At 38.3% G+C, this 144179-nt stretch overlaps 3 protein-coding genes across 3 annotated transcripts in view; 2 read left to right on the plus strand and 1 right to left on the minus strand.

Moving 5' to 3' along the window:
- Positions 1-288: 288 nt before the first annotated feature.
- LOC139711738 (glycine receptor subunit alpha-3-like) lies at positions 289-77593 on the plus strand. The gene is made up of 9 exons (XM_071623595.1): positions 289-425; positions 50971-51020; positions 61032-61099; positions 63878-64095; positions 65607-65689; positions 72018-72149; positions 74226-74455; positions 75373-75462; positions 77276-77593. The coding sequence occupies exons 1-9, from the start codon at positions 364-366 to the stop codon at positions 77591-77593; spliced, it is 1251 nt and encodes a 416-aa protein (XP_071479696.1). The 5' UTR covers positions 289-363.
- Positions 77594-102969: 25376 nt separating this feature from the next.
- LOC139711766 (endothelin-converting enzyme 1-like) lies at positions 102970-130238 on the minus strand. Its single transcript, XM_071623620.1, has 18 exons — positions 130071-130238; positions 126074-126164; positions 122975-123207; positions 120468-120601; positions 118856-119035; positions 117395-117523; positions 116318-116500; positions 114906-114962; positions 113529-113693; positions 112329-112415; positions 111692-111816; positions 108228-108450; positions 107655-107831; positions 107069-107172; positions 105775-105885; positions 104841-105033; positions 103687-103925; positions 102970-103069 (listed from the first exon to the last, which is right to left on the minus strand). Exons 3-18 carry the CDS (start codon positions 123111-123113, stop codon positions 102970-102972), a joined length of 2346 nt encoding a protein of 781 aa, XP_071479721.1. The 5' UTR covers positions 123114-123207; positions 126074-126164; positions 130071-130238.
- Positions 130239-134181: 3943 nt separating this feature from the next.
- The window catches only part of LOC139711746 (uncharacterized), a 10969-nt gene continuing 971 nt past the window's right edge, over positions 134182-144179 (plus strand). The window contains exons 1-2 of the mRNA XM_071623600.1: positions 134182-134360; positions 137902-138006. Of these exons, the coding sequence (XP_071479701.1) occupies positions 134250-134360; positions 137902-138006 (216 nt within the window). The 5' untranslated portion in view covers positions 134182-134249. The remainder of the gene's footprint in view (positions 134361-137901; positions 138007-144179) is intronic.

The following is a 144179-nucleotide window of genomic DNA, read 5'->3' on the forward strand; positions in this document are numbered from 1 at the left end:
AGAGTGGCTGTTTGCTGCTTCGTATGGACAGCAGCATGCTCGTGTATTATGAAGGGCAAGTTAATGCACACCATAAGTGCGCCGTGAGGCACGTGCGTTCCATTGTCTTATCGTCTGTGCGCTGTCGCATTCCCCATAGTGCGTTTGCTTGATGCCGATCTCTCCTCAGGAGCTCCAGTTCCAGCGAAGTGGCGACAAGTTCATCTCGCTATCTTGAGTTGATGTATATATATACGTATTAACATATGATGTTTCAGTCTTCGTAGAGCAGGAACGAGCACGGCGACACGGCACTGGAACTTGGAGGGAAAAAATCCATAGTTTTGACAGTCAAAGTTTTTACCGGCCAAAAAAAAAACAACCATGCATCAAGCTCGTCCCTTTGCTCTGGTCTTGATCACCGTGCTGTCTTGGCAGATGGTTAGGTGAGTTTGATCAGTTGTTAATGACCATCCAAGATGACCTCGTATTTTGTTTTACTAATTGATGGCACAGTCTTCATCCCACCCGCCTCCCTTGCTCTCTCCTATAGGTATATGCACATACATCGACTTGAATTGAATTGAATTAAATTGAATTGAATTGAATTGAATTGAATTGAATTGAATTGAATTGAATTGCATTGAATTGAATTGAATTGAATTGAATTGAATTGAATTGAATTCTTATATTTCACGACAAATCACGACATACAAATACAATACATTATCATCACCGGGTAAGCAATATCGAAATCATCAAAAATTAGTTCAAAGCATAAAGAAATACCTATCAATTCAACAAAGATTTAGCTATACCTCATTTTCATCTTATGCCTTTTCGCGGCGGAATCCATCGCTGACTATTTATAGATCTGCATGTTTAAGACTTTCCACAGTTTTTATGACCTGATTTCTTTCTCTCTATTGCTCCCCCTTCCTTCTCCCGGACTTTTTCCGTCCATTTATTTGCCTTTTATACCCGGCTCCACCTTTAAAAAATAATGTATTGATCGTTGAGTATAGCTTTCTGCAAAGAGAGCGCCACAAATCAATTTCGGAGGAGTTGCGGATGACGCGAATATAGATGGAAGAGGCTGAAATCTGTTTTCATAGCTTTGGGGCTCTCGCAGGGTATAATCCGGCAAGTGCGTTTTGCAAATATAGGGTATTCCCCTCTTTAAGGTTTGAAGGTGACTGAAGGTATCATCAGCATAGAAAAATGTCACTGCGTTCTTTGTGTATGTTTGTGTGTGCGTCTTTACTTGCATGCGTGTGTGGAAATCAGTTTTGGCTTTTTTCAAAATACATTTTAGAGCAAATCCGTTGTATTGAAAACCGGCACTTATACTTGTTTTGTGAGCGCGCAAAAGCTCGATTCTATAAATGTGAAAATGTTAGCGCAAGAGCTTGCTTTAGCTTCATATGTAAAATTTTGTAGCAATTAGCATGTCTCGGAATATGCTGTAAAATGTATACGAATAAAGCATTAAATGCCACTATATATATCACTGATAATATTATCGTACATATCAAACTTTGTATACTTACTGATATTGTACATTGATCAAAAAGGAAAGAGCAGGTGGGCTTCATTGATTCACAATTTCTCAGAGATGAAACTTTATATGGCTGACATTATTATAAACTATTTATTCAACAACATAAAACCCTTTTGATACAGTGAGTGAACGCATCAAGGTCCAACGGATTCCATGATGACTATTAAGTATCACTGAACACCATAAACATCCCAAATATAAAGTGCAAGACTGAAACCGGGGTTGATTTTAAAATTCTCCGAAATCACTACCAGTTATAAGCGTTACTATGGGGATCTACTATGACACCAGCAGCTAACGAAAGCTATAGAACATGACTAGGCCTATTATGCTTATCCTAATTACGAACCACGCGTTTCTGTGTTTATGTGGATGTTTGTTGTTTGTATTTTACGAAAAAGTACTATACCGATAAGGCCACAATGTAGTCCACGTATGAATATTTTACTCTAAACGTTCATACTGTCAACAAATATTAGTAATATTGACATCACTAACACTCACTCTAAACACCTGCTTAAATGATAAAAAATGAAACATAGCCCCAGATAATTATAGTCCCCTATCTACAATGATCTACCATAGCTGAAAAGATCCAAACCATAAACATGACCAAAAAATAAACAGTTATGACCAATAAAATTCTTATGACATTGCTGTTTTCATAAATAAGCCTGTATAGCGGTCATTCACCGCAAGACAGTATAGTGAAGAAATGTGCTGGTCACAATGCCGTATCATGGCGAATAGATACAGTGCATCGTCACCTCGCTGTTTACATAGTTCTATTCTCTGCTTTAACTTGCGGAGACAATCACGGTGAGGGTCAATTGCACTTAGATGCACTTTTAGGGGACATACAATTTGAACTGTCGGTTACAGATCATTAACCTTTGAACCCATCAACAGAATGTTGCTTAGTTGAGAATGATAAGGGCGTTAAGTGATCACAAAACCCATAGTGTTCGAGAAGACTTAAAGCCCTTCTCATTCTCAACAGACGTTATCATTTCCAATCATTATTAAGTTCACAATGCCCCTCTCAACTGTCTATCTTAATCAAGAAATGTTATAGGACAAGTAGAATTCGTTGTAAAGAAAGAATGTAAATGAAAATGCCTCTTTCAGAGAGAAACGGGATTCTTAGTCTTCAAAAATTAATGCTTGACCAATTAAAGAATAACATGTCGATTCGGGATTTTGAAAATTATGCACCTATACAAGCAATATTATGGCGAAGAAAAGGCTCAACGTTATTGAAAGATATTATCTTTATTTGCTCGTGAAACACTAATAAAAAAAAGTAAACTTATGCAATACAGCACCAAAACACAGAATGTTGAGGATGCCTAGAATCACATCATGAGATAATAGAGGATCAGAATTAAAAGTTGAAGAAAATGTTCAATTTTCTAAGAAAGATGGAGAAAAATAGCGAATCTTTAGTAGGATGATTATTCGCTATCTCTTGATGACATGTCAGCGAAAACTGCCAAAAAGAAGAACGAGAACAAAATAGTCAAGCCACTCGTGGATACTTGAACAGCAATAGACTGTGTAATCTCCGAACGATTCAGTCTACCTATTTCCCCCAACTATAGAGGACCCTTTTACCATAAACAAAGTCATAATTATGAATTGTACTGGTGCCCGCATCGATGGGGTCAGTATAATATCATAAATGCATACTCTGTAGGTGATCATTAATACGCAAGCACAATAGAGTTATTAGGCTCAATATCCCTCTGGCATTGCGTAACTCGGCTATGCAGTATTTATCTTCTATACGCGTGTTTGTATGCATTTTATACAGTATATCCTCCATGAAGTGCATAGGGCATAATATTTATGAAAGTAAGGTGTAAAGACAAGATCTCGTTACGGAAACATGTAAAATAATAACAATTTACAAATACGTGGACAAAATACACTTACAGCAATACTGAATTGTACATTACCTATAATCACGTAATTATTTCACATCGTTGTAGATAAGAAGGAATGATGATAGAAATTGAATATAGTATGTTGACTCCCAAACAAAGTTATTACATTTTTTTTATACAACGGAATAAAATTAGTTGGAGCGGTGAAAGTTTGTTTTGTTTTGTTCCCTTATTCTATGTCTCGAAGAAAGCGGCATCCCAATGAAGAGGTAAAAACGCAATATTGCTCAACAGACCATCCTCTACCGTAAGAAAATTGGACGATCATTCTATAAATTGTTCTCTTGTAATTCTGTGTGATGTAATTCTGTCGAAGCCAGTCCCATTTTTATCGGAGTACACTTTCCAATTCACCGACTATCGTACATCAATATCATGCCAATATCGGGAAAGTTAAATTGGTACCTTCTGCTGCCAATATATCACGTCCTTTATTGATATTTTCTCAACCATTGCTTTGGTATGAAGGGCCCATCAGATCGGATTAGGGGTAGAATTTTAGGCAGAAGTGATTAATGAAGAGTTATGTCTGACAGTGTCGCAGGAATTCACGCATTGGTTGTTTGTACTCTCATTTCGGCGTCCACTCGTAAGTAATGACACAGATGGGGGTATCGTCTAGACTGCAATGGGTCAGTGGCTATTATCATGTATCGTTGGTCACTGCCCGTCAACGTCTCAAGTCACTGATGATTCTTGTCCACCAAATCTTGACCACTTTCGCTTGACTGTCCGTCGTGCTGTTTTCCTATCGATGTATATTCAATGAAAGTTGACGAACTGGTCTTGACTGCTTGGGACTATAGGGATTTCTCCATTAAAAAAAAAAAAATGAGAACTGGTATATTTTGCAACAGTCAGTACTGCAGTTTTCATCTAAATTGAATCTCCAGTATAGTCAGACATGAGTCATTGTGAGTTATAATGCTTTCTAATAAGCATCATATTGACTAGTAGTTATATAAAGATACTTTGAACCATTGTTTCACTCCATGAAATGCTCCTAACGCAGTTACTTCAGCATATCTTTAAATTCACTTCACGTTTGTTTCACTGGATCCTACATCGTCGCCAAGCTGTCTAAAGGCTTGTAGTGTTATGGTGGGTTTTTATGCATCTTCACCGACAGATCACGAATTCCCGCATTTAGCTGAACTAAGAAAGCACTGAGAAAGCAAAGTGAGAGTTAATTTGATGTTAAGGCGCATAAAAGTTTAAAGTAACCATCGTTATGATGCAAACGTATATGATGACATGACTTACTGAAATCTGCGATAGGCCTATAGCCTTCTAGATAATTTTGTATGAATGCCAATATAATTGTTCTTTGTTGATGTTACTTTCAAAAGCATCTGTTGCTTTTGGATTACATAACTCCCGAATAGCCGTCAGCTGTTTTGTTAACCTCGACATAGACAGAGAGACATTCGAAATGCGCGTGTAGCACCATCACAGACAGAGCTGCAAATGAGCTTTAAGGCTATATTGATAAATAGACTGTTGTTATCATTCATTCGTTCTAAAAAATATCCTGATTTCTTCAAAACTTGATTGTTACAAAATGTGTCCACTTTACAGCTTGAAGTGCACGTCGTTAAAGCCATACTCAAAGTGCTTCTCGCTGTAATGATATGGGGCGATTGAAAACGTGCTTTGAATTTCATTTACGCTCATCGAATGTCTAAATGGCAATCTTGTCCTCTTCGAAGGAAGCAGTTATACATCATTCACATTTTGTCATGGCAGTATTCAAGCTGAAATCGTTCTTTTTGGTTCCAATATGGCAAAGGTTAATAACGCAGCATTCCAACGGTGTTCAAAAGGTAATGACAGGTCTGCTCACTTAACCCGTAACCCGCGGGAACCTATACGACTATGTGATATACAGTGATTTCAGACTCTCGAAAGAAACGGATTAATGCTGGTACAGCTGAAGTTTGTTTGAATGATATAAAAGAAACATAAAGGTTGGAGGGAAGTCAGATGAAGGGATTTCATTCTACATTGTCAAGTCTGATGTTGATATGCTAGCTTAATGTTTTTCGAATCATTTTCCTTGATTTACCTTATACTTTTCACAGACCAATGTAATTCTACTTTCCTGATTTTTTTTTCTAAATTCAATTCAAAATTCAATGCATTCTTACTCGTAAACAAAAATACAATTACAGGAAATTCAATGCGGGACTTTTACATAGAAATGTGTAAAGACCCCGTTATTGAGTCCATGTAAAATATGATCTTTAATTGTAACGATGTTATGATCACAGTATAGCGCAAAGAGTGTAAATCGAATCTTATTCAATTTACAATGTCATTCTCACAAGATTAGTATATACATTGCAGCAAACTCTGAAGTTACCCAATTCTTCGTATACATTCTGATGCCTAATTTCAAAATCAAAAACTGCATTCGACCAATCAGCAAAGTACAATTCCAGACAAACAAGTAAACTTGATTGTACGTCAGTGTCATGGGGAAACTTTGAGAGTCCCGTTTTCATTAATCAATAAAAGTTTGAAACGCGGCGACTTCAGACATGTTATTGCATAAATAATGGGCGAAATCCTTTACAGGGCTTGCGCGAGCATAGAGTACAATGTTAATTGAGATGAGTTTCTCATCCAAACGATACGTTTTGATTGTAATCAACAGTTGAGTCATCATCGTCTAGAGCTTTTAATAAATCACTTGTGATTCACTCTGTTCGGAACTGCTTTGATGTGCAACACATGAAGTGTCATACCCTGAAAAAGGCCCACATGTTTGAATCTTCGTTGATATTTTTTCCCTTTTAATCAAAACCCTGGACTGTATATAGACAAATTGACATGTTCGTTTCTTGACTGCGATCTCGGGAACCATCTCTTTCACGAAATAGTCTGAAAAAACATTAGAATGATAATAAAAACCATGATGATTATTTACAATTACGCAAATTGTCGGGATGAAAAAGAGCTTCAAATATCATCTGTTGTTATTAGGTGACTAAATTCATAATGTTTCAGTCTACCACAGTGATTCGATATTGAAAATGAGGCATAAACATAACTATATTATGATTTTCCATGCCACCACATATCAATGAAATAGAGGTAAAGGAATTCAGTCATTTTGAATAACACAATTTTGGGATGAAATTTAGCTGTGAGTACAAATTAGTTTGGCCGAATTTAGTTGTAGAATTGACTGAATATGACAGTGAAGACAGCGGCTATAGGACAAGCCTGGTGGATACAGTAAATGCGTGCAGTTATCAAGCATTGAGCATACAGTATATTCTCCCTTGTCTGAATAAGTAAAACACATCTGACTTCAATTAGGTGGCCCCGGACAGCGGGCCACAGCTGGTGTCGAGCTTTGCATTTCAATCTTATAATGACACATGCACAGATAGGCTTACATACGTACATTGTTCCTGTATAAATTCACCATCAGTCAACATTATCCGAAAAAGACCATGTAATGATAAAGAGGCATGATAAAGAAGCATTATACTGTTATCAAAGATAAAACGCAAATAGAACAAGACAAGCACAAAGAATCTGGTAAGAAAATGGTAGAGTGTCAGACACTCTAAGAATGCTTTGCCGAAATAGGGTATGGTTTTTGTAAAAAACAAAAACAAAAAACAAACAAAAAATCCCTTGTCATAATATACTGAGCGGAAACGGGTTTGGGATTTTTTCCTGGCAAGTGTATACGTGTATCACTATACGAACGACATAGTACTGTACCAGCTATTCAATCAGTATTCGCCAGAAAGAAACACTAGATGTAATTAAAGTAATTCATTAGTTACTGATGAGTTGGGCCTCAGTTCTTTTTCGTTAAATAGTATCAATTTATTTCTTTTTAAATCTTATCAATGAAAGCAGCGACTTCCATTTTAATTGATTTTTTATTTGAATCCCCGTAATTAACTTCCGACATTTTCCATTTTTTTCCATTCTGCTAATGAACAGCAAACCCTATTAGCTTCTTCCTCTATTCATTATCGCGTGTTTTTTAAAGTTACTTTTAATCGTATAGGTAGCACACATTAGGCAAATTACTGCCTGTATTAATTTTATACCCTAACTCCGCCCCGCCCCCGCTCCTAAGCAAATCAGAGAGTTAGTGAAAATGGAGGAGGGAGAGAGAGAGAGAGAGAGAGAGAGAGAGAGATAGGGGATAGAGAGGACAGAGGAGAGAGCGAAGGAGAGGGAGAACTTTACTAGTATCATTTTTTTTTTTTTTTTTTTTTTTTTTTTTTTTTTTTTTTTTTTAGGGAGGAGAGAGAGGAGGGATCTCGGAGCCAGTTAAACTCCAGAGATAGCGAATAAAGAGTGTGAGGTAAAATATTATTGCAATATAGACCATTATTTCTACACTCCATGGACGCATAATAACGAGCATGTCATGTCATATGCATAATAGAATTCTACAGGTGTATAGATCAACGCATACACACACATCAAATATCTTGATCTACAGATTATAAATATATATAACACACTGCGATTGATGGGGCGCTCATCATTTTCATCATCATCATCGGCGAACAGACAATACAATACTCTCATTAGTTTCCCCGTATTACACAACAGGTAGCTTTTTTTTTCTCTCTCATCATTGTGGTTGTTACGCCCTGACATCAAATACATTCATAATGTAGAACTTTTCAAGTGTTCATCATGGTCTCATACACAGCCGTGATTGGGAAATATAAATAGATCCGTGAGAATGCATATTTTATCATATCTAGATAACCTCCCAACATGATGTAATATTTAATGCCTACATACACAGACACAGACAGACGGATATATATATATATATATATATATATATATATATATATGTGTGTGTGTGTATAAAATAGGCATATATATGTATAAAAGTAATAAACAATATACATATGTCTGTGTGTGTTTGTGTGTGTGTGTGTGTGTGTGTTGCTAAACACAAAAGTCATGAGAGCTTTGTCCCACAGTCTTCCAGACAATTGAGTAATAGACATCCCCCATACACACACACACACACACACACACGCACGCACACACACACACACACACACATAATGATGTAGTTTATGACAATTTACTGATACACTCCTACCAGAGTAGACAGACCTTTATCGCAGTAATTCACGCCATTAATGTTGCAGCACATTTTGGTTTCTCGCACGTTTTCTTGCCACTCCCCGCATCATATCAGTTTTATCTGATTTTATAGTCTCTCCCCTTTATAGACTACTGCTCTGACAAGCGCATCAACATTATTGTGCTGTCTCGACAGTCGTATACCAGTAACTATGTGAAATGAATATCATACCAGGAATTATGTTCGTGCATAAAGATGAAAACAACTCTTTCTCATACGTCAACGCGACGATCAGGTGTGGTTGTATTGTGTATATAAATAGAAGGTACCATCTCTTTTGATACTGATGTATTTCCAGTCAAAACGTTGTATTTTTCAAGAGATTGTTTATATTGCATTTTCACTTGTTCTTCTTTTTCGTCATTGTCTTCTCCTTATTAATAATAATACTAACAATAATGATGTTGATGATGATAATGAAAGTAGTATAGGTAAAATGTTATTAATATCACTATATAGTAGTAGTACTACTGCTACTATTACTATTGTGGTACTAGCAAAACTTTCAATATCATCTTAATATACTCCTGACTTATTACAGATGCACTTATACATGGGTAAAATAATGGTTGAGCTGAGTGTAATGTCATACGGCAAATTTCAGGCCTCATACTTTCCGAATCTGACATATCGGAATGGAAGAAGTAACGTAATTATTTAAACCCGGGTCGACTTGACCATAATCATAACCCGCAAACACTTTGTTCGTTCATCAATGGCAGTATAATGAATTTATAGTTGTTCTCTGTTAGTTTCTCTCTTCTTAAATTCCTTTAATCTGAAGCATTAAAACTACCCATTTATCATTCCCTGGAGCTTCCCACGTTGCGCGCGAGATGATACCGAATACAGAGTGTATGTACCATTTGGTAATAGCAGATCCAAAATGAAAGATAAATGCACCACTTAAATCCAAGGCTATCGCATCAGTCCCTAGCCTTTATGCGATTATGGAGATCTTCCAGATAATAATATGATCACGGGAAAGGGTATGGAGAGAGGGGAAAAGGACGGAGTGTGCTTGCTTCTTACACTCCCAAATGCTTGGGTTTCATTTCATATCTATTTTGTCTATTTCGTTTCATCAAACATACACTTGCAAATGAATATTTGAATACACATAATGACGCAAAATCAGTACAGCAGTGTAATCAAGGAAAGTACTGTAAAATGAAATACAATTAGTGTTGTGACTTTTATGACAAACACTAAATTAAAATTGTTGGAAATGGAGAGGACTGTTAAGCGATTGTGAAAAAAAAAAATTTTGAAATTAGACTTTGCCAGGTTACTAAAATTTAGTATAGAGCATTCTGCTATGCATAAGGATGTACATGTATATGGAAAACAAATTCTTCAATCTGAAAGTATAGTATTAAGACTTCAATCTTTTTTTGTACTGTTATCAGGAAAAAAGCTTTTAAACTGTGACGCAAGATATTGAGACAATCAAACGTAATTGTGTGTGTGTGTGTGTGTGTGTGTGATATTAATCAAAGTAATGCTAACGATAATGCTGCACGTGCTAACATAATTATGTTTGTGCATGATATTGGCCACGTAAATTGGAAACATGGAGAAGGGGGAGTATGCATAACCAATTTATTTTTCTTCTTAATTAAGGTGACCAGGGCCCCGTTTTATCATAAGATAGAATCGATTTCAAATTTCGTTACCACACAGTCTGTCATAGACTTACAGTTGAAATCAACTTTATAATCAATTTTAACTCTTCATAAAACAGGGCCCAGAAGTGTACACTCACCTGAACCAATCAGTCTCAGAAAGATAAAGGCTGTAATAGTGTATACTGATGCATGCTTGTCAATACTTGGGGACCTGTGATATACACCATAATTATTACTTGCCGCTATGATGGGCAAGACTCGGACAAGCTTTCAGGTTGCTTTGATATAACCCTGTGTTTCAAATGCGTGCCAATAATTGCAAAAAAAAAAAAGGATGATTGAACTATACCACAATTTCAACGGTTTTTTGTTTAGTTGTTGTCATCACACATGTTGAAAACCAAACAATCATGCAAGGATCATTCGCGTTTGTAGACGAACAGACCAAAGTAAAGCAATCTTATAGCCATGCTCCCGTTCTTCGCGCATCCTGTCCTTACCTTCCCTTTATCATCTATTCCTATAGCCTCTTCCACCCCTTCCCTCTTCAAGCCACATCCGTCGATCACCCCTCATCATCCCCCCTTTCACCAGCCTCCCCCCCCCCCCCCCAACTCCCATTCCTCTCACTTCCCAATATTGAGTGTCGGCATTTCTGCGCTTCATCATCGGAACTCCGTACCCTTTTCTGCGTCAAATTTCCCACTGCTGTGACTTATCGACTGTCTTTACTGGTTTGAGTTCTCTTTCTTTTTTCTTTTTTTTTTGGCACAATTTTGCCAAAGTCAAGGAGTAGAATAAATGATAGAATGGAAGTACCCTTTACTGGCTGTGGAAGGAGTTGACCATAGCAATAAATCACCAGTAAAATAAATGAAATAGAGACAAACGGAGAACGGATGATAGGGAGAGGAGTGAGAGTGAGAAATGCGTGTGTGTGTGTGTGTGTGTGTGTGTGTGTGTGTGTGTGTGTGTGTGTGTGTGTGTGTGTGTTTGGGTGTGTATGTATGTGAAAGCGTGAATGGATAACTTTTGCGACATTTCCTCCACTGAGAAAAAAACGTTTCCACTTTACGTGCTGATAAAATAGACAGTACATGTAATATGTTTGTTGCATCGATTGCTTTAGTTGCTATTATTTTGTTCTTGTGGATTTCTATACAATCCTAAATCATTTCGAGTGACTCTGCCCAGCCAAGGACAGCATTTCCGTATACCTAATGGGACAAAAGGGTAAAATATTTGATATCTATTTAATATACCTGGAAATTTTTAACGATAGACGTAATGTGATAAAAGCCATATTCTGATCTTCTGAGTCAATCAAAATTTTACATTTCGGCTAATCAAGGTAAAGAGACATCTGGCTAGGCGGGATAAAACGGATTAATAAAACGGAAATGAGCGTAGATCTCAAGGTTGTTACGCATAGCCATTTTTACTGATACGCCGAAAACGTTTTTCTCGTCTGTCTATAGCGTTATAGAGAATGTTTCAATATTTCGAATGTACAAATTCTTCAGACATTTTCTGTAATTTTCTATAATTGTGCCTATTTCCGACATCATCATAATAGACGATAATGCGATAATGGAAGACTGGTTTGCAGTAACATACCATAATTATGATATTATAGAATACTTGTGAAATAAGAAAGTATATAATGTGTTGTATGGTATGGTTTGTATGTGTAGTGTGTTTGTGTGTACATGTGCATATGTGTGTGTGTGTGTGTCTGTCTGTGTATGTATGTGTTTACGGACATCTCGTTCGAGTCGACCAATGGTGCATATCAACTACCTACGATAGCTCAAAATTGACTTAACATTGAACTCTTGTATATATATAGTCAACCACATGTGGAGAACACAACATTACTTGGATCCTGACGCAGCGTGCGAGGTGTGAAAGCGTGCAATGATTAAAACGGCCAACAGATCGTATATGAAGAGTTTTATTGCAAAATGAGCTAATTCCATTCTTAGGTTGAGATATTTGCGATTAAAGCTGCTGAAAACAAAGAAAATAATGAAAAAATACAGGATATTTTTAATCATAACTTGTAAAATATTACTTGTTATGTCACAAGTGAAGTACTACTGAAAAGATTAAATTTTGCTCTATCTGATGACGAACTTACTTTGAAATGTTTAAAAATGGCACTTAGCTCATTCTGCAATAAAACTCTTCACATATGGACTTCTGACAGAGATTAAGACCAGCAAAAATAACAGTCTCAATAGCAACATGAGGAGGGTAAAAGTATACACGAACGATGTAGGTACTCCACATGTCTGAGATGATAAATGACGCATTATCATAGCGAACATCTGCAGTCATGACTGTGTCTTGGGCACGAGTGGTACTAACAAGATTATATCAGTACTGTTATCAGGGCGACTCCCACCTCCCTGCGTGAATCGTATGATAATTGTAGATTGTACATTTGGAAATGAAATGTTAGGCCCCCGTATAACTTAACGCACTCACGACGAATGGATCTAACAAAACATATGAATGTAGCTTATTATTAGGTTGGCGTGGTTAAATCCTTTAAAAGGTAAATTCATTTTCAACATTACATGAGGTTTCAGTGCATAGAAACAAGTGCATAGAAACAAATATTTGTAGCACACATCCACGCAGTTTGAAAAAAAAAGAATGGACAATCCCTGTAATTTTCCCTTGTACAATCTTTGCTAAATCCATGTGGCGTCATCGCTGGCAAAGAATACTACCACTTATTCATGTCATGTAAAGGGCGGCGATTATGATATGAAGAAAATGTAACGAGAGTTTCACAAAGTAAACCATTTTTTTTATATGAATAGTAGACATTCTATTGAATTATTACTATATTCCCGTTAAGGGCTCTATGCGTACCCTGAGCTGTCTTCTGAAAGAGGTAAGTCAAGTGCTTTTTTATTATGATAGTAGAAAATGAAAATGTAGATTTATGATCATGGGCACGTTTTTATCATTACACAAAATAGAGTCGCATATATTAAAAAAATGATATTGCAGATAGATAAGTGGCGTCTTATAAATGCAAATTATATCTAAGGCTTTATACACCAATCTCACTCATTGTTTTTATTGGCTCATTATAATTGGAATATGTAATATACATTACATAGAAATATATATATATATATATATATATATATATATATATATATATAGGTTCCTATGTGTGTGTCTGTGTGTGTGTGTGTGTGTATGTGTGAGTGTGTGTTTATGTGTGTTGCGTTTGAGGATGTGTGTGTGTGTATAAGTATACAAAGATGCTACATATCATAATATGAGCGTTTTCATGCCACCACAGGTTTTTTACATATGTGTATAGATATCAATTATTCATATATATCACAAATCTCCAGCAAATTACCCTAATTGAAATCCTGCAATTCTGGTCAAGGTTTTATCATTGGTAGATATTTTCAACTTGATATGGCTGCGATAATTTTCAAGGTGCCTTGTGTTCTCGTAGGCATTTGCCGACATTATAATGAAACAAACGTGGGACGATAGCCGCGAAGCAGTTGTTGTGCAATGCAATGCTAAAGTATTTAGCCTATTTTGACAGGGCCGGCGCACTGTTTTCAAAAGTGTGGGGGCCCACTTCCGGGTTTCATGAGGTAACAAGAAAAAAAAAGGTCCTCAGCTCATCTCTCCCCGTCCCCGTCCACTTCCGGGTTTCTTCAGCTGACAAGCAAAAACCAAAAACCAAAAAAAGAAGGTCCTCAGCTCATTCTCTCCCCTCCCATTTTAGTGTCTCTTACGTACTTCCGGGTTGAAAAAAGTGTGGGGGCCCAAAGTGATGACACCGTATGTATTCCTTTGTATGGTGCACAAAAAGTGTGGGGGCCCGAGCCCCCACGGCCCCCACGGCTGCGCCGCCCCTGTTTGATACGTAGTAATCTGCTGCATTCGATGTTCTTATATATTATTGTATTTGTGAAAATGTTTGTACTTGCTTGTATCTTCCTTTGTGGCGGTGATAAGGGGACGGGCAAAAGAAAATAATGAAAGCATTAAGAAATTATTAAGCGATTATATTCTGGAATCCCGATTAAAAGGCAAACTGTTTCAGTGAAAACAAACAAACAAACAAACAAAAGCAAAAAGCAAAAAAAAAAAAAAACCCAAAATGAGACAGTGATGAGGATGGTATCCTTTAAAAAAAGACACACACACACACACAAAAAGCCTCCAGCAAAGACAGAAAAGGAGGAGACCACTGACCCACAGGATGCAATTAAGCAGAAGCTGGATGAATCTAGATGTCTGCAAGGTGTGTTTGAGTCGGAGGAAAGTTAGAGAAGCGTGGCAACGAGTAATTTAAACGGGAAGAGGAGGCGGAGGAGCAGGAGGAAGAAGATGGAGACGGAGATGATGATGATGATGATGATGAAGCGGAAGAAGAAGAAGAAGATGATGATGATGATGAAGAAGAAGAAGAAGATGATGATGATGATGAAGAAGAAGAAGAAGAAGATGACGATGATGATGAAGAAGAAGAAGAAGATGATGATGATGATGAAGAAGAAGAAGAAGAAGATGATGATGATGATGAAGAAGAAGAAGAAGATGATGATGATGATGAAGAAGAAGAAGAAGAAGATGATGATGATGATGAAGAAGAAGAAGAAGAAGAAGATGATGATGATGATGATGATGATGAAAAAGAAGCAGTGGAAGAAGGAGAAGAAGAAGAAGAAAGAAGAAGAAGGAAAAGAAGAAGAAGAAGAAGAAAGAAGCGCCCGACAAGTTGAGCACGCTTAATTAGGGACCTGTCGAAAGCTGCATTTCACTTGAGAGGGAGTCAATGCCGACAGGATATTGATTGTGATCGACATCGAGACCGCGCACCGTCATGGATTTCATCGATACCAATAAATCTTTAGAACCACACGATGAAACTAGATGTTCGCTTTCCAAGCAGCACATAATGCGAGAGACACGCGAGATTCCACATTTGACATTTCACCACATTATTGAACACATGAGAGTTCGGAACTTGACGCGGGAAATGAGTTGTACGTAGTACAATAAACACGCAAGAAAAACAAGGTTATCGAAGAGAATGTCGATTTCATGAAAGGTCAGCGCAACATACACACGCCTATGTAGGTACACTTTAAATAGTGAATAGCCTTGAAGTAACCAGGGAGACATCTTAAATGTGTCTATGTTATTTAATAACATTTAAAGACTTAATGAGAGAAACTTGCTGAGAAACTGCAGATGTCTTGCAGGTTGTGTCACTCAAGAAAGAAGTAGGAAATAAGGGCATTCAGTAAGTTGTGAGAGAATCGTGGAGAAGGTGCATATACATACATACACACAAACGCACGCTAATGTACAAACATAACAATCCACACATGTACGGACATTATTATCAATAGTACGCCATAATTTTAACGCAACATGATCCTTGTAAGGAGAACAAAACGACGCATTACAAACAACTTCATGAAATTAAACAATTAACCACCCTGCACGACAACTTCGAAAATCGGCTATAGTTTCTTTGTGTTTTTCTTTTCTTCCGTTTGTCATTTTTATTTGTATTACTAAGTATATTCTTTCTATTTACATGATAATAATAATATGAGGTAGTGCTCTGACAATGAAAGGACGAAGAAGGGGACATATGAAACAAATTAGCTCAACACTAATTATGACAATTATCATTCTATAGATACCTGCAGTGGTATAGAGGAACGCTATGATTTTCTTCTGCTTCTTTTTTTCTCACTTCTTTTTTTTTATTTTGATGTATAAATGTCTAACGATGCTGGAGACAGACATGACCTTTGGTTTTTGACTTTTCCAAAACAGAATTTCTTGAACATTACGACTTTCAAACCTCATCGACCGAAAAAAAAAAATCTATGGATGCGACGTTTTACAATGAATGTACTTTAAAAAGTTGGTCTAATGTTCAAAGCATCAAGATTGCATGTGAACAAGCAAAAGAGTACCCAAGTGATGATGTCACAGTCGTCTGTTACAGCTTGGGTTGGAACCAGGTTCGAGCGTGATAGCAACGATAGTGTTCTAAGGCTGCGTTTATCAACTTTCCCATGTTTAAACGGCTTTCGATAGCCCTTTCGATAGCCCTTTCGACAGCCTTTTCCAAAGCCCTCACTGCCCGTACTATTAATGTGCCGCTTGTTTTCTAAGAAGGGACGGCGAAAAGCAATTACCATCATAAAGACATATCTTCCTTTGAGAGTGACGAGTCATGATGCAATGCCACATGAATCAATTGTCTTCATATCTGTGAGGCAGCTCCAGTTTAGCACATACTTCAAATATTTCTGAGTGGCGCCATGAGACTTTGGCTGCGTTTATCAACTTTCCCCTGTTTAAACGGCTTTCGATAGCCCTTTCCAAAGCCCTTTAGAAACGGCTTTCAAAATAGCTGCGTTTATCAACTCTCTTCGCGAACACGATTTTTTAACTGGCCTGTCACTGCACAGCTGCATTGCGCTATTCGACCCGAGGAGAAGTACAAGTACTGAAGTATACAAGACAACAAAGCCGTTTCAAAACAGCTTTGCGTTTATCAACTTCCAAAAGGCTTTTACAAACAGGTTTCTGAAAACCTGTTTAGGAAACCTGTTTGGATAGCCACAAATTTCGGGCTCTCGAAAAGGCTTTCCTAAAGGGCTTTCAAAACAGCTTTGCGTTTATCAAGTCGTAAAAATTCCTTGAAAGCTGTTTGGATAACCTGTTTCTGCCGAGAAAAGGAGTTGATAAACGCACCCTTAAGATATTCGGGGCAGATGAGCTTATTTAGATACAGTTTCCGTGGCGATGAATGGCTATGACATTACACTTTGTTACTCTTAATTAAAAAAAGAAATAAAAAGAAAAAAAAGAGATGAAACCCGGAAGTACCACCAGAAATATTGTTTGCCCCCCCCCCTCCCTTTACGGAATTCCTGGATCCGCCCATGATTAACCATCATTAAACAGAATATTCAGTGAGGTTTCCTTTTGCTATAAAAGTAACAAACACAGAGTAGGTTTACGCTTGAATGAGAGCGTGAACAAGAGCATGCATGTATCAGTGTCAGTGTTCTCACGTTTCGTAAAATATTATAGTACACTGCAAAAAGTCCGGTGTTAAATAGTGAACACCGAGCTGGTGTTCAATTTTTCGGTGCTCATTTATGGTGTCGAATAAACACCTCCGGGTGTCATTTCCAAATTTTAAACTGTTTTTTGAAGAGTTTCTTAGTAACTGCACTTCTTGTTGATTTTTAATTTAAACAAGACGATCAAGAATTTTACATTAAAATACTAGATTTTTGAAAAAATGTGAAAATAAATTTACACCAAAGTAACACCAGCTGGTGTGGTCTCTTATTGAAGCTGGACGGGTGTTAAACCATTGATATTAACACCAAGAAATATCAAATCAACACCATGTGGTGTCATTTTTTAATTAACACCAGTACAGTGTCAAAACAACACCAGTTACAGTGTCAAATTAACACCACGAAGTGTAAGGTGAACACTTTTCAACACCATCACAGTGCATTTTTAACACCTGTGGGTGTGGCCCTTTATTGAAGTTTGATCGGTGTTAGATTGAACACCCGTGGTGTTAAATCTAACACCGATGTTTTTACAGTGTATGATGTTTTAGTTCAAAACTAGTCGATGTTACGAGCTCGGCAACGAAAGCTGAACCGAACTATAGGTGGAAAATCATAGATGAAGTATTGGGGTGGGGGTGGGGGACGCGCGAGAGACAGACACGACCGTCTAATTGAAAAGAGAGGTACCTTCTGGCAGGCGATGTCACAGTTTCCCCTCGATCAGAATGAAGCAGAGCTACCAAGTCTCACGCATTCTGCGTGAGACTCAAGCATTTAGGGTCTGTCTCACGATTTCACGCATGGCACCCATTTTTCTCACGCATTGGGCAAAGTCTGCAACTTGGGCCTATAATAAGGAGCATAGCTCAAAAGATTAAAGTGATAGTTGCAACTGAAGGTATATTTCCCTTACGTCTTTCAAAATAAGTAAAAAATGGTCACTTAAGTATGCACCTGATCGCACCATTAAGAGCTAAAAATTGAAAAAGCTCCCTACCGTGGGAGGCCACATAGGGAAAAAACCCTCCTACACCCTCGCTTGCGCGCACATTCGCGCGCCAAGATGCCGAGCGATGCCGAGTCATGAAAATCTCACTCATAAAAATTCTTTGAACTTGGCATCCCTGAATGAAGTTAGAGGGGAAAACGTGTATTATGATATAATGATATAATGATTTAAAAAACATATTATGTTTTTTAAATCCTAGCATAAAATCAGCCCCCTCCCCCCCCCCCCCAAAAAAAAAGGAGAAGAAGAAGAGAGCTGTAGGTTCTCATTATACTGGCGTGTGATAACAAATCTCTGATTGAGCAATCCAGCCGTGGTTCCTATCAATGTTATGATGTGAATTTGATGCCATCATATCAACAACTGCAGAAATCCTATGATTCATATCTGTCAGGAGCTAATTCAAAAAGCGATCATTTATCAAACGTGCGCACAGGCACACCATTATACATACATGTGAGCACATTGCTCCCGCCTCCACTTCAATTTAATCGAACGTTAATATAATGCAGGTGTGCATTTACTTCTGTCGTGTCTGTACGTCAAAGTAGGAGGCAGTGCGGTGTGTGTGGTACCCTAGCTCTCTTTGAAATAATGTACGACCAAAAAAAAAAAAAAAAAAAGCGATAGGATCGAATTACAATAAATTGGAAGTCATGGATGAAGAAACAGGCGGTACCTCTCACTGCGCGGATTGAGGGAGGTCAAGAGAGAGTGTGCTTACTCATATGCAACATCGGGTAGCCATGTAGTAACGCGATGAAAATCTTATGATATCGATAAAAGTAATTACATTTAGGTGAGTTCGATTGGACCGAAAGTATAGGGGTTTTTCCTAATTGGGTCGCCGACAGATGCCTTGAAAGGAAAATTCAATTAATAAGAGCAAATAAGAAAGCTTCGAAAGATTTTTACCTTAAAAAAATTCTCTGTGTATACTGTTGGTCCGTATAATACGACTCGATCAGTTTTTCTTGTTTCACTTCATCATAGGACCTACTTTGGTCCTGTTTCCATTTTCTCAAGAATCGCTGCATCTAGTTTTGCGCGGGTATATTGTCAGCAACAAGAAAGGGGGGGGGGGGCATACACACACACACACACACACACATGCTTACATACACTCCTTCTCCCTTCCGCTCTTTCTCTTTCCTTATACTATCAATCCTTCTCTATCCCTATAGCTTTCTTTAAAACCAGCCACACGATACCGTATTTGTATTAGCCATATTCTCCCCTCACCTCCCCTCTATTCTACCACCCCCTCTTGAGTTTCTCTTAGTGGTTTGATTTTTTTTTCATACAGATTGAGTGGCTCCTATGTATTCACAATCTCGATGATTAAAATTCTACCTGACTGCATCGCTGCCTCCTATTTCCTCCCTCTCTCTTCCATTATTTTACTCCTGACGATTCTATTGCACCCCACATGTCTGCTTCCCTTGCGAGAGGAACCTGGATTATCTTGATGTAATCGTTGACGACTGAATGTGTATATACCCTCACGGGTCCCTCACGTGAACCCAGGTGCATCCGCTTTCGTCTTCATTACACACCGCGGCATCATTATTTTACTGGTGCGCGTGAGTTCATGTTTAAATGATTGACAAAGGAACGCACTTTTCGCATGCAGAAATACAAGAAGTTTCGTCCCACAGGATGTCCCCCTGAATAAAGATGATGCCTCTGTTGGATCTAAGTTGTTAGAGGCATCAGCGAAAGAGAAAGACGCGTAAAAGACAGACAGCATCCCCAGCCCCGCAAGCCCCCCCCCCCCCCCCCAGCTCCTCAGAATGTCGGATGATTATAACGGCACTCAGTCAGCCATTATGCTTCCAGCATATTGAGTGGTATTTTCTTCATTGCGTAAATTATTGAGGAGAGACCCCAATCTTGATTGTTGTTTTGTTTTCCTTATGTTGTTTGCCAAAAAAAAAATGAATAAAAGAAGCTTCTATAGAAAAAATGGCAAGCAGAAGGAAAATAGGAAGGAAGAAAAAGAAACAAAAAGCGAAAAATAAAGAAAAAATCTCAAAAAGCAGTTTCTTCACAAAACATGACTCTACATATAGGGGTTGATGTATCAGGCCTATCATCACCACCCCTCTTTCTGTTTTTATGCCGTGAAAAGTGTTTACGATTATGACCAATAATGTTCTCTATACACTCTGGAGACATCAAATCAGATTCATTTTGCTTTCTGGTCTTTTTTTTTCTAAATTTATGCTATAGTGATTATTTTTCCTTTTCGCCGAAAAAAAAATGGAAGAAAATGAAGCAATCAAATTACGATACCCGAATACTTACAACATCACTGACTAGTCGTGACAGACAAAGCTCGTTTAAATCCAATGCACGCTGCGGCTGCCGAAGCTGTTGGCAGTTTTCACATCGAATTCACTGAATCTCTTAGAAGACTCAATTAGGTGGTCTAATTTCACCATTTTTCTTTTCTTTATTAGTTTATCAATGTTCATATCTTCTCTGCTTCTTCCCAGTAAACCTTTTGGGATTTCCTTGTCATTCTTAAGCAATTCAACCATTCATCGTTCATTGCCTGCGAATCAATTTAATATCTTCGTGCCCATAAACAGCTTTATGAATAAGGACCACGTACCCTCACAATCACACACACAATGTGCGGTACGCACGCCATATACGCATCACACACACACACACACACACACACACACACGAACACACATTCCATCGCACACTTAGCGCCAAACAGCACACACATCATCGTCACCCACACACACACACACGCACACACACATACACACACACACACACAATATGCTTGTAAATGAATACATTCTCAAGTGACCACGAAAAAGTGAGTCTTGAACTAAAATTAATATCCTCATTGAATGAGGGAAGTGATAGGGAGTCTCATTCCAAACTCTGATTCCATTCAAGCGTTGTTCGAACGGTATTACAGGTTGAGAGGTTCTTGGTATATATATTGCATTTATCACATATTGTTTGATTGATACTTCTTATGATCAGCACTATTAGTCTGTACATACACTAGTTTTGTCGCATGTTACACGAGAGGAAAACAAAATGGAAAATACTAAGATGGTAACTTATTCTCCAAAATTCTCATCGAAATTTCTACGGACATGATTATGATTCTTTAAAAACTACTTCATCTGCAATCACGGAGTGCCCATTCAAGCAGAACAGCATTTCTTCATGTCACAAAGTCAGTTTTGTCTTATTACAAGCAAACCAGCCTGACATGTGTTTGTTCTCTAGCATAACGGCAACCATATTTACTGATCGATGTAATGATGTTTGCGGTGGCGGAACGATATGGTATTACATTCGTACTTCCATCAAGCCTGGAGTGTTGATAGAGCGTGCGGCGTTGTCCCCCCCCCCCCCTCCCCCCCCCCCCAAGCTGTCAATCACAAGTGGATGAAGAGTGAGTTTTTATAAAACCTTGAAGTTCACTAATAGTGCAAAAACAGGCTATAATCCGCACACTGCCTTTTTTTTTCCAAAGGGGACACTTCATGCTTTGAAAATAAGAACTAGACAAGGAGAAATTAAACAAACACCCCCAAAACATGTCTATAACATTTAGTAGAGGCTACTATGTAATCCCGTGAGATTTTTGTGCCAAAATTGATTTTTTGGGCTAACTGTGTCAATTTGGGGGTGCTGAATCCAAAAAACTTTGGTTCCATTTTTTCTGACAACGTCTTCAGCCGCCATTTTGAATTTCAAAATGGCCGCCATAGCAAACTGTACACTGTAAAAACATCGGTGTTAGATTTAACACCACGGGTGTTAAATCTAACACCGATCAAACTTCAATAAAGGACCACACCCACAGGTGTTAAAAATGCACTGTGATGGTGTTGAAAAGTGTTTACCTGACACTTCGTGGTGTTAATTTGACACTGTACCTGGTGTTATTTTGACACTGTACTGGTGTTAATTCAAAAATGACACCACATGGTGTTGATTTGATATTTGCTGGTGTTAATATCAATGGTTTAACACCCGTCCAGCTTCAATAAGGGACCACACCAGCTGGTGTTACTTTGGTATAAATTTATTTTCACATTTTTTCAAAAATCTAGTATTTTAATGTAAAATTTTTGATCGTCTTGTTTAAATCAAAAATCAACAAGAAGTGCAGTTACTAAGAAACTCTTCAAAAAACAGTTTAAAATTTGGAAATGACACCCGTAGGTGTTAATTTAACACCATAAATGAGCACCGAAAATTTAACACCAGCTCGGTGTTCACTATTTAACACCGGACTTTTTGCAGTGTATTTTTATCCATATCTCATTAAGTGAGCACTGTAGAAGCTTCAGATTTGGTGCATAATGCATGGTTGTGAATGATGTCAAACACTCTGGTATACCTTTTTCTGATATTGTGGATTGTTCTGATACAATTTGTAGGCTGCCATCTTGAATTTCAAAATGGCCGCTATAGCAAACTGTATTTTGAACCATCTCTCAAACAGTGAGCATTGTAGAAGCTTCAAATTTGGTGCAAAATGCATGGTTGTGATGTCAGACACTCTGATATATCATTTTCATATATTGTGGATTGTTTTAATACAATTTAATGGCAGCCATCTTGAAATTCAAAATGGCCGCCATAGTGTTGTTGTTTTTTTGCCCCTATCTCATGTTGCAATTATTGTAGGAGCATCAAATTTTAAGTAATGCACATGCTTGTGGTGTCCAACCTTCCAGTACAGCTGTTTTCTATTGTGGATCATTAGATAGACCACCATCTTTAAATTCAAGATGGTGGCCATAGAAAAACATATGATACTGTGGTAAGCGCCGTAGATGAATTTGCCAAAAATGTCCTAGTTAGGCCAAATTCATTTTCAGGTCACGCAGAACGACAGCCATCTCTTAATTCAAAATGGCTGCCATAGATTAAGACTGTAAGGACGAAGTTCCAATGACGTCATCAAGCCATCCTGAGGAGCGAAAAAAGTGTCGGGGGAGGAAGGGGTCCCAAACCACTTCCCATAAGTTTGGGAGAGCGTGTAAGCGTTACATTCCACGTCGCATGATAACCAAGCGGGTATGTGGTTCGCGTACACGTGATTTGTTTTTGCCTCTCAGATAAGACATTATTTGGTGTCGTGGAACCTTGTTAGTAGTTATATTTAATCCTAGTTATTGAATATTTGTATAAAAGCAAGCATTGATACGATTAAAGGTGATCTTCAAAAACTTGATGCTGCTTCGAGAGAATGACGACAAACAAGGAAAAGTCTCGCAATGGCAAGAAATGCTACGGTCACCCTACCAGACATCCCATTCACAAGCTTGTTTGTTGACTACAAAATGAAACAACTCATCAGGGAGCTCATAATTACTGGATGTATTTCTGGAACAACACAGAATGAATAAGGAATGCCAATGAGTAGATTTTTCCTGATTATTCTTGTGTGGGTCATCCTCAATTATCAAGACTTCCAAGATGCTTACTGCTGTAATGACTCGAAAACTACAAAGGAGCAATAATAGCTCAGTTCTTTGGCACTTTGGATGCATCAGAATTCCCCAACAATTTAGAACACCATCACACGAGGGTAATCTCAAAAATTGTCGGTGCATTGAAACTGATGAATGTGGTGTTTGGCAATCGGTACCGAAAACATTCAAGGAGGAAATTCTAGAAAGAGATGAAAAGGGAAGTTATTCACGTTCTGTATAAAGAATTTGTATCTGATATAATTTAATAATACAAAAACAAAGAATCTGTCTGGGATAATATGAGAAAGGTCACACATTCAGCTCTTACGATTGAAATACACCGTGTAAGATTGGATCAAAAGTCATTCAGCTTAAAAGGACCACTACTATCTTATAACACTTCTACCGGTACAACTTTCTTGTAGACCTATCATTATTCAGTCATTACTGGACGATACAATTATCGGAAGTTGTAAGTTCTGCTGTTCTAAATAATTCCACAATCACTCTTCATCTCACAATTTTATGGTACACTGTATTCTCCTCATTCTCACCAACAAAGGTTCATTTTTCATACCCATGCCTTAGAAACCCACAAAACTGAGTCAAATAATCAGCCTGAAAGTTGAAATACTGATCAGTCAATTCCAACTTCCACAGAACGGGGAAAAAAAGAACAAAAGGTTCGTCAAAGATGCCATGGGAGTTTTCACCCGTCACAACGAGGAAGCTGATATCTTCATTCCATTGCATATATTAGATGCTACTTCAAGAGCAACAGAGAATTTCAGAGATATTGATGATTATTACGTATAGACACTGACATTTTCATTCTCCTTATGGATCTTTGCTTTACTTTTAATATTGCATCGCATGTTGTCTGCTCCATCACTGGAAAAGGAAATGATAAAGTACAATTGACATTGTTGAGATATTATGTTCTGCAAATTGTTGTGATAAACAAAGGTCTGCTTGGTCATGCCTTTCATGGCGCAGGCTGAAGTTGAACATTTGAGGATGTCTCAAAGAGCAGATAGATCAAGAATTCTCTAGGCCTTGAATCATCCAGAATGTGCAATGACACAGCCCATGCCTTCCAGAAGTTGGGGCGTGGATGACTTCAACCTGGACAATCTCCCGCTTTGTTCTCGTATAGAGTCTTGATACAACACATCCAGAGAACAAACCTCATAAACCTTCACAACCTAATTTGTGCCTCTACTTACAGGGGAATATGATATGGCACATTGTAATTATTTCCAGCGGATATATAAAATGTGCAATTAAATACTTTCAGCTTCCTACACCAATGGTAGCCACAGAATTCATTATCCTGTTCATATGCATGGCAAGACATACAAAAGTTATTGTTTCTGGAAGAATTTAGAACCAATTCTCCCCTGTGTACAGCCCTATACAAGTGCTGTGACTTCAAAAACGCATGCAGGGAATGAGCCTAGAAGACATAAACTAAGTAAATTTCCGATAAATTTTCTAGTCAGGGCCTAGACGGCTAATATTGTTTATTTAAACTCTACAACCAAATCGTCTAAATGGGGGCACTCAGACACAGTTATTGAGGAACTTTTGGAAGTCATTTGCTTTGACACCATAATCAGATGATTTCCCATTTACAAGCTTTACCCAAATGCAATGCTCTAAAAGGAATGTTTCCCATGACAGCCATATTACATTTCAACGGGGCAGTGTACCTACAGGAAGCAGTCACGCCTTATACGCAATAATAATACTTTTTATTGAAATGATTGACCTACACATAGGTCCTACATTAAAGTGCTCCAGCTTGCTTGAGTTTGCAGGGTAAAGACCTTACAGCACCAATTATGGGTCGAAATCCATTTTGAATTTCAAGGGTGGCAGCCAATGCGAATAATCCACTAGTACAGACTGTATATATTTATGTGTGTATGTGTGTGTTTGTAAAAGAATGTACAATGTACACCACCATAAACACTAAAATGCCTAAAAGTTGCTATAGTAGCCACAGATATAAGCTGAAAAGCAGCCATTTTGAATGATAAAATGGCAGCCTCAAAAATGATCTGCAATTTTAGGGAGGGGATCAAAGTGCATCTGAATGTTCAACACCCGGTTTGTGCTGGAAATGTGAAGTTTCTGTATTGTTTACAACTTAAAATATGGGTCAAATATACATTCTGGTATGGTGGCCATTTTGAATTTCAAGATGGCCACCTATAATATCAAAATGAACCATCATTGCAGGAAAAGATGTTTCAGGAAGTATATAGCATATGCACGTTTTTTGCCCCAAGTTAGAACCTTACACATTGCATACGATATGAGATATAGGCCCAATTACATTTGCTATGTTGGCCATTTTGAATTTCAAGATAGCGGCCAATCAAAATGATCCATCATTTAAAACAAGAATAGATTATATTCGCATGTCTGGCATCATAAGCATGCTTTTTGCCCCAAATTCACGCCTTACATATAATGCTTACAACCTGAGATACAGGTAAAAATACATTTGGCTATGGCGGCCATTTTGAATTTCAAGATGGCAGCCCTCAAATTGTATTTAAACGAACGGAAATATCAGGAAATGGTGTATCAGAATGTCTGACATCATAAACATGCTTTTTGCATCAAATTTGAACCTTCTATGATGCTCACATCATCAGAACTAGGTCAAAATACAGTTTGCTATGGCGGCCATTTTGAAATTCAAAATGGCGGCTGAAGACGTGGTCGAAAAAAATGGAACCAAAGTTTTTTGGATTCAGCACCCCGAAATTGATCAAGTTAGCTAAAAAAAAATCAATTTTGGCATGAAAATCTCACGGGATCCAATATTTCGACATAGCAGACTGTACTAATTATAGCAGTCTTGTAATCACAAAGTTATCTATAGCTCTCTATAGCAAACATAGTCAGACATATTGTATTCAACGGGCGGCCTTAGTCAGAGTATTGTGCATGAAATGTCAAATGATTTCATATTTCTCTACAAAACCACTTTTTTTAACATGACTCTGAAGAAAGTGCATGTTTAGAGTACGTTTTACTTGCTCTGAGCCTTAAGTCTCTCTGTCATCCAGCGCCGTAAGCATGATTATCACTTTTAGATGCGTATATACATTCATAGCATACAGTCATGACATGATAGAGTACGTATGGCTGTGCTCTGTTATTTATTATTATACATAATTATGCATAATTATGTATATGTATAGTATGTATATATATATATATATATATATATATATATATATATATACATATATGTATAATTATGTATACGTATATGTATATATATATATATACATACATGTATAATTATGGATACGTATAAGTGTATGTGAATGTATACATGTGCGTATGTGTATAATTATGTATATTATGTATGATATTATGTACGTATATCATGTCATATGTTATACAATCAATATACATTATTGCGCCCGTCTGATCTGACATTGTGTGTTGATCTGCAATTCGGTATTAAACACACCAGTCAAACTGTCACACTTCCATCATTAAAATAATCATAGCCCTAATCCAACGCATTTTTATAGGATGTATCCATTATTCCTCCCTTTTCATCATCATCCTTTTATAGTAATCCAGCATTTTGCCCAGTGAGTCAAACTTTACAGAGGTGTGATGAAGTACGTCATCAAAAAGTTGTGTAAATGTGGAGAATAATCTCGCAGATACAATGAGCTATGTAGCGTACATCCTCATAGTCTCGATGTCGCCTTGAACACCAATAAAGATGGTTTCAGCGCGGAACATAACTAATAATCATCAACATTGTCGTTATACTCGCATACATCACCGCGTATGACAGGTCATCAGTGACATGTATTACTCAACCAAAACCATTCGTGAACACGCTCTAGCACAGGAATAATGTTCCGTGGAACATTACCTACACCATCACACGCCTGTCATATCGATACGGCACATTGGCGTCTACGATGATGGGGAGGGGAATGCGGGGGGGGGGGGGGGGCTGGGAGGGGAGGGGATGGTGATGGAGGGGAGAAAGAGGGAACATTGAAGAATGGGGGTTAACGCCAAAAAGAATACATGGAGTCTTTGGAGAGTAATATGAAATGCGACCAAAATCTAGAATATATTAACATCTCTGATTATCATTGTCATTTTTGTTCCATGAACAGTCAGGCACAGGCGCAGAAAACTGCGCCTGTCGAAAAGCGCCGATTTCTGCTATCATGAATATTATAATGACAATACCCATCATGCCACGCGATGCTCGTAGTGTAAAAGGCATGGAGAAAATTTAGGTGATGAAGACACCTAATCGATATTAATTTCGTTCGAAAATTCTAACCTTGACACTTTTCTGATATTTCCTCTGTAGTAAGCCAAATACCTAATCTTGCATAATAATCATTTCTAGGGGAATAAAACCTTGACATCTGGCGTAATTCTGGTCGGAATACATAATTAGGTAAATGTTTTTTGAATGACCACCGGTTTGCCCTCTTTTTAGCCTTGTGCAACAGGTGTTGGCTAGTGTAACAGAAATGTACTCCTTCCTATCAGACCTTCCTCTCTCCCTTCCCCTCTCTCATCTCCTCTCGTGGCTTCTTTCCCTTTCTCTCCCCCAGCACAGCCACCTTCCATCTCTCAACGCATCATCTCTTTCCCCCTCTCTCTTCTCTGTGGTACTCTCCCCGGCAGGTTGGGTTCTTATCTCTGTTGAGTAAACATAGGGCAGCAGTTTAAAACAAGGAAAGTGTTGTGAAAGTGCGGCCAGGCTCTCTGTGGGGCCTACCTCGTACCTCCCTGGACTTGAACTGACCATGGGCAAAGCACAGAAGAAGGGGCTATGCGATAGGTATTGCAGTTTTAGATTAGATTCTAGAGAGACAGAGTTATACAAGAGAGCACATATAGTTATCAGAGTTATCATGAGTTATCAGAGTTAATTGCAGATGATTCTGCAAAGGAAGCAGAACAGCGTAACATCGTAACAGCAAGGTAATCCCAATGACTCCTACTTCATTCTCAATCTCACTAGCCTATTTCTTGATTTATAAATGAGCTATGGTCAGTGTGGAGAGACCTATGTAGCGCATGGTGTTTGTTGGTGAGAGCGTGTGGCTCTGGATGTGCCTGATGCATGCTGTATTTCGATATAATTATGGTGATACATTGCAGTATACACATACATACTATCGTGTTTTGGCAATTTGTCTTGCATACAGTACTTAGTGCACTGCAAATCAGTAAAAAGCAGTAACGGGCGCCTGGTACACAGACGATATCAATGGAACCGACTGTTCGCGGAAACTACGAGAATCGATTGTAGCGGGCACACTTGCTCGGCGCTCGGGCGGATAACCCCAAAGTAGCAGTTTTCTGCGCCTGGTGGGAGGCGCAGTTTTCTGCGCCTGTGCCTGACTGATGAATCGCTTTGCTTGCGTATCTGTATTCCAATTATTTGATAAGTGCTACGCGTAAAATTCAAGTGTTATAACCATTTTACCTGTTGACAAATCAGTTATTAAAGCAAAGAAAAAGGACTTTCCAGTACATCATTTTGACAAGTTATAACCCAAAATGACAATCCAGTGTACTGGTTAGATACTGTAAGTGCTCAATATGTTCGTCCACGGCTACCATTTATGGTATAGTCAGTGAATGGAATTCAGCAGACACCGTATTATATGGGGATGAATAAAAGTGATGAATGAAATATATTATGAATGGACAAACAGACGAATGAATGAATGAATGAATGAATGAATGAATGAATGACTGGTTATTACATTCATGGCGGGTGAATGAGTGGAATAATATATGAATAAATACAAAAATGAATGAAATATAGTTTTAATATTCATGGCGATTGAATGAATGGAATGAATGAATACATAAATAAATGACATATAGCTGTAATATTCATGGCGAGTGAATGAATGAATGAATGACTTGTAATTAAGTAATCAATAAATCAGTCATTCATTGATCATTGGTTATTGCATGAATGATGAATGAATGAATAAATGAATGAATGAATGAATGAAAAAAAATATGAACGCATTCATAATAGTGCATTTCTAAATGCTGAACTGAAGGTATGTTCCCAAAGAATCCCAATCTCATCCGTGGCGTGCCCAGGTACGTGCACATGTAAGCACGCCTCGTTAGAAACAGACGACTCCTTTGGGAATCATGAAGGAGCGGGAATGGTCGAGAGAGTTTAACCTCCCAACTCAGTGAGCTGTAGCTGCATAGCGAGAGGATTGATTTGAAGAGGTCTTCTTCATTTTCAAGTTACGGCACTCAGCAAAAAGGGCTCTTCGCAGACCCTCGCGTCGTATCGTATCAATCTGGTAGGTTTGACTTGCCGACAAGATTCTTGGCGCAAGCAACAAACAATAATATGACTCGGGGAAAAATGAATGACTGATGTGTACTAATGAAAATCATTAGGACCGCTGCAAATATCAGCGCACTTCTCCGTCCAGAATTTTCTGAACGACCTGGGAAGAAGGTTGTGCCAGTATACAAATGATGCACAGGATAGAGTGCGTTAGTGTAGGCGTATAGTGCACTCGAGGGTATTTACAATTGTGAAACATGCACGGGGCGAAGCCGAGTGCATGTTGGACTACATTGTAAATACCCGAGAGTGAGCTACGCCTCCACTAACGCCACGAAATAATCCTGTGCATCATTTGTTTTATAAAGTGGGTCGAAAATTCGAAAACTAACAGCATTTGTCAGCGTTTTTCACGTACCTTTGTGGGTCAAGACGTCCGAGGATGTTCGTCCCTAACATTTACGCACGTCGCACTCGGAAATCCCGCACATGTAAGTACTGTACGTATAAGCGTATACGTACGCCACATGATTGTTGTGCACAAGAAAGGCCGGCTGGCAGCCCGAACGAGAAGTTGTTTACAGGATTGACAGCGCGTATGGTAGCGCGCGACGCACTTGTAACAACTGATTAAGTGCGCACTGCTAGTGTAAACATTGTGACGTCAGTGACTTTACGTTTTTTTGCAAGGCCGTGCATGATAGTAAAAATTAATGCACGCACACGTGACTCATTTCAGCGCTTCCAATTGGCTACATTCTTGAACCCATTTTATAACATGCAATATCAGGGAGCTTAGATCTGCGACGAGAATGCTAAGACGACGCAGCCTCCCGGGTTGGACAATGAAAACAGCTGCATCGCGCATGTGCAAAACACCATTTTTGCTTAATATAAAGCGTCGTCTTGGCGTTCGCGTCACAGATCTAAAGCTCGCTGTGGTTGAGGAGAAGACCATTATCTTGTAGTTTTACGTCCGGACGAGTTGATCCTTGCGATCAGTCTTTTTAAGCTCGTCATATGATCCAAAGTTGTGGTTGCATCGACTGCACTATTTTCCATTTGATTGTGACCGAAAGTTCTTTGGCAAGGTATGTCACATCGACCGGGCAGTGGATTATATAATCATGGATAGGTCTTGACCGTGCATGCTCCTTTATCTCTATTACCAATACGTGTGAGAATAGTACAATGTACCAGTATACCAGAGATACATATGAGCAAGGTGTATTCCTTTATACATAATTTATATAACATAATCTAAAAGTGCACTGGCTTTCGCTGGTATTACGGTCACAGGCCCCGCGTGTTTTAGAACCTCTTCCTCGTGAGACTGAATAGAAAAAGATCAAGGATAATGCAGGCAGTTACAATGGATGGAATGAACAATCGCATCCTTTATGTATGACTATGCTGTGAAACATTTGCAGGACTTGAGTACACATTGTAAATCTTTCACTGAGAATGGCTGCATAATGCATGATGTGTTCTTTCCTTTCATCCTAGACTTGCATTCGTTTTGCTATTCAAATCCCTTTCTGTTTTCATTTATATCTTATCGTTAATGCTTCTCGTGATAATGTCTTATTTAGGGATTCTGCTCCACACCGGAGGCGCCAAACTACCCTTTTATCCCTTTCTCTCCATATGTTGTTCATGCATCCTGTAAGGCAAATTTTGCGTTACTAATCAGTATATTCAATGTATGCCCCTTTGCTTTTCATGCTGTCACTAAAGCCGACTTGGTTCTCTTACGCATGAAGCTGACCAAACATTGTGCTCTCATTTCAATGTTTTTTATCTCTGGCATCTCCCCCCCCCCCCCTCTCTCTCTCTCTCTTTCTCTTTCTATCTACATCATAGTATCTATCTACTTATATGTATGCTTAATAGGCCTATGTGTGTGCGTGTTCTTCCAGTATATAGTGCGAGAGATCGTTCCTGACAGAAACGTATGCGGTGTCTTATTTTGGAGCATATATATATATATATATATATATACATGATGTACACGTCCTCTTCTCTCTTTTCAGAGAGTGAAAAGATCAAATGAGAGCTCTGTATCAGGAGAACAAGACAAATTCCTCAACAGCCAGCTTTGAAAATATTATTTACTTGCGAGTTTGGGCACAGACATTGTGATTCATGTCAGCTATACAGATATTCTGGAGCATTTTTCATCCGCAGCGATACCCTAAGGGGCACTCAAAATGGGAGGCAAATACTCATTTTTCAAATAAAGGCAGCAGAGAAAAAGGAGCAAGTGAACAAAACACACACACACACACACACACACACACACACATAACACTTTGTCATGGGATATTGGAACCTTGGAAGTGGGGCCCGAGTTGGTAAATGACTCTTACTTTATAGCTGTAAAGATACAAATACGTTTCTCCTTTTGGTTCTTCTTTTCACATAGCACGCACACACACACCGCACACACACACACACACACACACACACACCCTCACCAATTCTCAATCCGCTAGACACACATTCTCTACGGCCATCCATAATATACATATTGCCTGAGGACCCAACAACTCCTCTATTTCCCACGCATACACGCCCTCAATCTTGTCAATACAGTAATTGGCGCGAATTGAAGAGCGAGAACAGCAATAACAGAGACACTTCCTGACAAGCCCCCAAAGTTGAATTATGCATGAAGTAAAAAAGTCAACAAGAATAAACGAAACCTGACATGTATCTCTCTCTCTTTCTGAGCCGTCAGAAAATCACATTTTCTCGCATAAGACGGTCGAGAGCTGACGAATGTATTTTTGCAGTCCGTTCCCTGGATCGCCTGCATGATTTAGACAGGAAACACTGCCAGTGTACATAAACGAATAAGGCAAATCTAAGTTATCCATTAATGGCCTATAGAAAAAAAAAGGTTGCCAACGGCGACATTGTATTTTCTGCAAGTGCGTGCATTCGATAAGTATGCATTACGCCGATTAGTTTGCTACAGACCCGCAGTTGGGTTGTTGTTAATTGCCGTATCGCTCAAAATAAATGATTCGTATCTTTAATAGCTGAATTTATCACATTCTTACTCTCTCTCTCTCTCTCTCTCTCTCTTTCCCTGTTCAATTTATCTTTTGCAAACATTTTGAGGCTTTTATGGTGTCGGAGCCCAAGGAATATAAGAAATAAGCTGTCAAGCCTTTTTGTAAATTCGAATTCAGCACCTTCCTCATTAAACATCAGCAACACATCATCATGTCACATCATTATGTATTGTGTACGATGTCATCATAATGGTATTTAGTAGGTTTATCATTACAGCTCGTACACGAAAACAGTCACCAAACTTCATAATTTGTGGCTCAAGTAAAGGCAGAAGAAAAATAATGAAAAACACGTCAGGGAATGCTTCATGGAAATTGGACAGTGTACACTGTCAATTCAATCCAATATACATTAGATTATTTTCTGAATGGTTATGTACATCCAATTCAGAAAATAATATCTATAATATGACATAATATAATTGGATTGAATGAAATTGATTGATTGACTGGATTGGAATTAAGATATTCTATTGAATAACAATAGCAGTCCAATTATAATATGATATGATACAAATGAATTGAATTGAATTGAATTAAGGAATTATATTAAATAACATATTTATAGCAGTCCACAGGCTGAATTGAGGACATTTTACATAAATCAGTATAAATACATAGATATATCGTATGTAAAAGAAAATGTAAAAGATACATAGAGTAAAAAAATCAAAATATCAATTTTGAATATTGCACAGTAAAATTGACCTCTACAACAAAATAAAACAAAAATTACAATTACAATTTCTAACACCACTATTCTCATGATTATAGATAAACAATATTACTTATACATTATATACATTACTTCAAAAATATCCTTTGAATTCAACTTCTTTCTCATCTTCTTCCCTTTGTCTCTAACTTACATCCAGACACAGTCACGTGATCACAAAAATGGACATAAAGGAACTGTCCTTCTCGCCAACGCCCTGACCACATAAAATCGTTCCAGGAGACGAGTTGTGATTTATCAAGTAATTATCTTCGTCGCAGCTCGTTGAATGTATTGATTACCTTCTTGACCGTGGCTAGTGAGGTCCACTTACAGTGATTGTGTACCATGTCCGGCCTAAGTGACTGATTTACCCAGAGCACTTACTTTTAACGAGTTCGATTCACTTTTATAACACAGCGCTGGTGATAAACTCAGTCTCTGGATCATGGTGGCAAAATGTTACCTCGTCTTCTACAAACCCCTCATCTTTTCTCTTTCTCCCCCCCCCCCATACCTCTCTCTCTCTCTCACACACACATTACTATCACACACATGCAGACACCATTACCCGTCTCTCTCTCTTTTTTTCTCTCTCTCTCCCTCTCTTCCCTCTCTCTCTCTTCTTTCTCCTCGCCGTCACTACATATAGGCTTCACAACGTACTCACAATGGCACCTCTCTTTCCTTACCGATGACTCCTTGTATTATTTTGTTCCATGGTACAGGCCATCTTTCAGGAATATCTCATTTTAGAGTCCATCAACGTAAGGTCCATATGAGTTTTGTTGATAACTTCCAAATAGACCAGTTCGTAATTCCACTTTGCGCATGAGCAGAAAAAGGTCATTTGTACCAACAGGCATTTTGATTTGTAAATTCATTGAGATAAGCATCTGTGATGCGATGATTATTCATGTATCCTTATCTAAATGGTGCTTGCCAGCACATCCACCTGACAGCAAGAATAGTATTTCGCAATATAAAACGAAATAGGCTTTTATTGCATTCAACACAAAACAGTGAATTGGATGCCTGCTAAATTGTCAACTAATGGCATTCTGATCACCTGATCTAAACGCACGTTCATTCTTTGTTTGAACGCGAATTCCATAAATTAATACGTCGGGCAAGCTTATGCATTATGCCGCTTTGAAAACGAGTGAAGTGCCTAACCAACTGAGAAAAAAGAAAGGTCATTTGTACCAATGTGTACATGAGCTAATTACGAACTGGCTTCATTATGAAAGTTCTGGTTTTTTTTTTATTTCATTTTAACTCATATTTATTGTCGTATGGTCAAGGGGACTGCACACTGCGTTTTCAATTTTTAGATAGGGTTCGAATTCTGTTATGACATTTTCGTCCCTGAGCAATTCTGCTGTACCCCCACTGCCCATATATGAAATGTAATGGGTATATATCCAACTAAAAGGCATTTTGTATTTAGCTTGCATTTAGCGTTTGCATCAGAGGTGTGAACGTATTGTTCCATGGGTGGGATTTCACGGAGCGCGCGAACGATTTGCGAAGGACGCGAATGACAAAATCCAACATTCGGAAAAGTTTTTCTCCGAATGTTTTCCGACAATGAAGCCGAAAACTATTCTTGCGCAATTTGTGAGAAGTTTCCCCGACGTATGTGCGAATGTCGTGTGTATCATTGCTGAAGTACAGCATGTTACGTACACGGAGAACACGCGACGGAAATGCGAACAACGAAAAATTTTCAATAATCATGGGAGAAAATGTACCCAAGGAGAGGTGGAAGCTGTCTTAAGTTGAATCTTTGTCTTTCCTCTATTTCTCCTTTCTTTTTCTCTCATTTTTCTATTGTGTGCTTGCCTACATTTTTTTTTTCCTAGGACGTATCTCCACTAGTAAAGCATATGATCTTTTTTTTTTTTTTTTTGCAGTTCCTCCAACACATAATCTCTATACTTCAAATGAAATTTTACATACTTTAGATTAATTTTAACTGTATTCTGCGATGTTTTTTTTTTTGTATATCAAACATTTCTTTCTCATTGCTAGTCTTTAATTTCTTTTGTTACTATAGTTGCTAATAATTGTTTGATGTTTAGGTGTATGCTACGATTTTATTTGTAGAAAACGTATAATGATAATAATACATACAATTTCTATAGCGCCGTTCTCCACTTTGATTAAATGCTCAAGGCGCTTTACAATTGTACATCAAAGCAAACAGACTGAAGATACAAGTACATCACCGTAATAGAAGAAGATGAAGAAGCAGGAAAAAAAAGACATGAAAGTCTGTCTTCAAAAGACACTGGTCTTCAAAATGCACTGCTAAACAAATAGGATTTTAAATTACTCCTGAAAGATGTTATAGAGCTTGAGTCTTTCAGCTCACGAGGAAGTGAATTCCACAGTGTTGGTCCAGCATGAGCGAAAGCTCGTTCCCCCCAAGATTTCCTAGAAAACGGAATATGTAAGAGACCTGAAGTTGAGGATCGAAGAGTTCGTGAAGGTTGGTATTGACGAAATAAACAAACATTGTAATCAGGAGCTGTTCCCTCAATAACGTGATAAACCAAAAGAAGTATCTTAAACCGAATACGCTCCTGTACAGGCAACCAATGAAGACTCTTCAGGATAGGTGTGATATGACTGCGTTTACTTGACAAAGAAACAATACGTGCAGCGGCATTTTGTAGCTTTTGTAATTGGGCAATTTGTGAGTTTGGTAGATTGAAAAACAAACCATTACCGAAATCAAGGCGTGAAGAAATAAGAGCATGAACAAGTTTTTCCGTGGCAGAGCGAGTCAAATACTTGCGAGTAAAACCAATATTGCGCAATTGATAACGGACTGATTTAGAAATGTTGGTAATTTGATCAGACATAGCCATGTGAGAGTCAAACATAACACCCAGATTGCGACATGACGTTGACAGAGGGATATCATTACCTACAATCGAAATACAATTAATATCCAACTTATTCAAATGAGATTTAGAACCAAAAAGGATAAATTCACACTTGCTGTGGTTTAGAAGCAATGAGTTAGACCTCATCCAAGCATCAATATCAATGATGCAATTTTCTAGACAGCGTAGTGCATGAGATGCTTGGATTTGATGTGGTGGAAAAGATACGAAAACTTGTATGTCGTCTGCATATAGATGATACCGAACAGAATGACTTTGAAATATTTTCCGCAAACCGATCAAATAGATAGAAAAAAAGGGTGGGCCCGCCAACAGAGCCTTGAGGTACACCACAGCCTAATGGCTTTGAAGACGATGTGACACCATTCAAAAGAACAGACTGTGAATGGTGTGATAGGTATGATTTAAACCATTCGAGAGCCTGTCCCTGGATACCCAAACTTGTAAGTGTATGGACAAGAATTCTGTGATCTACAGTGTCGAAGGCCGAAGACAGATCCAACAAAACCATTTCTGTGACGGATCCGGAATCCATTTCCCTTAAAATATAACTAGAAACATTTATCAAAAGGGTCTCCACACTATAAGTATATGGTGAGGGCGATAAGCCGACTGTAAAGGATCGAATAGACCATGTTCCAGCATATAGTCTGAGAGTCTCGAAAACACAACTCTCTCTAAAATCTTGAACAAAAATGAAAGATTGCATACAGGACGATAACTTGTCAGTGATTCCTTATCCAATGAAGGTTTTTTCAGCAAAGGACGGATCAGACCTTTCTTTAAAGATAAGGGTACGGTAGCTTGCTCAATACTGAGGTTAACAATTTGAGAAATAATCGGGGCAAATGTGGGTGCGCAGTCCTTTAAGAGAATGGTTGGAACCGGATCCAATGGACAGGATTTAGGAGGCAATTTACGAAGAAGGAGAAGTATTTCATCAGTAGTTGTATGTTGGAAGGTTTCCAGTGTGGAAGAGGTAACAGGTTCAGATTCAGGTAGTACAACATTACAATTGAAATTATCTCGGATTTTTTCAACTTTCGAATGAAAAAACTGACTAAAAGTTTCAGCCATGGCACAGCCATCGACATGTTTAGGCAATGGAGATGACTGTTTGCGGTTCAAAAGTCGATTGGCGACGTTGAAAAGCTTCTTATGATCATCTCCGCCGTTTTCGATGAGTCTGGTGTTATAGATGCGTTTGGCTCTGGACACAAGGTAGTTTACTCGGTCGCTCTGATCACAGAACAACTTTCTGTCTGTCTGCAGCTTTCCATTGTTGCGCCATCTCCTCTCAAGTCGCCGCCGCTTTTTCTTTGCTTCAGAGATACCAGTCATACCAGGGACTGTACTGATGAGACTTCACTTTCCGAGTATAGGTCATACATCCCCCAAACGTGCGCTAAACGTTCGCAAAAATGTCTCAAGAGGTACGCGAACAGTTTGCGATTACGTCGTAAAATGATCGGAAAAACTTCGCAGATTTCGCGTAACATACGTGAGACATTCTCCAAAGTTTCGGAGTCTGTTTGGGGTTTCACGAACATTTTGCGAATATCGCGCGTGTTTTACGAAGGTCTTGCGCATATGACGAGGCTTTAAAGACACTTTCGAGAACAATTCACGAGCAAATCACGACCAAGTGTGCGGAAAAGGTTCGCAGAAAATTTCAAACTTTTTTGAAATTCTCGCCGAAGTAAAAACGACATTCGCGAACAATTGACGACGCTTCCGAACCCTCACGTTCGTTTGGCGATCTTTTGCAGACCAAAATGCGAATGCTGGATTTTGCCATTCGCGTCCTTCGCAAATCGTTCGCGTGCTCCGTGAAATCCCACCCTTAGTGTCGTAGGAAATACTGTGGAACAAAAGCTTAATAATTAATATTCATAATATTATACAATATATAATATAGATTATGATCATTGATATTCCTACAGCATAAAATATGACACTAGCAGAATTTTGAGCAGCGTTGACCAAGTGTTCAAACCGGGTTGTCATCTTGTAGGCGCCATTTCAGATGATTAGTATGCTGACAGTGCAGCATTCCTAACTCTTGTGCTAGCCGTCCCGCTCGCGTGGTTTCTCACCGCTCTATTGCTCTCATAATACTTTAATCAGGAAAAAAAATTCTCAATACGTTAACTCTTCTCGTTAGCTGTCGACTGAAATCCCGGTGAGCCGAATAATGAGGCATTTTGATATCGAAATATCCTGAATGTTCGCTGCTTCAGTGACCGTTCTAATCAGCCGGAAACGAATCTCAACTCTAGGGGATGATGAATGTTCCGGAAGAAAAATATATTGATTAGACCAAAAAGTGTGACTGATTTTTGTTCAGTGATCTGTTGAGAGACTTATCGTTCTTGCTGTGCATCAAAGTGTCCAGAGGTCTGGTTAGAGAGCTTGGCTCATGAAATGTCCCCAGGGTAAGGTGTTAGAGGCATAATTTACCATTTGCAGATGAAACAAAAACCTTGCATTAGTGCTTTAAAATAGTTGTTAAATGTGAGTTAGGAATGCATAGAAACAGCCAGTGTAAAAAAAATTGAATCAGTGTAATCGATGTTACAAGTATTGTTAAATACACAAAATATGAACAATAGCTATAATAGAAATGTTTCCAGACTCTCCCTCTACATTATGGTTTATTGAGAAAAATACCGATATCTCTTTGTATTTTTGGCTTTATTGTGAAAATTGTATACGGTAGGCTGTTTTGTGATATAGACCTATACACATAAGCATCAATATGTGATATCTTGAAAATTCTTAAAATCACTTCTGCCAAAGGTAAACAGGACCTTTAAGGAAGAAATCATTGAGCAAAAACGACACAGATTTACCTCTTAGTGATGTAATAGCAAAAATATTCTTCCGCACTGTTCCATATCTGTCAGAATAGCATCAGGTATCATAAAAGCATCGAGGTAGAGTCTACATAATTATCTCAATCATTTCAGGACAAGCAATGTTTTTCCCCTACATCAGAAGGAAAATAGAGAGCCTTATATCATTGTAAGACGACTTTCATGACACATGCAGATGTTGCAATATGGTTACAACTCTAATATTCTTTCATCGTAACTATATCTGTATGCCCATATGGTGAGGTGGATGAGGCTGTTGACAGTGAAAGCTCACAGTCGAACAGTGAAGATTAACGCCCCATCATGCGAACGCTCTGGATAAGATGTTTTACCCATAATGTCATTCTTGACCTGGATAAACAAAATGGGTATGCCATGCTAGGGTGATATCTTTTTGGCCAGACCTGCTGTTTTTAAGGACAGCCCTATACATTAGTGCTTATAAGGACACTCTACCAAAATACCACCTTATTACTAGAGCATAATCGCCATCGCTCGTATTGTAATGCACGAAAATGGCGGCATACTCTAAAACCAGTAATCCTTCTGTAGTAGTTTTCATTCTACTAGAGTGAGTCTATAGGGTTTAGGATGTAGATGGATATTTTTCGCTTGTGCAGCTCCATTTATTTTATGAAAGAATCCCGCGTCGAATGTGTTTAGACATGTTACGAATTCATTGGACTGAATGCCATGGTAAACAATGATAAACGCAAGTTATATTCTAGTTAGGAACGTGGCGCCTCTAACAAGCTGTCATTTGCTTTAGCGAAGACAAGTTAAAGTATTGTGATGAAAGTGTACAAGTTTCTAGGCGAAAGAATTTTAATTATCCACTTAATATGTTGTGGACAACCGGAGGTTCCTGTTTAATGTTTCAGTAGTTGTTGCTTTTTTCTATATCATGACCTGGCGACAAAGTTGTGTTACAGAATCGGCAGTAGGAGACAAGCTTTTATTGTCTTTTTTACCTCATTCTTCATTATTGTTCTTTTTTTGTGTGTTTCTGTTTGCATTATCGTAAGTTGCAAAATAATATGCAAGTATGTATTTTATCTCTGGTGGAGAAGAGAGTCCTACAACTTGAACAACACTAATCTCAATGCAATAATGATTGATATTCCTGTGTTTACTCGACGAAAACAAACGAAAGATAGGGTCCTTCGATTCAGTATTAAAGTCAAAGCCATGAAAGTATATAGCGAACGTGATGCGGACGCTGACAAAACAAATGCGGGCTTATCAGGAAAACAGTGATTAGCCGTTTGATCAACGTTTGCAATGCTCGATAAACAAGTTTGATTATGTCTCGCTGATTGGAGAGATATTCCTCGTATTCCTTCCCTTCCCTTGAAGGCACTTGTCGAGTCTGATTGGCAGAGCGAGATATACTCTGTGGCGGAAACATCAGTCTTCGTCAGTATATGCACGTCGCGTATCATGCCATGCGGCAGGGGCGCCGCGACGAAGCCGATAGAGACATGCATGCAGAATTGCTTACTGTGTAGGTCACTGATGATTGATGCCCTGCTTATCTTGTACATCTGAAGGGGGCCCTTGATTGTTGTGGTCTTATGTAACAATATGTCCACAGTTCAGGGAATGCGTTCTTCGTGTAAAGTGTCGATTCGGAGAGACATTTCCATCAGATCGTCAGAGATCATAACGCATACGGGATTGATAGGCTACATCTATAAATTTAAGCGCAGCGCAGACTTGCTGTTGGTTTCTGATAAATCTAATCTACAGATTTCGCACGCAAAGAAGAGCGTACTTCACATTCGTGGATAAACCCATTAATGTTAACCCCCCCCCAAAAAAAAAAACAAACAATATATATATATATATGTATATACAATATATATATATAATCATGTCATATAGAAAATAGACAGATAGATAGATATGAGGACAAATAACAATGGCACAAATGTATGATGCAATCAGGGTGTTCAACGAGTCCGGTTAAAAAAAAACAAGAAAAAAAAAAACCCTCGACGCTGAGCCTCCGTAAACAGATAGTCACGTACTTGTCAATCGGATTACAGTCAATTTCGAGCAATTTACGATCCGGAAATATAGATATTATACTGACATAACTTGTGAGTGTGTAGACCATCCCCCCCCCCCTACAAACACGTATCTGGGCTGCACTTACAGTAACTCAAGCAAGCGCGCGCACACACACGCACACTCACACACAAACAGACAAATGCACGCTCACTTACTATACCTAGTGTTACATCGCGTGCTTTGTCCAAAATTCTCCTGAATTCACACACTATTCATCGCAGTGACAAACACGAACAGACACACACACACACACACACACACACACACACACACACACACACACACACCATACACGCAATTACTCATATTCCTCTAATATGATATCACAATCCTGCACCTGTCTAAAAGCTGAATAGCTCATATTCATCTAAATTGATTAATTAACATCGTTTGACATCTTACTCTTACAGGAAGCTGCAGAAATATCATTGAAGGTCACAGCCTAATACTAAAGTCACTAATGATACCTGAACATTAATTTCATCACATTTTGTCAAGGTTCCTTTATTCACTCTGCATCGCAGTGAAAACAGAAAAAGGCGATTTTTCTATTAATCAATAAAGTGTTGACTCTTAAGAGGAACCGCCATGAGGATAAAAAGAATAGACTAGACTCGTTAAGCCAAGAGCATTCTCATCAATCGAAATGAGTTCTGGCGATTCTGCATTATTTCCTTCTCCTCACTTCAGACGAAAATGGTCTTAGTTTTGACGGTAGTTGATTAAATTTGTTAGCGCATGCCTGACTTCTCCCGGTCGATATTCTTTGAAGCCGACCGCAGAATGTTCTTATTTAATCAAGAGCCATCATAATCCACCCAAAATCGCATTAAACCATGCACACCATGTTCCAAAAGAAAAACCCTTCAGAACATAAAAGCTCACCATGATTCGAAAACCCTGGAGATGTCAATAACGATAACAACAGCCCAAAGGAATATAATATCTAATGTCCTTACATTACAGGCTTAGGTATCAATACAGATTTATGGCGAATTTGATGATGATAGTAAATGAAGGAAGAAAGTTAATGCGTTAGATGTTTGGGTCCGTTATGACATGTTTATCGATGTTCATGCCTGCGTCGTAAAATATTCTTCCGTGTCTTATTGCTGTCGAGATATAGATTAAATTATAAAAATATCGTCTGCTCACTGCAGCCGAATGTGGTGTAGATGGTGGTGTAGCTGGCGTAGCTTTGGTGACCGCTACCAGATTCGAAACTGCTTACTGTGATCTGCAATCTATGTGCTTTGCGTGTGTGTTGTTTGTTTGCATGTGTGAGTTGGTATGTGTGTGTAATATCAATTTTGATTAATGTAAGTATTATATGAAGAATATAGAATATAAAATGTAAATGTGTCTGTGTCTGTTATGTGTATATTCGTGTATTTTACGTAGTGGCGTAGAGGTAGGGATATTGCAGTCATCTGTATGAGATGTTGAAGTATAAAAGGACCGTGTTTAACACCAGTTTGAATTACTGTCTTTGGTATCATTTGAATTGAATAAAATAAGTATCGTTAGAAACATGTTTGTGTGTGAGTGTGCGTGTGCATGTGTGTGTGTGTAAGTGGGTGTTTATTTTGCTTAATTATGTAAGAGGTAGAAACTATAAGAACATCGCAGTCATCTATATTAGATGTTGAATTATAAGTGCGTGCTAATGTTAGTTCAATACTACAGTATGTCTACAAGATATTTAGCTATATGCCTTGATGTATAACATACTTTAACATTATAATTGCGTCATTGGATCTCCCTCTATCAATTCCAGCCAATTATATATATATATATATATATATATCTTTTTTTAGGACAATGAATAAGAATGATGCATCATCTAATTCCCATGCTATCCGTGATGATAAAAGGTGTCGCGTGGGTGGCTTAACAAGGCAACTAACGTAAAGCCGGAAAAGTTATACATCCTCGTCGCTTTCGACACCACTAGCATCATCGATATCGTCAGCTGTAGCGACATCATCAATATCATCACCACCATCACTGCAATCATCAAAGGTAGCAAACATTGATAACAGTATCGCGGTCATCGTCACGATTATTATTGACAACAACCATTAATTCCATGGATAATCAAACCTCCATCATCTATCGTCACATGCATCACCACTGAAATGTATTATCATTTCATCAGTATACGAAGGCTGTCATCTTCATCGACGTAAACGTCATTACTAATTGTATCAATGAAGCTATCAGCTGCCATAATGTTAGCATTTCGCTAATCGTCATCATCATTTCTAAACCGGCACTATCATCACCATTTGGAAGTTTTTGTAGTCCCACCTTATAAAGATAAAAAGAAAGAGATTCCTCCTTTAACTGACCAAAGATATAAATTACTGATAGTTTATTTAATGCAGAGCGCTGGAACTTGCATTTTCCCTCTCCCGCATCCTACGATAGGAGTGCACTATTAACCTAATTATTTAGCGATGAGTTTATAGTTTGTTCCGGCCGATAAAAATTATTATTGCTGTGGTGTGTCTTTCTCAAGTGCTGTACCGGCATACTGATTATAGTCATCGACTTCTAGGCAACTATTCATGTTCTACCAGGTTCACCCCCCCCCCCCCCCCATTAAAGGACATTTTCCCTCTTAATGAAAGAGGCGGTCTTTACCTATATTCAAGTGATTAGAGACCCCACTTTGTTCATGTCGTTCGCCTCTCTTATTCAAACTTACTAACAACGCATATATTGTATGTTGAGAGCTTGCTGTCTTGAGTACTTATTTGACTGATGAATAAACAAACATCATGAATAGACTTAATTGCTCCATCATCTTTAGCAAATTTCAACGGGGATCTGGCAAATCTATAGGAAAAGACGGCTCTTGACTAAGGGAAACATTATTTCAAATATTCAATTTGTAAGAGCGACTGGCATCATCGCCAAAGCATTAAGACTAAAAAAAAACAAACAATACGATTGGCTTAAGAGTAATTCGACACAATTTTTTCAGATTTTCGCATCATGTAGTACATAAATCAATAGTGCTATGTACAGATTTTGTGAAATTACAATTTTAGAATTTTAGCAGATAAACCAATAGTCTGTAAAACCCAAAACAAATAACACTGAAAAAGGATGATAACATTGGAGACTCACATATTTCAGAAATGTAGCAATGTAATTCCACTTCAGTATACCTCTTGCTTATCAACTTCACCCGTGTAGAATTCATGCATGCTTTCTTCTTTTGTTCTGCTTCCTTGAGCCCCCAATAATGCATGCCTATGGTGGGGCAACCTTGTCATCAATCATCCTTGTTCATTGCTATTTGCTACAGATTTTGAAAAAAAAAATCTATTCCTCATCTCAATCGCAATGTATTCTGAAACTCTGTACTCGGTATAACCAGTGTATATAGTTACTTAGGTCTCAAAATGTAAAACTCTGAAAATCATCCGGAGATCTCTTTTAATAAAATTATGATGAACAATGTTCCTTTGTTAAAGCAGTCTTCGCGTATTGTATTCTAAATCGAGGCACTCAAAACTTCACCTGCATAATAATCTGATATAAAATCTAAAGTTAAGGAAATAACAGCATATTGACACAAAATAATGTCATGGCATATGCCTTAAACCTTCGCTGCTTCTGAAAACCACCGGTAGTAAGCAACAGAACTGAAACAAACTCGTTTATTTTCCGAACAGGTGAAAAACATTAATCATAATTATTTTACGAAAACGGAAGAAGATCATTTCTCGAGAAAGGAAGAAAATAGTCTTGTTAAGGGGAATGAGAACAATAATAGGATGATTTTCATTAAATGTTTTGATAAATTCACATTTAATTCATTTGGTGCCTATTCAAGTAAATTATGAAATATCAAAGGCAATCATTTTGGTTGCAGATTTTTGATTGCAAACTTCCTCAGCTATCAAAATAATTATGAAGGAGTTGTTCATTATACTTTACAGAAAGCAACACCCCAGATTTTAAAAAGCGACATTCAATTAATGATTAGGCCATACAAAAAGAGGTATTATCGTTGCCAACTATAGGTCACGCATTTCAAAGCGCTTCGAATAAATGCAACTCCTTAAAGCATGAAATGTCCCAAACTTGCCAAACTTCTGAAATTGTACACCATTATAATTTTAAGTATCTTTATCTAACCACCATAAAAAAATCACGAGGGGCATGAGGAACTAATTTCTTTCAGCCTGTGTATGATGCCCTCAAAGGTTCGAAAGAATACAGCACAGTTTTATGAGATATCCTTTGATATTGATGGGTATAACAACAGAGATGATGAATTCGATTCTCACCTTCTCCCAGCGGGTCACTCTCTTGCGCAGATTAATCTTATCATTCATTCTGCTCACGCACCAACCCTTGAGAACCGGGGACTTAACACTCCTAAGAGGTCAGCTGGGATTTCCCCCGGGGATGGGGCGGGGAAACGAGGGGAGTGTGACATCCCATTACATTTTCTTGGACATCAATCGGACAAAATCCAATTGCATTTGGTCATTACGACTTGCGGCTTTTATTTCAGTCGCCAGGGAAGTGGAACGCTTGCATCCGACGGGCTCCTTCTTTGAAAGTTAATCGCCTCGCAGATTGTCTGCGTCTGGTATTAGCTGATTAGCACAAATCAAAATAATGCATCATTCGAGCGTATCAAATTGACCGGAACTTTAATATGAAATTGATTTAAGATGTGTTCCATGGACGCTAATGACAATTTTCGCATTTGACCAGTATATTGTCTGTGTCTATTTTTGCTCTTTTTTTTTCTTATGAAGAGGAAGGAAGAAATATTTTGCCAGCACTGCCTAGCAAAGACACAAGGACTTAAGGAACACTTATCTGTAGATTGTCTTGGAATAAAGAGACAAGAGCCATTTTCATCCCAACGAGGGTTAATTTTATATTTGCATTCTCCTGAACCTAGGATTAAAGAGATTAGAGGGAGAGATTACAGAATCTCTTGAAAATAGCAAAGTGAGTTTATGAAATATAGTCAAATGTTCAAAAGAAATTTTCTTAAATCAAATGCCATACACACACACACACACACACACACATATATATATATATATATATATATATATATATATATATATATATGTTGATAAGGTAGTCCACGTGTTGGCAAGATAAAAAGATAAGTAACAAAGCTGCAACAAAGTTCATGCTGTATTCACCAACGGTTTATTTCTTCACACTGGGATGAGTGTGAAGAAATAAACCGTTGGTGAATACAGCATGAACTTTGTTGCAGCTTTGTTACTTATATATATATATATAATATATACAATGTATATATATATAACGAAGAATAAACCGGTAATGCAATATTTCGCCAATATAGAGTTTATTGAGCAATTACCGGTTTTTTCTTCGTTAAATTGGAGCCAATACGTGAATTCGCAATATATATATATATATATATATATATATATATATATATGTGTGTGTGTGTGTGTGTGTGTGTGTGTGTGTGTGAATGTGTATAAATGCACACAATCTATGATTTTGATTTCAACAAAATATCTCCAAAAGATCCCTTATATGCTTAAATGATAACAGGCAAACAAAGAAATTTGTCTTCAAAGCATCTTTTTTTTTTGTTCATGTTGCACACGTTTAAGAAACACACAGGGGTGTTTTGTTTGTTTGTTATCAAAGAGAAATGAAGGTAAAATCAATTAAGATATAGAATGGCAGCCTGTATAATGATATATGATACAAGAGGTTTTAGGCATAAAAGTCAACTGGCACGCAATCTCCTCTTAACAACAAATTTAGAAAACAGGATCGTTAAAGGGGCGCATTAGCGAGGACGTAAATTTGATAAGTTAATGACGAGTTAAAATGACGCATTCTTCACCTTCTTGTGGGTCATCGCCACTGTAAAGAGAGAGAGAGAGAGATGGAGAGAAAGAGAAAGAAAGAGTAATCATCCTCTTAAACTTCGATCATTCAATACGCTTTCATAAAGCATGTGTTTCTCCTTTATATCATAATACCATAATTGATAGAGCGAGGCTGCATAATTGAATGATTCAGCAGAGGGAGATAGGGAGAGGGAGATGGGGATAAAAGAAGGGGAGCACGAGGTGAAACAGATTTCTGCGCCATCCTAAATGATGATAATAAACGTGGCAGTTCGCGGAAGATGCCTAGAAACTGAAATGGAGCCGGGGTTAAAGAGAGGCGATGGAAAAGTACGATCCTGATAAGAGTTAGCATAGAGACGCTTAACGAAAAAGCCACTCTAAAATATTATCCACGTGCAGAGACCGTTGAAACACGTATGCACGTCTCTAGCGTGTATTATAACGGGAACGTTGAAATAAGAAATTTCCCATCGACTAAGATGAGATGTCCTCGATACTTGCCCTTTTCCATATCCACCTCCCCCCCCCCCCTTTCTCTTTCTCTCTCTGTGAAATTTTCGCAAAATCGAATCCAACAATCACATCATCAATTCCATCATCATCATCACCGGCAGCAGAAGCAGCATCACTATTCCTTCACTTTGATTTGACGATTTTCGCTTATTCTTCGTGAAATGCGAGTCGGCGTCAGACTAGTATCCCTTCAGTCGCACACATTCTGAAGCCGGAGTCTAGTGGCAAGTGAATACTACAACATGACAGTGTGGCTCACACATGCCTGCAGACGCATTTAACTGGACGCCGTCTGCTCACATCCATTAAACAGCCAAGACGTTGTGTAACGCCATCCCAAATTCTGACGGCAATATTTCCAGTACGGCGCACCGAAATGGGCAAAACATGGGCCAAGAGGGGAGTGGCTTAGGCTATCACTAGCGGAAAGAAAAGTACATTCTGGCTGTAGAAAATATGAAAATGACACTACATATCAAATCTGAAAAATGCAATGTTGAGGAATTTCCAGAAAATCGTAGTACCCTTTTCACCCACAGTGCCTCCATCAGGCAGTAACAAACACGTTCTGCGGCCTCAGCAAACTAAATAATGATGTGAAGAAAACTCGACAATCGCTATATAGGAGGAAAGAGCAAGTTATATGCAAAGGGAACAGCATTTCATGATGATATATTACACTTACATGGTCACAGTTTTTATGTCGGCAAGAAGCCCAACAGCTATGCATGTACATATTGGGGTTTTTTGTTTTTTTTTGGTCCTTTATTGATATGTAATCAATATTCTTATGCTCACTTACTACTCTGGATGGAATAAAAACCGCCAAGAATGTCTAAAAGGAAAATAAGATTTCATCTGAGCACGACAGTTTCCCCCAACATTAGCTTGTAGGCTATTTTCTTAGAGGCTCAGAGATAATTTGTTATAGTGTACTATGTTCTGGTGCGTCAAGAAGGTGTGAAGTCTTGGTTATCCATTTCGTTCGTGTAATGTCTATGTTCTTTTTGAAATAGGAAAAAAAATGAATTCAAATTGTATTGAATTAAATTGAATTGAATTTCCATCCATTTCATCAAATAAGAGAAACATCTTGTTGAAGCGTCATAAGATAATTAATGAAATGCAACACAATACCAGGCAAGTGCATTTCTTTAAACTGAAATAATTGTTTGAAAATTATGATGTGTAAACAAAACCAAAAACTTCCTTTCCTATCTTTTCTAATCAGTGAAGGAGAGAAGAGTAGGTTGTCTGGTACTGTGAAATGGCCTTCACAGGAGTAAATGCTTCTTGAATAGTGTATATAGTCACATTCCACTCATAGTGTTAGATAGGATGTCTTCACACTTTCCGTGTAGGTGTTGGCTGACAATGAGATTAATGAATTCTATCACTAAGCACCTCTTCTGCAGGTATAGAAGTCTTTTCAACTTTCAATTTCTTCTTGTATTATCAGGTCCCTTTATTTGCTTATTTTGTTTATATCTAGTAATTTTTTTTTTTTTTTTTTGGGGGGGGGGGGGGGAGGGCTGGTTTCTTCAGTACTCCAGGAGGCCAGGAAGCCTTCAGTGAACACTGGTCTTGTGTAATTATGTCGGAGAAGAGATATGTGTCGTGAATTGCTGATTACCCCACAGTCTGCCCTTTGATGTCGCGTTTCACTCTGTTAGATCTTTGGCTGCTATGTGACCAAGGCTACTATATCATGTAGTATACTTGTTTGAATTTATTTGCAGCTTCGAGGTGTCGGTTAATTTCAGAACATCATGACGTATTCATGAACTGCAGCGTACAGCCAACATTGATGTCAAAGCCTTGTGCACTTTGCCCCCCCCCCCCCTCTTCCCCCTTTTTATCTCCTATCTTGTCAACCGTGTATATTAAAACTTAGCTGTTACTCGCAGAATTCGGGAAAGATTAAAGAATTGAGAGAAGCAAACATTATGAACTGTATTATGAAAAGAAGAGCTGCGCACAAGCTTATTAACACCGAGTGTTTACCGAGTGTTTACCGAGTCTTTACCGAGTCTTACATGCCGGCTCACACACACCACACACACATGCACACACATACACACACACACACACACACACACACACACACACACACACACACAGTCACAAAAACACACATACATATATGCACACATAGAAATAATGAATCATAGATATTTATTACCGTGTATATACTAATACAGCAGTTCTATACCAAACATACAAGAATATAAATATTACAGATTTTTTTCCCTTGTGTTTTCTTTTCCCTTTATTTTCATACGCTGCATTGTTTCAAAATGAATAGAATATTAGTCAGTATGAAATTGATTTAAATACTTACAAATGGTGGTATAATACAGGGGCGGATCCAGGAATTCTGTAAAGGGGGGGGGGGGGGCGTGACTAATATTTCTGGTGGCACTTCCGGGTTTCATTTCTTCTTCTTTTTTTCTTTTTTTTTCACGAAAAATAAAGGGGGGGGGGCGTGCGCCGGTTGCGCCCCCCTCTGGATTCGCCACTGTAATGATTATAATGATAATCGACAAGCAGGTCAGGAAACTATTTTTGACCTTGAGCAATCTATTCAATAAATTTATTTCTATGTTGGGAAGCATTATGAATCGCAAACCGTGTACAGTGATGTAGAAGGGCTAGCAGTTCTCGGAATTCAAATGAAGTGCGCGATTGAATAAAATATTCTCAACCTTCTTTTCTTACTTTAAGGTGCGAATACGATGACTCGTACAACAAGAAGATTCGGCCGTTCGACGAGGGTAAGTTAACCTTTCATGTTGGTTTCATGTTAAAAGGACAAACGTACTTAGATTCGTCTGTATTCCTTTTTACACGTCAAACACGATTTCTGTTGTAGATATTTCACAGAAGGCATGAAAATACGGGGTAGTATATTATGAAAATCGAAAAAAAAATCTTCTTTTTTTTGACTAGCAAACACAAAGTTGCAACTGACTGACAGATTGCCCTACATCGACGTAAATATAAACGAATTTGAATAATTACGCAGTATACCCGATGAATGCTATAAGGATTGCAACCAACACGGCGAAAGCTCGGTGGTCTATTGGAGATGACGCCTGTCAGGAGGTCGTAGGTTCGATTCTTCGTCGAGCATGTACGCCCATGATTTTTTTTTGTCATGGCTACTACTAAAACACTGATCAATTCAGTGCTTATTTACGTCGATGTAGGGCAATTTGTCAATCAGTTGCAATGAAAACATCTCGATGGAAGAATTTCATGCATTTGAAACACAAAGTTTTCAAAGAGAATAGTAACTCTAACTGTTGGTTTTTTTTTTTTTGCTCTGATATATATCCTTTATGGTTCTATATTATTTTTTGATGGTGCAGAAGGAAGCTTTACATTAGTTAGTTTAGTCAGTGTGTGACGAATTAATGGTCGCCTGCACAAAGCATACTAAGCTCTCTCACGTGGCACGTCGACAAGAAGCAGCAAAGGACTGAGTATCGATCTAAATGAGAACAGTTTGAAGTCAGCTCTCCCGAGAAACAGGACTGTTTTGTGAGTCCTAAGTCATGTAAGTCAAGATGACGACGACAATTTGAAGTTTGCATGTGTGATAGGGAGTATTTCTAGCTGCATGAACTGACATACGTCACGGAAGTTTAATGGAAGACATTTATGGGGAAGGACTGACTGGCATTCTTATTGATTATGAAAAGTGCAGCGTGTCCTCCTGTTGCTTCAACTAAAACGCAGCTTTGCACGAAATGCTCACCCATCCGGTTGTTTGAGTCGCCCGTGTGTGTAATTACATTACGGCCTTATGCACGCAATACGTCACAAGCGTGTAGATGGCTGGGACGCAATGCGTATACAGACGTCTCCAACCAGTGCGTTTAATTGCCGTGAAAAATCTGATCTGTGCTTGTATGAACATATCTATCAAAGTTGCCAGTTGGGCGCCATGCTTGCGTCGATTTCTTTTTTGTGTGTGTGTGTTTTTTTTTTGTTCTTAAAATTCTGGTATACATGCACTATTATTGCTTAATGAAGTTAAGATAAGTCTGTATCTCCAGAAGGCGAGATATACAAAGAGTAAAATCTTGAAGGTCTCATTTTGATTTTGCCTGTTCATCATTACCATCATAACTACCAAATAATGCTGCAACGATACAACGGCCATGGGTAGTGATGGGGATAAAATGCAATAGCCAGAAAGCACAATTCATGTTTCTGTATGACAGTTGAAATTTTAATAATGAATAAAGGTTTTTTGCTTTCATTAGATCACCTCTTTTGGTTACAAGAGAAGTCACTTCTGTCAAATGTCAAATGCTTCAAAAGCAACGGGCATTTTTCCTTTTTATTTTATTTTTTGATAATATCTTACGAATTGCCCGAATAAGTGTATGTCTCAATACCACACAGCTATTAAGCGACAATTTGTTCCCATTTAATTAATAATGTAGACAATCGTTTGTGGTCGACAGCATGAAGCGTTCAAAGCAAGGTGATCATCATAAACTGATGTCTATATCACAGACCCGACGGGTAGGGAGACGTGAGTAAACATGACTCTCGGGTTAAAAGGCAATCTGAGAAATATAGAGGGCGACTAGGTTGTGACGATAAAATGGAACAAAACAGTTTTCTTTCTATCATGGTATTATTCACTCATTCTCTTCACTTTGTTGTCTGTGAGTGATTGTGCACGCATTCTTGTCCAAGCGCACTTGCGTGCGTGCAGTGTGTGTGTGTGTGTGTGTGTGTGTGTGTGTGTGTGTGTGTGTGTGTGTGAGTGTGTGTGAGTATAACTGCCTGTGTTTGACTTTTGACCAACTCTCACAAGCATCTGCTTCTATGTAGGTTCCCATCGCACACAATTTTATCCGTCATGAATGTAATGTACTTGAGATTGATTTCAAATGATTTTTTGCCATGCATAGATATTATTGTAATATATAGTCTTTATAATTATGCTGAACTAATAAATTTACATGTTACTTTACATTGTCATGGATGGATGTTGCAAATGAAATACTGTATAATTTGTGTAGAAACTTGGTAATGAAGTGAATTGATATAATTATGTATTTCTGTTTCTAGGGAACTTATACTCCATTTGATGATTACGTTTATGTGTTCTCTGCTTCACGGACTAGTTCGGATATCAGAAGGAACGAAAATTGCTCTTTGCAGTAAAAATGAAGAGAATTCAACAAAAAATCTTTTCTTATGAAAATTACACATTCCATTACGTTGGTACATGTTAAGGGTAGTATTCCCCCTGCTTTCTGAAAGCGGTTAGTCAAATGCTCTTTCATTACACTGGAAAAGTGAAAGCATGTTGAATTTTCTTTATATTTTCTTTATATTGTTGTCCACACATCCACTGATGTCATAAACTCAAGTAGTCTCCTTATCCAGTGGTTCCCACACCAAAATCTTAAAAATGCATAACTTTTGCATCGATAGTGTCCGATTTTCTTCAAACTTTCACTAATGTGTTCTATTAATGTTGTTGCTTTCACTCAATCCACATTGCTTATTTGGTTTTGGTTTCCTTTAAGGAATAATTGCTTTCACTAAGCGCACAGTTCTGACGTTTGAAAAAGGAGAAGAAGATAAAAAACCGTTTATTTCCGCAACGAAATTTACCAAACTATCCGCGAATAAAAGAGAGATTTTTTCCCACATCAAACAGTCAGAGTATAAATCTTGGACACACTATAACTAATAATCATAGTTCAAAGTCAGAACTTAGTTAAGTGATGTGATTATACACTTACATCTCACATTTCTGTGGCAAACAGAACGAATTGCTGAACTTTGTACATGTATCGTGCGGCCTCGATATCATTACTGAAGAGAAACACCGAGAACAAAGACATCGGTGTTTGTTCCAGACCCAACACTACGTTCAGTATCTGCAGTTAATATTTCAAAAGAACACTGTAAAAATGATTACGCCACATACGCATATAGAAAAAGGTTTGCCAACCAATTCACCGAAACGAAACGAAGCAATGAACCCGCGCAATGAATTGAACTTCCTTTCAGAAACAGCGAAAGATGAGAGGCGAGGGAAAGAAACGAACCTGCGGAGGCGCAAAACAATGCAAGCCCTTCGACAACAGCTGTGTATTTACAATGTGCGCTACCCCTTTCTTGCTTGCACGAAATTAAACACCTGTCTGAGAAATCGGGAAGAAATCGATCGGTTTTTCGTCAAAGATCACTAAGTTACATTTTGGCCGTCCTTCTTTGAGTTAGGGTTCTAAAGTAGGTCTCAATTTATCGAGACAAAACTCTCGTTTCACATTTTATTTGACCAATACCATGCACAACCGGGCGAACGTTAGTGATCCTGCGCAAACGTCATGGGACTTGATACGTCCATTAAGTCATTGTTGAAGAAAAGCGAGACGGGCTCACAATTTGGCTATTGGCTTTGCAGTAACAAATGCTGGGGAAACAAAAATAAAAGTCTTTTTGCATAGTGAAGCAGCCATGAACCCATAAATATAAAATCAGGGCTACTCGGGAACCAATGAAATGAAATCAAAATCAAATAAGAAATATATTGTGACTCCTTATTTCAAGTACTATAGCAGTGCCTTTCAAATCCATTTCAGCAGTATACGAAGAAACACACAAACACACAATCACACGCCCACACACTCACACACACATCATTCTTGAGAAGTATAGGGGGCACATACCTTTGCAAGTATACACTCTGCACCTTCGTATGAAAAATATATTAGTAATTACTTTATCATTTTGCTCGAGAAACAGCCAGTAAAGTTATTTGTCAGCTGTTTGTAGGACGATCAATTAGAGAGAGGGATATGCAGTATTGTACTTCTCCCCCCCCCCCCCCCCATATAGCATCTGCTTGTCTGTATGATGCGCACAACCCTTTATTTTCTAAACTCAAACACCTGTCTGAGAAAAGGGCAGGAACATTGTTTTACTTTTTATCATTCGTCCTTTTCAAGCTCATTCTATACCATAGGTCAGGGTTCTACACGAGGACTCGGCATAAAGAGACAGAACATTATTTAATAATGTGGCACGCACCCTGACTAACAAACTGTCCTTGGGTGGCGTCGAGCCAGCGTCTTACCAACATCTGATGTGTCCATGAAGTCATTACAGGGAAGAATAGGGCCTCAAAAGCAGTTTCTTGCAGGTGTTACGTTTAAGTGATAATTTACCACGATGCAAGGTAACAGGCAGAACTTTCAAAGAAAACCAGAACAAGAGATACATGCGCCCCTGAGATAATCTACCCCCTGATGTTAACGTATTGAACGTGCGAAAGTGTCTAATCGTGAAGGTAGCCGAATGTGTTGGCATGCACTTTCCTGTTCTATGTCGCTGCTGTAAGATCTTTCAGCCGCGCACACACAAGCTGTCATACAGCCGAATATCGTTTTAATTACCACGAGACATTGCAAGTTATCTCCCTCTCCCTCAGCCCGTAGTATGAGATTTTATCTCATGCACCGAAAACAGTAGCATCAATTAAGCAAGAACATGTAATAGGTAACGATGAAAAGACAAGAAAAACAACACCTGGCGGAGGCGACACGTAGCTCGCTATCTCCTTCCTGCCCCTCCTCCTACACAAACGCGCGCGCGTACACACATACATACATACATACATACACTGACAACTCTACGTCAATACAACAGAACAACAAAGAAGTTAGATCCTCGTGTCCACATAGGAACCATAATGACTTATTTCGACCAAATTAAGATTTGAAGAAGCATCGCCCTTCCTTCTTCCTCCTAAACTTTCCCCTCCCAAGATGTATACTGTTCGTTGCGGCTTTGCTAACGTTGTTGGGGGTCGATGTACACGTGTATAAAATGTAGGTCTCTCTTACTTTACCAGGGCCCCGTTGCAAGAAACTTTGCGTTTAAAACGCAACTTGCAACTGATTGTCACTGGCCAATCAAAATCATTATTGCATGCATGTCTTCTTAATAGGGCAGACCCTGAGCCAATCAGAATGGTTGTTTCAAAATTAGCAATTATTTGCAATTGATTGCAACTTTCTTGCAACGGGGCCCTGGGTAAACATCGAGTGGTCTCGCACTACCCTTATAATAACATTGTGACCCTCGCGCACGGGAGGGCATTTAGCAGTGTTTGTTAAAGCATCGCAACACGGGAACAGAGAGTACCTTGAACAAAACAATACGACGCGTTGGCACACGACCAAATCCACCTGGTGTAAGTCGTGTCCATTAGATATAATTGGTATAAGGGACTGGGAATGATAGTTACAATTACATTGTGATCGTGACAATGAATTACGTCATTAACTGTTTTCCTTGAAGTCACTTCATGAGGTGTAATTGCGAAAACGTCCTACGCGACAGTATACGAAGATGCCTTGTGTCTCAGGTCCTCAAATTATCCCGACATTGGAATCTGTCATCATGTCGTTATCTTTCTCCCGAGATTCCTTTCGATGTTTTCTCAAACATGATACTTTTTGCCTCTCACCACGACACCTATTAGGATCCACTCTTTGACTCCTGCTCTCATTCGTGTAAGCTTAGATGAAAACCATGTGGTTGTTGAGAGCAGAGGAGACGCTAGAGAGGTCGAAGAACTTGCCGAAGTTGACATTTCCCGCGCCGACCGAGCGCTGGTCCTCCTGGAGCAAACATCAGCAGGGGGCGAGTACGGGGGCTTTGTCGACACGCGATCTAATCGTCCATTATGTTTAAGGAACGAAGATAGCTGCAGGCATCCAATTACTGAATCTTCCTCCTTCGACACCTGGGGCAATCGCTTTCAGATATAAAGGTCTACAAGAGAAATAATGTTTGCCTCTGTTGTGTTGGTATTCAGCCACTCTAAAACAAACAAATTACATGGTCTTTATTTGGGCGCTTGGTCGTATACACTTCGTAGAGAGTCCACGGATATTAATTTGACTAAAGAGGGCGATGTTTCTTGGAACCCTTGCTAAAGCACACTCCACCTTTCCTCCGCCCCATACCACGAGCCCCTCCACACCACCAGCAAAGGGATACTATCTGATGTTGTTATTCAAAACTAATGAATATAATTAAAGGCAGAGTCTTGATAACAATAGTGGTTACGCGTTGTCCGGCCATCTTGCCTTGCTTTGGTTTGCTCTATTTCATTTTGCGCAGGCGTATTACACACAAATTATCGGGCGATGTGTTAAACATACAGGTTTTCCCGGCCAATTTCGCATTTTTGTCAGTCCATTTGATAGAAGGTTCATTTAATTTAACAAAAATTCTCGTTATCGCACCGTCTGTCTTTCAAAATCGCAACTTGTACCTTCAATTAAGCATTTCGATCAATGAAATTTGCACATGTGGCTTTCGAATTCGCAAAAAAAGGGGGATTCAAAGTGGCCGGTACTCTACGTTCATTCAAATTCGCCATCACTCGTCGAAAATGGTTTTTGAGTCATTTAATTTCGCGAATGGGCAGTCAGATTCCAAACATTTTCATTCAAATTTACGTCATGTTCTTTATTCTTTGAAAGGGTGAGAACATTGAAACGTGTATTTCTATGTAACTTTTTGTCAAAAAATGCACATTTCACTTCAGAATTATGATAACAGAAAATAAGGTAAACAGGACATTGTAGAATGAAAAGACTATAATACAATAATTGAGGAACCTTATAGTATTGTCATGAAGACTGAAGTGTTCGAAATAAAGAAAGCTCAGGCCCCTTTTGACTCCGAAATAAAGTACAACAACACCCTAAGTGCGAAAAATGGAGAGACCCACTAAAAAGGCAGAGCTTGTAGAATGTGGGCCCCTCTCGTAAAGAACATTAATGGAAAGATAAATTGAAGCACCGTTTAAAAAAAGAAGGAAAAATCTGGAAACCCACAGAAAAATAAAAGAGAGATATACACTTACACAGACGCGAATAAACATGTAACTTTGTTTTAATAGCTAAGTGTAAGAAGCCACTTTTTAATGAAAATCAAGCACGTGCGAAGTCATTATTTTTCGTCCCTGTACACCATGGCCGATTTTATATCTTTAATGCTAACTTTTCTTTTCACTACGAAGAAAACAATAATGTAAGATTCTTGCTAACAAAATAAGATAAACATAGTAGCATTAATATAGTATGTAGACAACCCAAAGAGACAGCTACGAAAACCAACTAAATGAATTACAGTTGGGCTACAATTACTCCATGAAAGCTGTAATGAAATGATTACCAACATCGTTTGATTCCCCACTACAAGGCTTTGAATGTGGCGTCTCCCACTGCTATAAAGTTGCCTCGCTTACCTGGAAGCGCTGCGCGTGTATGTTTACGTTTCCCACCAGCAGTACCAGCTAAGGCTTCCAGTTCCACGATCAAGCCAAATCAAATTAAAAACATACTCATAGAGCCTACTATTGTATAACTTTCAGATGAAAGTCGATATTAGCCCACTCTGACTGTTTCGTACACGTGTTCCCCTAGGCGAGGGGGCCATTCTGCGATTATTGACTGGTTCATCCTACTAAAAGTACTGCTTGCTATAAGTTACTGTGGAAGCTATTCTTGCATTGCAGTCGATGTGTGTTATTGGTTGTTGTTGCTTTTTTTTACATTAAGAAGATTTCAGAGAATGGGTTACCTGCTAAGATTCTAGAACACACAGAATTTGAGATTTGGTTTTAATCTCACCAGAGACATCATGTATATCTGTGTCTTTTAAAGGGTAGAATGGAACCGCTCGCGTTGTCTTTGCTACCCCACATTCATTAAAACAGTCAACAAAAGCAATCACCATTTATAGAAAGCTGAAATATGAATATATATATATATATATATATATATATATATATATATATATATATATACGAATGTATGTAAACATGAGATTTTAGGGATGTGGCAGTCAAAGATGCAATGAATTGCTTGAAAGGCACACAATGATAAAGAAATTAAAATAAAGAAAGATTTATACGACAGGATCGGTAACGGTCTGCTCATCTTTTCCCGCTGGGTGACGACCAGACCGACATTGATATGTGAGAAATGCGGGCGACATCAAAGAGTGCTTGCCCTTTAACGGTCAGCTAGACGTGACCAGGACGGTAATACGACACTTGAAATACCATGTTACACTTTCAGGCACCATCAACTTTACAATGCCATGTGTACAATGTACACAACTGCTTCGCACATGCACAAAGACTGTGACGGCGGCGGGATGCGGTGATGGGATTCTTCAACTATGGATAGTAATACTATAAGGTCTGCAAACGTCCGTAATCCTGAGGGCTGTTTGCTTTTCCTTGGGATCGCGACTGTCTTGCGTAGCATTCTGCGTATTGCGTAACATTCATTAGGCAACAGGCGCCGAATGTTACCCTATACATTATACTATTAGGAGATTAGTGGTCTTTATTGCCTCAATATCAGTTTACTTTGCTTATCGCTTTCACCAACACCTCGTCACGGCAAGGATGTGGACGTGCAAGCTGTAGCAGTATCTTCTTTCTGTCACTGTCTGTAAAGAAATGGGAGAGCTAACGGAGATTACAGGAGAGGAAAATGATGGCAGTCATAGTTGAGTTCATGGGAAGTGGCATGTTATCACGAGAGCAGTTCGATGCTAAAGCCTCCCTCATGTTCATTCTGCGTTATCGACGCACTCACATCGCGAAATATCCCTGGACAGCTCAGACAGACAGACAGACAGACAGACAGACAGACAGACAGACAGACAGACATAATGTAACTCGAAACACTCCCTCTGGTGTAATAGACTCCGCAAAGTGCCCGCATTCCAGTGGGATCATTATGGGCTAATGACTGCCGCTTGATGCTAGTCCAAGAGATGATCTAACGCCTATGGCAGCTGGCTCAAATGAAAAAAAAAAAAAAGGAGAAGCTACATCAATTCCATTTACACCATATCTCTAACATCAACCCAATTACCTTAACTTCTCATCCTCTATCAAAGAAAAAAATAGAATAGAAGGACGGAGACGAAGAAGAAGAAATGGAGGAGGAGGAGGAGAAAATAAAACACAAACTACAGGGCTGCCAACATTGGAAACTAGTTGAGAGTGAGACTCCCATGGGCCAATGCTATAATTTAGGAGTCAAAATGAGTGAGATCAGTAGAAATGCATGCCAACGAAATAAAGTTTTAGAGTGAGAAAGGACCAAAATGAGTGAGTCTCACGCTCAATGCGTGAGAGTTGGCAGCCCTGAAACTATGGATGTCAAGAACCACTTCCGGCACTATCATATTGCTGCTTCTCAACCAGGAAGAACGGATTTCGGTCAGGTCCCAGCCAAAATAAGATAGACTGAAAAGAACCTCATTATTGACTGAACTGATGTGATATTCATAATAGCGTCACATGAGAACCAGAAGAGCACTATTGAGTTGTAATATTTGAGCTTAAATGAAAAAGAAACAATCAATTTTCGTGTAATAAAAAGCTTATTCGATTTAAATCAAAAGTGGGTATAATATTGAACATTTTTTTGAATATGAAAATAATTTAGAATTGACACCATAATGAAGAGAGGATCAAGCTCTACAATGTGATACCAATAATTCAATACCCCCCCCCAAAAAAAAAAAAAAAATGTGATAATGCCCCTCTGGTTCTCATTCGGGTTACTATTATCGTTAAATTTAGAATCTTAATGGTCGAAGAAGAAATTTTACATATATTACACAATGTTATCTTTTATGTATTTGCCATGTTGATTATTTTGAGATGGATTCCTTTGATTTATTTTTTTTCCAAATTATTCCAGGGCCACCAGTGGACATCAAACTCGGCGTGTACATCGAGAGCCTGGGCGCCATCAGGGAGGCCACGATGGTAAAAGAGACGTGTAAACGTCATTGAACGTGTATTCGAAAGATGACCGTTACTATAGAAATTCTCACTCTCGTTTAAAGCATCATATATAGATAATTTGGCGTTTCCATGAGCGATATACTGTCAGATCTGCCTTTATAGCGGCCACTGAAAAATCTCCCTACAGAAAAGCCACGTAAACAGACCCTGTGTGTAGCGGCCACCAATTTTGTTTCCGGTGGTAGATTTTAACTTTAACCTGTGTATGGCGGCCACAGACCCAAACGTGTTTTTTCTGCTTCGCAGTCGTGTCGGTCATTCGTGGCCAACATATCAGGGATTGCCACTGCATTCATCGACCATTCATGAACAATAATGAACTCGTGAAAAAATGCTTGCTGTATGCACGCTCCTGTGTAATAAAATATCTCCATCGACAACAGCATTGCTCTATGCACAAAACACAGATACATATATACGGTACATGTAAAATGTACTTATAACTACCTATTCAAAGACAATGCATCCTATAATATAGGTTTTCCCGGCCAATTTCGCACTTTTGTTAGTCCAATTCCTAATTGCTGCATTACTATTAAAATTAGCAAAATTTAGTGTAGATGACATGTTTGGTATTTCAATTTTGTTTATTGTTTTGCAAGCGTCATAACATTTCATATTTTCGTATCCATTTTAGAGATTTTGGCAAGAGTTGTTTTTTTCCGTCAATGTGCTTATGAATCTTCCAGTCCGAAGATAGTGCATGTGGCCACAACTTATCTGGCCGTTGAGCGCTTTATTCCGAGTGTGTCGGCCATTTCTGGGGAAGTCAAGATTATGAGCATCAAATGTTCTTATAATTCTTTTTCTGTCTTCTTGAGAAATACGTCTGTATCTAACTTGTGCTGTAATGACTGTAAGAAGATGAAGTTAATCTGTAGTACTATTGGTACATGTAGGCCTAAAATGACATGTATGAAAGAAAGGGGGCGTTACAGAACAACAAACTCCATTTATATAGGGTCAAAAATATGATACTTTTACTGCTTAACAATGCGTGTATGAATCAAAAAGTCACATAGAAATACGCGTTTAAACGTTCTCACCTTTTCAAAAAAGAAATAACATGACGTTAGTTTGACTGAACATGTTTGGAATTTGACTGCCTATACCCGAAATTGAATGACTGAAATATACTATTTTCGGCCAGTGCTGGCGAATTTGAATGACTGAAGAGCACGTGCCAAACATGAATGCCCGTTTTAAGAATTCGAAAGGTACATGTGTAAATTTCGTTGATCGAAATGCTTAATAAATTGAACGAACAACTTGCAATTTTGAATGACAGAATGTGCAGTGACGAGGATTTTCGCAAATTGAATGAACCTTCTATCAAATGGACTGACAAAAGTGCGAAATTGGCCTGGAAAACCTATATTATGCGATAAGCACGAAATGTGACAAAACCTGTTTATGGCGGACAAATGTCTGTAACAGTCACTCTTTTCGTATCCATTTGATGGCCACTATACACAGGGCTGACTGTATTATGTTTGATTTAAAGCAAGAGGGTGAATCTGAGACTTTCTAAAGCTATATTGCGATGATTACTAATTTACTATCCTGAGGTGAGTGGTAACTGTCTCTATCACGAAATAACGAGTTTATATTCATGAAGAGCAATGATTATTGGATTAAGAATTTTGCGCTATGATAAGCATGAAGAGAAAGACAGAGATCTCAACACCAAAGCTGTTTATTGTCCTTTTTTATTAGAATTTTGCAGAGTATTTGGGAGGGATTTTTACTTGCGACGGTAATTGAGAGAAATATGTTATCAATTTCAACGGGAATGACTTTGTTCCTGAATCTATGAATTTATTTTAGATTGCAGCTTTATTTACGACCCTTTTTATTTGCGTTAGAGCACGAGCACGAACTTCTGAATTGATTGATGACAAATATACAACTTAGATTGGAATAGGGGTGATTTTGGAGACAGCGGTTTAAAACAACTTAAAAGCAATGACGTCTCGATTGAACGCAACTCTCCTTCCGGCGATTCATGATAATTTACGAACATGATTAGTTCATGAAGACCTCAGATCTCATATGATAAAATTTAATGAGGCCCAAGAGCTCGGAGATCTGATTTGCTAGTTGTCACGAGTCTTCGATTCTAGTTGTCCACAGTCATTATTTTACATCTGTATGTCCGGTATAATTGAGATATGCGTCAGTAAAGGAAATCTTCCGGTAAGATTCGTTTTCGTAGGTTCGTACATGATGCTGCGCCAGAAAGTTTCTGCAAGTAATTTTGCTAGATGAATGAAGTAGTGTCTCAGTTCTATTGCCTTTATGCCACCATTGCATAAAGCACAATGCCCCGGCGTATTTTGTAAATCGATGGATTTGGACGTACTCAAAAAATCTGTAAATGGCCTAATATCGAGGAAGTGGAGCCTACTTACTTTGTGCATCCGGTTCTTACCGATCCACAAAAGTGCGTACACCACTGCTGTTGCTGTTGTTGTTAAGTTATTTTTTTGGCTCTTCTCAGTTCGAACTGACACCACTGCTTCTTTAACACCACTGCTGTTAGGATAATGTCTCTTTTAAATGATACCTGTATCAGAGTACCAAAATGTGACGTCATAGCCATTTATCGCCATGTAAAGCTGTTTTTATAAACAACTTGGCACCTGCGCAACTTGTTCCTAAGCTATAACGAAAGACTCTTAGATTATCTTTATGGTACTCTATAATATTATGTTGAGTGCATTTGCTCTTTCGTGACAGGAATTTTCCCTAACGATGTACTTCCGCGAGCAATGGGTAGATCCGCGCTTGGCCCACAACAAGACCGAGCCTGAATTCTATGTGGCCAGGGCGGGGGACATTCTCTGGTCCCCCGACCTTTTCTTCCTGTACGAGAAGAACGGAAGAGAACATGACGTCACCCTCCCAAATATCGTCATAAAAGTCTTTCCTGACGGTCGGGTCTTCCGCAGTACCAGGTAATGAAATGTAAAAGGGAGAAAGTCGAGTAAAGGTATAATGATGATGACATACTATCATTATATTTGCATAATTACAACTGAATTTTTTAATGCTGATTTATGTTTTTTTTTGTGTAATTTTGACTTTGTTTCTAAGTTTGACGTTTTGATTTGAAGCTGCTCTTTAAGAGGGCCCTGCAATAATTATCTACCCCGCGCAGCCATCCAGACATGGGGTCAAAGTACAATGTCAAAAGGGACGTAATGGCTTAAATGTCTCGTCCAGGGATGCGCACCAATGATCTCGTCTTGGAGTCCTGGTAATCACCCACCATAACACCCAGCGTTTCTTATATCAAGGTGTTCTTAATGAACCTCGCATCGTGAATCAACATTGGTTACTAATTTGCATTCACTGTAATGTAATGGAGGAAGATAGCCATCAGCAAGGCCATCCTACGAATTTGCTATATTATCCAGTTATATTATATTTCCACTTTTTCATCAGTATCATTTCAAACATTTCGTAGGCAACATTAAACTTAACGAGAGATAGTGGCGGGATTGCAATAGAATACAAAAACTTGCATTAGAAATGTTATCAGGGTAATAATAATGATAATAATTATAGACACGCTTTCTTACGATAAAAAAATGTAACAAGTTTCTATCATCATGGACTATACATTAATGTTTTGAAGAGATGAAAATATTATTTTTATATTTAGCAGTTTTTTCTTTAAAGTTATCGTATTTTTATTTTGTTAAAAGGGAAGGGGCTGAAAATCTTTCCCCCCTAATCGTCAGGGCAATTCATCCGCTTCAAAAGAATCGACATCTTTATTCTGCAAGTTCAATATTTGATTTCAAGGATTGGGTTACACAGTACGTTTATGACTATGTCTTTTTTTTCTGTGCCGAAAGCATTAGTATTAAAAACAAACACAAACGTAAGGACACACACACACACACACACACACACACACACACACACACACACACACATTTACACATACAAAAAGCACGTCTATTGTAAGAGATACACATATACAGGGAACATTAGAAATAACATGTAACCTCAATATTGGTTTAATATCAGTATCTCCCTTTGTTTAACGTCATGTGTAATCATCCTCGTTTCCTTCTTCTTTATCTTGGTTTAATTTTTTTCACAACCATAACTGCGACTACTACCACTACCTCTATTACTACTACTACTACTACTACTACTACTACTACTATTTCTATTACAGCTGTACTACTACTTTTACTACTACTGATACTACTACTATTACTACTAGGACCTACTACTATCCTATTCCTATGACTACTACTACTAGTACTACTGCTGCTACTGCTACTACTACTACTACTACTACTACAACTATCACTACTGCTATTACTATTACATCTACTACTGAAGTTGTGCACTGTTTCTTCTTTATCCTACTCCTTTTCCTTGTGTCTATATTCCTTTTTCTGTGTTCACAATGTCTCTCATATTGCTCTCCTCTCTTCGTTCTCCCTAGGTTGAGCATCACTGCGGCTTGCTACATGGATCTCCACCGCTTCCCGTTCGATGCCCAGATATGCACCCTGAATACCATGAGCTGTGAGTATAATAGAAAGAATGTTCATTATGACGTAAGGCATGTCACGTGATAGCTGGTAATTGGAGTCATCATCATTATGCACCTCAGCATGAGGTCCGACCATGGATGGGGCTATGTTAGGGAGGACGGGACGTTAGTTTCTTTAAAGGTATGGTAGCCGTCATTACGAGAACACAAAATGAGTACATGTGGAGTATCTTCAGGCACTTATTTCACATCTAAACAAGATCATTATCTTGAAGAAGAAAGTGTTTAGTTGTGTGTGTGTGTGTGTGTGTGTGTGTGTGTATGTGTGTCTTAAGAATGGCGACATTTTTGTCTAAAATCTCACGAGCAGCGTTTGGAAACCAACACCAAAATATGACAAACTTTTTCTTCTATTTTAGTCTTTAGTGAATACAAAGCAGCAAAATTGTACAGAAAAAGCAACTGACTGCTTGTTCGTTTGTTTTTGTATGTATTTTAAAAGAAAACGTCTACACCGAAGTTTCATTATATCGATATCATATCTATACGGAGGTCATAAAACGAAAAGTAATTACAATAACGCCATGTAAAACTTTGTCAATCATTTATGCAAGTTGTGTACTATCCAAAGCACTGCATTTTTGCCTATTTCCGATCCACAAATTAATAATGAAAACGCCGTTGGATATAGTATTGCACTGTTTCAAGAAATTATGCATGTTTACAACCTAACATTGTCAGGAAACCTCCGACCAAATTCAAATGTCCGATACTGACTGCATTGTACCACCGAAAAAAAAAATGCTTGTTATTGCTTGTTATTGTTTTTATAGTTATATGTGTTACAGTTTCAGTCCGCAGAATCTCACTCGTTGAGTATCAATCTGCCTCAAGAGTATCAACTGTACATTTGCACATTTGCTAACAGCCTTTTCTCGTGAGTGTCTCGTGAGTGATTTTTCTTCTATTGTCGAGATAGATTGCAAATGAAAACAAGTTAAAACACCTCCGCTTCGTCAGACCAAGTTTGGAGATGACGCATGGACATTAGTGGTGGACAAACTTCAGTTTGTGACACATTCCAGTGTCAGGTGCTTAATGTATGTTTCATGAGTCAAGTCCGTCAACAATCATCTCAACATTCCAAACAAACAGAAAAATGATAAATTCTGATGTTGCCACCTGCCATTAATCTGTTACACATAACAATGGACGTTTATCAGAAAATCAATACAGTAACGAAGTGACGTGGCACCACCTTTTGTTATAGCTTGGGTTTGAAACAGGTGCGAGAGTGGTTGACAACAACAGTGTTTGCAGACCGGGGCAAGTGAGGTTGTTTGAACCAGTGTCCATGGCGATGCCCGAGACATCACTGTGGTACTCCATTGAGAAGTCGCACGAACGCGGGTATAGGAAAACAAAGTTTAGTTGGTGACACATTCCAGTGACAGGTGCTCAATGTATGTTTCACGAAATCAAGTCCGTCAACAATCATCCTAAACATTCCAAACAAACAGAAAAATTATAAATTCTGATGTCGCCACCTGCCATTAATTTGCTACAAACAATGGACGTTAAACTGTCAATCGATAAAGTACCGGTATTGAAGGAATAGTGTCACAGTCTTTTGTTCACCAATAATTTAAGCATTACAAACACACAGAAAATAATAGATTCTGATGTCGCCACTTGCCATTAATTTACTACAAACAATGTCAGTCAATGAAGTACCGGAGTGATAGTGTTATACAGTTTTTTTGTTGTTAAAGCTTGGGTTGGAACCAGGTGCGAGCAAACATGGTTAGCAACAGCAGTTTTCATATTTCGGACCAGATGAAGTTATTTGAAACCAGTTTCCATTGCTATAAATGACCATTCCAGTGACAGGTGCTCAGATGCTTCACGAAATCAAGTCCGTCAGGAGTGATCCCAACAAGCAAGCAAACAAACAAACAAACAAACAAACAAATATTTCAATGTCACCACCTTTCATTGGGTTGCAACCAACAATGGACGGTAAACTGTCGATTAGCAACTAGCAAAATAAGCAACACTAAAATAGATCGCAAAACAACATTGAAACTTAATGATAGTCGGCACATGAACCCATCCCTGCAATGCATGAAGCGATGCTTTGAATGAACCGGTTGAGAATTTTCATTTGTAGTAAAGAATTCGTATTTATTTTCATTCCGCAGTTTACATTGTCAGGACACATTTCTGAATTAAGCCAAAGCAAGGTCTGAATATGAGGTCAGCGATTTAATTCATGTTATATAGTTTCAAACAAACAGAACGATTTTGGAAATTAGGGGAGTTGTGGAGGTTGTAAATGAAGCGTGTATATTACCATGATTACTAACGCAGTGGATATACTGTCCAGAAGGTGTGAAAATGATTTATGCTATAACATACTGTTGGATAGTGTACCATATTCACTTTTATGAACTCTTTGTGGAAGAGCCCTGTAGAGAATTAAAGAAATAGACAGAGAAAAAAAAAGTACAATATAAATGTACACACACACACACACACACACACACACACACACACACACACACACACACACAGGCACAAACACAAACACTCATACAATGAACAGACATGAAAATTTCTCAAGAGAACAAACAACCTTGGAGTTTTTAACCTAATGCTTTTAGGAGTGCCAATGAAAAAAAAAATAGAAATTGCCCGTATGGCCTTGCCAATATCATAATCGAACAAGTAAATTCTTGATGGGCTAGCACATGACATTGATATTGGAAGTTGAATGATGCCACCATAGGAGTCGAGCGTCGTGAGATATTGTGCAGACTGTCTTTTTTCATCTAGAAGTATTTATGCGACTCGTTAAGAAAGAAATTTTCACTCCCCTTTGTATAGCATTTTCAATTATAGAATAATTACTGCCATCTTTAATGTGACCAGCTGTACTGTACAGCAAGCAGGCATTCAATCACTTCGTTGCTCGATCTCACTGTATATATATGCATGATCAATTGAACCTCCTTGTTTTAAATCATGACACGTTGTGTAGGCCTACCTGGATTTTGTTAAATAAGGTTAACATATACCAAAATGAAAAGAGAACAGACAAGATATTGCATCCCTTTCTGATTCAGGATTAGGGACTAAAGCTCCCGAAAGGGTCTGTGGTAATTTGTTTCTTTTTATAAATCCTTTTAAATAGTTTCATTACACTCAATATATCCAATTGGACACCCTTTAAAGATGTTAGGTAGTAACTTATCTGTGGGAATCAGTGGGAATGCTGGGGATGATTGTTCCAATCCTTGTGTGATTCATTTAAGAGTACATTATATAATTATATCTATCGTTGTGTGAAAATTATTTGTTTCAGAATGGTCTCATATTCAAGTATATGAGCAGCTTACCGTTAACGATCGCCCCGTCACTGTACAGGCATGCTAATCTAGAAACATCAAATTGCACATTACGTGAATATGAGACCATTCTGAAGCAAATAATTTTCACACAACAATAGATATATGTACTCTTAAATGAATCCCACAAGGATTGGAACAATCATCCCCCAGCATTCCCACTGATTCCCACTGATCAGTTACTAGCCATCCCCTTTAAAACATTGGAACTTAACAGCTGTTGTATATGCAACACGTATACATAGAAATTAGCTCTTCTATTCATGATTGAGCAAGTCCAATTATGATATCAACATTGATCCACCAGAACTCACCCAACACAATCAATATGAGGCTAAATCAATTAAACAGAGAACACTGTTTCTTCACACTGAAAATCATTAGATTTCGATCCAATGTCCTGCCCTGTTGCACAGAATATCAATTATCAGCCGCCAGCACTCACAAAAATGATAGTCTACTACGTTGATTACAATGAAGCAGACGTAATAGAAATACCAATATCATTGTACAATGTAGGGCACTACGTGTACCAATACATGTAGGGAAATATTATCCTGACAATCGGAAATAGCCTAAGATCGGTTCGTTGGGTCATATAAAGCAGGCGCGTTTATTCTAGAATGTAAATGATAATAGTCGTCCGTAGAGTTTCGGAAGGCGGACGAAATCGGCTTTATCATCCCTCATCAGTATCACTGTGCCTCAATGGCGTAGCGCACGCGGTCAGTGTATCCGAACGAAAATAATCATAACAAGTGATAATAATGTCAAGGCTCGCAGACGACTATAGAGAAAGACACATGTTGAACGTTAAAGGGAAAGGAGGGACGAAAGGTGAGAAGAGATGATAGCAACGGATTGATATGTGACATAAACACCAGGAATTTCGTGAATGAAGCTGGAGAAAACGTTCAAGACAACACTTTTTTTCCTTTCAAGACAACACTTGCATAGGTAAAACAAGTACGAAGATATAGGCTTTTGGAAAGGTAAAACAAGGAAGAAGATATAAGTGAACTTATAAAGCCCAAACGTATTGACATTTCCAAGGCTCAAGGAGGGCAGAGGGGGCAATATAATTCATTCATCATTTTGATGTTTCACTGTCATTAACGACCCGTGGGTAGAACAACATAACTCTTAATGAAACCACCTTTGAACTCTCTCAAGGTCACCTATTGGGAACGCTTTTAACCACAATACAGAAATGAATAGAAAATAATATATGTTACAAAATTGTTTATCTTTGTTTCATTATTATCATTTTGATGTATTATTGCCATAATGTATGGCACATGTTTATGGCCATAATGTATGGCACATGTTTATGGCAACTCAAGCTGTACATGACCCCACCTTTGGGGGCGCTATTTACAATAATATAAAGAAATTTATGAGGCACATTATGCTCTGTTTGAGATAGGTACATTCATGTCATATTTCATATCTCCATAGTATTGGGAATCTTGAGAGTGGAAGAGTGAAAAAGAGGGGATAGACGCATTTGATTACGTAACCAAACTCTTCTCTTCCCCTCTCTCTCTCACACATACAAAAGAAGCTGGCACATACACACACATACACATAATATGGAAAGATATAGATAGATAGATAGATAGATAGATAGATAGATAGATAGATAGATAGATATATAGATAGATAGATAGGTAGGTAGATAGATACATAGATAGCTATATTGATTGATTGATAGCTATATTGATTGATTGATTGGTTGATTGATTGATTGATTGATTGATTGATTGATTGATTGATTGATTGATTGATGGATGGTTGATTGATTGATTGATTGATTGATTGATTGATGGATGGATGGATGGATGGAAGATGGATGGATGATGGATGGATTGATCGATATAAACAGAAACACGAAAAAAGGGAGAGAGAGAAAGCAGCAGAGAGCAGATAATAAAGTGAAAATTAACATTCTTTTGACTGGATATCAGGAAAGGAAAGATTTTGGAAGTAAAAAGACGGAGATTTTCTGGCCTTTGGCAACATCAGGGCAGAGGAGCGTTATAGACTGTCGCCATAAAAAAGTTGTACAATTTGTATATCCTAGAATGACGGCAAACAATTTGCCGGTGGATTGACGTTGATGAAGCTTTATTGTGTCTCGCCGTTCAGTAATGACTTCCCAACCCCAAACTGGGGAGCTGTTTTCCGGTCCTCAAAGGGTGGTGATCGTATACTAAATGAGAAGAGGGGGGTTGGGCGTATAAGGACCAAAAATGATGAAGAAACAAGATGCTGCGACATCAAACAGCAATACCAGCACATCACCCAGCAAGCAAGATGATGTACTTGCGTGCATTCATATTGAGGGAACCAAGAAGCTACATTGTGTTTGGGAAAAATCCCCCCCCCCCCCCAATGCAGTAATGATCAAATCAACCATCTTAGATGATGGAAGTGCTCAGTCTCAAGTGAAGATTCAACCCTTCCCCTCCCCCGTCTCTCTCCCTCTCTTTCCCCTTCCTTTTTTTCTTTTATCTGTAAATGTTCATATTTTCCTTATCTTCATTTTCGAGAGGAAAGCTAAAGTGCTAATCATTCATTACCACAATCACCACAATAATCATCATGATGAACGTACGTGTTGACCTGAATCAATGTAATTTGCCTGTACTGTACCTCATCATGTAATGTTGACTTTATGAGTTTTTAGGCTTTACTCCAATAATAACGAGTTATGATATGCGAAATACATCATTAACTATGAAATACCTTTGTTGACTGAAATCATATAAATTTAGTGATTGCTGCATTGGTCTTCTCACCTAGCTGTTCGAATTTAATGACATTATTTTGGTATGTGACAATATACGTATTGTGCATAATCTCTGCAAGGTACAAAATCAATCAAATTACTGGAAGATAGATATATAGGTCCAACATGTAGGACCTAATGTAATAAATTTTAAAATTCCAGACAGCTATCCGATCACGCATCTACAACTTTACATCGGTGATGAGGACGTCGATGTAGAGGCAGGCCTCAGCATTCCCAGCTTCAAGATGACGAAAATCGAAACGACGAACATCACCGTCCCATACTCCACGGGTACGTTGTCCTTGTCTGTTTGTCACATGACTAGAACATGACTAGAGGACCCCCCCCCCCCACACACACACACAAACACACAAGCTCACATCTATACGCTCACCCACACATACACGCGCGCGCGCACGCGCACACACAAACACCTACATACATACACAGCACACGCACAATCTAATTCTGACTTGTTTTACATCTAATCAATATTTTCTTTCCCTCCTTTCCCGATCACTGGGTTCCGGTCAGTCGCAAAATGCATGTTATCCACTGAAAACGTGCATGCGTTTTTATTCTTTTATCATCGATGATTTATTCATTAATTTGTCACGGTACTTACATCCAGATTTGAAAACACTTCACATTTTTTTTTTAAATGTCTAGATATTAATGTATAATTTACTGTTTGTCGTTTTGCTATTCTATTAAATTTTCCCGTCGGTGCAAAAACGTTGAACTGACATGGTATAATTTCATGTTTGCTTGTAGTTTTCTTTAGTCGGTGATTGCTTTTCCGCCAGTTACGTTGATGATCTAATAAAATTTTCACCTTTCTCTTGCTTCCAATTTGACGTTGAGTTTGCACTATATAGACATGTAAGGTGAATGGTGTTGCACACATTGGGTTTTGGGAGCATAAATACTGATCGATAACCATTAATTTATTTTAGGCCTTTGAAATGTTTTGCGGTTAGCTAATGACTGTCATTTTTTTAACAACACCCTTCCTTTCATGCATAATCCCGCCACATTTGGTCCCATAACCTTCTGCATTGATGAAAATTAAAATAACCAACCTTTATCCCTGTACCCGTTCTGCACTTTTGTCTTGATCCCTTCCCTCACAAATCAGTGTGACAGCACACTAGAAAAACAAAAACAAAAGTTGAACAAACAAACAACATAAACACGACGATTCCAAGGTGAGAAACGTGTTTCCATGGTTACAATGCACCAAACGACTCTCCTCCCCTATTTTATGCCCATCTGTCGACGCGAGCAATTACCTTGATGGTAACATTACTGCCAAAAGTAAGCCGTGCGCGACATGAATGTGAAAAAGATGACGCTAACGAGCAGACAGCGAGCCGGACAGCGACGTGTCTTGCTGATGATAGCTTACCATCCCGTATCCTCGCGATGCACGGAAGGGCCAATACGCGATTTGGCGGCTCTACTTAATGTTATATTCAAAGTGGAAGTAGAAACCACGGCCGTTCCTGAAATGTGGAACGCTCCTGGCAACGATATTTCGGTTCGACACGCACGCCATAGGCTAGAAGGGAATTTACCCCCACACTTATATTGAAGGGAAAGGGATAGAATGATAACATACTTGCCGAAATTAGTCCAGCACACTTTGAAGTATCACAATAGCGACTCGAAATTTAATACCCTGAGTAGAATAATGTCGGTCAATGATTGCGACGTAACTTTCGGTGAATTCCTCATCACTTTGCTCTGTGCTCGATTCTCACAATAATTTTCTTAAGAAAAAATTGGACTGATTCCCCACTGTCTGATTGTAGTGGAAATTGTGTTTACGCTTTCCTCGACGATTGTCGTTGGTCGCAATATCACAGACGACCATTCTATGCAGTGCCTAAATAGCGTCAAGCTCTTCCGATTGTCTAATGATTTCAATCTAATTCCATTTATTTTCATTCTCATTTTCATCCAACGAAACATAACATGGAAATAATCAGGAATCATATCATGAATATAATATATACATCAGAAAGTGTGAAAAATAACGATATGAGCTTTTGTCCAATGTCACGTGAAGATGAATAGACAAGATGCTTGCACTGATCTCCCTCTGACATTGCAGGTCAGAGATTTTCTTAAAATTGGCGCAAATTCACAAGGGTATAAGGCGAATGCTCATCGCAGAGGGTGAGACCGGGCATGCCGTCCATGGAAACACGTTTAACACTGCAGGATGAGATGGAAGAGGGAAAAAATCTGGGAAGGGAATTAAGGGACTTGGAGGGATGGAGAAACGTTTTTGGGAGATGATAGTGACACCCCTTCACTCCTCTTTTTCGGGGCCATTTCTTCATCCCGGGACCCCTGAAGCAGGGAACTTTAGTCTGGCTACCGTGAAGTTCCACTTCCAGCGGCAGATGCAGTCTTTTCTCCTCACCGTCTACATCCCGAGTATCCTGCTGGTCACCGTGGCCTGGCTCTCCTTCTGCATTGACGCCCAGGCGGCTCCGGCCCGCGTCTCACTCGGCATCACCACCGTGCTCACCATCACTACCATGACGGCCGGTATCCAGGAGTCACTCCCTGTGGTCACCTACGCCAAGGTAAAAAATAATGACAACAACAACAAAAACAACAAAAGAGTGAACGGGAAGTGATCAGGAGCATGATCTTTAAAGGCGAATTTACCCCCAAACATAATATTGTGGACTATAATATGAATATTTTAAAATTTTTCAGCGTATAATACATGTATTATAATGAAGAACACTTACCTCTTTCAGAAAGCAAGGGGAATATAACCCTATTACCCTTTGACATACGTAAAGGGTAATATTCCCCCTAGTGAAGGGAATACGTACAATATCATGAAATACAAAAATGAAATTTGATGTGAAATCACGAATTGTTGTAGTCGTCTTATCCAGCTATGACGGCACATGGATTGAACGAAAACGTTGAAAATCTTAACTTTTGATCGGATCGTCTGATTTTACACAAGCTTCGATCCCTGATTGTGTACGACCTGTATTATCTGCATCCACTGAATCCATATTTTGAGTAAATTCCCCTTTGAAGGAGGTGTAAAGGACTGCTTTAGATTATCTTATTAATATAACGAGTAACACAATAATGATCTATACGTCATTCTAGTTTATATTGTGTTTGACTCTTCGACCAGCACGACTTACGGAAGCACATCAACTACTGAGACATAATATTATGTATGATGTATGTACATGTATAATAGAGAGCAATATTGTCGTTTTTGTAGGTTTTGAAAATGTCTATTGATAGTATAGGTTCGTTAGTTTATTGGTATTCGATTGACTTAGATTTTGACTATGGCGCATTTTGTAAACATATTTATCACAAACTTCCCTCAGCATCTTTTTTTGCATCTACGTATTGTGCCACAGTATTATCATTATTATCATTATTTGGAATGATTCACAATTAACATAATTATGGTTGAAGATTTTGTCTCATTTTCGATATTTATTTTCCCCCCGCTTTCCAGGCAATCGATATATGGCTGGCTGCGTGTCTTGTCTTCGTGTTCGTTGCCTTGTTAGAATACGCCTTGGCCAACTATCTTCTCCTGCTGCAGGTAACGGCTCTATACCCATGTGTTGTTGATGTTGTTGTTTCTTGTATTTGGCTTTGTTCTGTTTTTAAAGACTCAAAATCAGCCCATGCATTGATGCCCAATCCATTAATCCCTTTGCAAAATGTCAGCGCGGCGCAGTCTCGACGTCGAATGTTAATAAGGAGACTTGACTTGGACAATACTAGGAGGGATGTTTTTAGAATAATATGCCACTGTCTTCTTGAGTATCCGTTACTCAGTAAGAGGAGAAGGCAATATCCTGTGATATTCATACCATCCTTTCAATCATTAACCGTCCAGCAGGAGTTGTGAGTCCTACAATGGACAATGTTATTGACATCGGACACAGCGAAAGGTGTGCGTTTGTCGGTAGGCCTACACACATGAGCAGATTTATGAGTTACAGAAAATGTAATGTTCATATACTACATTCAAGAATTGTATCCTTTTATTGCAGAATTTTATTGTCGAATTGAAATGATGAAATCGTGATTATTGGCACCTTTTTGCCGACGTGATGTCCATTCTATATAACAGATGGCTCAATTAGGTGACATTTGTAATGAGGTTGGGAGGCAGCGGCGTTGACAATGACAAGTCTGAATTATACCTTCAAAATGAATTTTTCGATTCGCTTGATAGTTCATTTCTTGCCTGCTTGGCTTGGGCGTGTTATTCTATATTCGGCCGAGAATAGTGACATCGTGTGCGATAATTGCGTTCGTGTTTCTCCATGTTTCGGACAACAACAAATTTTGCGTTTGTAATCATGTCTCTGAAACGCGTTTTTAATCGTAAATAGATAGTTAAGAGCCGTTCAAGACGCTGAAGTTAATACAAGGTCAAGCTAAATAGGGTCCAACACAACAATCGCGTTTCTTAAAACTGTTTAGCGCGCCAAAGGACGCCCATACAGTCGAACACAGACAAAATAATCCGGATCACCAAATATGAATGAGAATAGTGCTATTTCATAGCGTGAATGTGGTTCAAGGTGTAAAAGAATGATGATTATCATGATAATGAGAATGATGATGATAATAATAATCATAGTAAAAGTAATAATGATAATTGGCTATGACAGTGATAGTACACGATAATGATGTTTCAAACGAGTTCTTTTTGAAGTCTGAAACCTCTTCCAATCGTTGAACATGACAATAATATGTATGCGTGTTTATCTGTTTATTGTATGTGTAGGACTCACGTCGTCCTATGATAAATTTCCTCTGTCGTTACATATCCAATATGACAGCAATGTCAAACTGCTTGCCGAGAACAACGACGATATCAGCACTGATACCTCCCTCCCGAGAATAATCATCCTGTCATGATTTAGTACATAGTAATGACGTCAAATATCAGAGTGTAGTACATGTCATATAAATTCCAGCATTTCTCAACCCGCTCTTAAAACGGTTAAAGAAGTGTTAAACAGTCGAGGAGAGACTATTAAAACACCCAGACGGAAAAGAAGAAGATATACTAGTATAGTGGAAATGGGTTGCCTTATTGTGTCGCGTAGATAATAACAATGTGTATTATGATAAAAATGAGGAGGTACTTGGTGGTGATGATGATTACACCTGCCAGCATGGGGATTAAACATCAGAAGTTCTGCTTATGATAAGATGTGTCAATTAGCTGTTTCTTCTCAATGGTCAATAGGCCTACATGGAGATAAGAAGTGGTTGAACTTGTGAAACACGGAGAATTCTCCAAACATTTACACAATTGTCATGCCTCCTGCGTGACCCCCGGTTTTATCTATACTATAGTTTGCGTCTCGTTGTTTTCCCTCGACAAAATAAAGGCCAAGCGAGAAGAGAGACGCAAGGCACGGGCTGCCACCGAGTGTTCTCTGACCAGCGACCGGGACAGTCCCCTGTCCAAGAAGTCCGGATTGGACGAGGAACAGTTGAGCAGGTACCAGACCCGGTACTTTTCTCCGGGAGGCAAGGGGGACAACATGTCCGGCGCTGGACACTGCGAGGAGAACCCACCCATGGTGTACGGCGAGGAGATGCACTGGACATCGGGTCAACTCGACCGACTGGCCAGATACGTCTACCCGATGCTTTTTCTCATTTTCAACCTGGTGTACTGGCCAGTTTGCATTTGGGTAAAATAGTTTAGGATGATGATGGTGATGAGGAGGAGGAGGAGGAGGAGGAGGCGGAAAAGGTGGTGGTGAGAGTTCACCTCCAGAAATTGTTTCGAGACCGAAAATTCAAGAGGTCAAAAATTAATACTGTCTTTAAGATTTCTTACAAGGATTACAAAAGTACAAACTGTCCAAATCTCAAGTATTCGATGGTACGCGCCAATTATTATTGGAGTAATTCAGCACATATATCTCTCTATTTCTATGAGTTTACAGGGGCTCAGAAATGATAATCTGATTTTGAAGGTCATGCATGGTCTCGCGATGAACGATAATCGGTCCAATTTCAGATCTAGTACTGACGAAAATAAAACAATGTCTAATCTTGTCGAACGCTCATTGGACTTCCGAAGTTTTCTTTCTTTCTTTCTCTCTGTGCATTGACACATGCAATTGATAGCTCAAATATTATACACAAATACCCAGTGGTGCTACATCCATCTGTTAGTAATTTGAGAATATGAGTCTGTGTTTTGCCCCAATTTTAGTATCATAGCAAAATTGCTGACGTTTGACGCACGAGAGCACGGTGAAATCGTTAAAAAAAATGGAACATTAATTTGCTGCGGTGAGTGAAGTGGTTGTTTGTGGTATTGGTATTGGTCGGTATTCTACAGCTTGTGCCGTCAGCGCTGTATGCTTCGAATACGGGAAGACGTCATTACAACAACATAAAAGGATATAAGAGCGAATGCAACGAAATGAGAGCGCTAGACCAAGCGGTGAATACCAAGACTTTCCTAAGTCGTGATTTTCATTATTTGAAACTATCAAATTAATGTAGAAAGATAATGATGCCAATCGGTGATTTATTTGCCATATATTATCATTTCATACGGATTGTTTCTATTTGTTTTTGTCCGTCTGTTTCTTTGATTAACTTAATTGAAAAGTGTGTGAATGAAATGATGAAAAGTCAAGTATTAAGCCGTATGCATCTTATTAATATTGTCTGAAAGATTATTTGCAGTTGAAACTAAGCATTTCCTTTAAAAATGTTTTGCCTTATTTCATGGATTTGCGAAAGTGGCCGTGTTCGTTGCTCTCAAGATTTTCTTCTCCATGCGTCTTGCTGTCCAATCAGAAGATGGCACTATCAGCAAATATGTAAAAGACATTATACAAGGCAACTGACAGCAAATTGAATGTAAATACAAATGCATGTGAGCTGCTGTGCGTAGGAACATGCAATCTCAATGTCGGTGATTTGCATAATCACATGTACATGACATGGTAAGATCGTCATTGGGCATGAGGGGTTAACTCATCAAAACGACGAGCTAATGAACTGCATAAGAGATTGCTGCATCAAATCAGAGTTTCTTTGAGGATCAAACAAATGGCTTTATAGTGAAAGGTATTTCAGTTTCATCATTTTGCAGCTTTAAAATACAAAAACAAAGTTTGGTATGGCTGCGATCGGACGTATATTGGTTGGCTGAATGTATTCATTACGTCATCAAACGATATAATGAGTATAGATTTATAGATTCACCCATGAGAGTGGCTGAAGCCTTTCGTATTCAGCACGTTTATTCTCAATTTCATGCAGCTTGAATCTTGTTCCTTTGTGCCGCATGTTGTAGGATGATACGACAAATTCACAAGAGCAATTATTTGAATTTTCCTTGTAAGCTTTGATGCAATTTCATTCACAGTATCATTCATTAATAAATCTGTTGTTTGAGTTTTTGTTTTGCTAAAAACAAAGCACACTAACGAAGACGTTTTAACGAGAGGAGAGCATGTAAACATCGAGATTTTTTGTGTGACTGTGATTATCAGTGTCTAGGAAACGTAATAAGATGTTGGTAGGTCAAGGGTTTCGAAATCATGTTGCCATGACTACGTAACTGAGTGACAGACCTGATGTGTAGCTGATGAAATTTTCTCGCATTTTTTTTCCATTGAAGGGGCGCCTCCGAACCTTTTTCTAACGTGAGTTTATCCAGTCATGCAGATTTCTTTCATGAATGGTTTTGTGTTTCACTGAATCACTGCCATATTGCATGGAGGTGGTGACGAAGAAAATGACATTGCGCATGCATGCACATTTCCAACAAACTTTAATATGTGCATTGGGTCTACGGGGTCTATGAAAGACTATTTATACGTACGACCATGATTAGGCCCTACACACAAGACCAATATTAATACGTATAGAACTATATTCCGGAAGTTATTTGATATAAAGACAGTATAGGCCTATATGCTATAACGTATGACCATACACACAAGACCCTTACGCATGACCGTACTCATACGACTGTCAACGTTGGACCTTCACGATGCCACATATACGTATGACAATGGTTATACATTGGAACATTGCTAAATTGTACGTACCGATATACGACGATAATATACTTAATGTGGACCCCCTGAACACCAGCCTTTGGTTGACGAGGTGTTCCACCCGATGAGTGGAAAATGAGACTTGATTTGAAATGAATTGAGGGGAATTGAACTGAATTGAACTGAGTTGAATTGAATTGAATTGAATTGAATTGAATCGAATTGAATTGAATTAATTGCATTGAATAGAATATACGTAACACCATAATATATCATGCAAATACGCAAAGTTGTCTATGTATTTATCAGAACTGTGTACGAGAGCACAGGACAAAACTTTTGATGCGTGTAGTTGATGCATTCTAATACTCATCAAAGGTTATGAAACTTATGTTCCCGTCGTTATATTTTACTGTCCAAATTCTTAGCAGTATCAGCTCTTCTCAGGCTCAATATTTTTCTGTAGATATTATGTTATATGATATCTCTGGTATGCATTTTTTTGCAGTTATGAGAAGCTGCTGTGAATGTTTTCGTAGTTTTATCTCAGGGCTGCTGGAATAGGAAATGAAGAGACCCATGCAGAACACAGAATAAAGACACGATTATAATACTGGCAGTATCAGTGGCTACGGGGATAACAGTATATTCGCCTATCAAATTACTACTTTAAACTGGCGCATAGCATCCAATCTTAGACGTAGCACTAAAAGTTCTGAGGATGCATGAGTCTGGAAAAAAATTGTTTGATGACTGCATCTATCTGTCATCTTCCGGACACAAACTGGCCAATGTACAGCAATTATTCAGCCGGTGTTCGAATAGACAAGGAGGTATACTATGCTCGCAAAGTCAGAACGTCTGTGGAATAACTGTGCTTATCGTAACTTTGGATAATTGCAAGAAACATGAAAATGAAGGAAAACTGTGTAGTGATGTGTGGTGTGCGATAAGATAGCAGGAGTGCCTTGGACAAAGGCTATTACTCAGTATAGGGCTAAAACCTGTAAATAAAATGGAATGTCCCAGACCCCTTCACAAAATCGTACGAAAGATACCAAAATGAAGAAAAGAATTAATCAAAAATCAATAATGCAGTTTGAAAAAAAAAACTCAATGGCTGCAGATATTGAGTATGAATTCCTCTACAAACTGCATTTTGGTTGGAAGGTGAAAGTTTTTTTCATGGAATTTGAAGGGACTATAATTATTTCATTGGGTTCATGTACAGAAAATAGGTGATTTTTTGAGTGAAAAGAACTCGTAGTCTGGCTTTGTGGACCCTTGGACAGAGTTTGAGCTGAAGAACCCGCCTTGGGAATTTGATGGATGAAAGGGTATATCTCACTTATCCAGGTTAGTGAAGATGAAATACCTCATTTCTCCCAGCTATTTTACAGAATTTTTTGAATTTTGAATTTTAACACACGTCTCTATGGGAAATTATTTACAGTGTGAGCCCTATACGTCTCCATGGTCTCTGGTTTGAAAAGGCTCTCTTGATGGGAGGTGCGTAGTCTCTACCCAGGTTGATGAATCGTTTCTTTTGACTCGCTCTCAGTGCCCAAAGAAATGTAAGTGTGTATTTCAGAGTAAGACAGCCTGAAACCGGGTATTGTCACCTGACCATGTCTGTCAACGTGGTGTAATGAATGCCGGGCTATAATGCTGCTCAAAAGATTTAAGTCGTTGTAACGTTAAACGTTATCATTGAAGCGTTGGAAAGATAATTGATATTGATGCTTGTGCTTATCACATTTGTATGTTTTTGCAATAAAATATTTTCAGTACATTGTTAACGCCATTCAATCTATCATTATTTTCTCATGAAATAACGAATACAGAATGTTGAGAATGGCAAAGAGTGTAAGGGCGGACTCACACTGTGCGATTTTTACTGCGATGCGCTGCGCTGCGACAATGTGCGATATCGCAGCCTGTTGCACTCTGTCGCAGGTGCTGCGATGTACACCGCACACTGTGCGATTTGTGGCCTACGATTTACACCGTGCGCATGCGTACATCGTACATTACGGCACCTGTTCATCATAAAGAACGGTCACCATGAATGAAGTCACTCGTGACTTTTTTTTTTTTTTTTTTTTTTTTTTTTTTGGCGACGTTGGTTTGAAAAGTACATGTATGTTCAAGCTTGCTTTTTTTATTATTCCAAAGTAACTACAGAAATTACTAGATATGAATCGAATAACAGTGTATATTCTAAGAAATAAAGTTAATAATGATAGAAAAAAGAAATGCCATATTTTGGTATTAATTTGGATCACTGCCTGGATCAAAGTCCCCCCCCCCTTTTTTTTTTGAGGAGGGGGGGGGGGGGGAGTTACGTGGTTGTAGGATTTTTGATCATTGGAAATAGTCATTTACAGCATATTACGCATATTTATGTAATTATTACAATGGGTAGAAATCAGTGTAAGGGTGAAAAAGTACTGCTTGGTGGAGGTCTGTATTCTCTGAGTGCTTTTCTAAGGCTTTGATAGTGGAATTCTAGCATTGTGGTTTCTCAAACACATAAAATATTGTGCTGACATATTTTTCTGGTTGGCCCTTGAAAAATTCACTCTTGTTTTGTGTACGGTATGTAATTACCATCCAGATGTAAGGGAATCACACTTATTTACAATATATATTGATTCACAAATAAAAACGTGACAAGAATAAAGATTATGATATATTCAAGTCATTAAATTAAATCTAAAATATAGACACATTGATCACAATTAAAGTCAATTCAATAGTTTATTTCCATCATCAAAAAAGAAAAAGATAAGATGGTACAAAGCAGTTCAAGTTGTCGATTTGTCTTTCTATATCATGACTACAGCTGTATGCTTCAATTAGTTCAATACAATTGTACTGTCAAAAAAATGCAAAAAAAAATGCAAAACTAGTAGGAAAAGCAATATCATAATTGTGCTGTACAATTCATATATACATACTGCAGTATGGATGTCATAGTTCTTAAAAGTATCACACAAAGTGACAAAAAACATCAACTTCCATTTCTTTTCCACATAAACAATGAATAAATTCAGTCAACTTGAACATCTACAATAAGTTCAGCTCAACGAGTTACCATTACAATTTGCATGAGACAACTACCTATGCCACTACAATTTCCCAAATAATGTTGCAAAAACAAACAAACAAACCTCAGAGAGGAAATTGCTGCAATCTAACATACTCTACAAGCAATGTTTACTGTTAGAGTTTGTGTACAAAGGTACATAAACACTTACTGCAAACATATAGTGTATTTTGAAAAATGCCAAATTGAAATGATCATACCAGCATCCGAAGGGGTGCTTTGAGATGCACTAGATGTGCTACTGGTCCTAATCCAGATTAATCAGACACTGCATACACTGCAAAATACTGTGGCAAAGCAGTCATTTGAATTGAAATTCCAACTGTGTGTGAACCTTGTTAATTGTATAACTTAAAAATGAATATCATTACAGGAGATCTCATCTTCAACATTGCCCATTTTCTGTCCATCCCAGATTATGTTGGTGCCTACCTTAGGCATTCTTTGCAAGAAGAAGATGTGCTGGTTAAAATGTGCGGAAGAAAAAAAAATAAAAGGTTCAAGGCTAGAGTACATGTAATTTTGGTTACACATATTACTTTCCAGAATTGACTTATAAGCAAGAAATATACAATTGTGTTACCAATAAATCAGGAAGATACAAATGAATGAACATTGAATTGCTTTGACTGATAAGGGTAAGTGGCAAATTGTAGCCTACAATGTAGCAAATCCAACGACAGTATAACAATTTTCTGACTCAAACTCTCAGATGTTGAGTCCAGTAATAAATGTTATCCATCGATGCAGATAGAGGTATGTTAAAAAACAAGCAAACAAACAAACATAATTTTGTGCAGAGGGGGGAGATCAGCAGTTAAAATATGTATGATTAAAATACCATGCAGCACTTATACGGTAGCATATATACGACTGCATAGGAAAAAAATAGCTATCTCAGAACGCTGACAGCTGCATTCACATTGCTCTAAATTCAGAATTGCACAGTAACATGATTTCTTGTTTGCAGCTATAGTACAACTTATTGCAATGATACGTGTGCCATTCTCCATTTTTCTAGCTCAAACATTTCTGGCAATACATGTATCATTGTCAGACTCACATTTCAATACGCTTAGACAAGGGCGATGAAAACACACTGTGCAATTCCATCATTGTGCAATGATTATTAAAAGCCTTGTTGATGTAGACTGGCATTATTTGGGTGATTAATAAGTTTACAAAACTAAGTTGTTCAATGGTCAAGTTAAACTAATATTAGACAACTTGCAATAAGCTCTCACTTCCACAAAGGCCTATTATTAAAGGTGTTTTTACTCTGTGCAGTCCTGTGAGTGACGAAGAAATATGATGTCATGTCACTACCACTTTTGCAACAGTGCAAGTCATATACAACAACTTCAAGGTAAAACATCTCTTGAACTTCTGAAGTTTTCCATCGATTCAAAAGAAGTTTTGCTTGCATGTTCAGCTCACTGCAAAGTGTGTTGCCGTTGTAACAGCACTAATTGCCCTCAAAGTTATGTAACGGCTTTAAGAACAGCTTTCTTCCCCAGTTTTCGAGCCATTAAAACAATGTTTGGCCCACATGTTGAGTTTATTGTAAAGTTGCACAAAACATACATTTCTAAACAGTAGTGGAAAGAGTGTTGCTATTGTCTCTGAACATTGTAATGGCCCTCACAAATCAAACAAAAGCTTGTGGAATTTTTCCCTCTCCAGTTTTCCAGTGATACAAACAAAACATGGTACATTTCAGTGGCGGATCCAGAGGGGGGCGCAACCGGCGCACGCCCCCCCCCCCCTTTAATTTTCGTTAAAAACAAAGAAAATAAAAAGAAAAAACCTGAAATGAAACCCGGAAGTGGCACCAGAAATATTAGTCACGCCCCCCCCCCCCCTTTACAGAATTCCTGGATCCGCCCCTGCATTTGTTGCACATGATTTAAAGTTGCAGGATACATTTTAAAGAGAAAGGGAAAGTGCATTGTCGGAGTAACAGTGCAAAATCGCCTTAAAATCATGACAAAACCTTGCACATTGAAACTCTTCAGCTGTTTGATGGTATTTCAGAAAAAAAAAATGACTCACGGTGATTGCACGTAAATTTGAGTTTTTCGAGAGTAGCTGTGTTTGTAGTTGGTGGGAAAACAGAAATCAAATCATTGTAAGTTAACATCACATGCATGTAAAGTTCATGGAAACTTGCACTGGTCCAACATAAATGAAAGAAACAAGTCAATATGTTAGTTTCTTCAAGTTCCACCTTCACGACTGCCTGCTGTAGTAGCTTTGTAGTAGCTTTTGTTTCCAGTAAGTCCCAGAGAGACAGCAATGTCATCCCACACCGATCTTGCAGTTACAGGTGTAAGTGTTGAGGTGAACTACATGACAAGTGCTAAACAAACACAAAAAAGAGAGCAAAAGGGAGAAAATAGGGGAAATATTAATTGTTACAAAAATGCATAAGGTTCCCTGTGAAGCAAATGTTTGTAGTTTAGGACGCCTCCAACTTTCCGCCCATTTGCTTTGAGTTATCGAGTTGAGTTTTTATGAAGTTCCTCGACCATGGAACTGACTGTGGAATTTTATTTTCTTGAAAAAGTAAAAGAACAATGTGGCATGTTTTTATTTTATACTTACAGAACTTACGCCTGAATAATCCTTTCGACAGTGATCATAGATCTGAACACCCTGACAAAAAGAAGTATCCCTGGATGATAAATCTTTGAATAAAGTCTACTCAACAATGTTCTTTGAAGTATGTAAATCAAATTTGGGATTTTCGGGTACACCCCAAATATATAAATATGTTGCACTTGTCTGTAGAGAGAGAGGGGAAAAAAAGCAACAACAAGCATTTTTTTGTTTTTCTTTCTCTCTCTATTTTAGAGGTAAAGCAAACATTTTCCATTAGTGCATCAGCAGGGTACCTACTGCTGATAAAATTTTGGTTTCCTTTGCTTCTTGACTCCTCCTTATCTTCTTAGGTTTTGCTTTGACAGGTCCTGCTTTTCCTTCTCCTGCTCCTTATGTGTAGCATTTCAGCCTTTGACGCCTTGCTGGTAGAGTCTTTATCATCTTGTAATTCCTAGTAAATAGGAGAAAAAGAAAAAGAAAAAAAAAAACCACACAAACATGATTACATATTGCATTGAATTAGAATGATGAAGAGGGATGCATTCCCCCTATGTCTTACAATGGATTCATTCTTTCAAAGAAATGATGTTTTCATTTATTTCTAGAAATTGCTTACAATGACTGTATTTGAAGTTCTATGAACAAACTATTCATCACTTTTAGGGTAGCATGAATGAAATTTTTATTTTCTTCAAAATACTGTAAAAGACCAATTAAATTACACTTTTTGAAATAATATCTTTCTTGCTCGCAACTTAATGTTGTTTTTTTTTTAATTGTCAAGCCACCATAAAAAGAAAAAGAAACTGATGTATTCACACATGCAGTCACATAAACATTTTGGAAAGTATGAAAAAGTGTTTATTTTATCTTCTAACATATACATGTATACTGTACCTCAGTCTCCAAAATTGGTTAGGTATCCTCTTGGCATGTTTGTCCTCAGAAAGTGCAGGTAAGAGAGGGATTCATGTACTTCTGCAGGACAACCAGTTGCCAGCTGCTCCTTTTCTGCTCTTCCTTTTCAACATTGAGACAAGCCTCCAGTATGAATTCCTTAGAGATTTCATTTTTATTCAGACCTGTTTAGGGTGACACAAAGGGACAACTATTTTCAGGCATTTATGAGAATTACAGTAGACTCTAAATTTACCATTTGGGTAAAAAGGACAACATTTGGGAATGAATCTAGAGTTAACAAACACATATAGTGATAAACAAATTTATTCAACTATTCACCATTGTTGATCATTGGACAGGCCTGTACATAAGTGCTTCATAAATTCATATAATATCATAATCATAATTATTTCAGTCATTTACTAAGGTCTAAGGGCTCGAAAGCTTAACTAAATTACACTATGCATTACATATAGTGTACGTTTAGTACAAGTATGTCAATATACATACATGTGTAACACATGACGCACACAGCATTGTTTCCTACAATCTGCAATTTTGGATAATTCATGATTGCCCTTGAATGATGTTTTACATTCTGCAATCAAACTGCAAGTACAGTTTGTACACCCTACAGATTGGGGCAGGGTCTTTGATGATTTCAGACTGAGAGTTCATTTTGATATACTTTGTTATGAAATTAAAGGGCAATTAAAGTTAACAGAGAGTATGACATGTACACCGGTACTGTACTGTATACTATATAGCCTTACCAAGTGCTGTGCACAGCACGTTTGTGACTTGCTGAGGCAGCAACGACAAGGCTGTGTTTATTATCGACACAGATTAACAAATGACGCACTGCCGGATAATCAAATACTTTGTAGCACTAGTCTGCAGACCTGAGCATGAACATGTTACAGCCTCATACAGTAACAACTTTCAGTTTGGAGTGCATGATCGATCATCACATAAATACTCGGACAAACATGGATAAAATGTTAATCACCTAGTAACCTACATGTAGAGAGGGTCACTTCAATGCATTGCATTTGTTTTGTGTGTGTGTGTGTGTTTCTAGACTACAATTTCTGTACAAATCTCCAAGAACAACTGATCAATCTAAGTTACCTCAGCTCCACTTAGGCCTTATTGTTACAAATCTAGAGTGCTATACTCCTGGCTTAGTTAGGTAATTTCCATGAGACTAGACACTACGTCTACTCTAAAAAAAAGTTTGGGAACAGTTTGTTTATTTTTTGTCTAGGATCTGGATTCATACTGCTTGTAACTATAGCAATGGATCTCAATTACAGTGTAGGTCTAACTCCAACGGTTAGAGTTCTAATTCCTCTAACGTTTGATACAAAATAGGTCTAAGCCTACGGTTCTAGGGTTAGACCACAGCCAAGGACAGGAAAGGCTAGCACAGCTACTGACAATCTAGATCCAGTAGGTGCCTAGGCCTAAGTAATAATCGACACTGTATTTCTGTAGCCATCACTAGCTTAACCAGAGTAGACCAACCGTATGATTTGGAAATCCATGAGCACATTTTGGAAAAAAAAAAAATGTAGACCCATCTAACGTTAGTACCCTTACGTTAGATCACCGTAAGGGACTAACATTACTATCGTTTAATGTTGTAGAACGGGTCTAAAACTAAGAAGAAGCCTGCTGACTGCGAGTAGTGCTAACGTTAGTGCATGCTACGACTGCTAGTGCTAGACTAATTAACTGTTAGATCTAGTGCTTAGGGTCTAGACAGACTAGTTTAGGTAATCTATATAAGACTTTAATAATAAAATGTAGATTTCTAGAGATCTTATCACTAATAATATCAGTTACATCTTGATGGGCTAGACTTTCAATTATCAATATCCTTTCTTATCAACGTGTAAAAAAAATATCTGGATCTGTTTCTGTTTCTGTTCCGGTTCCGTCGGTATAGATCTAGAGGTCTACTCAGAATTAACTGTACTCCACCAACGTTTTGTAACTGTGTGTTAGTATGGTCGTATGTGCAGGGCAGGAAGAATGTTTCACATTTGAAGCCTCTAGACTAGACTAGATCTCTAACTGTTGGTTACTCTTTTTCAACGTTATGTCGTTAGACAGAAACCACGTCTAACGTTAGGCCCTAACGTTATGTGTTTACTGTTACTGTTACTAGTGTTAGTGTTCACGTCCACGTCAGTCGATCCAGTAGCAGTGCAATAGTACTAAGCCATTATGGTCTAGACTTACAAGAGCCTGTCCAGACCAGGGGCCTAGCCCTAGTAACTTAGTTTATACAACGTGTACTATAGACTATGTCGATTTAATTTATAAAATTCGACTGGAACACGTATGTATAGCGAGGTGCCCGCTCCTCGTCAGGGGCCCGAATACCGTCACCCCACTTAAAATTGTTTTAAGCGCACTAAACAAAAATTTATGCCTGGGACTGTGTTCAGTACGCTTGAAACTTGGCAGGGCTACCACAACCAAGCAAATTGTGGTGAAAACCGAACAGTTTTTCGCGAAAATCTGAAATTTAATCGGAATACGTGTTATAAGTATAACCACTGTCCCCGCACGCATCTTTTATGTGTATGTCTATGGGAGCATCACGGTCACCCGCACACGTCTTTTACGTGCTTTGTCTATGGGAGCGCGGGTGACGAGTTGCGGGCCCCTTCCTTAGCGCGCAACTTTTTTTGCATCGTTCGCGTTTGACGACGATAGTTGCAAATTTTCGATATCGATCAGTGAACTTGTGATTCCATTGGAATTTTCAGCATTTTTCCTGTATGTGAGTTGGATTTCAAAGAATTTCAGTGGCAAAATGTGATTCAAATATGCGCAAACATTAACTATGACGAGGTGCGGGTCACCCAAGTATACATAGATCTAGGGCAGACTAGGCCTAGAACCACTTCTAGGCCCACACACGTATTTAGGCCTAGCTAGATATGGGTCTAGTTTATAGCATACTCAGTAGGGCCTAGGCTTAGTATAATTCAAACATTAGACTAAAACACTTAACAAGTTAGTCCAAGGCTATGCATATGATACAGTACCGGTCCGGCGGTACGCAAACAGAATTTTAACCAACCCACAGACTGTGTAATCTGCCCTCGTTCAAACTCTATACATGGGACTACGTATGGACAAAACGGCTGCAATGGACGCGAGAAGCCCATATTCATGGTAGAATTACTCACGATTGCACTCTTAGTCGTTGTAAAACTCCCTCCCCATCTCATCTTCGTCATCATGTTGAGATAGATCAGTAAGCAATTGTGGAATAAAGGAAGCATATCCAGCCAAATCTTGATTTGTACTTCTTCTACCACCTTGCTTCACTGAAAGTTTTCGATCATCGTCGCAAGCAATTGTCGCAGAATTTTGAACATGTTCAAAGTTCTGCGATGGGGCTGCGATCCCTGCGATATCCCCAAATCGCCGGTTGTCGTATCGCAGACATCCTCACACTGTGCGATTTCTCGTCGTGCGACATCGCAAAGGGTAAATCGCAGTAAAAATCGCACAGTGTGAGTCCGCCCTAAGTAAGGTGCATGATTTGAATCACACGAACCCGGAGTTCAAGGGAGCGCTGTTGACTTTGGCCTAATGGAGATTGAAAATGTAACCCTAGTACTACAGTATGTATACGCTTATCAAATACATAATTATTCTCGAACTTCACAATAAAGCCGATTCGACTGGTGAGTAGGCCTATAATTATGTCGAAAATGGTCGAAAATGGTCGACATAATATACCTGTCAATCCCAGTTCGTTTCTTGATTTGGCCGTTGTAACATATTTGGTACGTATAGGCCTAACATGTTATAGCGAACCGCGAACTCCTGTTGAACGTGTTCAACAACCACATATTATTATACAGCAAATTAATTTAAGACAGAGTATTTAAGCATACGTTTAAAGCGGAAAAGAAAATGAGTAGGCGCATAATCTGTAATATGTACTTGTTCAAAATTGTTGTTATTGGCAAAGAGAGGACCTCGTAAAGGACAATCGTAAGAGGATGTGGGCCTCTCAATAAGGATGAAGATGGCGGCGATTACGTCATTGTTCAACAGCGCCCTCTTAAATCCCAAGTCCATGTGCCTTTAAGGGGATAGCAGTGTGCCGGTTGAGGTGAGGAGTCAGCTCTAAACTTTTTGCCAGATACTTATAAACCACTCTATGAAAAAAAAAAAAGAAAGTTAAAGAACACAAGTGGAATTGAACGTTTATTTAATGAAAATCGGGTTTGAAATGGCTGGTGTATCCACAGGAACATTAATATGGTGAAACAAAGCAATCTAATAGAAGGTTGGCCCCACCTTTTATTAGGATCGCTTTGTTTTTAGATATCTTAGCCATTTCAAAACCAGTTTTCATCAAATCAACTTTGAATTCCTCCTGGAATTATTTAATTTTTTCATATTATTTTCATAAGAGCCAGATTTCTCATTATCTCACAAAAAAGAGAGAGTTGGAAACCCCATCTCAACCGGAACTATAACCTCATTCCTGTAACATGATGGCTACATGATATCATTATATTTATCAAAATGAAATCACTGATGAAATACACCATCCACTAGTAAGGCCTTGCCAGAGCTGTATCCTTCCACATGATTGCGTATTCATAGCTCCATCGGCTAATATTCACGTTTTTTGAGGCAGTTCGGCATATACCTCCTGATACCGCCTACATCCATTCCACTCAAATTCATGACTACATTTTGATTGTCGAAATGTCACAGCGGTTGTCGAAATACAATCAAAGAACTAATTTGGTAGACGCTCATGTGATTTGAAGTGTCTCTACCCTCGTATCATCTATTCCGCAGAAAGCTGAGAATGGGCCTATGATCTTTTAAAATATACACTCAGTTTTCAAACAGTTCTCATAACACAAGCGAAAACGTACCTGTTGTCATTTCAAAACATACATCTATATCGCAGAAACTATACTTTATCTAAATTGAGTAATGCATTTTTGTGAGGAATAATAAGAAATATAAAGACACAGCCGGCAGAGAACGAATAAGAAAGATGGGAAATGAAGTAAACGAACAGAGAGAAAAAAGAATAATGTTTATGCCTTCGAGTATGAGCTTACACTTACATCTGATTCTATGGTGCACTTTTGGGTGTTTAAAGGAGTCTTCACTATGTGTTTGTGTTGGGAGGGGGCGGGGGAGGAGTGTATTTGCATTGACGTGATGTTGCGTGCACATAGAAGATAATAGGCGAGTCCTATCATAATGCTTCATACTAAGATCCCACAGTGAGATTTGTGTGTGCATGGAAGAGTGTGAGTTCAGAGATGTGGGGGGGGGGGGGGGAGGGGATGTTAACCATGGGAGACTCGCCTCGCTTCCACCACTGCAGACAAGAAGGGAGAAAAACGTTTCGAATTCAAGTGGAACCTTGCTCTCGATCGTCAAAGATTGAAAAAAAAAGAAAGAAGAAGAAATAGATATAACACCTGAAAAATCCATCATGTCGAGATTAAGACTGCCAGACGAGCTGTCATATCTTCCAGCTCATGGGAGCGGAGAGTGGGGTCAGGGAGGCGCGAATGGAACAGCAGTCCCAAGGAGTGGGGACGGCGTCTGTCACATGGGAAACATCTTCACACATCATGACTTATACTTAAAGGGGAACGTTCCTCTCAAATATAATTATTCGGTAAATGTAGTAATATTAGTGACACACATAGTGAAGTTTTGAGGAAAAGCGGACAATCCGTTCAAAAGCTATGATTTTTTTTTACAGTAAAACTTGGTCAAATCCACTACAATTAGTGATGTGACTGCAGGGCAGCCTGCGTCAAACAGATTTACGTTATTTTTCATTTCATAACGGAAGAGCATTTTAGTTACTTCTTTCAGAAGGCAGAGAATAACATTACCCTTATATCAGTTTCAAGTATACCTACAAGGAAAGTGCACTTTTCATCAAAAACAAATTGTCATTTCAATTACATTGTTTTCTTTATCGTTGCCGACTGTGACATCACGATTTATTGCAGTGTTTGTTTGTATTATCCAGTCATAACAACCTATGGATTTAATTGAAACGTTAAAAATTCATACCTTTTGATCGAGTTTTCCGATTTTCCTCAAACTTCGCTGATGTGGTCTGACAACATTCCAGCATTTACTGGATTCACATATTTATTTAAGGCAGATTTCTCCTTCACATGTATAAGCCCAAAACATCTGCTCGCATGTGGTGCGACAAAGGCGGATCTACCTGCACCAGCGGCGATTCCCCTAATTAGTCCATGGGCCAGGCCAGATATTGGTACCATCTGAGGTGGCAAAACCTTTTTGGTGTCATTTTGTTTGTCGGGCATAGATATGCTTATCAAGCTATGATAGCATTTCCAAATGAGTAGCTTAGTCATAGTAAATGAATTTTTAACCAATTTGGTCTCGTTGTTATATCCCTATACTTCTGAATCGAAACTAACCGCTATACAAAGAAGAGCACTGTCTTCTGTATGTTCCATAGAGCTGTAAAATGCAGCTCTATGGTATGTTCACAGGTGTTCTGTTGTAAACGCGGTGCGCTTAGTCTTTATTCAAGGCAGCGAAGGGAATATCCAAAGATTATGATGTCCACAGCGCTTAGTCATTATTCTAGACGGCGAAGGGAATATCCAAAGCGTATGATACAGTGTATATCCTTTTATCTAAAAACAACAACAACAACAACAAAAGCAATTCCTCGTGAATTTTACTGTATCTTTCAATTATTTATCATTTTCCGGCGAAAACGCTACGGTGAAAACAATGATACCACGCCAATGTCGCTTTATTTCCCTCCAACAATATAAAGATAATGCAAAAACAATGTACCGGTACACTACGATACATTATAATGAATGATATTGTAAATGAACAGAGTGATTTTTGTTTACAACTGATGTATTTGTTGATAGGGTAGTATAAAAACAGTATAGATAATCCCTTTTAAGAGGAACTTTAGATATGATAACGGTACATTGGTCTAGACAAAGACTAAGCGCACCGCGTGACAGCTGTGGACATCATAACCCTTTGGATATTCCCTTCGCTGCCTTGAATAAAGACTAAGCGCACCGCGTTTACAACAGAACACCTGTGGACATACAGAAGGCAGTGCTCTTTTTTGTATAGCGGTTTAGTTTCGATTCAGAAGTATAGGGATATAAAAACGAGACCAAATTGGTTAAAAATTCATTTATTATGACTAAGCTACTCATTTGGAAATGCTATCATAGCTTGATAAGCATATCTATGCCCGACAAACAAACTGACACCAAAAAGGTTGTGCCACCTCAGATGGTACCAACAACCCACTTTTCGGGTCTTGGCCCATGGACTAAATAGACCGCGCGATCTCCTCTTCGGCAGTCCAGCGTCAGGCGGCTGTCGGTCTTCCCCTTTCGATTTTTGATTTCTAAGTATAGTGTTCAATCCAGGTTTACCCCATGATGAACCGTGGCTTCAAGGGAAATGAAACCCAATGGATATATGCATGCATGATGGATTGAGTGAATGCAGCAATATCAGTAGAAAACATCAGCAAAAGTTTAAGGAACATCGGACAATCCGTTCAATAGTTATGAATCTTTAAAGTTTTGGTGCGCCATGAACGCTGGATGAGAAGACTGCAACATTTTAATTTGTGACCCCATGGAAAACGATATAAAGAACATATAAACATAATTTTACAAAATTTCAGGGTTTTTTTGTTTTGTTAATGAAAAGTACACATTCCCTCGACTATATGCTACCGACAAAAGGTAAAAATCCCCCTGCTTTCTGAAAGAGTAAGTAAAGTGAAAATATGTTGAACTTTCTTTGCATTCCTTTTTCGATCGTTCCCCATATATCACGTCACAAAGTATCTTCTCAATCAGCCATGGCGGCACTGTTAACTTTAGATATGCATAACTTTCCACCTGATTGTCCAATTTTCCTGAAACTTTCACACAAGATAAGTGTTCTACCGGACTACATATACATTTGGGTTCACCCCGCCCCCTTCAAGGGCCTACAGAATATTACATACACGCTGTAAAGAAGAGAGCTCGCAGATATGCATTTAGAAAAGAATGAAAGATGAATTGTTATTGAAATGTGGGTTATCATTAATGTAAACAGTATTTTGCAAAAATACTGCGGTCAAAGTAGCTCCAACTACGTGTACGTACAAGTGTAAGAGTTTTGGACAAATGCGTGGATTAAAAAAAAAAAATCTTTTACAGATCTACTACATGACTGTATATGAATGTGCATTGATTATCGAAAAGGAAACAAATGAAAATTATCTATAAAGTATTTTCATCGTTATCTGCAATACTATCATTATTTCTTCGTACTATTTATTCCGTCTGTAATAATCATACATAGTATATATATATATATATATATATATATATATATATATATATATAGGCATATATACAATACAGGGTGGCCCAGAAAGAACGGAACACCTAAGATCTTTAATTTCAGCAATATTGTTTCGAATGTGTCATTATTTTACACACTATTGGAAATGCCATTCTTTTTCCAATAGAATGACACCAAGTTCTTTAATTTTTGTTAATGCATTATGATTTTAGGACCATTTTTGTCCACCCTTGCAATTTTCAAAATGTGATCATTTTGCACTCTCAGAGATACCGAAACCAGCGAGAATTCGGCTTGCCATGGAACCAGTCTGCCAGTAGCATTCATAATGATACATGTATTTACAATAACATTCACATTATTCACAATGATAACGGACAATGACAATCACACCGTCCGCCCCGCATTCCACACATTGTGCGCTACTGGTTCTATGGCATGCCAAATTCTAGCTGCTTTCGGTATCTCTGAGAGTGCAAAACAATCACATTTTGAAAATTGCAAGGGTTGACAAAAATGGTCCTAAAATCATAACGCATTAACCAAAATAATAAAGAACTTGGTGTCATTCTATTGGAAAATGAATGGCCTTTCCAAAAGTATGCAAAATAATGACGTATTTGCAACAATATATATATATATATATATATATATATATATATATGTATATATAGCAATAATAAAGTCACAATAGAGGAATGCAGGGAATGCATTAATAGCCAATCTTGATTTAATGAATAATCCGAATTTTCGAGGAACCTTCCTCTTCTTCAGGGATGACAGTGCGAATATTCACAATGATTATTAATAATAATAATAATAATAATAATCATTGTGAATATTCGCACTGTCATCCCTGAAGAAGAGGAAGGTTCCTCGAAAATTCGGATTATTCATTAAATCAAGATTGGCTATTAATGCATTCCCTGCATTCCTCTGTTGTGACTTTATTATTGCTATTTCTAGTACTGCCAATACAACAACTACAATATATGTATATATATATATATATATATATATGTAAGGATATATCACTTATTAAATGTTAACGTGGCAAACTGGAACACACAATGATACAAACATGCCATCTATTATACTGTATTACACAGAAGAACCTCGTCATATGTGACACTGCACCTCAAAACAAACAAAAAGTCGCCAGACATGAATTTTTAGTTAAGACCATATTTTGAAAGAGCAGACTTTAAGCTTTAAAATGATGTATAACTCAAATCAAATGGACTCTCCTAACATACCTAAATATTGGAAAGAAAGCACAAACTCAGGAAAAGTGTGAAGTGAGAAAAGAGGCTCTGAAGTACAGTGTCTATTCAAGCGCTTAATCTTTACCAAGCCGTACTGGCTGTGCAATGAATGGGACAAAAGACAGGAAGTAAACCACCAGAGTAACAACAATGAAGGGATTATCAGATTAAACTGAAATTAACCATGCCTCATAAACACATTCTGTCCATAATTAATGCCAACTTTCAAAGCAGTAGCACTATCCTTTCAAAAGTTATTAGAGTTGAAAGTGAAGAGTGTGGACAAGGTTTTTCAGAAATGAAAAAGGGATTCTAAAGACACACCTAATCACACTATTCTTCCAAAAATGTTCGAGATAAACTGCTAAAAAAAACACACTTTCCTGCCCGTTTTATGATACCAAATTTTAGCATAATGTAAAAGAAGACCCGCTCTTTCAGAAAATATGAAAAAGTCAAGTTTGGCTAGGTTGACCCATTTCACTTATTTTCAGTCCTCACGCAAAATCAGTGTGTGCGACTTTATGTTCGTTTTGAGGTGCACGGTCACATATGTAGCATCGTAGCAAGATGATGTCACCATCTGACATTCCGTTTCCGATTCCGTTTCCGATTTATCTTTTATTAGTCTATGACGGGACATTGAAATTCACTCCGAACACCACTTTTATAATGACAAAAAAAAAAGACAAGACAAGACAATGATGCTACGGAAACTTGAAAAAAAAACCACAATGTATAGGAAGTTTATTTTGTCCATAGTAACTCTGTCGATAACATAGTAACGGGCTGGTACCGCAACACACTTTGCATATACACCAATGCTGCATTGTACAGATATGCACAGACTTAAAGAAACACATACAGACACACAAACATACACAAATATATATTATATATAATAATTATATTCACCCTCCTAACTCTACAAAAAAAAAAATGGTTAAATCGGATTTTTCCAATTAAGTTGGTCCCAATGAAATAAAAGTCAAGAGACTTAGACAAAGCATAATTCTTTCATGTACAACGTGAATGACAAACAGCTATTTCAATATTGGTCATTTCTAGGTATGTACATGTAGGCCTATACAGTCGTGTACTGGGATACTGCAGTCAAAAACATTTCTTACTTCATACGTTGCACAAAACAACATACATACATGATACACTATAATCACTGCAAAGAATAAACCGCCATGATTGGTCAAAGAAGTGAAACAAACACCAAGTGGATGTTCTTACATGCATATTTCTCACTTTGAGGTTTCCCATTTTCATTTTTGCAAAGGGTAAACATGTACACATGACCGAACATTTCTACATACACAAATATTACAGTCTGCACTCCACAATGCATTATGAGAGGTTGCCACGACTCTAAAAGCACAATCGTGCTTGTTTTACACATTTTCAGCCACGAACACAGCTGAGACACTGCAACATAGAAAAAAAAAATCTGTCGAAGACCTGTGATCAATTCCAGAACATGATTGATATATGCAGTACACCAACCACTCAAACAGGTTCTTTAACTTGTCATTCATTCAAAGTCTGGAAGACTAGACTGGACGAATAAGAGATGAGTGAATTGCTCAAAAGACAACTCACAAACACAGCAGAATTATACCAGCGATTCAAAAATATGATTGTTAGACTAGCCCTCTTCCTAAAGTCCAGTGAATTTTCTTATTTCTCCTAATCTCAACAATAACGTGTTTTTTTCTTCATATCAAACTCATTTGGTCTAGGATTGAAGAATAGAAAAGTTAAGCACACCAATGGCCAGTGGAATCCCTCACAAACAGCAGGAAACACCAAAAAAGACTTGATATCAAAATAATACGCAGAAAAATTAAATCATAGGACTCCCAGGCACTAGGAGCTGAAGCATTATACCAACCATCTGGAAGCAAAAGGTTGGAATTTTGCACTGGACCATACGTACAGAAAGAATGGCACATACGGTACCATGGAAGTGTCACTTCACATCACTACACCTCTGAGCCTCATGCTATAACACACATAAACCATACCATTTTTGGAATGAAATGAATACTAACTTGTACTATACTTTATAAATTTAGAGGTGTAATTCATATCGATCACTTTCATGATCTGAAGCACATACTCTCCACAGATAATCATATGAAACAAATAACGATTATAAGGATCTTCTTCATACTGTGAATGATTCGGATTAATTTATCATCATTTTTCTCATTCATGCACAACTTGTGTGAAATGTGATGTTCAACATTACATTACGTCTGTAAAGTCAATTTCTAATGTACCTCGCCTTGAGGACATGATAATGCTGTGGATATAATACACTGTATTTCGATTCACACAGGTAGAGGGCTGCCAGATGATGACGTCAAAATGACATCATTTATTTTGAAGCTCTGTACACATTTTGAATTTTATATTATTAGTTTTTATGCCCACACACTCTGTGCCATCTCCACTGCCCGAGATGGGAAGCATCCATTCTGACTTTGCCACATCACGGTCATCAGCGACATCTTTTTGTCTGTGATGTCTCATCAAACGCCATCACTGTCATTCACTCTGGAATTAAAACACTTCTTCTATCAAGGGTACACAAACGTCAGCAGTCCATATTCAAAGGACCAGCAGATATGATCAAGTTTACCATTTTTGTTTTGGGTTTTTCAGTATCCCCTTTGGTAACAATCAGGGTAGCCCAGATGCCTGTTGTACAAGACACCTTTGCATGTCACTTCACATGTATACTTGTAAAGTTCACCATGGGCGTATGTATACGCCATTTTTCTTGAAAGGAACTTGTGACAAAACAAGGCACTGTAGAACAGCCATTGTGGTTCTTAAACATGAATATTCATGAGTAGTACTGTGATTACGTAATAGATGTCTTGCAAAAAGCTGCAGGTAAAAATAAAAAATGAACTCAGGAATGTAGAAATGGAAGACACATAAATAAACGCACCAAAAATATATTACTGGCACTCTAATCCAACAATGCTATCAGTTCACTAATGTCAAATCAATGTAAAATCAAGTCAAATCATGAGCAGCATGTGTGCCTACGTAATTAACGACAACCAACATTTACAGCTTGTGAAATTTCACATTTGATATCACATACACAGATAACAGATGGGCTTCACTGTACAATGATTTTCTTCATCACAGTGCAGTGTAAAGTGCAGGTGGAGAAAAAAATACATGTACCTACAAAAATATCTGATTTTTTTTTCTTTCTGTGACATAACATTCATGGTATATTTCTGCTGAGCAAACCAGACGGCAAAATCAAAGATTTTTGTCACTCGGGTGCATGCAGTAATTGTCTTATATATTCTATGTGGAAGATGTGATACAGATTCTTGATTAAAGCACTTTGGTGCATGTACTATGTTAATGTACTGTGTAAATACTTTTGATTCAATAAGTATACACATGTAGTGATTCAATCCATTCCATCTTTCATGGCTAGACATTTTATATAAACATATAGTGTCACTGGGGCGACAAGACCTCGTACCTGAAATTTTGGTGAAAATGACTTTTTTTGATTAATGGTCAGATAATCAGTTAAGTGATGTCCTGTCCAAATCCTAGCTGTCTTACTCCCAAAATAAAGCCACCATGGCATATCAAAGGAAAGGCTATCCCATTTGATATAGTACTTTGGTTGGGATGTTTGTTTTTTTTTTGCTCTCCTGAACATTTGACATTTTGTAGATACGAAGTCTTGTCGCCCCAATGAGGATATAGCTTATGAAATAATTAAACTTTGACTGATTTTCTTTGTTATATACAGTCTGTAAGTACCGTGATTTGTCATCCCATACATTATAATTATTGGAAGATTGATCAAGTCATAATCACACTTTTTGTGTGTGTATGTGTTAAATGACACGAGTACATGCACTTAGAAAAGCCCCATGCAAGCTGCACATATTTCTTATAATAATCTTTAAACTAAAATTTCTTCTCTAAATCTCTTTTAGCGCTACAAACATAAATCTACAGATGATGGAAGACAGCATGGTATTGTTCACCTGAAATGGAATTACACAAACTGATGGCAAGTTTGGTTTTGGTTGAGTTGGTTAAGTCTTGAGTTTACCATATGAAACAGGTAGTTACAAGGAAAGTGGTCATACCATAGTACAGTATGTATGACATACAAGAAACTACTAGATTGCCATGTGGTTTTTTGTTTTTTTTAAACATGATTGATACGATTTAAGTAATACTCTATGCCCTTTGTTTTGTGTTTTTTCTTTGTTAAGGTACACACATTGAATACATTTTAGGAGACACTTCTCCCATAAAATCATTCTGTACAACATCCATCCACTTCACTCCAGTTTCAACAAAATCAGTTTCAACTGTTAGATATTATCAGTGGATGCATCGTAATAGGAACTACCCATGTATTCTTCAAAGAAAAATATAAATATATGGTCAATGACATTACTGTCTGAAGATTGTCAAAAGGAATATCGAAAACTTAAGCTCAGCATATACTCCCAGCTAGCTGGAGGCTGGAATTCATATTTCAGACAAAATCTGATAAAACTGTTGGTTACAAACGAAGGTGAAAAAATAAAGAATGTTTGTACCAATAGCATAAATAATAGCATAATTCTTAAAAACTTTTGGTCACAAACAAAGGTGAAAAAATAAAGAATGTTTGTTCCAATGGCATAAATGATAGCATAATTCTTTTTCCTCCCTCTCCCTCTTCTTCAGATAGTTTTTTCTTTCTCTCTCTCTCTCCCTCTTTTGTTGAAATGTGTCACTTTTTTCATTGTCAGTGAGAAAAAGAATACTGAAAACAGCAAACCACATACAACCAATTATACTGTTTGTTTGTTTGTTTGTTTGTTTGTTTGTTGTTGTTGTTGTTTTTTTTTTGGGGGGGGGGGGGGTAATTTTGGTCATCAACAATTATGAGTACTATCTTAAATATTTCACAGTTAGTCCGCATGATTCACAACAAAACACATTTGAGTACGGAGTTATTCACAACAACAACAAAACTGCCTGTCTTTTTAGACTTTTTTTTTTCCGCAACCACAACTGTTCTTCTATCAAACACTACCATTTCAGGTGGAAAAAGCAAGATGAATGTCATAGACAATCAGACCATTGTACAGGCAAGAATGATCCCAGCTCCCTACCTCTCTGAACTGTATACATGTACTGTATATGCAGAATATTTTGCAAGGTTTTTATTTTTGTGAATTTCGTGAGTCAAGTGCTATTATCCCCGAATTTAAAAACATGCGAAAAGTATTAACTCTGCTCCCGACATGAAAGTAACATACACACATACATTTCTCTATTCAGTACTGTGCTCCACAATCATGAATTCAACCACTCGGGAAATTGCCGGAAAGTCCTGATCTGCAAAAAATTAGACTCGCTACATATATGGCAAATACAGTACCTCATCTCAGCAGCGTGGTAGCGCAGCCATTGTGGAACCAATATGTCCATCCCAGCGTTTTAAAACAATATTTCCCAAAAATTCTCTGAGATGCGGTCAAGGTGATGTTTCTCTCTGACAGGTGCACAGTCCCGGTAGTGTAGAGGGCGCTGTTGATGATACTGCCGATCACCATGAGCATTGATATGAAGATTACCGAAGTTGAGCTGTCATCAAGAGTAAAGTGCGTAGGTGTTGCTAGGTAACGTTGCCTTCATTGTCTTCTCTGCGCATCGCACAGTCTGTAGTAATGCCACGGAGCGTGCACATGTGCTTGTTATTATGACACCACAAAAAAAGTTTGCTAAAGCTGTCATCCCCCTCAGCCGAATCATGAGCCGAACAGTGATCGTACCACTGACTACAGTGAATTGGACTTCTTCCGGCTCGGGGAAGTGGGCCACAGTGTAAGCGCTAAAGAGGAGTCGATAGCATAGGTCTCTATAGGAAACTTGCGCCGTGCGCCCACGTACGCATTTGACTAAAACACCGGGACCATGCACCTTTAACACCTTCAGTGCCAGTAACTTTTGAGAGTGTGTACAATGATACAGGGTTGTCTGTGCCAACTGACACTCAAAACACACAGAGGATTAAAAGAAATGACAACTCTTGGTTTGAGTTATTTCAGGGTTGATCTTTTGAAAGTATCCATGAATCAGTGGAAATTTGAATGAAATCAGGCAAATAAATCATTATGAAAGTCACAGTTTTTGGGAAAAAAGGGAGAAACAAACACAAGATAGAAACAGACCAGTCACTAGAGAGGGGTTAACCAAACTGGTCACAACTTGCACACTTGTCTGTTTGCATTTTACAGAAAACTTCATCTAATCTTTTAGCTTCTTCTGATTCATTTTGTTTCTTTTTATTCAAGGTCCAACCTTGTCGTTCATCACACAGAATGAATGTCTGCATGCTGTATCACGATTCCACAGAAACAGATAATTTCAATTACAAGGCAAGGCAATTGCCAGATTGTGTCACATCCGCACACAACAATGTGGAATGCACTCTCTCATACACGAATTGGATAAAGGACAGGCATCCATTTTGATTCATTAGTCCTGTTTCCACTCACAATGGGATGGGAGACACAAGAAATTGTGACTTCCACATCCCATGCCCAATTCAGTTCAAATTTTTACTGACTCATTTAAATTTCCATGATGTTTACACTGAAGATAACTTGACATGAGAGTTTTAGTGTCCCTTAAAAAATGTGCTTGATGGGATCAGAAGGACTGGGGTGGAAGGGTCGAGGGAAGGGAGAGAAAATTGCCAATCACCACACTGTACACTTCTTGTCTGCATTCATCAGTGTTCCAGCTGAACAGTTGTAAGCTTCTGCAAATTCAGGCATGTTTGAGACTGCACCATTTACTCTGCAGATATAAAACAGAAATGGAAATGGCTATATGAGTTTCTGTCAAACAAATTTCCTCATTTAGGTTCAGTCATTGCTAGAAGGAGAAATATTAATCATTAACAAACAAAAAAACGGAATGCAGAAGACCTCTCATGCCTGAGCTACAGTAAATTCTTGCTACATTACAGATGAATCAAAAGAATGCTTTGTAGAACACAGAACATTTATTCCTTGCAATCATCATATCACATGATTGTTATAACAGAACTGCAATCAACACTCGAAATACAATCTGTATGTCATGTGTGACAGTCTAACATAATATGACTTCTGATTAACAAACTGCCCTTCATCCGCATAAACAAGCACTGAATTGATCAGTGTTTTAGTAGTAGCCATGACAAAAGAAATCATGGGCATACATACTCGAGCAGGATTCGAACCAGTTCACGTTGATATAGGGCAATTTGTTAATCAGTTGCAATGAAAACAACTCAGTGGAAGGATTTCATGAATTTGAATAATATGACCGCTCTCTGGGTCATATATACTACCGCACAAGTAGGAGCGGGGGAGAGAAGTAGCAAACCACAAAACCAGAAGTGGCACATTATTGATAAATCGCTGTATCACCTGTATTTTTCTGCCGAGTGCGGGTCTACGTAGACGGACAATTCTGCACGCTGAGGAGTGATGAATGAACACCAGACCTGGCTGAAGCCCAGGAAAAAGAGCTGGTCATCGGTCAGTCTGAGGGACTCCACTTGGCGAGTCTCGTTGTGGGACTGTCGCCACACCTGGTAGGCCTGGTAGGCAATCTTCAGCCCCCCGTTGTCGGCAATGTTCTCGGCCAGGGTGTACTCCCCGTTGAGCTTTTCCGAGAGGAGGTGTAAGAAGATGGATTAACCCGTTGAGGACAGACTGATTTGCTATAACATGCATTTCCCATAGATACCTGCCGGAGTATACTCGGGACTCGTCTTCAGTGGGTTAAACATTTCAAGTTTGTTGGCGAATAAACAGGGAAGGATTTTCATAATTTTACATGAAACTCAGAGCAATACGTTTGCAGGAGTGATACTTTTCATCCTGCAAGTCTTTTGAGAGCATTTCAAGCAAAACCACTCTACTCCTAGATTCTCAAAGTTGTTTTTTTTTTCTATCCTTAGCAGTTTCCATCGGTGCCGACCTTTTCGCGTGTGTTTAAATTCGCGGTCGGCACAATCTGTGAATTCACAGTCAGCAAAAACTGTTTTATTTGCACATGAAAACCCAAACTATAATCCAATTATTCTTTTATTTATCAAATAGAAATTAAAATTAAATGCAGGCTTACCTGAAATCCCATCTCTCAAGTACTTTATAACATGCTTGTACCTACATTGCACAGAATCTTCATGTGTGCATGAGCGCAATAGCATTGTAACAAGCGGCGAGTTCAAAACATTTCCTTGCGTGGTTAATTTCGCGTGACTTTTCAAAACATTTTCACGTGCTGTTAAATTCGCGGTTGAACCTCAAAGCACAAAAAGCGCAAAAATAAAACCACTTTTACAGTATAGGCAATGCATAGCTATCATGCAACAGGCATGGGCAGAGCGTATATGTGGCAAGCACATTCTAAATCTTGCCCTTTTAATCATGACAGAAACGCAGTTACTTCACAAAAACAAAAGTATTTTCAGATTAACAGCAGGACCGCAGTTTGAGTTTTTTACAGTTATAGGTGACTGGCAGAATCGAAGTGACAAGAAGTGTCTACATTTTTGACACTTTTTGGTACTCACATGGTGGTCTCCAACCTTGTAGGCCGAGTACTGGTCCACCATACACACCGTCTCATTCTCGTAGGCCTCGGCAGACACGTTCCCCCACCAGTCCCTGAGGTTACCGTCGAGGTCAAACTTTCGGCCGTGGTTGTCGAAGCCATGGGTCATCTCGTGACCCATCACCATGCCGATGGCCCCAAAGTTCATTGACCTGACAGAGAAGGTGGGGAGGAGGGAGGAAGGGGGAGAAGAACTGTTGAGGAACACAGGCAAAAAGTTCTCTGTCTGTTTTCTGGTTTCATTTATGAAGATATGATATGGCTTCTGAGTGGACAAACTTTCAAAAAAACATTTACTGATCATTTGAAGAACATTTTGCAGACTTTCCATATCACATAAGAATAGTTACAATATCCTGGGTAAGCTATGATGAATGTATTTTATGTCTCTGTCTGAGAAAAGCAGCTGAGTGCAGAACAAATAATTTCCTTCATCATTTCAAACCAAAGAAGATACAAAAGCATTACTTGGACAATCTGATCTTCATTTCATTTTAACAAGGTTTTGATGTCATTTTGAATTATTTTACTACAGCATTTTCAAATAAAAATAAGAGTTCGAACAAAAGACTACATTTGAGCAAACAATGATTAATGATCTTATGCACAATTTGCACTGCCCTCACAGCTCATTTCATAACTGTTCATTAGAACACTAACCCTCCCTAACCCCACAGTATTTTCCATGAATAGTTATATTAATTTGTGCAAAAAAGGAAGAAGCAATAGATGGTGCATTTGAAACAAAAAAAATGAAACATTAACAACTTTCAAATGTACAATACAGTATAGTGCTGCATTGTTTCCACTCCTGCAACAGTCGCCAAAATATGTAATGCTAAACATGCATACTTGTATAAAAATTACTGCAAACACTTGCATCCATAACTTACATAGGATACATGACATCATAAAAGGGCGACTGCAGGATGCCTGAAGGGAAGACTATTTCATTGAATGTTGCAGAGTAGTATGCATTGACCTCTGCAGGGGTCATGTGCCACCTAGATTTGAAAAACAACAACAACATAAATGCAACAAAAATAAATTCCTTTTATACTTTTGTTAAAGTTTTAACATTACCTTGCAGTTTTGAAATATATAGTGGATGAGTACAATTGAGATAGTCTCAGCATCTTCCATTCTAACCAAAGTCTACCATGTGGAGTACCAAAGTGTGATGTCATAGTCATTCATTGCCGTGGAAACTAGTTCTAAACAACATCACACAGCTAGAATATCTGTGAAGAGAACAGCTACTAACAAAGCTCAGCTGGAAAAAAAAAGTTTGTATTTCAGTACAATGGGACTGCTCTTCAAGCTGCCATGCAGACGACCGTGTGAAACAAAGTGATTGTATGGGTTTGTGCTGCCCACAGAAATAGGTAGGTAGCTTCGAGAAAATGAATTAAATCGCATGCCAGATTAACCTACTACATACAAAAACTAGCTAAATCCTCTGCAAAGGCTATGGAGGTTTCAGAATCTTGCAGACGACAGGTTAAAAGACATCACATCCTGACATAACTTCCCCAACTTCACCACGGTATACAGATGTCGACTGCTTTTTTGTCGCATTGTTGGTCAGCTCAACTCCATGCTACAACATATGTCTCAGGGATAACAATATCAACAATGCCCCAATTGAAACACTCTATATCTGTTGTTTTACTGACCATATGAAATGAAATGAAATCTTACTTGGTCGATCCAGATTGCGCATCCCCGCAAAATTGCACTATCCAATTAACCTGTCTGTGCTGCCATTGACATCTGCATTGCTATCGCATTAGACAAGGATCACCTCTCACGATATGTAAGCCAAGTGTTGGCAGTACGTGTACATATGTATCACTACAAACCAAAAGAGGGCACCTTAGTACTACAGGGCATTTTTTAGTATTATGGGATAGCTTGGACACAATGGGGCTGAAGGCAATCATTGAATTTTGACCCCTATGTAAAGGCAACCGCACACTATAAGACTTTCGGTCGCACAACTGACCGATTTTGGATCTGAAATAAAACAAACATGTTTATTCTGAGGCTATTGTGATTTATTTCGGATCCAGAGTCAGTCAGTTGTGCGACCAAAAGTCGTATAGTGTGCGGTGGCTTTAATTTCATCCACTCAGAATGGAGGATTCATCATCATGAGGAATATAAAGGACTACCATAAATGCTTACTCTGTTCGGTCAACTGGCTTGCCGAGATGCTTTCTCATCCACTGGAGATTATAATCCTTAAGATTCAGAGCATTCTCGAAGCGATTGGAAGACGATATGTTTGCCTGGAGGTATAATGATATTTAAGGGACATTCAGTCAAGGAATGAGTAAAATGACAATATTACCAATGAAATAATATCCTCTGCATCAATGACCATTGTGTTTATGTTATCTGCAGATAATTCAAGCCTAGCACATAATGTCACACTTTATATCTGATCAAAATTCTGTCATGTTACACAGATGTAGTGCGCTTAAAACATCAATGTTTTCTCACACATGATCAGGCAATTCATGAATGATAAAAACAGAAACAAGAACTAAACCCAAAAAGCCGCACGACATTCAAATTTGGTAATCTACCAATATTGATATTTCAAAACTTCCATCCATCTACCAATTCCCCCCTCCACCCCCATCCATCTAATTACAGTCACTGTGGGAGGTGGGAGTGGCCATGTCATGTTTAACAAGATCAGTTATTTACTTCCACTGTGTATTTCCTGTTTAAATTTCAACGCTGTGAAGTTCTCTTTTCTTCTTACTGTGGCATAGTAGTCATCCAGCTGCTCACGGTCCTCGATCCACACTGGGAAACCAATCTTTGGCTTGATGGCCTTCGCCTTCTCAGCCGCCGCCGCTTTGGTTTCGTTGTCCATCCACACGACATCGGGGATGTTTTCGAGGAATGCGTTTCGGATGTACTGGATTAGATCATCCGTCTGTCAAAACATGTGAAAGCAGATATTTTGCTATTTATCAAACTGACTGGCCAGTGGGGGCCACTGAAATGTAGGATTCAAACAAAAGCAATAACTTTCCAAATTTTAGACTTTACCATCATCATTACTGTTATTATTGCTATTCATATGTTATCGTTATCATTACTACTATCACTATCATCCAAATTATCATTTCTTATCATTATCAAAATCACAATCATCACTGTTATTGCTGTTGTCATTGGTGATGTTGGTATTGTTATAATTATCTCATAATAACTATATTCTCATCACTAACATCAGCATCATACCAATAGATATTGAATTTTCTACTACCGGTCTCAATCTCTGAGAGAAAGCACTTCCACGCCCAAGTGTTCGACACAGTGCACTCACCTCGTTCTTTAAGAGCGGCGTCACCATCTCCCTGACAAAGAGGGCGCCGGTCACAAAGCCAAAGTCATTGTCGGTGCGCTTGAGGCAGGTCTCCCACAGCGGAAAGGAGCTGTTAGAGCCGCTGAAGATGGCGTTGTACTCCTGGATGATCTCGTCATAGATTCTGGGGAGGTACTTCAGCATGGGCTTTATGGCGCACCAGTTGAGGTAGTCGGCAAGGAGGCTGATTTGTGGGGAAAGCGGTTTCGAGAGACTTTAATATGCAGAGGTCTTGATTTAAAAGGTCACATATCCATTTTACAAACGTCACAAATTTTTGCACAGTTGAATAATAATGCCTCGCAACATCATGTATGACATCTTACAGTAATACATGACAACAGTTTTTAAAAAATGAGAAATTTAACCCATGTTATTTGTGATAACGCTCCCCTTTGATATTGAGAATATAACGGTGTGAATTTTGAGTAACTTCACTGGACCTCAATAGTATTGTTCCTCGCCATCATAGAGAAGTTTCTAGTTTTATTATTCAGAGGAAAGGTCTAAACTATCTACCACTACAACATACAAGCTTATGGAAGACATACACTTCTCACGGTTGCAAAAGGGATACATAACTTTAATGCACTGAATTCCCCACACAGACACAAATACTTACCATCAACATTCACATTGGCAGTATGCACTTTATCTAAATTTGTAGTTAGAGCCACATAGAAATTAGTGATTACATTAAACATCAACATAAATGTTCAAATTAGAGTTAAACATCCAGCATTTTCCTCAATCATGACAACATTCTGACTTGTTTTTACAGGTCAACATACATTCTACTTGACATAAAAAACAATAATCAGGCACTTGAAAGGAATTGGGCTGCATAGCTGCAAACACCATTAGGACATTAATGCATAGATATGATTGATGCAAGAAGAGCGTACATGTCAGTCCGGGAAACCCGCTCACGAGGCCTGCTTCCCAATACGAGCACTCCTCCGCCTCATGAGGCCTCCGGAGAGCCTCATGACGCCCCCGGGGAGAGAGACTCATGAAGCTCCCTGTTCAATTTTTATTCATCTCACATCTGACATATAAATTGTCGCAACTTTGCACGGTGATTTTTTGTTACACACACATGTCCACTATCCATGATGAAAAGAAGTAAAAATTCTGTCTGTTTTTTTTTTACAACAATCGAGTTTTAATCAACCGATGCACAGTGACCCATCGAAACATGGGCGCCGGCGGGTTTGCTCAATGCAAGGATGCTGCACCTAGCAGCCTGATCCGACTATATATTTTCGGTGCTTTTTTTTGCGGCTCTCACATCTCTTTGCGCAATAATCAGCCTCGTGAAGTTGAAGTCTGACATCTTTTTACAATAATTCGTAACAAGGAAAATAAAATCAGTACTAACCTGATCTTGTGCATATATTCCAAATTACTATTCCACAATGATAGAGTAGGTGGGTACTCCAGTTTGTTAGCAAACTAATCACTTTGTACGTATAACGGGTTCACTTTCTTCGTCAATTCCGCCATCGGCTAACCTTTGGGCGCTTTTTCTGGAATCCCGCGACGCGACGCCACATCACATCACGCATCCAGCACATACAGACAGCGCGCAAGCTGTGAGATTTTTAGAGCGAGCTTGTGCATGCACCGGAGAATACAGTATCCTCTGAGGCCTCATGAGCGGGTTTCCCAGACTGATGTATGTCAGTGTTTCTGTATCCAGCACTGAAGATTAGATTATCATGTAATACAGTGCTATGGTGTATTTCTTGAATGAATTACACTCCAACCTCTGTTATCCACCCATGTCAGGACTGGCGCCAAACCGGAAAAATGAGATATGCTCAAGCATGTCATTTTCAAGCAAGCTGTGGTGGGGATAGTGACATGTACCCGAGTCATTGCTAAATCACTATGCACTACAATGATATACATAATGTTTGCATGTTCAACCATTCAAACAATGTGGTAATGAAACAGAGTAAGAAGCGAGTGAGTGGGCGAGGGTTCATTTAACACCTTTTATTTGTTTGTTTATGTTCCTTCTAGCAACACTATTTTTCTTTTGCTTTTTACAAAATTTTGGGGTACACATACTACAGTAAGGCAGTGACAAAATCAACTCCTTTATGAGTGACAAAAATAATTACTTCAAGGAAATTTCAAACTTAAACTAGAAATGTCGCTATGGCGACTGGTATGCCTCCGCCATGATGCATGATTCTCCTTATAGGTCTAGATAGTACATGTGGACAATGTGTGATTACATTGTCACAAAATTGGCTAAATATCAAAATGACAAGTTTGTCACAAATGTGTTGAATGTTCACCTTCCTTGACGTAGGTTTAATTGGATGAATAGGAGAGCATGTATGACTTGGGATTTAAGGACTTTAACTTGACTTTGACCAATTCATACGTTTATGTATTGAGTAATCTCCAAGGTATGGAGAAAAAGTGCAATTTCTGTATTGAATAGTAAATTGTTACCATTTTCATCTGGCCTTTGACCCTAAAATTCATAAGATAATCACTGTCAGGCAGAACATGCATAAATATGTAGAAAGCTTAAAGATAACTTGAGCCACTTCCGAGATATGAAGGAAAAAACTTAGTTCAGCACTTTCACTTGATCTTTGACCTTTTGACCTTTGAGGCAAAAACAAAACAAACAAAAAACTTTCCAGAGAATCTCTATTAGGTTATACATGCATACACCAAGTGTAAAAAAAAATAATCCTGCTGGCATTGCTTAAACATGAGGGAAATAGTAAAATTTTGAAGTGTTGCCCTTGACCTTTGACCCCTGACCTTTGACCCCATGAACCCTAAATTGTCTAGATAATCACTGCCAGTCAGTACATGTATGTTCCATGAAGATACCTCGAACAATTTCCAAGGTACGGAGAAAAAAGTGAAGTTTTAATATTTTTACTTGACCTTTTGACCTTTGACCTCATGACCCCAAACTTTCACCAGAGAATCTTAAATGGGTAATACATGAATACACAAAGTTTCAAGAAAATATCTTCAGGCATTGCAGAGATATGGTGGAAATAGTGAAATTTTATGAATATGACCGTGACCTTTTGACCTTTGACCTTCAGCATGTGCACCCAAAAGTTGATAGGCACAACTTCACCCCCTAATACACATACATGCCAAGTTTCATTAGGATACTTCAAAATGTTTTTTAGTTACGCTTGCCACAAAATTCATTACGGACGGACGGACGGAAGGACAGACGGACGGACAACCCGAAAACATAATGCCTCCGGCACCACTTCGTGGCGGAGGCATAAAAAAAAAATTGTGCACTGAATATAGTACATTGAATTTGGTCTTAGATCTCTTCATAGAAATTCTCTTATTACGGCCTGGAAATGTGTAAGAATTAAAGAGAGGGGAAGTGGAGGGTTTTTAAGGGCAATCATGAGAGAGTTTACCTCTTTGGCGTCTGTTCTAGAAGGCCATTCAATTTTTCGAAGTAGGCGAGGGTTGGAACCATGACATCTTGGTCCAGAGGAATGTTATCGGCAAACATTTCATTGACATACAGGCTGATGTTGATCTGCAGGGAATATAATAATACATCATCTTTGAGAACATGTCTTCAAGACAAACTCTGCACAGTATGACATGAAATCCACAACACATGATATCTTCACTTTACTGCTGTTTGAATATGAAAAGCATGAAAGCACACTAGAAAGTGACAAGAAAAGCACATTTAGTCTGTGTTAAGATGTGTTGCAGTCACTTCAACATCCCTTACATTTTCTTGTTGTTCTACTTTTTGGACGTTTCTCTACAACATTCATATAATTATACAGATTACACTGAATGAACTAGGAGGGAGAAAATTATTTTAGAACATAGAAAGCATGAAAACTCACTGAGGTGCCATCTAAAAAAAAAAAAAATAGTTAAGACATAATATGTAGCTTTACGTTGGCACAATTCCTAAGTCTATCTATGCACTGAATACACAATTTCTTGGCAAGAAGGCATCAATGCAAAATTTGTCTCCAAGAATTTTACGAACAGGTAATGCTGATCTTTACCCTCTCACCAAGGACTCACCAAGGGAAGCATGTCAGCAAATTCTCTGAGGGGCATCTTGTTGTAGAGCTTCACCGGATCATCTTGCTCCTCCTTGGGGATGTAAATCTGTGATAAGAAGCGAGTGAGCGGGTGAGGGTTCATTTATAGTGTTTTCACACTTGTACATCATTTTTCGTCAGAATCCACATCCACAAGTTCTGCTTGATTCTGGGCATATATTTCTAATGTGGAAGACCTCAAAGGCAAGCTCTAGGAGGTGGTACTCGATTTGATTATGTATTCATATTCCATCATGGTGAGTGGGTGGACATGTACATACCTCCCCTTGCACGTAAAACATACAGGGAGTAGCAAGTTTGGTTGACGTGCCATGAAGTTTGTGACAAAGTCGTTGTACAGACGGACATCTTACAGTTTAATAGTGAGCAGCAAGGAGACACGTTTAGTATAGTATCTGAACACTGCATACATTTTAACCCCTTGAGGACGAAGTTATTTTGCTGTAACACACATCTCATATAGACACCTGCCTATGGTATACTCGGGACTAGTCTTTGACAGGTCAATATGTTTGGAATGCATTTCAAAAAGATGATTACAAAAGTTCTCGCCCTGCATGAAAATAGATATGCGCAGATTCCTTTCAAGTTGTAATTGTAGAGAGAGGCTTCATCTTTCAATTTGACTTTCCTGAAATATCTTCCTGACTTAAACTTGTCTCCGAGCAGCACTGATGAACTCTACTCAACACCAGACCAGTTTAATTCTCCCTTGTAAATCTTTGCCGTGCTGCAGACAAGACACACCTATTAAACAGCTATATGACATGGCTATCATTTGTGAGTCATATGACATTGTGCTTCTCTCACTGTTACTCTCTGTAAGTACAATCACATGTCCAAAAGGCAAAAGGCAATATCATTAATCAGGAAAAAAAAAAGAAGGAACCTGCCAATAATTTGAATCCTTGAACTTCTGCTTACTGGGCAGCGGCCCTACCACTTTAAAGCTCCAGCAAGTTCACGGCAGTAACACATGAATGTTGGAATGAATACCCAATACCTCAGTTCTACTTTGTTATTTCTATGCATGTCTTTCTCATAATTCATTTGCCCCAAGAACATTTAGCACTACTGTATGTCAAGGGATGCACTATTGGCGTACAAATATCTCTCCATCCTAATGTAACTGTGTCTGCCAGAGTCCAAGCAAACTCACGTCGCTCAGGTTGGCTTCAAACTCTACGATGCTATTCATGCGGGCAATGGCGGGCGCGAAGTTGGAATGCTGGGAAATGTTGTGGATGTCCACCACCTCCCCGTCTGCGAGACTGAGTAGAACGATGACCTTGGCCCCGAGGGCTGTATAGGCATCCTCTTGAGTCTGGGCAGGAGAGAAGAGATGCAGGGGGAGAAAAAATTCATGTTTGGGTACCTGTATACTGTAACATACAATATTTTCGCAGCATGAAATTTTTGCGAATTGGAGCCAATGGCCTTTTTCGCAGCATGAAATTTTCACAAGTTGCCTTTAACATTCACTGAGTATAGAGTAGACAAGAACTTTCATGTACATTTTAATTTCATGAATCTTCGCTCTCGCGAAATTTGCAAAATTAAAATGCACGCGAACATTCCTCGTTTTACATCATATCATCACACAATCCTGCATTACGTTTTAAGTTTCCAGCCATCTGAAACTGATATAGCATATGGTATATGAAACTCCCTGATTTGATTTTGTCATGAACTTTGGCATCTCACATGATATACTTTGTATATACACTCTATTGTCTATACAGTGGACTTCCCTTATAACAAAGTCCTCGGGACCGGCAGTTTTCTTTCGTTATATCGAGATTTCGTTATAACCATACAAACAATAAAAATAAATAAAGAGGATAATGCTGTGGGTGTCATTTTTACTTCGTTGTGTAAACAGCAATTTCGTTATAACCGTGTTCGTTATAATGGGAGTGCACTGTACAATTATCATGTCATACCCCCCCCCCCCCAAAAAAAAAGAAAAGAAAAGGGAGGGGGAAGGAAGTGAACATTGAAAAGCAATTGTCATGTGCTTGGCATCACTATCAAGATTGTCTTTATCTTTCGTTTTGAATTATTTCTTGGCTCTTACTACATGAGGCTTTCATATCGTTTTGCACATTTTCCCATTTTCACACTTAACTTGTTAATTCTCCCCGAGTCCTTCACACCATCCATTTCTCTCATTTGTCCCTCATTTTCAAAGTAATACACTGTTTCTACCTTCTCCATATTCCTTGACAGATAAGGTTTCTACTTCATGATAGAAAATAAATATTTCTTCTTAAATTCCTTTCTTGCTTACCATCTATAAATCTCATATTCATTTTCCATTTTTATCCAAAATGTTCAGAGTATTCCCATGGAAAACAAATAAGAATATATCAAAAGGGAGAAAAACATTGCACCAAGCAACAGAGATAACATATTCACTCCATTCTCAAGAATTACCAACAATGATAATGAAACAGAACATTCACAAACTGAGGTAAACACTGCACTAAAAAAAAAACAACCTATTTTACATAATTTCTTGCCAATGAATACTCACTGTATCGTTGTCTGAGTAAAACTCTGTTGCAGCAAATCCTATACCATTTTGGTAGAACTGGACAAAAAGACAGAAATGGGAGAAGACATTAGTTTATCATCTGGCAAGATAATACATCGCAATTTACTGCTGTACAGGCAATAAAATGGAAATAGCCGATTGCTCTTATCTATTCTCTCTTGTATCTGCTATTCATTTTCTTGCCAGCCCCCGCCCCACTCTATTTACAAGTATAAACTAAAGTACTTCTGGCATCCCACTATCAACAAATCTGCTTTACTCTACTCCTTTTCGCTTCGATTAACTAAGTTTGGCTATACTGATTTATTACTGATTTATTTCTGTTTTTTTTTGTTTTTCCACTTTTGCCAAGGCAGTTCCTTATACTGATTAGCCATGGGTTTTGAGAGAGCTCCACTCACATATTTTCAGCACTGTACGGTAATACAGTCATTGTTTTACAATCCTTGAGGCCAGCTTGATCAGGTTTGTGTAGAAGCAAAGTACCATAAAAGTGGAAATTTTCGCGGTGTTGAAATTTTCGCGCATTTCGTGCAACCAGAAACTAGCGCGAAAATCAAAGCACGCGAATATTTTTGCTTGCCATAAGTTCCTGTGCGTGATGTCTTGATTCCGCGGAATTAAAAACACATGAAACTCTTCTGGCCCAGCCAAGCGCGAAAAATCAGTCGTGCGAAAATATCCACTTTTACAGTAATCCTTGAGTTCGACATCGAACTACAATGTATCTCAGAGTGATGCTCTGTTGTACTTGTACCATGATTGGACCCTTTGCATGGTCTATGGAGTTTTTTGAAGAGTCAAGATATCAATTCTTCAGTGCTGGGCTTGTTTCAAAGCAAATAAAGTGAGCAAGCAACTTGTATTTTACTGGCGGTAAATCTTCTTTCATCCATCCCAAAATCTGCCATTTGCACTTAATTGTCATGCATGCTACATAAGTATGCATGATACCAAAAATATATCACCGACAACTATCACTCGAACACCAGGGGGCGTTTCATCAACGAGTTCGTCGGAGTTTTCACCGACAAATTTGCTATCAGCCAATCAGACGCAAGGATTTCATTAGCTTTTAACAGCTGTCAGTGTAAATCCTTGCGTCTGATTGGCTGATAGCAAATTTGTCGGTGAAAACCTCCGACGAACTCGTTGATGAAACGCCCCCCTGAAAATTCAAGTCTGCATGGATGTGACACATTAGTGTATGTAAGTACCAGTATAAATTACAATGTACTTGTACTTGATACTCAACCATCTGTTCAGTACATGTAAGGCATGTAAGGGACTGACTGTCGTCTGGTGATACCTTGCTTCATATCAGTCATGGCCCTTTGAAGACCATTTTGAAGAAACAAAAGGGAGAAAACTAAACATACTTGTGCCCCTACCTGAATGATGTTTGCACTGGAGTTTTTTTGATCGGACGACAGGAACATGGAGAAGAGAGGGGCAGTGTCCAGTTTGTGGACAGCAATGATGGCCTGGGTCAGATCGAAGAGGCCCTCATCCCAGTTGTCTACTCCAGGGGTATCCTGGGGTAGCATGCTCCAACCACCCAACTGGTTCAGAAGCTGTGACAAAATGAGTGCATAACATAAACAGGGAGGAGGGTCTGGTGGGCCATTCTCAATATGTCTCTGTGTGTCTCAAACTGAAGCATGCTTGAAAATTCGAACATACCTTTTTATCACTAATCTCCAAAGGACATAGATCTCATTGGCTCATTCACGCTGTACACACATGTGAATGATGCACCTCTTAAACATAGCAACAAGATGGATGTCAAAACTATCTTTCCATGATGAGAAAAACCAAGTGAAAGACCAGCCAATTTGCTTTTCTTCCTTTGAGCATGATTTTTCCAGATTTCACTGACTGTGAAATGTTCAACCATTTGTCGTGTATGTACAGCTGCACTGCCCACAACAATGAGCATCTTTAACATAAATGAAGAATACTGATAGATCTGCATAATTATGTAATATTACAGGAACATTAAAGAGGTTTACAAATCAAAATAAAACGAAATAGAATTCTGAAACAACATGACTGACAGCATTAGAACTGCAAGTACAATGATTTTTTTTTCTTTTCCATCTAAACTCTGACACAGTCCATGTATCTGAGGCACAATTTCTTCAAACCTTGGCACAAGTATAGTGTTCAAAGATTTTGCAAGTGTTCTTATAGATAGTTTGTAATCTAGAGTAGCAAAGTGATGACGTCACAGTATTTTGTTATTGCGCAGCGCTGGTTCCACACAAAATACCTTTGCATAAGGCTTCCGGCAGTGGGTTGGAACCAGGTACGAGCATGGTTAGCAACCTTTGAGTTCACAGATATTTGGGCTAAGGGGGGTTGTTTACAACCAGTTTCCATGGCGATAAATGGCTATGAATGGCAATGAGATTTGGATGGACGAGGAAAAAGGACAGAAAAAAAAAACTCTTCCCAAAACAACTAACTTTTTTGAGAGGTTCTGATCCAGCATTTTCCACCGCTGTGATGTTCATGCAGGCACGATAGTAATCCTTGGCCTTACGCAGAGCCTCGCTTTGTCTGCCGTTGTACTCACTTCCTTCCTCTTCAATCAGCTATGGTGGTGGTTAAGAAAACATTGCAAAAGAAGATTTATGGAGGCTTCTGTCACGGTTGCTCTGTCTTGATACACACTGCCATAAGAGGTAACGTTGTATACATGCTTTTTATGGGGTGGGGGTGGGGGGAGTTACTAGTTGATGCCTGCATACATATAAAGAACAACTGGATATATATTTTTATGAATGTATGTGCATGCATTTGTTTATAAACAGTGAAAGATGGATAGAATGTCTGATTTTGATAATTCAAAACATGCTGCACTCTATACAGAGTGAACTTTATATTCATGTTTATCTGTTTGCCAGGGATACTGCTTTTCTGGGTAGATGCTCACAAATCTTTACACACAACTGAAGTTTATTGTCATCACAAAATGCAATAACTTCGGTGATTCATCATGATCCACAACCATACTGCACCAAAAAAAATTTTATTACGTTGGTGTAGGATTGTCTTCCTTACACATTATCATACCATCAATCATATTCATCCACAGTAATGCAATAACCATGCGAATTAATCACACTTTATTTGCTGTGTAGTCATACAATGAGATAGACTTGATTAGTTTAGATCAATGTATTTTCTCCCAAGCAAGCTACATGGAATTTAAAGGGACTGTACATTACTGGTTTAGGTGGGGATTCATGTTTTGAGCATTTCTAAGTGAGATACTGAGAAACCTCTGATGAATATGAAAGAGCATGTAATCTTAAGAAGGATTCAATGTTTATTTGGTGAAAATTGGTTTTTCAAATGGCTGAGATATCCAAAAAAGTGATAATAATAAAAGACTACAGGCCACACGTTTTATTAGGATCTCTTTGTTTCACCTTGTTTTTGGATATCTCAGCCATTTCAAAACCGATTTTCATCAAATAAACTTTTGATATCCCTTAGAATTGCATGCTCTTTGACATCTCATAGAGTGGTTTCTGAATATCTTGCAAAACGTTAAAAGCTAAATCCTCACCTCGACCAAAACTGTGCACACCCTTTAATTTGGAGTACTGCAACGGTACATGATTAATCAGAAATGATAAACATATGGTGCAATGCTCTTCATCGTCTGCACTTGATCATGACATCTCATTTCACAAAAATAAACAAACCTCACCATCCTGCATACATGTGTATGTGCAAATTAAACAAGGGCATGATTTTGTGGCCTAACAAGTCTTCTCACTGATGTAAGCAACAAAACTTTCTGAATTTCCTCTTTTTGACAAAAAGGTAAAAAGAAAAAAAGAAAGAGAGAGAGAAAGTATTTTGTTATTTGCATTAAAATTTCACTGTGTAGCAACAAGCCTGAACTGAGTTCTTACTCTTTTTAACAGCTTCTGGTTTTTGGCATAGACTTGTTGAAAAGTGCCCCACTTCGAATGACCCTCTGGTATTTCGTTGTTATTGATCCAGTTTCCACATGAGTACTGGTAGAAATCCTGGCATGGGTCTGCAGTCAAGTCCATGGAGTGTTCTACAGTTTTACATATGTCACAGGCGCTCTGAAAGAAGAAGAGAAAAAGACATGACAATGACAAAAAAAAAAACACCAAAAACATATTTCCATACATCTTCATTACTATCATCTGCTGAAAAATATAGAATAAGCCTCAAATTACATCTGTTTATATATATATATATATATATATATATATATATATATATATAGAGAGAGAGAGAGAGAGAGAGAGAGAGAGAGAGAGAGAGAGAGTGCGAGAAGGAGTCCCGACCGTGTACAGAACCAGTGTAGCTCCTTCATTATTCATTCAGTTTGAGAAGATATATATACACAGTATGTTCCCCAAAAAAATTTACAATCGGATTTCTGCCTTTAAATTGATGACTTTCAGTGTGGTTAAACTGTCCAAATGCTATTTCAGGGTATAAAAATATAACATCTTACCTATATTTTGCAGAAAACCCCACCCAATTTGGTTAAGTGGTCACACAGAAATGTGAATTGTTGTTAAGCATGCCATGGGTCTGTTTCTTTAAAGTTTCATTAGCCCTTGGATGCTCTTGGACCTGCATAATGTGTGAACACAGTGGCCAGAACTTGGAGGGAAGGGATTCCTGACATGCTCCACACATATCCTCATTTCAATTTGACCACTGAAGTAAATCAGATGGAGTTTTCTGTAAGATGTGGGTAAGAAGTTATAGTTTCATACCCTGAAATTGTATTCAGATTGATTCACAATTTTTTAAGTTATTGCTGTGGAAGGTTCTGTTGTAATTTTTTTTTTTTTTTTTTTTGGGGGGGGGGTACATCAGTTTCATCAATCGATACATGCAAAAATTCATTCATCCATCCATCCATCTATTCATCAATCTCAATCTATTCACCCATATCTTTATCAAACTATCCATGTGTTAAGCTTTCCATTCATCTTTCTATATTTTTATCTATCCATCTTTTTATCTATTTCTGCCTTGATGAACCAATCTACAAGTCTGCCAACTTCTGCAAATAAAAAAACATACTGAAGTATGATGAAAGATACAATTTGAGAATAGAAATTAATTTGGTTAAAAATGTAGAAAGGCTACATTCTAAGCATGCCAAATGAATTTCAAAAGTCAATTAATGACATTGACATATGTTATTAATTATTATTTTCATATCTGTATAAGAAAAAAATACACTTAATATTAATTGCACACATGTACATGTATTACTTGTATTACTTGGTAGCCCCACGCCAATTTGTGCCTCCATCTTCACACAATAAATTTCATAAATTCTAGTACAGACTTTGCAATAATCAGGGATTACTCATGGTTCCAAAACTGATGACATTCTCACTTGAAAATTCACATATGATTTGTCTGTCATAAGCAGAAAATGAGCAAAGTGCAATGAACCACCCATAGCATCGAGGGGGGGGGGGGGGACTGATGGTTGAGAGGGAAGGGATTTTGACCAACACTGACCACATAGTCCCTTGTGAAGAGAAGACAAATGAAAATGCCTGTGACAACGAGCAGGAGAAAGGACACTAGCGTCATGATGGCCAGACATCGATCTTGTTTCTGCTCCTGAGCGATGGCGTAACGAAGGGCTGGTCCTGAAATGTGAGGTAAAACAAAGTGACAGAAATAAATGCATACAATTTACTCATTGCAAGTTTCTTATCATTGTTGCTTTTTTTTTAAAGAAAGCAGAACTGGAAGTTTGCAGGTTTTAATGTTCCACAAATCCTCCACAGCAAGGATGCCTGTATCCTTACAGCATACATATATTATGCACAATTCAAGATCAAAAGCCCTGAGAGTTTTGCTAGAGGGGTAAAAAAAAACAACAATAATACTTGCATTTTGTTCCACTTCCATGTGCATTATGCTACTCTCTTTGCTATTCAAAGATTTTCAAGACTCCATATCAAATTGTGACCAAATTTACCTAAATCTATGTGTCACTTGAATATTTAAATCAGAAAATATTTTGCCAAATACTGTAAGAGTGGACATTTTCGCACGACTAATTTTTCGCCCTTGGCCAGGTAAAAAGAGTTTCACGTGATTTCAATTCCACAGAATCAAGACACCAAGTATCGGAACATATGTATGGCAAGCAAAAATATTCGCGTGCTTTTATTTTCGGGCTACTTTCTGGTTGTGCGAAATGCGCGAAAATTTCAACACCGCGAAAATTTCCACTTTTACAGTATAATATGCATGATGTGACTGCACTACAGTAAAGAGTGAATAAATTAATCAGTTTCCATTTTGGGGAGTACACTCAAGGGCTTCAGAGCATACATGTACCAATGATCAATGCACATACATTCAGTATTATGAAACTACATGTGCACACAAAGATCCCACAAAGATTCAGGCTTCAGGCAGCAACCATCACACGTTTCTACGCACCAATAAACAAATCAAGCAAAATTGCAATGAAAATCTACGAAGCAACATTTGAACATTATAAGCAAAAGCATTAAAAAAACATCAGCAAGCTACCATATAAATCAAACCCTGTAAAAATATGCGTATCAAAAACCACAAAGTAAATATCCTATAGTAGTACGTACCGGTAGAGCAAACGACAGATGTACGCTGGTACTGACAGTACGAGTGATTATTGGGCAAAGCACTGGAGCAATGGAAAATTTTGCTTTGAGAGCATATTGTTTTGCTCTTGTGCTATGAGACAGTGATGATTTACGACGGACTCTGAACTGATGCACTTTTTTTCGTATTGGATATCTGTTTACGTGATTAGGTCAAAATGGTAGGGCACATTCGTAAACTTTCTCTCTACAAAGGGCATCACAGCGCTTGAATTTAGGTCAAATGCAATAAATTGTGAAGTCTCAAGCCATTTATTATATTTTCCCCCATAATTGTCAGAAGATCTTGGGATAACTACCATTGCTTGTTTTTCTGGTGCCACGATGTAGGAGTATGTTCGATTCAAATTTCACTCTAGTTCTCCCATCTCCAGTGATATCACAATTTTGAATTATGTAGGCCTACAGAATTGATAAATTTGATAGCTGTTTATTTTTATTGGTGTATACCCATTCTCACACAAAAACAAAAAAAAAACACAGACACACACACGAACACTACACATGAAAATTTTCAAATTCTGAATTGTTGTGGTTATGTTTTTTGTGTCAGGTATTATGAAAAGGGTGAAATAAGTAATTGAGCAGTATGTAAAATCTTAATGGTATGTTGTGAAATATGATTAACAACGATATAGAAACGATGATTAGTGGAAATTGAAATGCGTGTACAATTCTACTAGTATGTAACAAATGCAGACAGAAGAAAACTGACCAGAAATGAATATATAAGTTATTAGTGGACTAGGAAAAATGAGCAAAGAAAATGGGATTCCATCGGGATTCAAACCCGTGACCTAGGGATTGCTAGCCCGGTGCTCTACCGAACGAGCTATAGAAAGCCCTAGTTCAGTGTTCATCCCAGAAACCCTAAATTTTCAATGCTCGGATGGTGTATACAACACTACTAAATTGTATGCAAGTTGTATTTGAGTACCAAGGTAATGTATATTTTTGTTGTCTCGTATGTTACCAGTTTAAAAAAAAAAATTTGTCTCCATGAATGAACACAAATTGATACTCATCATATCATATCATATCGTATTATATCATATCATATGTCAGTCACATCACCTCATTTTTCATATCTGTCAAAACGTATATGATGAACACCATAGCTCAAAGTGATTCAAAATATGACATCTTTGTACAGACTGAGCAAGAGGGAATGGAAGTACACCAAATGACGCATTTAAATGTAATAAACCATATAAACCATTAACAGGGGTGGATCCAGAAATTCTGTTGGTTGGGGGGGGGGGGGGGTCTTTACAAAATTTACGGGAGTGCACGCAACCCCTATTTTTTTTTTCTTTAGCTGTAACAAGAAATAAAGGGGAGCGTAGCAAGAGCTACAATACTCACTGAGATAGTAGTCTTCCATGCCATCTGAACCTCCATTTATCATTGGCTCAAGCTGATCCTTTTCTCTAAGTGTTACCATGGTGATGTAGTCGTTCTGCTTCTTCCCAAATCTTCCTCTGTTCTCATGCCACGGTGCCATGCTTTTGTCATCTATGACACATGCCCATGTCAGGTCTAGGCCAGTAGATAGGCCAGCATAAATGAGTCTTTGATGTCCTTTATATCAAGCTATACTGCAACAAAAGTAGATAGTAAACAATGTGGAGAGTACATCACATGTCCTTAATATGATATTCATATAAATGAAAAGAGTATAAAATGTGACCCTGCATCACAAAACCAACAAAAAGTCACCAGACATGGATTTTCAGTTAAAGGCAGATTCCTGAAGCAAACTCTAAGCTATAAAATGATGTACAGATACAACTTAATTCAAATGGACTCTCCTAAATCCATCTAAATATTGGAAAGAACGCAAACACTCTGAAAAAGTATGAGCTGAGAAAAGAGGCTGTGAAGTAAAGGTTCTAGTCGATGAAGTGCTAAATTTTCACCAACATTTATTCGATGAAAATTGATTTTTAAATATCCAAAACAGAATGATCCTGATAAAAGGTGGGACCTACCTTTTATTACAATCACTTTATTTTACTTTATTTTTGGATGTCTCAGCCATTCCAAAACCGATTTTGATCAAATAAACTTTGAATTCCTCTCAGAATGATATCCTCTGTACTACTTCATTTGTGGTTTCTTGGTATCTCACAAAAAGCTAAAAGCCCAATCCTCATCTCTACCAATACCATACCATCCCTTTAAGCTGAAATTGAGCATGCTTCATTAACAAATTCTGTCCATGATTATTGCCTACTTTCAAAGCAGTAGGATTATCCTTTCAAAAATTATCAGAGTTGAAAGTGAAGAGTGTGTACAAAGGATTTTTGAGAAATGAAATGGGGGGGGGGGGGGGGTTCTCTGATCACACCACTCTCCAAAAAAAAGTTGTAGAAAAAACTGCTGAACACACTTTCCCATTAATTCTATACTCCCAAACTTAAGAATATAAAAAGAAAACCTCTTTCAGAAAATGTGAAAAGCTCATGATTGACTAGGTTGACCCACTTCACCTTTTTTGAGTCCTCATGTAAAATCAAGGCATGCAACTTTCTGTTGGTATTGTGATGCATGGTCAAAAACAGTGATTCAAGGGTATCTCCATTCTTTTATTCCAGTAGATTTTGATGAGAAGAATACAACATCAGACTAGAAAGGACACATGTTTCTATTAAAAATGAAATAAAAAAAATACAAAAAGTACCCCAAAATCTGAAGTTTAACACATATGGAGAATTCTGCAAATAAGTAAAATCAGTAACAAACCACATGAATTTGGTATTGTCATGTATTACCCACTACTGCAACATGATAAAACTAACACATTGGTGCACGCGTATTACACATTACAATCCTTTATTTCTTCAAATATGAGCTTGTTTGACTTACATTGGCAGGTTCAAGTAAATCTACACCCCATAAAAAAGAAATATTGCTCTCTCGTTATATCTGAACAAGAAACTTTGTAAACTTTATTTTACAAGCAGTACCTATTAAACTATTAATCACTTAATGTGCCATTTCACAGCCTAATACATTTGAACAGTGTTGTCTATTTCAGCCCGCAATTCTGAACCTCACATAAAGAATCTCTTCTTTAAACAAAACAAAGTATTGATTATCGATACATAGAATTCCAAAAACTTAGTTTACAAATTTTTAGCACTCACACACTTCCGAGATATGACAATTGGTGACACAATAAAACTCTAGTCACGAGCCAGTGGTTCTTAAGATACAAAATTTGCCTATCTTTAGATGATGAATAACAAGATCATAGGGCCTATTTATTAAAGCTCCCCCCCCCCCCCACACCCCCAAAGGGGGGGGGGGGGGACAAAGCAATCTTTTATTTTGTTTAGCAATTAAGACTATGTAGTTTGTCAAATATTACCTCAAGAGGCACACTTTTAACCCATTGAGGATGGTGTGATTTTGCTACAACACACATTTCCCAAAGAAGCTTGCCTGAGTATACTCGGGACTTGTCCTCAACAGGTTATATGCATAACCCTTCACTTGTCATAGGCTTGCAACATATTCATCCCAGGAGCAAATAATTGATTGCCAATGTCACTAAACAAGTCCTGATTTTGTGTGCAGCACCAGTGATGAGTCTTACATTCATGAGCATAACCACTATGGTAGCTCTGACTAGTACATCTGATTTTTCTTACAATGGCATAAGATTACACTTAAAATTGACCCTAATGTAACATGTCTACAATGTATAGCGGTCAGCCGCCTATAAGGTAACTCAGGACTGTCCCTTGAGTGGTCACAGTACTACAAATTTGACTGTACATAATAAAAAATATGCCATCTGTACAATGATCATTTGAAATTTGATGGCAATTCAAATTCAATACTCTGTCTAAACTTGTTTGGTTTATAAATAATTTGTCTAATTATCAAGATATTATTATTTTTACACCTTAATTGTCGTTTCGAGAGTGACGGACAGTCCCAAACACATTTCTAACCATTTCAGAGTTCATACAATTTCTCATGAATCAAATTCCATGACTTTCCATGACCATTTTAGCCAGAATTCCATGACCTTTCCATGATATTATACCATTTTTTTTTTTACACATTAAACTGAAAATTTGATTTCAAATCAAAGCGAAGCAAAAGGAATACATACACATCTCACACAAACAACAGATAAACTTCTATAATTTTTGCAATTCCATGACTTTCCATGACCTTTTGATGGAAATATCAAGTTTTTCATGACTTTCAAGGTCTGGAAAAAGACTTAAAGTAGCCAAATTCCATGACTTTCAAGGTTTTCCATGACCCATATGAACCCCGCATTTGTATGGCCCAACTGCTGTCACAGTCTATGGCAATAATATCTTCAAATTCTTTATAGCAGAACTTTAAATACACGCATTCCTAATCTGATATCCAGTGTGCTTAAAAAGAAAACAAAACAGAAAGTATATGGAAATGCAATACAAAGTTTGGAGCAACACTTACCAAATTATGACCCACTATGCATCCATTAGTACTGCACGTCTACAAGAAGCCAGTTCACAGGTCTCCACTTTCCCCGACTAAAAAATAGCCCCTGAAAGAAGGGGAAAAAAAGAACATTTAGCACTGGTACATAATTAATTGCTGGGATTGAACATAATCTCATACCAGCACAATAAAATGCCTGATGATTCTGACAATGCTAAAAGCTACCCTTTGGTTAAATGGCTGTCGATAGACGAATAGGGCATGAACGACAAATAGCACTGGGAACGGCTGCAGCTGTTCAGAGTTTGTTGCTACGGTTCATGAGTACTGCTGGCCAGATTGGGCAGAACAATGAGTGAAATGCAAACACTGTGGGAGATGGGATAACAGGTAACCAGCTGTCTGTCTTTCTAGTCAAATCTAAATTCATGTCATTCACATACATGACCTCAGGGCATCAACATATGCTACAAAAATGTCTACAATTATTGTTAGATACAAGTGACTCATGCTGTTGTTGTTTTCTTTTTTTTTTTTTTATTAGAACAAATTAAAATCAATTACAACATTTACAACAATCATTAAATGATTACAAATTTCACAAAGACAAAGTGGCAACACAGAATAGAATGGTACCTCAGCAAAAATATAAAACCCTTAATTCATATCCCGCATCCCCCCCCCCAAAAAAAAAGAGGCAAATTGATGACTTAATATAAGTTCAGTCAAAATGAAATTAAGTGATTTAGTAAATATTAGAGAATGCAACAGTGAAAGATGATATTGATAAAATATTGAAATTGATGGATATACACGGGGTGATTTCAAGTCCAGTGCTAGTGCTTGTGCAAATTAAATGTAGTGCTATCTCAGCACTAGCACCGGTGATAAAGCTCTCTTTCTATTATCAGTACATTGCCACCATCAATGTCATCATTATCACCATCGTTATCATTGATATGGAATTTACTCAAAACTTACATCCTTAGACTTTCCACTACCATGGTAGTAAGCTGCTCTCCTCGAACCAAAGTTACAATTGTGGTCTGATAATATGGAACTTTAGCATTTTACTAAGCTGTAGGTGCATTATGTAATGTACTACTAAAATCTTACTCTGACCAGGTTTTTTTTCTTTTGTGAGTGTGTGCATGTTTTAAGGTTTATTTTGTGAGGTGTGAGAAAAAGCTTGACTGGTGTCTGAGCACAAGAAAGACTCCTGAGGCGTGAGATTTGATGTGTCATATAACTGCAATACCAGTGGCAATTGGGCCTCGATACCTTTGTGACGAATTTTTGAATTACTTTAAACATTATTCTACTTCCTCTTGATGATTATAGCATATAATATGTGTCACAATATGCTATGCTTCACTTTAGCGTTCGACTGATTTTGATAAAACTCTGTCCTCACATATTTTTCATGATTATTATCAATTTCCCAACTCACATTCGCTAAACCAACACACATACACACACACACACACACACACACACACACACACACACACACACACACACAATCCATTCATTCATACTTTGTGCTAAATTCTTCATTTGAATTTTGTTCAGTGCCATTTTATAAATGGTTTTCTTTTTTTGTTGTTGCTGCAAACCATACAATTAAAACACAGAAAAACCACCAGAAAATGGAATCAGAATCTAAATCCATTTAAACAAACAAACAAACCAAACACACACATACAAAAACACACACACACACATACACACATACACCATACCAAAAGGGCACTAAAAATTTCTTTGAGTTCATTTTTATGCTTTTTAAGCCTATTCTATTCCTAGACGTAATGTACCGGCAGCTGTGTAATACTGCCACATAAAACAGGTCCAGGGTCCTGGCTCAGTTGAAATCTGCATCAAAATTGCCTCCTGTTCCACAATCAATGACTATAGCACGGCTCGAAGGTACTATAGCACGGCTTCGCGGGGGGCTACTAATGCATGGCCGCTCACAGAGTTCTGTGGCTCACACCCGTAGCAAAGCGCCAGCAAACTACATTGTACAGTGTACGTGCCGGCCGGCTGCGCTGCGCTGCCGGTAAGTCTCACAGACCAGGCGCGGCGGAGTACTGCAACGTTAACGTATACGCGCAGTTACTTTACCTACCTAGCCTGTATACACCTAGCGGTACTGCTGTGTTTTTACTTTTGACTCTGATCTGCTACGTGGATCACAGTGATCCCAACATCAAGACTTCATTTCAAGTTGAGAAACCGTAATTTGATTATTTTTCTGTGTTTTTATACAAAATCATTTTCGGAAATAGACAAAGTCTAGACCTACTACTAGATCTACCGACATCTCAGATCGACCTAACAGCCAGGCCTAACTCGATCTAACGTTAGCGTAGAATGGGTATAGACCCTGCGGAGTTCGTGATTCCTGTATACTATTTTACAACACAACAGTACCAAAAAAGAAAAGAAAAAAGAAACAGTATTTAAAAAAATTAATGACAAAGGAACACATATCTTCAGAAACAGCATTAATGATGCCAACAGTACCAGTGGTAGTATTTCAATTGTAGGCTCAGCTATCAACTATCATTTGGCAGGTTTCATTGCACTGCACTACAAATGCACAATGTAGGTCCCTCATCACACTCATTTCAGCTATGGGGTCTACCAGGGAGGTGGTATCTTGGAAAAATTTGTTTTAGATGTGGAAGAGTTTTACAACATTTTTATACTTTTACAGCCTTCCACCAGCTGACTAGAGGAGATTCTGCAAAACCAAGGGGGGCATTCTATGAGCAAGTGTTTTGATTGGATATTTTTCTGACAAACTGTTATAAGCTACTGAAATCCTTCCATTTGTCAGACAAAATGCTGAACATGAAATGCAAATGTGTAGAACGAGATAAAGAAAATTCAACATATTTTCACTGTTCTCGCATAATAAAAGAGCACTTGACTTGTCTCTTTCAGAAGGCAGGGGGAATAATATTACCCTCAACATAATGCCAGTGACAAGTCGAGGAAATGTGTACTTGTTTTTCATAACATGAAATTTTGTGAAATTCTCTTTAAATTTTTCCTATAATTCATGTCGTTGTGACATCATAGCCTGTAGTACTACTAGTACTGTACCACAGTCTTCCCATCCAGTAACCCCGGCCGGGGGCGCTCCTGTGCACACAGTTTATAGACTTACTTCATGTTTGGGCCGGCTGGTCGCAGTTACCCATCCAGCAGTGACTGCATAGAAACTTTTAATGATTCATAACTTCTGAAAGGATTGTCTGCTTTTCCTCAAAATTTCCACTGACATAACTTTATTTACCCTACCATTTACTAATGTAATGTTGCTGTAAATTTAGATCTGTATTCACTCACTTCACATGCGAATGAAGGTGGAATTGTCCTTTTTTTTCCAGTTTAAACTGTATGAAGCATGTATGTATTTGGTACTAGGTCCACTGACAAGTGCAACCAGCCCGAACGTGTACCCACCCAAGGTGGGCAGTGAAGCGCGCCGCCGGGCCGGTAAATGGCAATGAATGGTTTGTCCTCCGCTCTGCCTCTGCAAGCTCAAGTAGACCGTCTACATATTATACTTGTACACTAGTTTGAAGGAATGGGACTAAGCATATCTTTGACTGACTGCGGATACAAAACACACGTACAACACGGAAGTACAGTTAGCAGCTGGTTAATTTCGCTTCATTTCGTTGTGAATATCCAAACCTAACACTAACAATGACACTTGTAAACAACGTTTAACAGTAATATCCACGGCAAAATATCGTTGTAGGTCCCATCCATCTCTTCCCGAGCCTCGTGGAAGCCGTAAATGAACAAAGACTGAGCAGACAGATTGTGCAAAACTGTACGATGGACATTACTGAACGTGCAACCTATATCAGAATAGGCGCAGCGCAGCCGCCGGGAGCCGGGTAGCCGCCAGGCGCGGTCCGCGGACCGGGACGGTGGCCGCCGGTGCACAGTGTCGTCAGATCAGTGATCATGCTGATACATACAGTCTTACCTTTAATTCTTGTGGCACTAGATTGGCGACACAGTGAGCTAGAATAAGCTTATTTGGAGCTGCGTGTACAGCTGTAGCGGTTCAAATGAGGTTAATGATTCTTAAAGACGGTACACATTCACAGGAATATTCTGGAATTCCATGCCCTGAGCTGAGCTGTGATCAGTGCAATCATACGACCTTCCGGTATGCTATATACACACTTACCACCACACCAAATAATGTACATACTATATGTACACACAGAGCATTCATCTGCTGCATGATACAAGCGCGCAGCATGTTGTGATTGTGATCCTGCCTGTTGAGAACCACAGGGGGGGGGGGGGGGGGGGGGGGGGGGGGGGGGGTGGAGGGAGCATGCAGAGCAGACGGTGAAACTGCTCGAAAAGCCATTGACCCTACATTAGGGTCCATGGAAAAGCTAAAAGGTTTGAGGGCCGCAGTCTTCTCCTCCCCCCCCCCCCCCCAAAGTGTCTAGGGTCTGGAAAAAAAAAAATCTGTTTAAAATTGGACACACATCGCAGAGAAAAAAAAAATCATGGACTGGGCCCAGAGAGTTGAAAAGAACCAAAACGCTGCAACAAGATTTTTAAAGGGGATGGCTAGTAACTGATCAGTGGGAATCAGTGGGAATGCTGGGGGATGATTGTTCCAATTCTTGTGGGATTCATTTAAGAGCACATTATAGGCTATATCTATTGTTGTGTGAAAATTATTTGCTTCAGAACGGTCTCATATTCAAGTAACGTGCAGTTTAATGTCCCGTCACTGTATACAGGCATGCTAACCTGGAAGCATTAAATTGCACATTACCTGAATATGAGACCATTCTGAAGCAAACAGTTTTCACACAACAATAGGTATATAATGTACTCTTAAATGAACCCCACAAGGATTGGAACAATCATCCCCAGCATTCCCACTGATTCCCACTGATCAGTTACTAGCCATCCCCTTAAGGCCCTGTGTTATAGGGCCTATTGGCATTATTTGGAATCTCTTCTTTTTTTTTCTACATAATGAAGAAAACACAGAATTTAACAGTATTAAGATATTTTGAGTTTCATCAAGCACAACAGGACCGATAACACAGGAACAATAGAACTGTAACTGATGGCATTGCAGTCACTGGCAAAAGTTGAGGCGCTGAAAATTCGAAAGTGTTTTCACCAAGGAAACCCGAAGGCCTACCTGATGACTTATATTACTCGCAATCACAGATTTTAAAGAAGTGGAGGATATTTCCCACCTCGGGGTGTAGAAAAGTTGCTTTGTGGCTTGAAGATTACAAAGCTCAGGACCAGATGGGTAGGAAATCAACTCCACGAGTCTTGAAGCAGTTATTGCAGAAAAATGTCTGGCTCCCGTTCTTTTATACTTATATTTCGGTTGTCATTCAGTGAAATACCTAAATTACTGGCGAGAATTTAATGTTGTTATAGGCCTACCAGCAGTCTACAAAACAGGAAATCGACCCATTCCCGTAAACCGATGTCCCATTATTCTGACATTTATATTTGCTACACACTAATGGAACACGTCTTGGCTATGGCAAAATCATGATGAAGAACGGGGACGAAAATAACCGTGCAATCCCCTTCCCATGGCTTTCGTATAAAGAACGATGTATCATTATGAACAACAATGTTAAGATTCACAAGCGATCTACTCAAAAACATGGACATGATGGATGAAACGGACGTCAAAAGGATGTTATAATAATAGACTTATTGAAAGCCTTTGACAAGGTTGGGCAAGAACGACTTTTACACAAATTGGACTTCTGTGGTATCGGGGGACCTTAATGGGGATTCGTAACTTTCTTGAAATATGGAAGAAGTCAGAGGGTTTTCTTGGATGGCATCAAAACTTATCACGGCTTATGCACTTAAATCTGCATATGAGATCATGTTTTTTCTTTGTTTCTTCCAATATGGAATGTGATTACGACATATGCTTTAGAATGATTTGTTCAATATGAAATACAATATGTTATGTTCAAACTAAACAAAAGCTAACCTCTTTTGCACCATGTCGCACGTGAAAGTTGTAGTGGAGGAAAGACACCAACGTCTCATCCCCTGACAAAAAATAAAATGAAATGAAATAAAAAAGAAATATGAAAAACTAGGTCTATTATATTCGTGTCTATGGGGCGTACAAATTTCGAGGGAAAGCATTCAACTGCCTCGCCCGCTGCATTGGCCATATAGAGGACTTGAGTTGTATCTTGTGAACGCAAAAATCAATAATTTGTTCAAGAGAATTCCCTCCCCTCTCATAGTTTAATTTTGATTAATGAGGGCGGGGGAAGGGGTGTAACACTTTCCCATTCGAGATTCTGAAACCCTTTTCTGTAAGTTATCACAATTTCTTTGTCTTTTTGCATAATGCATGCAGAAATATGTTTTCTCTCTGATAATTATTTTCATTTCTTTTCTTACCGTTGACGTCGTGATACAAAGAGAATAAAAAGTGGACACAATTCCCTTTTATCGTATATAAAATATGCGTCCCAATAGTGAAGTGATATATTTCAATATTGAAGAGTAATCTGTAAAACAGCAAATACACTATATAGCTATACGAGAACGACTGTTCATTTCACAATGTCAACAATAATCAGCACATTTATGTATGATATATGCACAATCCAAACAAATCGACATCATGTCCTATATAATATACACAGACTGCTATACGCACCTGTACACTGTAGTATGTTTTGTTTGTTTGTTTTGTTTGTTTTTTATAGTACCATTGACCGATCACAACACAGACAATAACTTGACATAACTGAATAGAATGGTCGTGGAAAGAGGTAATACTGTACAGCAGTAGCTGTTTATTAATCACGATGCATTTTCTTCATTTTTTTTAAGGAAATCATGACGGATTTAACTCGTTATCACAATAAAGAGTGATTATCAACAATCTTTATCAAAATTAATGAGAGAATATAGTGATGAAGTAATGATATCACCTTTCAACGTTTGTAGTTTTGAACAATAATTATTATCGTAATGTAATGTGTGCGTTTCGTATGAAGGTTTGTCACTTACATAAACTATTAAATTTATGTCCAATGATTTGTTACAGTGTATATACAGGCCTAAACATGAACAGATAGTGTTAACATTAAAATTATAATCGAAAGCAGATTAGCTTGTGATATGTCTTTATTCGGATCTGGACAATCAATCAAAGTTTCTGACCAGTTTATTATCATAATTATTTTTTTTTTCAGCGCGCAGCAACGAGATATCGGTTATAATGGTGGTGAAAGCACACAGTGTGTTGGTGTTATTGCAACGGACGCATAGGGCCTAATTTGCGGTTTGTAAAATAAATCTTATTTAATCTCACTATAAAATTACAGTTTACTTTTTTTTTTCCAAGCGCTCCTATAGCTTGTCTACATTAGCAATGATTCCGTATCATATACCTTTACTATATTATTACCAGGACTATGTGCACTCACGTCTGTACCTCGTCTTGTCATCATCTTGGGTCCCTGGCCATCGGGTGTATACGATTGTCGAAGATAAGATCGTTCGGCCTGTATACTAGTATCATACGTAGGCCTTACCAGTATGTATCTGATCCTGATGCACGCGACTAAAGGACTAAAGCAACATTAACTGAAACAACAGAGAACAAAATAATAATGAGCGCCGCTATGCGATTCATTCGCTGCCCGCATTCGAGGTATAAATTTTGATATAGGAACCACGAATAGCACAACGAACAAACAGTGCGTATAACATAGAATACTCTATAGAGTCCTCGAATCCCAATTGCGAAACTTATATCAATTTAAGCTACTTCATTTTTTGATTAACCCGTTCTATGTCAATGATTCAAATGTGGACACATTTCACGCACAAACCTATGAACAGGTAATAAAGTGGCACGCATGCAGAGGGTTAAACTTTCGGAATAACGAACTGTAAACCCGGTCAGCAAATAATATTATGCGCATCAAGCGTATACGTTCAAGTCGAGATTCTTCGGCTGTGTGTGTACTTGACTAGAGATGGTGATAAAGCTTTAGGTACACAATAGTTCTCGAATACAAAGTGTAATCATATCGGGACCGGGTCAATACTACAATCCATAGTAATCTTGCATGTGCTGCCGGGTATATCAAAAACGGAAGAGGCCAATGACAGAATCATGTCAGACGAGCAGGCAAAAACACAGACGACCAAACCCGGCGGGGATTCGGTCTTCGGTCAAATAATACGAAAAGAGATTCCAGCTAAAATTCTCTATGAAGATGATAATGTAAGTGAATTCAATAATCCTCGAAGTATTGAAGAGGCATGATTACAATATGATGCGCCAACTTATGGTTGGCATATGATCTCTGAGTGCAGTGTTAATTGTTGTCCATACCTTTGTGCGGCGACTGGTTGTCGGTAATACGGCCCCGCAGTCACTAGTGTGATAAAAACGTGTTCACCATCATTTTCCATTAATGTCTCCTCGTGCAAGTTATTGAGGTACTTGTAGTAGTGCACGGTCATAAGTGTGTGGAGTTGGTATATCGTATTCTTTTATTAGGCTCTCCGAACGTGTGTGTGTGTGTGTGTGTGTGTGTGTGTGTGTGTGTGTGTGTGTGTGTTTGTGTGTGTGTGTTGGAAGGGGTATTCAGTGATATTTTGCATTATTTTTTTATCAAAAATTTATTCTCTAGTGATTGGTTAAAGGAAAGAGCTTCACGTGATTATAGATATTTCAGCTAGTTATTTATCAGAATGTTGGCATGTTTGACACTCCATTGAGTAGGCATATGACTGTTTGCAAAATCACGTCACTTCTATGACGGCATTTTTCAAATACATGTAGTACAATACTATTTGCAAAATGATGCCACAATGCAATTCTGCAATGTGCACAGCTTTGTACCATCAGTCTGCAATATTGTGAATAAAATTTCTGACATCACAAAGCGATTCTGACATCGCGCGCTGCATCGTACCGTCACTCTTATTGTGACGTTACAAAGCAATTTTGACAGAGCGCACTGCATCGTTCCGTCACTCTGTGAAATGTAACATTTTCGAACAAAACCATAACATCACAAAGCAGTCTGCTTCTTACGATCAGTGTATACCTTTACAACATCGCATCCATTACACGACTTCTCACCTAGCCTTTTCCCCCCATTTCTCCCGTTTTGATAGCTTTGATCCAAAATATAACCCAAATATACTTTGATTAATTTAGAGTTTCTGCATGGTTAAAATTATAGTCCTTGGTGCATGCCTCCAAAAGAACTCTCTACTCTGGGGCTTCACTCCTCAGTGAATAATTCCTTAGGAGTCACCTCTGCCCAAAGTTTTAACCAGAAACTGTCAGTGCAAAGTATATTTTGTATATTGCATTATATAGAGAGAGCACTTAAGGCTATGTAGCTACTCCAGTGACGATTGCTAAAGTCTCATTGCGTGAAATTGCGTGAAAGTGTGAAAATGTAAATTCCATCCCCGTTAGGTGAAGTCATCGTTTGTGCGCAAACATTGACAATGTTCACATGAACCCTTTTTGGACTTCAGCAGTTTGTTTTCAACCATCTCCTCTTTGTGCGGGCTCCAAATGTAAATACTTGCTTCAGCGCAACCCCGGCGCCGCCGATGAGAGCGCTCCCCTTTGATATTTTGTTCTTTTTGAAGAAAAGTATGCATGAAATCACACGATGATCCTTATCATCCGACTGTACTGGTACCAGATATTATTAGGCCGTATTAACCCCCTCCCCCCTAAATACGGAATTCCAGGATCCGCCCTCTTATTATCATTTCAATGATCAAGTGTTCTGCTTTCTCATTACCGTAGATTTCACACAGATTTGAGTAATAAACAAGCAATCATGCATGTATAGTCTTGCCTCTACCACATATTAGTGGTGATTAGCGTGTTACACCACGTACACTCCTGCAATTAACATACCCCGCAGGAAACTTCCACACAAATTGCACTCGACTGCAGTGACACTGGTATAAAACACCTTTAGTAGAGATACCAGTATTGTAATCGCTATAAAAGAGATTATCGATTGAGCATTGCATCGAAAATACACTGAGCTGAGAGGTTTCTTTCTCTTTCACTGATAAACAAGTGGGGGCAACGTGAAATTCATTGAAATTTGTCCATACTTAGGAGAGTGCTCATTCAAATAAAATCCTCTTTTGCTGCATAGGCGCCGGAAGTGGGGGGGGGCAGGGGGGGGGGGGGGGGGGCGGCCGCCCCCCCCCCCATCCAAAAAGTGGGGGGGGGGGGGGCAAAACGCATTTTTGCCCCCCCCCCCCCCAAAAAAAAAAAAAATAATAATAATAAAAATAAATGAATAAACAAAGAAAATAAAATAGATATGTATATATATATGAATAAAAGGGAAAAATATGGCTACAAACGGCAGCTTTTGGACTGTAAAATGTCAAAATTTTCAAGCTCGCTCGCTTCGCTCGCTCGCATCCAGCAGTTGAGCCCGGTGCGCCTTCCCCTTAATTTCTAAAGCGAAAAACATAGCTCCGACGGCAGTTGTTGGACTCTAGAATGTCAAAATTTTCAAGCTCGCTCGCTTTGAATCGTTATGAGATTCTCTTAATGTTGCTGACAGTAATTGCCAGTAGTTGCGCCCGATGCCCCCACCCCTTAATTTCCAAAGCGAAAGATCATAAAATATAGCTACAAACGGGAGTTTTTGGCATTGAATCGTTATGCCACTCTCCTAACGTTGCTGCCAGTAATTGCCAGCAGTTGCGCCCGATGCCCCCCCCCCTTAATTTCCAAAGCGAAAGATATAGCTACAAACGGGAGTTTTTGGACTGTAACATGTCAAAATTTTCAAGCTCGCTCGCTTCGCTCGCTCGCATTGAATCGTTATGCCACTCTCCTAACGTTACTGCCAGTAATTGCCAGCAGTTGCGCCCGATGCCCCCCCCCCCTTAATTTCCAAAGCGAAAGATAAACGGGAGTTTTTGGACTGTAAAATGTCAAAATTCTCAAGCTCGCTCGCTTTGCTCGCTCGCATTGAATCGTTATGCCATTCTCCTAATGTTGCTGCCAATAATTGCCAGCAGTTGCGCCCGATGCGCCGCTCCATTAATTTCCAAAGTGAAAGATATACTGTAGCTACAAACCCCTTTTTGGGACTGTAGAATGTCAAAATTTTCAAGCTTGCTCGCTTCGCTCGCTCGCATTGAATTGTTATGCCATTTTCCTAATGTTGCTGCCAATAATTGCCAGCAGTTGCGCCCGATGCGCTCCCATTTATTTCCAAAACGAAATATATAACTACAAAACTCCAGTTTTGGAACTGCAGAATATCAAAATTTTCAAGCTCGCTCGCTCGCATTTTATTGTTATGCCATTCACCTTATGTTGCTGACAGTATATAATTTGTCGATCGTTTCACACCGTCATTCCATAATCCATGTAAGGAAAACTTACAATGTTCCTCAATGACTGCGTTGTTGAATGTATATCACATTCCGTAATGTATTGTAGTCCCATTATTGCTCACGCACACACGCACAAGCATACAGACCGTCAAAATTACTTTATGGTTCCCCCCATGTTTCGACCCACCGTACGCCACTTTACACACACACACATATATACATATATATATATATATATATATATATATATATATATATATATATATAATAGATGTGTGTGCGTGTGCGTGTGTGTGTGTGTGTATGTGTATATTGTGTAACATATGCATGGTCTAATCTTGAGCCCCCTCCAATGTTTGCCCCCCAATCCAAAACTGCTTCCGGCGCGCCTGTTTTGCTGTAATACTTTTTCTTCACAGACAATTGCGATCAGGAACAGAAACCCTCGCGCTCCAAGCCACTTCCTCGTCATCCCAAAGACTCCAATCACTGGGATCTCAGCAGCTAAGAAGGAGCATATTCCGGTTGGTTCTTTTTTTTTCGGGGGGGGGGGGGGGAGGGGGATGTTCATTCTTTGTTACAAGGAATTTGGCTTTGATATTTTAATGTAATTTGATGCTATACCGAGATAACAATGAATTTCAGCAGTGCTCACGTAATAGCCCTCTTTAAAAGATGCTGTCCATTACGGAGATGCAAATACGTAATTATAATGGCAAATGTTATAGTTGCCTTTTGATTTTTGTTGTTTTTTTCAGTATGTTCTATCGTGATGAAAATGGGCTAGTGATACATGTCATATCTGTAAGTACTTAATATTGATTTGTGTTATAGCATTTCTCTCCTGAACGACTGATATTAACTAGAAAGAAAGACAAACATTCCTCTATCAAATAATTCTTGCATCAATCTCATGCGAAGCAGTTCGGTGCCTGTTGAATCATGATAATAATATATACTTTAGTAGGCTTAATTCTAAGCGAAAAAACAACAACAACAAACAAACACGAATATTTTTATGCATTTCAGGTTCGGAACAAAAAAATGTCAGTGCTTAATATGTCACTAAGGAGAAAAAAGATATCAGCTGTAAAAAAAAAGTAAATTGTCAAAGATAAGAAATATTGTCAAGGGTGAAAATGTCAGGGGTGAATTATATTGCGGAATATGCCACAGGTATTATGTGTCATGGCAAAAAACATCAAAAGTAAATGTACGAGGAAACACTGTCACAGGTATAATGAATGTCAGGGGTAAAATGTCATGCATGGCTAAATATGTCATGGGAAAATTTCATCGGCCTTCTTTTGTTGATAATGTCAAGAGCAAATGTTTCAGGAGAAAGGCATGAAGAGTAATATTTATGGTGACAAAAGGTGTCAGGGGTAGATATGTAACATAAAAAATATCAGGATAAATATCCAGGGCAATAATGTTGGGGGAGTTTAATGACATATGAAAGGCGAAGTATGTGAGGTGAAATGTCTCGGGTAAAAATGTCAGGGGTATAAAGTCGAGGGCTAATATGTCCGGGAAAATATTAAAAGTAAAAATTAAATGTAAGGGGTGAAACGTTATGGAAATTATCAGGGGTAAATAATATGTCGAGGAAAAATGTCCCTTTCAAATACATTAGTGGAAAAATATCAAGAGTAAAAATAATGTCGGGCTAAAAATGTCCAGGAAAAGAATATCATGGGTAATTATGCCAGATGTAAAATGACAAGGCCTCTCCTCATAAATTATCAATAAGCACGCTCCACGAGTCGGAGCGTTGTCTATGATACATTCCAAATATTTTTGTCCAGTATCATTAGACTGGCACACATTGATTCGTTTATGTAATTTCTCAAATCTGACCTTATCGGCCAATTTCAAAAATCTGTCATGAGAAATATTAACATGATAATAATAATAATAATGATAATAATAATAATAAAGGACATTTATATTGCGCAGCTACTATAATAATATACTCTACTGCGCATTACAAAATGACATGCATACAGGAAATTCAAACAGAAAATACATTACTTCAAGAGATGACTTTTTAACCTGGCCTTAAACTCATTGATTGTAACTGCTTGTCTTACAAACAAAGGGAGATTATTCCATAATTTTGGTGCAGCGTACAAAAATGCCCTGTCACCAAGAGTAACTTTTGATTTCCCCAGTGGATATTTCAATAATGTTTGATCCCGTGAACTTCGAAGATGATAAAATGTTTGAAATGATGTTTTTAACTCTACAAGTTCCTGGTGCTGGTGCTGAATAGCTCTATATACAATTAGCAGAGTTTTAAATATGATTCTCTGCTTTACAGGCAACTAATGCAATGCACGTAGTAATGGACGACAATGAGAAAAACGAGGAGAATTACAAACTAATCTAGCACATGCATTTTGCACCCTTTGTAGTTTACCTAATTGATTATCAGGTATTAATAAGCCATAAAATAAACTGTTACAATAATCCAATCTGCTTGTGACAAACGCATGGATGATTTTTTCAGTACTTTCCCGCGTCAAATGCTTCCGAATATGTGCAATATTAAACAAATTATAAAATGAATTTTTACATACTTCAGAGATATGTCTGTCAAAAGCTAGGCGTGAATCAAACCACACTCCCAGATTCCGTGCTGAATCAACAGGATAAATATCAATATCAATCACTTTCAGGCTTTCAGTGCGTAGTTTTGAAACTTGCTGTTGAGTGCCACATATTACAAATTTGATTTTCTTATCATTAAGTAGAATATTGTTGGATAATAACCATCTGTGAAGATGCACAATACATCGCTCTATAATGGGCACAGAATAATTCTCATCTGCTGCAGTAGGTGAAAAAGATATGTACAGCTGTGTATCATCCGCATAGGTATGACACATTACTTCTGGGAAATTGTGTTGGATTTCATGGAACAACCTACTAGCATACAAAGTAAAGAGAAGGGGACCCAGGCAGGAGCCTTGGGGCACACCCCAGGGTACATCAAACTCCTTGGACATACTGGAATCGACCTGAACCCTCTGTCTCCTATGACATTCAAATAGGACTCAAACCATGACAATGCCCTGTCAGTTATTCCAAAATGTGTTTGGAGAACATTCACAAGAATGTCGTGTCTAATTAAATCAAAAGCTGCACTCATGTCCAGTAGAACCAAAAATACCACCTGTTGCTTATTCATTGCTAACAGCAAATCATTTTTCACCTTTAATGGGGCTGTTTCTGTGCTGTGGTTTTGTCTATATGCTGACTGCATTGGTGGTAGTAAATCATTGGTTACAAGATGTTGCTGAATTTGACCTTCTTCTGCTGCTTCAACCAGTTTGGACACATAATATTGCAAATTACTAACGGGTCTACAATTTGAAAACTGTAAATCTGCACCGGGCTTTTTCAATAATGGTCTAACTATAGCCAACTTCCAATTATGTCAGAGACAGGATGATAATTTTTGTAAGAACTGGCAATAAGATATCAATGTTCCTTACAACCAGCTTTGTGGGTATTGGATCCAATATACATGTCTTCTTGTTTAACTTCAGAACCAACATTTGCACATCATGTGCACATAACGGAGAAAACTGTGACAACTTATTTTGAACTTCTGAATAAGAAGATTGGTTGGGGAATCCATCTGCTATTTTCGACTGAATGTCTTCACACATTTTCACTACTTTCTGCTCAAAATACATACCCAACTCATTTACAAAATTTTCAGTATCAATGTGTGGTGGTAAATCAACTATGGACTTCTTCATAATATTTAACAAAGACTTTGCAATATGAAACAACTTTTTCTGATCAGCAGCATTCTCAGTTATGCATTCATTATAATAATCTTGTCTAGCACGATTCATTAAAGACAAAGTCATATTCCGTATACTCTTATAATCATCATGATCACATTTGTTGTGGCTCTTCATCCACTTCTTTTCTGCTTTACGTCTCTTTCGTTTCATTTGCCAAATGTCTTCATTGAACCAAGGTGTTTTGGGCCTCTCACTCATATTTTGTTACAAATGGTGCATGTTTATCAAGAACAGATGTCAAAGAGTTTTCATATAATGAGACCAATTCATCTAAATCATCACACATGCAAGTACTGAGATCGCTTGCTCTCAAATCATTCTGAAAAGTGTCAAAATCAATTGATGCAATTTTACGACACATAACTTTCTTTACTTTTACTGATGGTTTTTGTGTTCTCACTGACACATGACTGACATATGATCGGAAACCAGTGAATCAGCCCAAGGCTTTCCAACAACTATGTCATCTAAACTTCTACTGATGATAAGATCTAAAGTATGACCATGAGTATGAGTACTGACATCTACATGCTGTATACAGCTAACAGACTCAAGCAATTCTCGGAGAGCTATCGCATCCAAATTATCATTCACATCGACATGAACATTGAAATCACCTGTTACTATAAAAGGGATTTTACAAAAGAGGTGTGGTTGCAGAAACTCACTGAACTCATGCAAGAAAACTCCAAATGAAATTCGGTGTTGTTCAGAATAAGGTGGTCTGTACAAATTGATAATTCTTAACTGAAAAGAGTTGATAGTGATATTATGTCATGTCTCTTATATTATGTCATGCTATTATAGCATGTCTCCTCCATTTCCTGCAACTTTAGTTTTGATTCAATATTCTCTTGCTTTTTTTCATGCGTATTATTGTTAACTTCATGTATTTTTCTTTGTTACGACATTGTATTGATGTTGTGTTATTTTGTGCATGAAAATGTTGTTGGAAATGAAATAAATGAAATGAAATGAAATGAAAAATTATGCACACTGAATTCAAATGATTGTTTTTCACCGTCATCTACTTTCTTAACGTGCAAACAATCTCTATACATCAATGCTGTACCACCTCCCCGACGGCCTGTTCTAGGCCTGTGACTGAATTTGTAACCGGTAGGAACAACATCACCAATAATAGCCGAATCTTTGTCGGTGAGCCAAGTTTCTGTGAAAGCATACAAATCTGCCTTACTATCAATAATCAAACACTGCGATTGACTTATTGCGCAGGGAACGCACATTGAGAGAGCATCATTATAGCTTGAAATAACTTGCAAAAGAAGACTGAGGAATAATCTTAGTCAGATTACTGAACTGCCTATTTTTTTATGATGCTTGACACAACGCCTTGATGAAGTGATAACAGAGATTGGAGTATCTTTGGGAGGATTACATGTAAGTTGAGCAGCAGAATGTGTGATGTTAGTGCTACTGCTGAAAGAACTAGTTGGACTAGGAGCTGTACCCCGTTGGTGGCGCCAACTTCTGGTTTTTGCCCCACCTCGCTTGCTTCGCCTTGTGGGTTTTATGCAATTCAATCCAAGTGTCTTGATTGTAGCATACACATGTTTAGGCAGGAGATAAGTACTTCCATGCTGCAGCTCCAATAAATCTTGCGAAGTATATTGTGATTGACATAATGATTTGCATGTTGATTCCCTGTTGAATTCATACTCATCAGGACCTGGGTTAGGGTGTACATCACCATCCCTCAGCAGCTGACATTAGAAGGTCGCTGACCCATTCGCATAATAGGCAATTCTTCTTTGAAGAAACTGTTTCCTTGTGAATGGCTGCTGCACAATGTGATGCAAGGATGGGAAATTAGCACATTCCCCTTCCACATTCAACAAGGCTAAAATGCCAAGGGTAGCAACCAAAACAGGATGAATAGGACTCATTGTCAGAAGACCAGACTGATGCTTTTATTCCACAGGTGCTTGTGTTGTAGGTCCAAACAATGCATGGCCAGGTACTGGAGGAGCTGTTGCAGGTTCTGCAGCTAAACATGGCTCCAGTACAAACTCAAAGAAACTGACGTGGTTCACAAATAAAGTTTCTTCAAAATTCTCTTCCATTTAATGCAGATATGTCTTCTAATAAGTCCTGCAGAATCTCTGAGCTTAGTTCTTCAAGATGATACAACTTTAAAACAAAGGCCAGGTCAATAAATCACTCACGATCAATGCTGAATGGAGAGCACAGAGGAGAGCTGCATCATGCGCTCAATCCATGGTCAACATATTTGACTTAGATTTGTTTATACCAAACATTATGAAAATAAAAAAAATCTCATTACTCTTTGGCTTTATCTCTCGTAATTGAGTTTCATTTTTTCTACACACAATATGACTGTTTAAAAAATGAAATAAGATTCGTTATTTCTATAAGGGTCGTTATTCTGAAACACACAAACTCCCTATAATACCTTGAGATTTGCTAATCCAAACACTTGTAGCGTGTGCCATTCCGAAGGTTTGTTAATCCGAAAATGAAATAAGATTCGTTATTTCGAAGGTACGTTAACCCATAAATCAAATAAGGTTTGTTATTCCGAAGGTTCGTTAATTCGAAGCTTCCTTAGTCGGAAATGAGATTCGTTATTTCGAAGGTCTGTTAATCCGAAATGAAATGAGTTTCGTTATTTAGAAAGGTTACAGTGGTCAAGCCGGAAATGAAATAAAGTTCGTTATTCCGAAGGTTTTTGGCTTTATACCTCTCAGGATCACGTAGTTTTGAAATACGTGTATACATGTATACTTTTCTCCATTCATGTACTATTACTGCCTACAAGTTTACTTTCCACTTGACTATTTTTTAAGAAAAGAAAAAAGAAAGAAATTGACGTGGCAGGTGAAACAGACGCTTCC

Source organism: Diadema antillarum, unplaced genomic scaffold (assembly GCF_040938485.1).
Source record: "Diadema antillarum isolate AM-2024a unplaced genomic scaffold, OU_Dant_1.0 seq00001698_RagTag, whole genome shotgun sequence".
Lineage (NCBI taxonomy): Eukaryota > Metazoa > Echinodermata > Echinoidea > Diadematoida > Diadematidae > Diadema > Diadema antillarum.

Bases quoted from the DNA above. Each gene is read 5' to 3' on its own strand.
- LOC139711738 (XM_071623595.1), top strand. From the start codon at position 364: ATGCATCAAGCTCGTCCCTTTGCTCTGGTCTTGATCACCGTGCTGTCT. The intron at 426-50,970 runs GTGAGTTTGATC...TCTTACTTTAAG, and splicing joins CTGTCTTGGCAGATGGTTAG to GTGCGAATACGATGACTCGT. The intron at 61,100-63,877 runs GTAAAAGAGACG...CTTTCGTGACAG, and splicing joins CCATCAGGGAGGCCACGATG to GAATTTTCCCTAACGATGTA.
- LOC139711766 (XM_071623620.1), bottom strand. From the start codon at position 123,113: ATGGCACCGTGGCATGAGAACAGAGGAAGATTTGGGAAGAAGCAGAAC. The intron at 117,524-118,855 runs GTAAGAACTCAG...CCACCACCATAG, and splicing joins ACCAGAAGCTGTTAAAAAGA to CTGATTGAAGAGGAAGGAAG. The intron at 107,173-107,654 runs GTAAGAAGAAAA...TTATACCTCCAG, and splicing joins TGGATGACTACTATGCCACA to GCAAACATATCGTCTTCCAA.